At 32.3% G+C, this 142,852-nt stretch overlaps 15 protein-coding genes and 1 long non-coding RNA gene across 32 annotated transcripts in view; 8 read left to right on the top strand and 8 right to left on the bottom strand.

Moving 5' to 3' along the window:
* Positions 1-5,258: 5,258 nt before the first annotated feature.
* On the bottom strand, positions 5,259-8,384 carry LOC123194396. Of its 2 annotated transcripts, XR_006497270.1 has the most exons (3): positions 7,641-8,346; positions 6,975-7,549; positions 5,259-6,832 (listed from the first exon to the last, which is right to left on the bottom strand). It is a non-coding gene; the product is annotated as an uncharacterized LOC123194396 (long non-coding RNA). The 2 variants fall into 2 exon arrangements; XR_006497269.1 differs by having other exon boundaries at positions 6,975-8,384.
* A 6,734-nt stretch (positions 8,385-15,118) lies between these two features.
* On the top strand, positions 15,119-17,009 carry LOC123194871 (cytochrome c oxidase assembly factor 6). The gene is made up of 2 exons (XM_044608353.1): positions 15,119-15,412; positions 16,401-17,009. The coding sequence occupies exons 1-2, from the start codon at positions 15,188-15,190 to the stop codon at positions 16,533-16,535; spliced, it is 360 nt and encodes a 119-aa protein (XP_044464288.1). The 5' UTR covers positions 15,119-15,187; the 3' UTR covers positions 16,536-17,009.
* A 7,725-nt stretch (positions 17,010-24,734) lies between these two features.
* LOC123194869 (bHLH transcription factor RHL1) lies at positions 24,735-27,978 on the bottom strand. Of its 3 annotated transcripts, none has more exons than XM_044608350.1 (7): positions 27,437-27,978; positions 27,269-27,352; positions 27,021-27,200; positions 26,865-26,930; positions 26,711-26,776; positions 26,414-26,482; positions 24,735-25,383 (listed from the first exon to the last, which is right to left on the bottom strand). In XM_044608350.1, exons 1-7 carry the CDS (start codon positions 27,890-27,892, stop codon positions 24,961-24,963), a joined length of 1,344 nt encoding a protein of 447 aa, XP_044464285.1. In that variant the 5' UTR covers positions 27,893-27,978; the 3' UTR covers positions 24,735-24,960. The 3 variants fall into 3 exon arrangements, with proteins under 3 accessions (XP_044464285.1, XP_044464286.1, XP_044464284.1); XM_044608351.1 differs by having other exon boundaries at positions 24,735-25,389; positions 27,275-27,352; XM_044608349.1 differs by having other exon boundaries at positions 24,735-25,389; positions 27,437-27,977.
* Positions 27,979-35,415: 7,437 nt separating this feature from the next.
* LOC123193905 (NADP-dependent glyceraldehyde-3-phosphate dehydrogenase) lies at positions 35,416-38,021 on the bottom strand. The gene is made up of 9 exons (XM_044606977.1): positions 37,747-38,021; positions 37,460-37,653; positions 37,248-37,376; positions 36,919-37,038; positions 36,710-36,846; positions 36,458-36,613; positions 35,998-36,376; positions 35,799-35,915; positions 35,416-35,719 (listed from the first exon to the last, which is right to left on the bottom strand). The coding sequence occupies exons 1-9, from the start codon at positions 37,889-37,891 to the stop codon at positions 35,606-35,608; spliced, it is 1,491 nt and encodes a 496-aa protein (XP_044462912.1). The 5' UTR covers positions 37,892-38,021; the 3' UTR covers positions 35,416-35,605.
* A 6,908-nt stretch (positions 38,022-44,929) lies between these two features.
* Positions 44,930-46,500, top strand: LOC123194698 (probable CCR4-associated factor 1 homolog 6). Its single transcript, XM_044608059.1, has 2 exons — positions 44,930-45,203; positions 45,614-46,500. The coding sequence occupies exon 2, from the start codon at positions 45,627-45,629 to the stop codon at positions 46,449-46,451; it is 825 nt and encodes a 274-aa protein (XP_044463994.1). The 5' UTR covers positions 44,930-45,203; positions 45,614-45,626; the 3' UTR covers positions 46,452-46,500.
* Positions 46,501-55,472: 8,972 nt separating this feature from the next.
* Positions 55,473-58,961, bottom strand: LOC123194699 (trafficking protein particle complex subunit 5-like). Its single transcript, XM_044608060.1, has 8 exons — positions 58,805-58,961; positions 58,382-58,470; positions 58,183-58,246; positions 57,173-57,250; positions 56,852-56,928; positions 56,671-56,737; positions 56,472-56,579; positions 55,473-55,745 (listed from the first exon to the last, which is right to left on the bottom strand). The coding sequence occupies exons 1-8, from the start codon at positions 58,874-58,876 to the stop codon at positions 55,716-55,718; spliced, it is 585 nt and encodes a 194-aa protein (XP_044463995.1). The 5' UTR covers positions 58,877-58,961; the 3' UTR covers positions 55,473-55,715.
* A 1,276-nt stretch (positions 58,962-60,237) lies between these two features.
* LOC123194128 (FIP1[V]-like protein) lies at positions 60,238-69,832 on the top strand. Its single transcript, XM_044607288.1, has 9 exons — positions 60,238-61,217; positions 63,038-63,285; positions 63,833-63,959; positions 64,028-64,096; positions 64,272-64,412; positions 64,685-64,786; positions 64,894-65,237; positions 65,616-67,296; positions 68,957-69,832. Exons 1-9 carry the CDS (start codon positions 60,339-60,341, stop codon positions 69,521-69,523), a joined length of 4,158 nt encoding a protein of 1,385 aa, XP_044463223.1. The 5' UTR covers positions 60,238-60,338; the 3' UTR covers positions 69,524-69,832.
* Positions 69,833-71,042: 1,210 nt separating this feature from the next.
* Positions 71,043-72,911, top strand: LOC123193993 (ABC transporter I family member 1). Its single transcript, XM_044607097.1, has 2 exons — positions 71,043-71,185; positions 71,831-72,911. Exon 2 carries the CDS (start codon positions 72,000-72,002, stop codon positions 72,687-72,689), a length of 690 nt encoding a protein of 229 aa, XP_044463032.1. The 5' UTR covers positions 71,043-71,185; positions 71,831-71,999; the 3' UTR covers positions 72,690-72,911.
* A 2,124-nt stretch (positions 72,912-75,035) lies between these two features.
* Positions 75,036-78,343, top strand: LOC123194091. Its single transcript, XM_044607236.1, has 10 exons — positions 75,036-75,400; positions 75,938-76,021; positions 76,267-76,301; positions 76,446-76,557; positions 76,690-76,778; positions 77,304-77,412; positions 77,602-77,699; positions 77,775-77,823; positions 77,908-77,968; positions 78,138-78,343. The coding sequence occupies exons 1-10, from the start codon at positions 75,209-75,211 to the stop codon at positions 78,164-78,166; spliced, it is 858 nt and encodes a 285-aa protein (XP_044463171.1). The 5' UTR covers positions 75,036-75,208; the 3' UTR covers positions 78,167-78,343.
* Positions 78,344-87,930: 9,587 nt separating this feature from the next.
* LOC123194900 (glycerophosphodiester phosphodiesterase GDPDL7-like) lies at positions 87,931-91,572 on the bottom strand. The gene is made up of 10 exons (XM_044608404.1): positions 91,537-91,572; positions 91,312-91,453; positions 90,922-91,221; positions 90,309-90,418; positions 89,724-90,228; positions 89,574-89,609; positions 89,200-89,481; positions 88,968-89,113; positions 88,412-88,895; positions 87,931-88,326 (listed from the first exon to the last, which is right to left on the bottom strand). The coding sequence occupies exons 1-10, from the start codon at positions 91,570-91,572 to the stop codon at positions 88,025-88,027; spliced, it is 2,343 nt and encodes a 780-aa protein (XP_044464339.1). The 3' UTR covers positions 87,931-88,024.
* A 3,630-nt stretch (positions 91,573-95,202) lies between these two features.
* On the top strand, positions 95,203-98,674 carry LOC123195350 (VAMP-like protein YKT61). The gene is made up of 6 exons (XM_044609053.1): positions 95,203-95,504; positions 96,314-96,411; positions 96,982-97,086; positions 97,185-97,250; positions 97,946-98,032; positions 98,374-98,674. The coding sequence occupies exons 1-6, from the start codon at positions 95,312-95,314 to the stop codon at positions 98,422-98,424; spliced, it is 600 nt and encodes a 199-aa protein (XP_044464988.1). The 5' UTR covers positions 95,203-95,311; the 3' UTR covers positions 98,425-98,674.
* Positions 98,675-103,868: 5,194 nt separating this feature from the next.
* Positions 103,869-105,623, bottom strand: LOC123195333 (temperature-induced lipocalin-1). The gene is made up of 2 exons (XM_044609027.1): positions 104,973-105,623; positions 103,869-104,436 (listed from the first exon to the last, which is right to left on the bottom strand). Exons 1-2 carry the CDS (start codon positions 105,342-105,344, stop codon positions 104,251-104,253), a joined length of 558 nt encoding a protein of 185 aa, XP_044464962.1. The 5' UTR covers positions 105,345-105,623; the 3' UTR covers positions 103,869-104,250.
* A 6,706-nt stretch (positions 105,624-112,329) lies between these two features.
* Positions 112,330-117,576, top strand: LOC123194268. Of its 4 annotated transcripts, none has more exons than XM_044607428.1 (4): positions 112,330-112,728; positions 115,639-115,662; positions 116,238-116,531; positions 116,836-117,090. In XM_044607428.1, the coding sequence occupies exons 1-4, from the start codon at positions 112,536-112,538 to the stop codon at positions 116,973-116,975; spliced, it is 651 nt and encodes a 216-aa protein (XP_044463363.1). In that variant the 5' UTR covers positions 112,330-112,535; the 3' UTR covers positions 116,976-117,090. The 4 variants fall into 4 exon arrangements, with proteins under 4 accessions (XP_044463363.1, XP_044463365.1, XP_044463364.1 ...); XM_044607430.1 differs by lacking the exon at positions 116,836-117,090 and adding an exon at positions 117,455-117,576 and having other exon boundaries at positions 112,336-112,728; XM_044607429.1 differs by lacking the exon at positions 116,836-117,090 and adding an exon at positions 116,687-116,794 and having other exon boundaries at positions 112,336-112,728.
* A 1,366-nt stretch (positions 117,577-118,942) lies between these two features.
* LOC123194266 (calmodulin-binding protein 60 E-like) lies at positions 118,943-123,508 on the top strand. The gene is made up of 7 exons (XM_044607427.1): positions 118,943-119,322; positions 119,742-119,817; positions 120,204-120,262; positions 120,498-120,991; positions 121,630-121,790; positions 121,950-122,153; positions 122,577-123,508. Exons 1-7 carry the CDS (start codon positions 119,228-119,230, stop codon positions 123,297-123,299), a joined length of 1,812 nt encoding a protein of 603 aa, XP_044463362.1. The 5' UTR covers positions 118,943-119,227; the 3' UTR covers positions 123,300-123,508.
* A 1,137-nt stretch (positions 123,509-124,645) lies between these two features.
* LOC123194265 (two-component response regulator ARR12-like) lies at positions 124,646-129,109 on the bottom strand. The gene is made up of 6 exons (XM_044607426.1): positions 128,559-129,109; positions 127,997-128,149; positions 127,383-127,784; positions 127,206-127,282; positions 125,803-126,987; positions 124,646-125,085 (listed from the first exon to the last, which is right to left on the bottom strand). The coding sequence occupies exons 1-6, from the start codon at positions 128,704-128,706 to the stop codon at positions 125,014-125,016; spliced, it is 2,037 nt and encodes a 678-aa protein (XP_044463361.1). The 5' UTR covers positions 128,707-129,109; the 3' UTR covers positions 124,646-125,013.
* Positions 129,110-139,688: 10,579 nt separating this feature from the next.
* Positions 139,689-142,852, bottom strand: part of LOC123194631 (alpha/beta hydrolase domain-containing protein 17B) — a 12,018-nt gene continuing 8,854 nt past the window's right edge. For 10 of the 11 annotated variants that reach the window (XM_044607934.1, XM_044607937.1, XM_044607935.1 and 7 more), the window contains 5 exons: positions 142,569-142,790; positions 141,288-141,324; positions 140,939-141,175; positions 140,798-140,845; positions 139,689-140,438 (listed from right to left, as the gene is read on the bottom strand). In XM_044607934.1, coding sequence (XP_044463869.1) covers positions 140,178-140,438; positions 140,798-140,845; positions 140,939-141,175; positions 141,288-141,324; positions 142,569-142,790 — 805 coding nt within the window. In that variant the 3' untranslated portion in view covers positions 139,689-140,177. Of the gene's footprint in view, positions 140,439-140,797; positions 140,846-140,938; positions 141,176-141,287; positions 141,325-142,568 lie in introns of all 11 variants that reach the window. The other variant, XM_044607944.1, reaches the window with a different exon arrangement.

The raw sequence follows: 142,852 nt of genomic DNA, 5'->3' as shown, positions 1-142,852 counted from the left end.
TCATATTTAAAAATTTACATATTCTCCCAACATAAACTTTAAAAAGTGACAAAAACCACCTAGGGTTTTTCCTCTTTCTCTAACACCGATTTTTTCTTCACTAGTAGTTGGCCATCCTCCTTTTCCCCCTTATCTCTCTTCCAATTTTTTTTCTCGGAGACAAAGACGACAAGTCTTCATCAAAGAGACAAAGACACCGTGTCTTCATCTCAGACGAAAACTGTTCATCTCCATTTAAGAGACTACGATGATTTTTGTCTTCATCTTCGTCTTTGTCTTCGACTGTTAGAGAGAGATCAAAAGAGAGATAAGGGAGAAAGGGAGGACGACCGATGGTCAAGAAAGGATGAATCGGTATCGGAGGAAAAGGAATAAACCTTAGGGGTGTTTTTGTCACTTTTCAAACTTTTGGTTGGAAGGAAATACAAGTTTTTAAACATGGGAGAGGAAAATGTGATAAAACTTTAATTTTTTTTAATTAAATAACGGTTTTAACCCTAATTTTAACTAAAATTTTTAACAAAAATTTAGTTATGAGTGGGTGTTTGGGTTTTTAAAAGTTGGAGAATGAGAGTTTGAGATTTCACTATACCTTGGGTGGGAAATAGTCCTTTGGGCATATTAGGTATTGCAACAAAAAATTTCTATAACTTATAACAAATTTAGAAATATTTGATTCTCATAATTATAAAAAGAAAAGAAACGTGAAAAATTCATTCTTGATTGAAATATTTGGAAGAAAAAAAAAAAGAATTGAGGAACATTTTGGTTGTAAATATTTTTAATTTATTAAGTGTTGGTGAGAATTTTCAACACAATTTAATAAACAATAATTTAGATATTTGTATAAGATATGTTAAAATAGCAACAATAAACATTAGTTAATTGATCAAGTTATTCTCTACTATAAGAGATAAAATATAAAAATAGAGGCTCAAAAAATTTTACACATGATTCAACTTATTATTCAAGAGCATACATTTATGGTTATGTTATTAATGACTTTAAAAGAGTATATCTACAAAGTGTGAATCAAAGATTATAGAAGAAATGTTCTAAAAATAATTTGATTTCAAACAAAGTAACTAGATTTCTATTAGAGTCTTTTTGCATATCATAAGATTACACTCATCTAACCATCAATATCATATGTTAGTTATATGAGATATATATTGAATTTATACTAGTTCGCTTTTCTCTCTCTCTTATTTTTCTTGAATGATCTCTTATTTTAATAGTATGATGGAAAATAGTTACAAGTTATATTTCAAATTTAAATTTAAAATTTAATTTCTTCATATATTGCATATCATAAATAAGATAACAATCAAGTCTTAATAGAATAATAAATTATTGTTTTATCTTGTGGGTGTGTGACATGAAAGAGACGCAAACTAGTTGATTATTTCCTTTAATCGAAAGATGTCTATCTCTAAGCCGAAGTGTGAGTTGCTGTCTTGATAGCTAATCAATTTTTTGGAAATTACTGTTCCGACCAGTTATAGATTACTACACAACATTAAGTCAAAGAAATAAAAAAGTGTCAAAGAAAAAAAATGACAAGAGGAACATGTTTATCAGAATGAAGAAACTAGAAGATATCTTGATACGTTTAGATAATTTGAACCACCCCCACCTCCAACCAAAAGGGCCCCAGCCATTCAATAATCAACAAAACTTTCGCTTCATTGAATTGATTAGACGATTAGACATTGAGACCTTAATTATCATTTCATCATTTAATGGAAAATACTTCCATATAATATTGCACATGAATCAAAGGAAGTTGAACAAATAAAAGATTCATTTAGTTGAAATTCTCAATCATCAATATTCTCCTATTTGATCGATTGAAGGGAAAAAGAAATAGTGTATGCAATTTGGTATTTTTATAGGCAATTAAAATTGTTAATACATATTTTTAATACATAATTTAAATATATAAACAATATATTTATTTTAGCAAATAAATCTTCAATGATGCACAAATATAAAGCCAATTTTTTTACTTTATGTTTCCTGCTACACTATATAGTTTTAATATGCAGATTTGGTATCAGAGTTAAATGTATCAACAGTGGAAACGCTATGAAGGTCTGCAAGAGGAGAAAAGATAAAAAGCAGCAAAGATAAGGCAAGAAGAAAAGAGATAGATAAGGCAGAAGTGGTTTTCAAATCAGTAAATTAGGACCGAATAATTTAGGATTGAATAAAACATAGAATTTACCTATTTAAACAAGTTTCATAGGAAAAAACATCGATTAATTGATGAACATTGTTGACAGAATAGCTCTGTTACGGTACGTCGAACACTGCCTATTAGATTTAGGTATAACGTCTGTGTTATTTTATCATTTTAATTTTATTTGCATTTGCTTATTACACTACCACAAAGAATTAACTAAAAATAAAAATCGTTTATACAAAATCATAACATGCGCATAAGTGAAAGCGAGGTTAATCGAACAATTAAAAACCTTAAACTAATATGAATAGAATTGTATGTATAAATATTTTTTATTAATTTATCTATATAAATTGACGTATTAACATATGATTGATTTATACAATTATTTTTTTTTACATCAAAATCACTCATCACATATTGTCACGTTAGTTTATATGAATAAGTTAATAATAAATGTTTTGATTCCTGATATTACTCAACCAATATATTATTAAGAGAGCAGAATAACTGTAGAAATTTTTAGAACCTGAACTACAAAACTGGTCAGGAGATGCAGCATTCTATCAAATATGCAGATACTATTGCCGTTCTATCAATAGATTGAAAGAGTCAAATAGAATATTGCTGGGACAAGAGCAAATGCTTTAACAAATCAGTTTAATGGAGAATTATATAAGTAAGAACCCATATCTAGTACCACCTTATATGCCTAATCCCCCAAAAAAAGAAAAAAAGGATATTGAAACCTTGCATAAATCATACTGCACCTCCTCGATTTCAGTCAATTCTACACCAACTTCAAATAACATGAACATAAGCACACAGCTATAAAAGCAGCACACTCCTATTGCACCTTCAGAACAATACCAACTGGAGTACATCTAAAAGAACAAATTTGTACTGTAATACTTATAAAAATTGCCTGCATTCTTTTAATAGAATTGACCCCAAAGTTTCACAAACCGTTAGTAAAGACGACATATGCATTCCAAATTTTCTTTAACACAAGGTATAGAAGAGTTCCTGATATGAAACGAGAGTAAACATTTTTGTTACTAATCCACCAAAATTTACTTCATTGTCATGTGCTCATAGTCTACCTAAGTTACCACCTAAAATAATATGACTACATGTTAATGAAACTGAAATATTTTGATTTACTGATCTACCTAAATTTGGTTCATTGTTCATTTTACCATGCTGCAATATTCCTTTGGTTAGGGGTGGATTTGAATTAAGTTGGGATCAACGTCATAATGTTATTGAACTAGTGCATAATGTCATTGGAGGGTCAAATAGCAGAGTAAACAGTATTATTGCAGGGATAAATAATACTACTGAATAGATAAATAAGTCAATCTTAATATTGACTCATTCTGGTAAAACCAACTCAGATTAAATCCACTATTCGTTAGGCTCAACCTGAAAGCTTTGACTGATACAATGTTAAGTTACCACAAGATCTAAAGTTTAAGCTAGCAGGTAGAGACTCAATATTAATCTTTGATTCTCCAGTTTCAATATGACTATACTTGTCTATGTTGTCTTATGAAAACATTTAGGCTTCAAACCTTTCATATGGTGTGTAAAATGATGCGTAAATAATTAAGAGTAATACTATATATATCCATTTTGAATATACAAATATGTACACACTTATATGTATCATCACATAATCGGATGTCATTTTATTTTTATTTCAAAATCATTTAATCATATGATAATATATATAAGCATATACATATTTATGTATCTAAAAAGTGTACACATAATTTTATTGAATAATTAATACTAAAATCTTCAAAGATCAAACTGAGCTCAATTTAAAACTTCCCTAGCCCCCATAACAAACAAGAGAACTTTGACGTGATTGTCAACATACTGGCTCAGTGAGCTCACCCAGCATCTGCCCAATAGATGATTTATCTTAATACTTGAACCATGTATACGGTAAGGTATAAATACACTTGATTAAGAACAAATGATTCAAAATCATAAGAGAAGATTAGTTCTAATCAACTTTACAAATTAGAAAATTTTTTGTATTTCAACAAGAAATTATGCAAATGGTAAACACACCAAACTCAGACTGAAATCGAAGATAAATACCCTTTCCCCCGTGACTTATGGCTATATAGTTTGAGATATAAAGTTCACACCAAAGATGACTACCAATAGATGAAGGGCCTTCCTCTCAAGAAGAAATCACTAAAATTATTCGTAGAAAAGGTGCATAAGAAGAGTATGGTTGACATATAAGCCGCTCATATTGTATAAAATGACATAATGTGATTGACATTAAGCATTTTAATCCTAAGTATTGTTGTAGTTAAATCAAGGAAACTTCATCACTAGATGACTGTTTGTTTCATCATTTTCTCATCCTTTTACGCCAGTACATACAACTATCTCAACCATAAGATGAGCACTACAAATGAATTCTAGAGAGATATGGGCTTTGAATACATATGCACCATCCAAAACAAGTTTTAGTTAAGAAAGTACACGTGATTTGATATCCCCGTGATTTCAATCTATAAAGCTATGCAAAAACTTAATTATTTCTTTCACCAATTAAAAAAGATATCCTAAGTGTTAGGTATGCAAGTTGTATCATACATTGAAAAATATAAATTTTTGGTATGAGATTTATATAGTTTTAGATTTTTCAATCTCAACAGTTAGTTTTTATTGTGTGATTTCATCAAGTTTGTATCATTTGATATTAAAGTTACCATCATATCTCCTAGTTCAATCATACAATACAGGTGGTAACACTGATGTTATAATGTTTACCTATGACTAGCAAGGAGCTAGTGCATATCCAACCTGCATAGGCTGTAGAACATGGTGGTGTGTCATAATTTCAAGTGCAATGGATAAGATTCGAATCTCATATAAAAACTATTGGTTTATTGTGTAAGGTTTATATTATTTTAAGCTCTCTAATTTCAATAAATAGTTTTTAAGGTATGGTTGGATCAAGATTCCAAATATCTCAATGCTAATCTATGTATCTATCTTTTACATGAAATTCTAGTATCAAGGATGAAAATGTTGGGAGGAAGTGTGAGTTTTAAGGAATTTATATATTATTAGCAAAGAGACGAAAAGATTAAACATAAGAATACTAAAGCAATGACTAAATAAGAAAGTCGGTACAAGATTTTGGTCTATAGTAGAATCCTTCAATTTAAAGTTCCATTGTCCTCCACTTAAGCCGGCAATGAAATATGTTTCAACAACTATATATAAATCCAAAATCAGAATTTCAATAGACTCATATACATAGTTCGATTTCAATGAATAGAAGTGTCACTACCAACACACTTTTCTTATTATCCTAGATACCGACAATGTCAAAATTATTACTTAAGTTTTGTCTACTATTCCCACTCAGGGGGTTAAGGAAGGTCCGTTGACCCCTGACTTTGAAAATTTATAGTTCTGTATATATAAAAATATTGATATAACTCTTTAAATTTTATATTGACCCTTTTAGATTTAATTATCTCTTTATTGGCTCTCTTATGGTTTACTTTTATTCAACTTTAACCCGTTAAGTTTTATTTTTGAGTTCATCACTTTTCCACCACCACATGTTGCGCTGTTGCAGCCGACATAATCCTCCCACCACTGCTTGCCACAAAGTGGCAACACTATCCTAAAATCAACCACTACTAGCCACCACCATAATTGTCCAACAACTATCAATCCACTACAATCACCACTAACACCATGACCAAGCCGATATATACATAAACTCCAGAGAATTACAAGCTCTTTAACACCAAAGTTCCCAAGTAAATTTCAAATATCAAAAGATTACACAGATGAGAGGAGGACACTATTAACAAAGAATTGCAATGGGAGAGACAACACATACAAAACTTTGTTGAAGTTCTGATGATGATATGTATATATAATAAGCATTGTTGTGTCTCTTTGTGCAATAAAAGTCGGAACACTTTGCAATTAAGGAATAATAAATAAATTATCAAAATTGGTTCCACAATGAGGTTTCAACATCAATGAACCAGAAGAACACTATAAAACTATTTATTAAATAAACTACTTATGGCATAAGAACATGAGAAAAATCTCACCCACCTACCAAACAACTCAACAAAATATTAGTCAGAAAGTCACTCCTAAGTGGCCCAATACATGCATATTGCTTAAGATCGTTATCTTCACAAAGAAAATATCTAAATCAATCTCATGATACTAATTATCAGTGAAGATGTGAGTTAAAAAGCACTTCATTGATGTGGGAACAGAACTCAAAACCAGAAACAAGTGTCTAAAACCTAGCCTGAAGAAATACAGTTCTATTCAATTTCTTAAATCCTTCATCAATGGCTGATCTTCTAAAAAGAAACTTATTTTAACTACTGAATCCAACTATTGAAAGAACCCCAAAATATTTAAACAACCCATCAAGTGGAAACAGATTAGTTGAGTCTAAATTTAGAACAAAATCCACCAAATAAACCACATAAAATCAGAAGAAAAAGAGACTAAATACATGAGAAAATAAAGCTGACATGAAAAGATTTTGGCGAGTGAAGTTACCTGAGTGATTAAGCTGCAACAAATAGACGGTGTTTGTTGTTGCCTCCCAGAACCAAACAATAAGTGCTGCTGAAAAATATAAAAACACTTATATAATTAGAAACAAAAACAGACCTAGTTCGCAAAGAAAGAAAAGATCTTCTACTTCCGGAGAAAGGAAACAAAATAAGAATCGAGAAAAATCAGCAGGCTCAGAGAGGAGATTACCAACCTCTACAAGGAGATTGCCTTCTTGGGAAACCTTATTCGTGGCTACAAACTCGAGCATATTTTCCCAGAAGAGGAAACAAACCAGGTTTCCCATATTTAGAACAAAAATTATCGACTCAGTGGCACTAAAAGTCTTCATTTATCAAATCCAAATCAAAAGAGAAAGCAAAAACATATGATAACAAAGGTGCAACACTTAAATAGGAAACAAAATCAGATAAATATCAGCATGATTCACCAAAAAGAAAAACGAGAAATTACAAACTTTAGAGAGACAGAAAAACCCACCTGGGATTTGCTATAAAGAAGACAAAAAACCCAAAATTGGAAGTGAAAATACAGAAAAAAGATGAAAGAAAGGAGAAAGGAAAGGGTTTTGACAAGCAAAGAAGGTAAAAACGAGAAAGAAGTCAAGAACATATAAATTCCAAAAGAAATATACAGTTTTCCGTTAAATTATGAACAGTAACGAGCGTACCTTCCTGTGGTTCACGAAGTTGGTCCTCCTCAAAGAGGAAAGGCGAACCATGAAAAGTCACGCTTTCAAGTTTCATGCTCCATCGCATATTATTCTTGCTATTATAATAATAAAATTAACATAAATGCATTCATCAAAAACAAAAATAAAAAAATTTATCCAAACTGAGCAAATTAAATGCAATCTTACCTTATCCATATGGAATAAACCAAACACAACAAATTAAGAGAATAAAGTAAAGACTTCTCTTCATGAAGAGCTCGATGTGTCAGTTTTTTTCATTTTCTTCTTATTTTCAGAAGTTATATAGATATAAAGAAAGAAGTGTACGTGGAGACATACAAGAAGAAGAAGAAAAGTCTGTGTGTTTGAGTAGTGAAGAATAAAGAAGTGAAGAGAGTGAGCTGACAGAAAGAGAAGTGAGCACGCACCCTCAAAGGTATTTTCTCATACAATTGCCTGCGTGTGCTCACTCTCTTCTGTCAGTCTCTCTTCCTCTTTATTATTTTTATCTCTCTACGCCCATATTTACACATAAAGCTATAGCTGTATATATATATATATTACAAAAAATAGAAAGATTTAGATTTCAGAGATGGGTTCAAGTCAAACTTGTGATTAGAACATAAAAACTCTGACTCAATCAGATCTAAACCCCATTTCTGGAAAGAAACTTTTTATAAACCCAACTGAAAATTAGGGTTTCTTTTTACACTCCACAAAAACCCTCCTCTCAGTTCACTCATTTTCTTCTAAAGTCTCACTCTTTTTCTTCTTTCTTCACTTTCTTCCCTGCAAGACTTAAAAAACTCTCTCCTTCAGCCCTTTTGCTGCCATTTTAAGGGGAACACTCCCCTTATTGAACCTTTTGAGGAGGCGTCACCTAATATATAGCTGGAGGAGAGTAAAATGAAAAGGACTTTTTGGTGCAAATGCTTGTGTGGTTAACCTTTACCACACGGCTTTGATTACTTTATTATATTTTGTTACGGAGTTGGAAGAATTGAGGCGCAAAACGAAGAAGACTTGAACATCGAACGGACAACCGGGAAAGAGAAGGATTGAGGAGTTTTGTTAGAGGGTCAGGTGTCGACTGGTGATTGGTTGAGAGAGTGTGAGGCTTTTGGTTGTTTGACAAGTAAGGAGGGTTATTGACCGTCAGATGGCTATCATGGAGGGTCCCATTGTCGGTGATGCGTGGGCTGCTTAGAAGTTGTGGTGGATGGATCGGTCCGAGTCAGAAGGAGACAGAAAATGACCCATATGAAGTATCTATCTCATTAACTAAGGCTTAATCTTGATCAAAGTTGAGTTGATTAAGTCAGTCGAAATGACAGACTTACCCCTACACATTCAGATTATTCTTTCCTTGTTAATATAACAGTTTAAATTTGCAAAAAGAGTAAACACACTATCCATTGAAGCTTGTTCATCATTAATGCAGATTCATATGAGTATAACTTTATAATTGTTTGGTTTGAGCTTAGATAAATTCTATTTAGACAAAGTTTGAGTTCAAACTCACCAAGTTAAGAAGTTTTTAGGTTAAACTCATGATAAGAATGATTGATTTGTGATAAAATCGAGTTAGACTTGATAAATTCATTTAAATCTTATAACTTACATATTTATCAATTAGACTAATTTAAAGATAAGAAATAAAATTGATTTTAAAATTTTAGAAGTTATTTGATATTATACTTTACTCAAGTTATGTGCTTGCGTAATCACTAAGCAAAACAACAAGAAGTTGAGTTTGACTTTATAGTCGAACTTGAACTATTTAAGCTCGATTCGAGAGTTGAATTTGAGTCACTTAAGCTCAGCTCAATAATAATAGATCTTAGCTTGACTTAACTTGTTTGCAATTTAATGTACTACTATATGAACTAATATTAGGTACAAATGTTAACATATTATCATATAATCAAACTATTTTAAATTAAATATCTAATTATATGATAATATATTAACGTTTGTACAAGTAGATGTTTAGCCTCATTGATAGTACATGTAGTTTTCTTTTTTTTAATATGATCCTAAAATTTTCCTATCACTAAAAAAATCCTAACATATGGGTTAATAACCATTTGTGCACCCTTATTTTACAAACCGGTTTTAGTGATGGATTTTGCCAATTGTTACAAGAATAACATTACATTCACTAACTCGTCCATACAATTTTATTTGTATTATTGTGATCGGATAATCTAATTATTTAATTCTTTTTTAATTTAAAATTACACAATCACATTAATACACATGTTGACATCCATGGGACACCACTTAAAAGTATCAACCCTACCAGCTTATTAAACCTAACTTGTTATGATTTATATATAATCAATGTAGGTTAAAAAATTAGGATTGCTTGTCTTTCCATTTTAAGTGATGTTGATAAGGTTCATTATAAATTAGAAGGATTATTTGAATTAAAAAAAAAAAAGAGACAATAGTATTTAAAGGTATCAAAGTATCTTTTTTTTTTTAAATTGAAAAGATCGAATTTGTCATGAACAATTTTATGATTAATGTCGACAATTAATATTACAAAAATCTCTAATTAATCTTTTCCTCAATATTCAATTCCAAAAAACTAACAAAATTATAAAAAATAAATAAAATCTATTCATAATAAACAAAACCCAAACAAGAATTAAAATTTAATTAACACTTAAATCACTAAGATTCGCATAACCTAACTTTAAATAAAAAAGTCAATAAAAATTCTACATTAATTCAATACTTTTTATAAAAGTTTACTCATTTTAAAAGAAAAATCTAATAGTTAAATATTTTAATATAAAAATAAAAATCTATTTTTCACTCTCAAAAGATAGTTTAATTAGTAGTAAGAAAAAAAAATTCTAAACATAAAAGAGTTTACTCAATATAGTTATTGAATAGTTGATCATTAGATTTAAAATTTTATTTATTTGGTGAGAATGAGATTTCATTTTAAATATGATTTCTTTGTTAATAAAAAAAGTCAATTTTTTTAATTAAAAAAAGTTGATAATTAGATGGCTCCAAATATTGTTATAAAGGAAAACATCTGCATTCATAGAATGTAGAAATTTTTCTCATCATTTTTATGGACTTGAAGTACACAAGCCGAAGGATCTTATAAATTATCTAAAAGTTTATGAATATTAAAGGCACCTCCACAAAAGATGTTAAAACAATGCCCATACTTAAAGGTACATGCCACTATTCATGCGTTCACCAAAATTAATTAAATAAAAATCTTGTGTTATATCAATAATGCAGGAATAAAAGGTTGCTTAATCAAATCATCCCACCACATGTATTTTGTCTTTTTCTTCAGGTCAGGTTGAGATGACATCTCGACTTGAATATAATCACTAGGTCGAATAAAAACACAAAGGCAATCAATCACCATTTTGAATAAATTCTTAAGCTAAAACACTATTTTCCATCGAATGTATAATGAAATCTCAAACTTTTATCTTTTAATTTTTAAAAACTTAAATATCTAATTATAATCAACTTTTTTTTTTTAATTTTAATTAAGGTTAAAAGTAAAACTGTTATTTATTAAAAAATTAAAATTTTATCATATTTTTCTCTCCATATTTAAAAACTTACATATTCTTCCAACCTAAAATTTGAAAAGTGACAAAAACCCTCTAAGGTTTTTCCTTTTCCTCTAACACCGATTTTTCCTTCTCCAGTAGTCGGCCATCCTCCCTTCCTCCCTTATCTCTCCTCCAATTTTTCTTCTCGGAGACAAAGATGATAAGTCTTCGTCTTCGTCTTCGTCTTTGATCGTTAGAGAGAGACCGAAAGAGAAATAAGGGGGAAAGAGAGGACGACCGATGGCCAAGAAAGGACAAATCGGTATCGGAGGAAAAGGAATAAACCCTAAGAGTATTTTTATCACTTTTTAAACTTTAGGTTGGGAGAAAATATAAGTTTTTAAATATGAGAGAAGAAATATTATTCTTGTAACAAATTTATAAATATATGAATCTTGTAATTATAAAAAGAAGAGAAACATGAAAAATTCATTCTTGATTGAAATACTTGAAATTAAAAAAAAAAAAAATAGAGGAACATTTTGGTTGTAAATATTTTTAGTTTATTAAGTGCTGGTGAGAATTTTCAACATAATTTAATATACATAATTTAGATATTTGTATAAGATATGTTAAAATAGCAACTATAAACATTAGTTAATTGATCAAGTTATTCTCTACGATAAGAGATAAAATATAATAAAGAGGCTCAAAAATTTTTACACATGATTCAATCCATTATTCGAGAGCATAAATTTATGGTTATGTTATTAATGACTTTAAAAGAGTATTCCTACAAAGTGTGAATCAAAGATTATAGAAAAAATATTCTAAAAATAATTTGATTTTAAACTAAGATCCTAAACAAAGTAATTAGATTTCTATTAGAATCTTTTTGCATTTCATAGGATTACACTCATCTAATCATCAATATCATATGTTAATTATATGAAGATGTATATCAAATTTATATTAGTTCGCTTTTTTCTCTCTCTTATTTTTCTTGAATGATCTCTTATTTTAATAGTACGATAGAAAATAGTTATAAATTATATGTCAAATTTAAATTCAAATTTTAACTTTTTAATATATTACATATCATAGATAAGATAACAATCAAGTCTTAATAGAATAATAAATTATTGTTTTATCTTGTGGGTGTGTGATATGAAAGAGACGCAAACTAGTTGATCATTTCCTTTATTCGAAAGATGTCTATCTATCTCTAAGATGAAGTGTGAGTTGTTGTCTTGAGAGCTAATCAATTTTTTGGAAATTACTGTTCCGGCCAGTTATAGATTACCACACAACATTAAGTCAAAGAAATAAAAAAGTGTCAAAGAAAGAAAATGACAAGAGGAACATGTTTATCGAAATGAAGAAACTAGAAGATATCTGGATATGTTTAGATAATTTGAACCACCCCCACCCCCACCCCCACCTCCAACCAAAATGGCCCCAACCATTCATTAATCAACAAAACTTTCACTTCATTGAATTGACTAGATGATTAGACATTGAGACCTTAATTATCATTTCATCATTTAATGGAAAATACTTCCATATAATATTGCACATGAATCAAAGGAAGTTGAACAAATAAAAGATTCATTTAGTTGAAATTCTCAATCATCAATATTCTCCTATTTGATCGATCGAAGGGAAAAAGAAATAGTATATGCAATTTGGTTTTTTTGTAGATAATTAAAATTGTTAATACATATTTTTAATATATAATTTAAATATATAAATAATATATTATTATACGATTGAATGATTTTATATAAAAAATGAAATAATATTTAATCATATAATAATATATAATTTATATACTGAAATTATATATAAAATATATATACACGTAACATTATTTTTGGACACATAAATTCAAATTTCATAGCAACTAATTTAGATTTATATAGATTTGATAACTACTCGAAAATTTAGTAATTTCTCTAAAATTACTATATGTAAATGATATTCTTAATAATATGATTGGATAAAACATTACATTTGTTTTAAGTAATCCTGATAGAGGAATTAGACTTAGCTCAAATAAGTCAAACTTAAATTTGAATTTAAGTTAAGTTAATTTGATTCAAATGAGTTATTGAAAAACCACTTATAAATTCATCTTTTGTAATGATTTTTTATCTTTTTTATTATTTTTCTTTATCTTATTATTTGACTATCCCTTTTATTTTCTTAGATTTTCTAGTAGTTTTTACAACGAATTTTTTGCCAACTCAAATGAGTTCAAACTCAAATTAAATTTTATGAATTCCAATCAAACTCTAATTAACCCTTTTTTAGATACAATTCAACTCAAAGCCACCTTGAATTCTCATCCCCACCTCACTTATATAATTTGATAATTTGGTATGAGACAAGGAAGGCAAGGCATCATTTAACCCAGTCCTCTGGTTATGTCATCCCTATGAATAATTTATCATTTACTTTGTCACAAAAAAAGATATTATATGTTTGATTGTGTTTTTTGTGGGGTCATAATCGAATGCACCAATCCTCTTATGATTTTAATTCCCCAGTCTTTCTCTTTTGTGTGTGTGTGTAAGCATTTATTTATATTTAAATTATGTATTATCAGATATCTAACTAGGTTTTCAAAAAGCATACAAAATTTTATAGTTTTTTTTATGTGTGCAACAAATGCACATTCAACCTAACAATGAGAATGTATGTAACATTTTAGGATTGACAACCTATAATGCGTGATATGCACGGATCTTGCTACCTAGTCAATGAACAGGGCTTCATTCCCTGATGAGCAAGATGACAACACCCCTAAGCTCGTAAACAATTTGGGTTTAACTTATAAAGTGTCACTTTAAGATTTTTTTAAACATAAAAATTCTATTAGAGTTTCTCTTTAGAATAATAACTCTAATAAGGTTTGTATTATCAATTAAAATTTTAGTATGTAAATACTAACTTTGTTAGATGTAATTTTGTTTTAAATAAATCAAGATAAGTTCGTTCTATTCAAAGTATAAATTGATTTAGAAATTGTCAAAGATTTGTAAGATAGAAATAAGTTTGATAAGTTATGAAGTCAATGTTAACTTTCAAGTTCAATTTATGCTTATTTTAGGAGATATTAAAGGAATAAAGTGAAAGAAATATGGAAAATTCAATTAATCCCTAACTCTAATTTCCTATTAATTATTTTCTGATCATTCCAATTTGTCCTATGAATTATGCAATCCCTAACTCTAATTTCCTATTAACTATTTTCTGATCATTCCAATTTGTCCAATGAATTATTTGCATCTAATAACTTTAAATTCGAAGAAGAAGTTTTAATGAACTATTTGCATCTAAAAAACCATTTTTAAAAAGTTTGAATTTAAAAGCATCGATTCTAGATCGATTTGATATTAACAAACTGATATTTTAACTTAGTATAAAATAATTCAATTTGAGTCAAATCTTAAATGTTTAAATCAGTTTAAATTGAATTTATTAGTAAAAACAAATTCAGTCTTTGAATCAAACTCAACTCATTTGATTTTACGTCAATTTTGAATTTAAGTAAATCTAGTCTTATTTGAAGTTATAGGGAAAGATCGTAAAGGTAATAATCATCTTTTTGAGGTTTTCGAGATAATAAAAATTTTAATTACCTTATCATACTGTATTTTAACACTTGCCTTCATAATGAGAATTTTTGTAGTTTTTTAAAATTCATGAAAATTAAGGCCATTAGCTCTTGGTCATATTTAATCTATTCTTAGACATGAATTCAAATTGAGTCGAGCTTATATAAGGATTAGCTCAAATTCGACTAGTTTAATTAGTCATAAGACTATTGGAGAAGTCACTATAGAAGAAGAAAAGGAAGCAAAGTTGTAGGAGAAAATGAATTTGTTAACAATTTTTTCATAACTCAATTGATTCAAGCTGACTCGATTTGATCTTAAACTTGGGCTACCACTACACAAACTCAGATCGTTTTATCCGAGTTTCGATCCAAGCCCAAGCTGGCCCACATCACGTCCGACGTTATATTTTCTTGTGGACTTTTTTAACTATAGAAGTTCAATATGAGGCCCAGCCCAAACCTTACCCAACTTTGCCTGGCACGGACCATCTAGGCTCAGCCCATTTCTTATTCTTCTTGAAGGAGGACATAACTGAAAACTCTGAAAGCTGGTTCTTTGAAGGAGCTATCCATCCATGGCGGCACTAAAAACTTATGCATCAAGCAACCCGGATGAAGTTCACACCGACGTCCTCTTCAAAGCGAGAGAATCTTGTTACAAGACTCGCGACGCTTTCTATTCGTGTTTGGAGAAAGAAGCCGATAAGAAACCGACTGAAATCGCCTCCGTGGGCCTCTTGTACCCAGTCGAATGCAAGAAATCAAGGGATGAGTTTGTCGAGAATTGCCGAGCTTCTTGGGTAATCCAATTGTTGTTTTTGCAGCTGAAAGTTTTTAGCTTTTGTTGAAAGTTTGGGTTTCAGGATTCGGTACTGGTCCTGTAAAGTTAGTGGGTATGCCAATTAGAAATTATATGTTTCATTAGTATTGTCATTTATGTATATCCGAATGACGAAAATTTAAAGCTGGAGATGAGAATGTTTTCGTGTGTGAAGGTTCTAAGCCTTAGGTAAATTTTGAGCTTCAGGTTTTACAACTTCGTTACATGATTCTGGTTTTGTATTGTTACTGTGTCTTCCTGTGTACTGATTATATTTCCGTTGTTTTGTTTGTTGTGTTGTATTATAATATCATGAAATGGATTTCCCAGTGTTGGAAGTTTTAAGCTTGACAAAAATTTTGAGCTTCATGTTATGGTATTGGTCTTTTAACATTACAGAGACTACAGATTAATGATTATATGTTTTCAAATTTAATCAAAATCTATATGTTTGTGCTTCTTGGTTTATCAAATTGATGTTTATATGCTCGAAAGTGTTGAGCTTTAAAAAAATTTTGAGTCTCATGATATGATTTTCGTTACTGGGCTTACTGGTTTCTAATTATATGTTGTTCATATGTTTTACCAATGAATATTTATGCATTTTCAAATTTGGAGTAGAATGTTAGTAAGCGATATATATAAATGTTCCAAATTATTGAATCTTGTTGTTTTTAGTAATGTTACTACCACATACGGTTCAGCCTGTATGGAAACTGTTTAACTGTTTAACTGTTTACAAGGTAGTGAGTTTTGGTAGTGTAGAAATTTGTTTTGATAATGTTTTACATCTAGTGCTGACTCTAAAAGAGCGTTAATTCTGTATTATTGTATATAGAATACACAGATTGGTAAAAGTCTCCGTAAGGCTGATGAAACTACCCTTTATTGTTATCAGGCCAGTAAAATAGTTAAGTAATTTTGTTTTAGTTTTGATTGGTTTAACGATTGTGTAAATGGTTGATCAGGTGAAGCATTTCGATAGATTGTACTGTAAGAACAAGAGGGTACAGAGGCTATTGGACGATGGTGGTCAGACAAGGAGAGGTCAGATGTTGCTTCCACAGCCTTACACATTCAAGCCTCCTTCTGAATCTAGTTAGATATTTTTCTTCAATTTCAGTTTTAGCCTTCTTGTCATCCAGGTAGTTTGATAAATTCTTCTAGAATTTTTTCTAATTTTTTGAATTACAGTCTAAAAGATTGTATAGTTACAGTAATGGGTATTTGATACTACATACATTACTAGCATCTATGCTACACTTTTGAAAAATAAGTAGTGGAAAAAACTTTTCAGGTCAATGGGAAAACTCCTAACTTTTCAATGATGAGTTATTACTGTTAGGAGGAAACACTTGTGTTGGGACTATTTGAAAGTGGGTAGTGCCGTCATGTTAAGTTAATCCATTTTGGGAGGAGTGTAAAGCGGGATTGGGGACACAAGGAGGACTAAAATGGGTTTAAGACTTACTGCAACTGTTTCTTATTGTTGTTTGTGGTTTTTGTCTGTAAATGAAGTGTATTTGAACGTAATGTGATTCATTTTTTGTGCTAATAAAGAATGTAAGTTCAAGCGAGCCTAAGTATTGCAATATTAGAATAAACTTGTAACAATTCTAGGCAGATCCCACATTGACAATGCACGAGAGAGATGTTTGGTATGTATGTATATCTTATATCGTTAGAGAATGATAATAGAAAATTATTTGAATAGCTTGTGAGTTTTTAAGGTGTCAAGATACGTATTAGATTGCAAAGTCCACCATAATGGATTGTATATCTAAAATGGATAATATCTTGATAGTATTGATGTTAAGAATACAAAGATAGATAGGAAAATCCTTTAAAAGACAGATTTCTTTTAGACTTGTTTATTTCAGTATTGAGGTTACAAGATCTCTAGCATCTGTCATCATCCCAGGTCTATATGCTGCTATGATCATTATATATTTTTGCGGATAATGAATATCTACGACTCTGGAACCCTTCATACTAAGATTGGATTTGAGTCGAGTTCGAGTTTAAGCTTTAACTAACTTGTTATTAAAACGATGTTGTTTTGTATCAAAATGTTTAACTTGCAAGCTTGACAAGCAGTTCGAGCTCATTTGGGATTGGCTCGTTTCGGATTTGTTTGAATCGAATTTGAGCTCAATTCAAATCTAGCCCTACTTCATACCCTGCACAGCCTCCAAAATGAGGGCTTGAATCTTAGCAATGCAAGACCCTATGGGCACTACAGGAATTACTTGCGCTGCCTGCTTCAATCTTAGTTTTTGACATGGTGATGCACATTATCTTGTCTATCATTATATTTTTTAGTATTCGAAGAATCAACAAGGTTTTAGTCTTATTTAGTATTCTTAGTATTTACTCAGAACCTAAAATTAGGGTTAGATTTAAACTGAGTCAAATCTAAACATGGTTGATTCGAACTTAGTTAAAATCCAATATGGTTAGTTCACATTCGAGTTGAAGCTTGTTCGAACTAGTTGGATATGTTGTCGGCGGTCATCGATGGGATGAATAGTATCACTAATAAAAAAATAGTATTTTCGATAAGATAAATAATATCATTAAGGAGATTTAAGTCAAATTCAACAAATTATTGAATTGAAACTCTAACCTAAAATCAATTTAGACCAAGCTAAACACCAATTTAAGTTGCACTAGCTCTGTTTGAATCCTTCACTACCCAACATATCCTTTTGTTAGTCCGAGTGTACTTGTAATCAACAGAATTTTCACCTCATGAGAGGTGAATGATGTGAAAAACACATTAAAAAAAACCGTTGGGTGTTTTCTCACCCTTGGGGGTTGCATGTTATAGCCCAAAATATGGCCAAAACTAGAGATTTTTGGAAAAACGTGGATTTTGGACGGTTTTAGGAACATGTTTTGGGCATTCTTGACAGGCCAAATTAAATCTCGGGTTAACTATTTTTTATTCAAATCAAATTTAAGTTAATATTTGTTCATATTTAGTTTGGTTTAAATTCACTCTTGAATACAATCCAACAAGTATTGAACATTAAACTAAGGGGTCATTTGGTTTCAGAATTTAAAAATTATCTTAGTAATTTATTTTTTATTATCTTATTTGATTTATCAGTAATAAAATATTACAGTAATTTCTATTAGCAATGTTGACGTAGTAGGTAATATAGATGATAATCTGATTACCCCCTTCACCTTAGATATTAAAAGATTACCAGGATAATCTTGATTTTATTATAATTATATTATTATTTATTAATTTTTTTGGGATAAAATAATTTATTTTTAATTAATATAACAAATAATATAAAAATATTTAAAAATAATTATGTTCAAACATATTTAAGTAAAATAATTTATTATTATTCTTTTGTTATCTTTAATCAAACACAATAATTATGTGTATTTACTAAATTATATCAAACATAGTAATCATTTATACATAGTGATCTTCTAAGTAATCTATCTTTAAGATAATCTTTCTATTTTGATAATAAACTATTACTCAAACCAAACGCTCCTTAAGGGCTCATTTGGTTTGTCAAAATAAAATATTATCTTGATAATTTATCTTTTTTTATTATTATTATCTTTAAACGCTCCTTCAAGGGTCATTTGGTTTGTCAAAATAAAATATTATCTTAATAATTTATCTTTTTTATTATTATTATCTTATTTAGTTTATCAGTACTAAAATATTTCGGTATTCATGTATTACTAATGATAATATAAAAGATAATGTAATTATCATCACTATCTTAAATATTAAAAAATTATCGGGATAATATATTTTTAATATAATTTTTTATTTTTAACCGTACCTCAAGGCGTATGCATTAGTTATTTCCAGAGAGTTTCTGAAGTCTGGACTAATTCCCAGATCTGGATTATTGTTTTGACTGTATTGTTATCCAAATATTGTCTAAGTATGGGCAAAAACTATACCTTACGTTGGTAATAGAATTTGTCTGCCTTGACAATAAGCAGTGTCCTACATGTCTTTTATTATATTAGACATTATTTGCAAGATCTAGGAAGATTAAGTATCCTCATACTTTACCAGACCTAGTGCTCCTATTGGGCTGTTTGTGCACAGCCAGATGTAGAGTGTATTTAACGTCCATTTGCTCAAGCTTCTATCATTGCCCGGATCGATGTAAATTAGAGCTCACATGGTTGATAATAGAGTTGTATTTAATCTGAATTGAATTCAAATTTGACTCGATGTAAGTAAAATTATACTCAAACTCAAGTTTATCTCAAGGTTATTTAAGTTGGACTTGTTTGAAAGAAATTGAACTTGTGCTGAATTTTGAATTTGACTAAATACTATAATTAAAATGACATCGTTTCGATACGTAGTAATTAAAACGATGTTGTTTTAGTTAATTCATATCAAATATTTTTACGTTTTTAAACAATTTTTTTTCTTGAACAATTTGAGCGAAACAAATTTGATCCCAAATTAACATTTTTAATTCAAATCAAATTTGAATTAGCTCTTGTTTGGGATTAAGTTAGCTCAAATCTAATCATAGTTAGATACATAAGTTTGTTTTAATACACATATTGGTGCGGCCGATTAGAATACATGTATGGATTATCGTTAAATATGTGTGTGTATATGTCTATGGCTTGTTCTTAGATATCACATGTGCAAGACATACATGCTAATGTGGCCTGAATTGATTGAACAAACATATATGTGTATCTAACGTTATTATTTTACGCATGCAAGACATGTATGTTAATGTATATATGTCTATCGATTATCCAATCATATTGTACATGCATGTGAACATCAACACGACATGATTTGATAGGCAAACGAATATACGTCCAATCAAATTATACATACCATACATGTACTATTGCAACTTTTAACTGGTTAAACGAACATATATATGTGTGTGTGTGTGTGTGTGTGCGCGCGCGCGCGCGCACATCATCCATCCAATTAGATTAACTTGTGAGACATGCATGCTGATGTGGCATGAATTAACCAAATGGGCATGTACATTCATCTATGCACAAATTCGTGGATAATAAATGAACAATAATGTTACCCTTCCTAACTTACCTATATAAATTAACAAATTAACGTATTTTAATATGAATATTAATTTCTAGTTAAAGATAAAATAAACAATTAGATTATCGAATCACATTAATATATATTGATTTGTATAGATAAATTAATAGATATACTATTTTTCATAAAAAATAGAGTTGGATCTACAGTAATCTGATTTATGATTCAGTTTTAAAACAAGTCAAATTTGAGTTAGGATAACTCTATCTCAAGGTCGAATCAAATCGACTTGAATCCAACGAGTTGTCGAAGAGTCGATGATGAATTCACTTTCTCCATAACTTTTCTTCTTGTTTAATGATTTTTTATTATTTATAATGACATTTCTCCTCTAAACTTTATATATTTGAGTTTTGAGTTAAACTTTATATATTTGAGTCAAATTCGAATTGACTCTTATTTAAACTTAACTTAATTCGAATTCGTCTCTACCTAAAACAATAGAATTATATCATTTAATATATGAAATCATCACAAGATGATGATGATGATTAAACTCATCTAGTTGTCCCAACTCCTTGTTGGCTACCACTTAGATATCCATTTTATTAGGTCAACAAAATCTCTTATAATCAAGTGGCATTATAGTGATAATGTTAATTGACCTAACCATGAAATTACCTAACTTGATTAACGCCATTAATTATTATCATTATCACTAAACTATAACAATTTCCAATAAATCATTATTAACTCAAAAATACATTACACTTCTTTCCCCTTGCATCCAACACTTGGAATACTTACAAAATGTCACCCACAAGCCCTATTTATTTATAAGATATGCTTTTGAATCATATCCTTAATAAGATAAAGTTTTAACTTAATGGGTATATATTATATGGTTTTGAAATTATTTTAGGGGTATGATGGACGTGTGGTCAAATTAGTGTTCAAGTTGAGGAGGATTGATTTGACTCCCAACAAGGAAATTGTGTATTTTATATGTACGATTTGGTTTGAGCCTACCTAAACCAAGTTTAAATAAAGATTAAACTCATAATGTCATGGATGTGAAGTGACAACAAACTCTTAAACTTGAATTGAATCATCAAATTGGAGCTTTAACTTGGAGTTTAGTTTATTTGGATTGCAGGTAGAATTCACCGCTATTCACTTATCCAAATACTTATTCTTATTGATGTAATTTAATACCCACATCATATTAGTAGAAATATTAAAAAATTATTAATTTTTTAGACTTGATAATATATTTTAAAAAATTACTTCAATATATAACATGAAAATTAGCAATGTTTTTTAAATTGGATCGAACCGGTCGGTTCAACCAGTAAACTGAAACAGGCTTTAAGTTTGATTCGGTTAACATAAAAAAAGGGCTTATTTATTGACTGGGTCAAACTCAAGTTTAAATCAGATGAATCTAAACACGTCAATTGGGTCAGGCCTTCGAAGCACAAAAAAAAATCCGAGCACGATAAAACCCGATCCGACATTATAGAATGTCGAGCTAGGCCTATCGAGCTTGACTTAGGACTTTGATATTAAGCCCATAGGCTAGCCCGACCCAACACTGTTTATAAATATTTTTTTTTTTTCTGCTGCTACCGCAAGGTAGCAGAAGCAGAAAATTTGCTTTTGCTGCCTTGTGACAGAAGCAGAAAAGCAGATTTCTGCTTCTGTCAAATGGCAGATTGGTCTCTGCTTAATTTTTTTAATTAATTTATTTTTTTAAATAAATCTATTATATTTTTCATCATTTTCATTTTTATTTACAAATCTTTTAATCTCTCAATCTCAATTATTTCATTATATTTTCAATCTCATTAACTCTCTTTCGAAAAATATTTAAATTCGTAAATAATAATTATTTATATTTATAATTTCATTTTTATTTTAATTTTATCATTACAAAATATTATAAAATATCTAAATTCACAAATAATAATTTTTTATCTTTGAAAAATTCAAAGATGTAGACATAAAAAATGAGTAGATAAATGTTATACAGTAGATATATTTTATTTATGTTTTGTAATTTATACAGTATGTAACTTAATTTATTTGTATTATGTTATCAATTTATAATATTTTTTATTATGTAACCACGGTATTCCTCCGCCACAAGTGAGGGATTATAAATAAAATATTCGGGGTACTGTCCTCGGTTTTAATAATTGACAAATAATTTGTGTTTAAAAATTTTTATTAAATTTTTTTTAAAATATTGATTAAATGGGTCGTGCCTTGGGCCTTTTATATTTCAATGGGCCGGCCCAATCGGAAGACCCATTACTGTTTGGGTCTCATGCCCGACCCGACCCATTGACCCAATGGACTGAGTCAGAGCCAACCCGGCCCGACCCGGCCCATTGACATTTCTAGATGAACAGGTTAAAACTAGTATAATTGTGTTTGACCAAAATTTAGGATTTTTTTGAAATTTTAATTATTTTTGAATAATTTGATTATTTTTTATTAGATTAAATGAATTTATAAATGTCTGTAAGAAAAAATAAGTTCAAAATAAAATAAAAAAGAAGAAAAAAAGTATCATATATCTATTAAAATGTCTTTTATAGATAATAACTTGTAAAATTATATTTTTTTTCTATGTTATGACATTAAAATTCTTTTTTAATTATTTTATTGAAATCAAATTAATAATTATTACTTTTAAAAAAAGATATATTTTAATCTCTATAAATATAGATATTTTAGTTGATTTTATTTTTTATAAATTTTTAAATAAAATTTATTCATTGTAAATGGATAATAAATAAAACCTATCGATTTTTTATTGAACTAATTAAACTAATTAAATCATAAATTAATAAAGCAGTCGATTCAATTATTTATTCGATTTTAAAAATATTGAAAATTAATGACCACCCTCGAAGGGGACGACGAGAAGATTGATTCACAAAGCACTAATTTTGACTAAAAAATAATTTGTTCAAAGCTTGGCTCCATTGTTATCCAGAACAAATTTAATTATTTTAATCTTTATTTAATATATAAATTATTTAAAAATAATAAAAGACGTGTCGTTGACTTGAATTCTAATCCACATGATTCTATATTATTTAGAAAAAAAAAATGGAAAACCCCGAGTTAATAACATCGTTTTAAAATCCGAAGTCAGCTCATTTTAGAGTTTGAATTGCACTGACCTGCAGTTGATTAGATTAGATCAGAATCATGATTAAATCATTTGATCAATCCATTAAAATTGTGGTATTAATATCACTCATTTATTTAAAAATAGGCCACATGACTGTTTCTCACCGGATTTAGTGTAAATCTGATTTTTTTACTCATTAGTTATCCAAAATTTAAATATTTACTTATTTATTAAAATTTTTTATTGTTATTAAAGTTAAAATTATCTCTTAAATTTATCATATTTTTATCTCTTAAATTTAAAAACTAACAAATTCTTTTATTTAAAATTTGAAAAATTTATATTTCTTTCTTAAGATTTTTCCAATATTTTGCTGATGGTCAGAGATGACAACAATGACGATATTCTCCTTCCTTCCTTACTAAGCTCTTAGTGTCACTCTATGTCTGACCATTATCAATTGAGAAAACTCATCAACAAATACTATTCTTCGTCTAAAGACGAATAATTTGTCTTTGTCAACCAGTTTCTTTGGCTAATGTTATCCAAAAATAGAGCATGACTAAAAAAAAAGTCAGGATGGAGGAGAATGTCACCGTTGGCAATGTACTAGAAAAATCTTAAGGGAAAATATAAGTTTTTCAAACTTTCAGTGAAAAAATTTGTTAGTCTTTAAACTTGAAAATAAAAATATAATAAATTTTTAATTTTTAAAAATATTTTTATTATATAACAATTTTACTTGATAATAATAATAAAGTTTAATAAATAAATTGATGTTTAAATTTTAAATAATTAACAAATAAAAAATTAAATATATATATTAATTATTTAATTATATATTATTATTTACATATAAAATTATGCACCTAACATTGCCAGTCCATCAATACGTAAATACACCATTGTTCTTCAAAATTACAGGGGTGTAAGGGACATCTACATCAATGGACCATATAGACTGACCGTTTTATGGAGTCAAAATTCAGCCGCAGTATGAAAACATTATAACTCAACACTACCCACTAATGTTCATAATTATATTGTAATTATTAAAAGATTAATCAGCTCCAACAATAATTAATTATCATAATAATTTAATAGTACATCAAGTCAAGAGAATATAAATAAATAAAAAAAGTCCCAATATTAGAAATTAAAAATTAATTATTACAATAAAAAAAGAAAGGGAAAATAACACTTTGTCTTTGGGATTTGTTAGCTTACAGCCACAAAGTCTACAGAAATACGACGTCGTGTTGACATTAATTAAATAAAGACTATCTTATTTTAGTAGACTTTGGGACAGCCTCAACGCTCAAACCGATGCCAGTCAACGCAACATTCACCGTTATCACGGCTTGGAAACGGAGGCGGCGTCTTTGACAGAAGTGTCAACTGCGCTGTTACCCACAGTGGCAGATTGAACGGTTAAAACAGACATGCTAGGTGAGGAGGGTCCTTCACCGTTGGATTGTAGTAAGGGATTGTTGTTTAGGCCGAGATTGTTCATAATGGGGCCCCTGTTGTGACATGTGGCAGTTGATATGGCTGTGGCGAGTGAGATGGGCATGAGGCAGAGGCCTTTGCCTTGTAAATACTGCATGGCAGAGCCCATGTCCTCCTCCATCAGCCTGGCCACCTGTTGTTCCGTCATGGTTAAATTGTCGTTAGATGACGGTGTTTGGTTGCCGTTAGGATTACGTGTATTATGGGAGCCACCTGTACCGTTGGAATTCGCTTGGATACAGTCACCACCTCCTGCTCCTCCTCCTCCCTGAAACTAAAAGAGCACAAATGTAAAATGTCACTTGAATCCTCCTACATGAATCATATAAAATCACAAACACCCTATTTTATGGGTTAGTTTTTCAAAATCAAATCATGCCAATTTAAAGGAGTTTGTTTCATGTGGGTCAAATTGAAAATTCAGGATATCATTGGGTTGTCTAGATTATTATCGGAAAATCCTCTTGAAACGAGAGTTACTAGAAATTGAATATAATAGGGATAAAGTTGGAAGAAATAGATACTAGCTAGAATAAAATTGGTCGGTATAGGAATTGTGGGTGTAAATTTATTAAAAAACAATAAAACAGAAAGTGAGTAACAGGAGAAAAAAGGGTGAGAGAGAAAGAGAGGAATCTTTTCTGAAAAAGTAAACACGCGTGCTACTTTTTAGGGGTTGTCGTTTTGTGGTGATTGTGTTTGAGTTTCGAAATGATTAGGGTTTGGTGGGTGAACCATTGGGATTAGGTAAGTTACTAAGCTTGTTTAAGGATGACGTTATAATGATGTTATAATTTATATTTTTGTCACTATAAAATCATTTAATTGTGCGTAATTCCTTCGGTTAATATGAATAAATTAGTTAAATTTATATATACATATAATATTAATGAGATTGAGTTGTGTTTTGATTTAATCCCTTTGAAAAGCCAAAAAAAAAAAAAAAGTGAAATGTGCATCAACTCCCCATATTACCAATATTGTATAAATGTTAAATTTAATTAAATATAATGATATATTAATGTTTACTCTAATGTTTGTACCCATTGATCCTGTAAAATATGTTATTGGTATTTTCTAACCCTACTTTGTAAGTATAATTTTGAAACTATAACACTCACAATTTTTGGTAAATGAGTTTTCTTTTTCTTTTTTTAAAGAGAACCCTATCCGTGTTGGACTATTTTTCTTCGGGTGAAAACAACTATATCGAAGACATCAGACCTACGAATTTAGTGACTGGTTTCATAAACACTGAACACTCAATAGTATTATGGGAAGTGAATTTGATTACTTACCTCGGAGGAAATATCAGCAACAAGTGGAGCAACAGCGGCGGCACCGCCTAACCGGCTCATGCTCAGAACCTGTTGCAGCACCAAAAAGCAAAGGAATTTAACTTGCAGAAAGATGAAAGCCCCACAACCAAATGGATTAAAAATAAATTAATAAAAAAATAATATCTCGATAACAATGTCAACCAAAATGGAATCCATTTCAATAAGTCTGCTACAGAATATAAAGATATGCAGAAAGAAGAGATCAGAAAATAAAATAAAATAATAAACATTAAGAATGAAAGAAAGAAGAAGAACCTTCACTTGTAGCTGGAGGAACTTCACATAGTCAATGATCTCATCTAGCATTGAAGCCTTATCTGTCTGTCAATCACATTTATTAACCAATTAAACAAAATATTAATTAATAATTAATCATGGATTAAGATTAATTAATTAATTAATTAATTACCTTGTTGGCATTCGGTACAAGTTCTTGTAGAGCCTTCATTCTTTCTGCAATTCTTTCTCTGCGTAACTGCAACATTGAATAATATAAATAAATAAACCCACAAGAGTTAAAAAATGGCTAAAGGGACTAGACTGCATAGAATTAAAAGTTTTGTACCCTTTCAGCAATGCTATGAGGATCAGTGGCTTGACCTCTCCGAGCTCTGACCCTTTGTTTGGGCTGAGCCGGTGTGTTCCCTCCTGTTGACCCACTTGCCTGAGTGTTAGTCTGAGTCTGAGCCTGAGCCTGAGCCTGGCTCATCACCGGCGCTAGTGCTGGTGCTCCAAAACTCTGAGCCTGCATCGTCATCTCAAGTTTCTGAAAATGAAAACATCAAATAGAAAAACTAAAAAAGTGAAACGTGCCTGAGCATGTTGAAAATGTTGAGCCTGCGGGTTTGAACCCTGACCCGCTCCATGTAAAGATCCGGCGAACCCGTTAAACAGTGCCTACACTGACCGAACGAACAGCTTAAATTCTAAACCCTAAAACTGAACCAACAGTTGACAATTAACGTAAGCTAAACTGCGAACCTGATTACTGGCAGGAGACTTAAACGACGACGCATCGACGATGTCGGTCCTTGCACCCATCATCATCTGTTGCTGCAGCATCAACTTCGCAGCCGCGGCAGCAGCCGGTGAAACGTTAACAGAAGCACCACCGCCGCCGCTGCTGATCTGGTGCTGCCTCAACTTGGAAGCTAAGAGCATAGAATCGTCGAACTGAAACCCAACATTCTCATGAGCAGACGGCGCCGTTTCGTCGGAGAAAGAGTTGGAGTTGATGTTAGGTTTGGGGTTGAGGTCAACCCAGGGAGACTTGAGCGCCTCAGAGCTCCAGGAAGACGAAGGATTGTTAATAGACGATAACATTTGCTCGAGAAAATCATCTTGACAAGAAGGATCAAACGCAGCGTTTTGATCGAACTGTGAACTCATTCCTTGCATTTCTCCACTACAAGGCGGCTGCTGCTGCTGCATCTTCATAAGTGGGAGGTTTTACTTTCACATACAAAGCAAAAGAGAAAAGCGTTTTCTGTGTTTCCGTTTTTCCGTTTTTCCGTTTTCTGTGTTTTCAGCTTTGAGTTTGTGGATCTTAAATAGGAAATGTTTTTGCCTAAAGCAATGTTTGGAGGATACAATTTTGATAATTTTTTTTAATTTAAAATTAATTAATCTTAGAATAACACATCATTTAACATTAAGGGAGGGGTTTAGGATTTGTTTTTTGTTTTTGTTTTTATTTTGGTACTATTGTTTTGTATCAGAATATAAATTTTAATTTAATTTTAGAAAAATGAGAAAGTTGTATTGGGTTTTTTTTTTTAATAAATGAGCTTATCTTTTCGTAAAATTATAAAGTGAGAATAAAAATATTATGACCAACGTAAATAACTTGAATAGATATTCATCTGGTTAAACCGTTGATCTATAGGTAGGTTAATCAAACTGATTGATTGGATTGATGATATCATCATGATATAATTAAAATTTTAAATATATTTTAATTATATGATATTTTCATGACTAATGTCAATATAATATCCGTTTTGGTTTTGGACACAATTTATCTTGAGCTTGTTTTTGGGTTTGCAACTACTTAACATTTTTAGATTTGTTTAGCGACACTACCTTCATTCTCTCTTAAAAGGACTTAAAGTCCTTGTCGAGGTTTACCCCATATTTGCTTATAATAATATGCACCATTGTCTCGTAGTATTTATAACATCTTGGTCTAAGAGTTCAGTTCAATGTAAAGATATTGTCCAAAATCATTATTTATGAGGATATACACCATTATATTGTCCAAAATCATTTGTAATATCATAATCCACACAACATAGTCTACTATAAAAATATTATATGATTTAGATATACAGTTTATCATGATTTTATTTTTAAGTTTTACAACTTAAATATCGTCTTGATAATTTGGGCTTAATAGTTATTTAATCAATTTTTTGTTATCATTTTGAAATAATATGAGATATTCATATATACTCATAATTTATCTCGTGTTTTATTAATGTAAAATTTATATAAATATAAGATACTGACGATTGGACTAGTCTAACTAGACGATTGAATTATGACTTGATAAAGTTCAAATTATACTTAGTGGTTCAATTTTTCTTCTTTTTAGTAGGATCATTGATTTAAAATTCAGATCGAATCAATCAATTCAATTAATAAAAGATGTTGAACACAATCCGTATCATAACTAAAACTTGTTTTAAAACAAATTGAAGATTTGCATGACATATACATGAATCAATTTATCATAAAATATAAGACACAATCCTCCATTCTCTATGTATTTTTATTCTATTAGAAATTCTATTGCATGATTGCTAGCTCAGACCCAAGACTAAGATAATACAAATTAATTATAATTAATTACAATAATCTTTATGTTTCCAATTGTTGAATATAAATATATAATTGTTAATGTAATTGAGATCTTAGAACTAAAACTTTGGCTACTAAAATATATATTTAATTTTGTATCATAATTCTCAACAAATCTTCTAGCCCATGTTCATTGTATCACACATAAGCTAGAGAGAATATTATACATTAACTAAATAAATATCCACAGTTATATACATATATATATATATTCCAAATTCAAGCAAACCGATATGATAATATGTAATTGTGTGATATAATTATTTATTTTTATTTACTATTTTCAAAACTGGATCGGATCAACTAGTTCAATCGAAAATCGGGTCATGGCTTGGTCTGATTTTTATGAAAAACTATGTTAATTAAAAACTCAATCAAACTCAGTGAACTAGATGAATCAAAACCGACATAACCGGGTTTGACCACAATTAATGCCCTAATTCAATAATTTTTTAGTCTATTGTTCAATTTTTTCAGTGAAAGCAATGCTGACCATAGTATTTTACCTTGACAGGATTGATTTTGAATTGAATCTGCCAATGTTATCAAAAGTCTCTGTCAAAGAGTCATTGGAAAATAACATTTGTAATTTAAGGAAGTTCTCAATTCTTCAGGGTCTAAAAGGTTAGGAATGTATATATTTAGGCTAATAATTCTTACTTTTCTTAGTTTATATCTTTTTTTTTAATACAAAATAGGACTATCACTTGGGGTATGAGAATTGCTATTTTTGTTGGTAGATATCTTTATGTATAATTTATGCAATCAATAATTAGTAAAGTTATTCAAAACAGTTAAACCGGTTAGTCGAATCATGAATCAGCAAGACAACTGGTTCAATCACTGATCAGATTTTAAAAACATTGTTTTTAACATGTGACTTGAACGAGTTGTTTTGACTTTAACCATCTAATTTGTTAAAATAAAATTACATACATAAACAAATTTTTTAAATTTATTCAAACAAACTGATATGATAATATGTAATTGAATAATATAATTATTATTTTTTCACTTTTAAATAGTCGAATCATATGTTGCCACATGAGTTTATTATTTAATTTAATTTGGATTTATTCAATAATGGTAAATTTTTTAGTAGCCTTCAAAATTCAAAACAACTTTAATATGCCAACCAAGACATGATTTGGGTCCATTCATGCAGATGTATTGACTATGGGCTACAAGAATAATAATAAATAATAATATTCCTTATTGAAATTAAAATGCTTTTATGAAAATAAAAATTTAAATATATAAACAATAAAGAAGATTTGACAAGCCTATAAAGTGGAGACAGAACCAATTCAAGCAAATTTGGAAGAGTTTCAATTCCATTGGAAATTTAGAGTTTTAGTCAAATAAGAATTGCTAAATTACATCATCAATCATACTAATATTATCCATACAAATGGTGGATATTATCTGAATATAATAAAATTATATATATCTATTTTAAATATATAAATAAATACATATTATATATATATATCATAATATAATTGGTTAATTTTGAATTAATGATAAAATAATATCAAATCATATAATAACATATATACATATGTATATATTTATGTACTTAAAATATGTATATATAGTATTTCTCGTTGGGATAATTAAATTAACATGTATAATTAAATATTACATGTTGATGTTGATTTCTATCAATATAAAAGTCAATAATATTACTAATAGTACTGTATATTTATTTGTATATAAATGTAGATTCAAATCGAATTAGGTTAAATTTGAATCTATGTTTGACTCATTTACCCCTTTAATAAGATTATTCATCCTTTTGATTATTGTTCATCTATTTAATAATACTATTTACTCATCAATAATATTGTTCACCTTGTCAACATCCCTCTAATAAAGAATATTCGTTAAATGTTTTGTTCACTAAATAAAATTTTCAAAATATTGCCCTAAAAAAGAATTATTCGTGTTAATATGACAATTCTTACGGATCTCGTATATATAAAAAATAATTCATATGATATATTATTATACAATTGATTAATTTAATTATTTACTTTTAATGAAATATTATCGTTATTATATATACATTAAAGATGACCTTATAACATTAAACCCTACAAAGATTTAATTTTAACTATATATTTTATAATGAAACTCAATTTTTTTTTTATTTCATATATTCAAATTTGAAAACAAATTAATAAATTTTCCAGCATTATTTGATTAATAAATAATACATATGTTTAAAATATGCAAATTCCAAAGTAAAGTGAACAAAACTATTGAATTGTTTCTTTATTCAAAATTCTAATTCTGATTTTGTTCAAATCAAATTATATGCCAACTTTTTACAATTCAAAATTCATTTGGCTTATGACTTTTCAATTCTAACCACATATTCTTTTTTTTTTTAGACACATGAAATAAGCCCGCTAGTTGGCATTCGTTTTATGTCTTATCAAATATTGATCGTTATTATATCTTATAAAAGTTTTTATTTTAAATATAAATGATACGATTATAATGTCCCTTCTCATTTTGTAAAGATAACTAAAAAAAAAAAAGGAGCATATATAAGTATTAAAAAATATACACTCAATAGTTAAAATTAGATAGATAAGTTTCATCTACTTTAGGTGAGGAGGCTCTCACAAAATTCAATGATTCTTTCTATGCGTCTTTTCTTTAATCGAGTTTTTTTCAAAACACTTTCTTACAAAAAATATATTGAAGCATTTTGTAGAGTCACAAATGTTACAATTGTATACGTAGCATTTTAAATAGTAAGTGAAACTATATTAAAAAACTATTCCATATAGAGTTATTTATTTGCATTTACTCTAGATTGTAGTGAATATAAGAAATTAGTAATGGATCATCAATATTGCCATTGTAATATATCTTGCACAAAACTCTAAAGTACGCAACACCTCTTATATTCAATAGTAAAGCCCTAACAAAATACAAATAGTAAAATTACACGCACCCAACTTTGAATCCCTGATTGGGTATTCAGATAACGTATCATTATATGATTTCATGATTTTTAGTTAAAGATAAAATAATACTCAATCACATAATAACATTATTTAATACTCAGCTAAGTATTCAAAACTTAATAAATAATTACACACATGATGTTTTATCATATGATTGAGTATTACTTTATTCTTAATTCAAAATCACTCAATCACTTGATGACACATCAAATATATATTTATTTGTATATCTAAAATGGATACATATAATTTTATTAATATACATAACATTGTTCAAATACAAACGGCAAATGTTAATTAACAATATTTTGAGTGAGCTCTAGGAATTATTATCCTTGAAACTTTAAATTTGGATCTTTAGACATGTCACAATAATAAAATATTCCCAATTAATTAATTTTAATAATTAAGCTTACTTTGTAGCCTAATCACATAATTAAATCAACTAATTATTCATACTAAAAGAGAACTTTAACTATTTTATTGCTTACAAGAAAAGAATACTTGGAACTCATTATTACAAATAAAAGACAAGGTGAGATTCATCATCTACTCCAAAGAATTAATCAATTAAAAAGTATAAGAATTTAAAAAAAAAAAAGAAGATAAAGGTCCATTTGAAAGAAAGAATATGATTCAATTTTTGAATTATATCTTACTAATTTTTTTAATATACAAAAGTATATATGTTCAATATAATATTTAAAAATTACTTTTTAGATGAATTGTTTTCTATTTTATCTTACTTTTATGATTGTTTACTTTTATAATTAAATGATATAATCGCATACTTTATTATTATTTATAACACCCGTTATAACTTTTTTCTAGGGTAAGTAATTCTATATTTGTTACAACTTGTTAGTACCAATTTGTTATTATATGAAATATTACATTTTTGTATATGGGTGGTATAAATAAGGGATTACGTTTAAAGTGTATCAAACTATTTCATTTTTCTATCGAAGAGGCTAAACTTTTTTTTTTATTAAGGGGACTAAACTTTCACATTATTATATTAAAGGAACCGAACTTTTAAAATTTTTTATTGAAATAATTATATTTGTATTATTTTCTATTGAAGGTATCAAACTAATCGCATTTCTTCTATATAAAACAAAATAAACAATCATATTAATTGTGTATGGTACCTTCAATAAAAATATTAAAGATTTGATCTCTTTTATAAAATAAAAAATAAAAGTTCGATTATTTTAATATAAAACTCGGAGACTTCAATTACTTAAATAAAAAAAAGTTGATAGTTTGATATCTCCGGGTATTTGTGTCCCTATTGAAAATGTTATGAACAAATAAATTATACAAAAGGTTGGCAAACTTTTAATTAATAAAATTATATATATTAATAAATTGTATACTAATAATAATGTACTATTAAGGAGATTTTAAATTAATGATAAAATCATATCAAATCATATAATAATATAAAAATTAATATTTATGATTAGTGCATGAAACCTTACTTTCATCCATTTAAAGATTAATCCAATATTAAATTAGAGGGCCAACCATTGTTGAGTTAAGTGGCTTAACAAGTCAATCAAACTTTATTAAGGTAAGACAAGAGAACTCATCCACGGCTCCTTTGCATAATTTTATTGGTAAAATTAACTAATTATTGAAAAAAAAAAAAAGTTAAGGATAGATTAGATGCTGGCTTTAATTTCAAAAAGAAAAGCAAATAAGAAATAAGATTAAAAAGAATTAAATGGGTTTTTTTTTTTTTATTAAGATGAAATTATAAAGATATACAAGAGGTGATATGCCAAGTACACCTGTCTTCTTTTGAAAGTGTGATGAACATATTATATTTGTAAAATTTTGCTCCATTCATTCATGCATTGTTCTGATAATTAGTAAAATTATGATACCCATAAGATAATTTATTAGATAAATATAAAGGTGATGTAAAGAATGTCTTCGAAGTTAAGTTTGTTTCGAGTTACTAACTCCTGTCAAATAGGTTAAGGATTGAGTTTATTTTTATAAACAAATAAAGATTGAGTCAATTTCGAATTGAGTTTTATTTAAATTAGACTCAAATCTACTGCTTTGAAAATTGAATCAGACTATTCAATCAAACCAATTTGATTACGATCTAGTAGTCAATCCAATCCAACTAAATGGTCTAATAATAACTTCAATCATTTGACCATTTTGAGCTGCAATAAAACTAGTGGTTGAACTGCAACTTAATGGAGTCTCATCCATGGTAGTCAAATAACATATCGTATTATGTATTAAAAATTTAATTTTTTGTATTATGTATCATATTGTATAATAGAATATGTTTTAAAAAATAAAATATTAATAAAATAATAAAAATTCTAATTGACACATCATCCTTGTGGAAATTATCACAAAGACTCTTAAAAATTTAACATTACTCATTTACATTTTTACTACATTATTATTTTCTCTAAAAATATGTATTGATTAGTATCAGTAATATATATTGTATCACGTGATATAACTACTATATTATACTAATTTTATATATTTTAAAATATATATTATTTTTTACATATATTATATTATATCATAAAATCTAGGTAGTGTATCATATACTCTAGATAACTATGGTCCCGTCATTTGGAAAGAATGCTGTGATCCAATTGTGTCACACAAAAAAAAAAACCCAAACCGAGCCCTTGACTCAAGACCCGGTCCAGTTATTCAAACACTTTCTTAATAGAAAATCCAGTCCTAGACGAGATTGCCCATTTGAAATATTTGAAGGTTAAAAGGGTCAAGCCTTTTAACCCAAGCCGAAAGTAGAGAGAAATAGATTACCCCAAATCTAAACTCCTAATTAACTTCTATACAGGCAGGCCCAACATAAAAGCCCAAGTCCAGTAGACTTTATCTTAGATCATTTTCTTAACGATAAAATTTATTATCATTATAATTCGGGGTAGAATCAAACCAAACTCGAATAATGACCCGTCTAAACTCACTCAAATCAGGGATGGATTCAAGCTAAGCTTGAATAATAATCAGTTCAAGCTCACTCAAATCTAGATTGGCCAGTTCAGTCAAAATGTTAAAAGTAATCAGAAAACATTATTTTCTAATCTTGTTTGCATGCCATTTGGTGCATTTAACAAACATAAAACACATACTTTCATTCATTCTGGATTATTTACTTGCACACAGTGTGGCTTTGTTGTTTCACTTATCATCCCATCCCCATTATTTATCATTCTCTAATACATCAAATACTTAATAAAGTCTTCAGCAAAATCTCACTAATTATTTTCCCTACACTTGAACAATAATAATATTTAATCTAGCCCATGGTATAAGTGGGGCTCGGCAAATTGATCACTGTGGACTTCACCTTAACCATCATGTTAATGCTGTTGGTGACACCCTGTGATCCAATTCCACTGTCCTTGAAACCCTGTCAATTTAATCATTTTGTTAGAGATTTTTTGTGTTTGATGTTCATGTTTGTGTCGTTTATGGTAGTTTTGATTCACCTGGAAAGGGAAATGGTCTGGTCCACGTGCTGGCGCAGAGTTTATCTGAACTGTCCCTGTCTCCATTGCATCACTTATCAGCATTGCCTTGTTGATGTCCTTTGTGAACACACAGCCCTGCATTTTCATCACCGATTATGTTAAACAAATAAGCAACTTAACATATGTGGGTGAAGTTGGAATTTATGGATGGGTATACCTGGAGTCCAAAATTGCTAGCATTGCAATGGTTGATTCCTTCTTCGACAGAACCGATTCTGATAACCGGAAGGACTGGACCGAATGGTTCCTCCCAAGCAATTCTCATATCAGGCCTGACATTGTCCAGCAGCAAGGGCCAGATGAGGTTGCCTTCCCTCTTGTACTCCTGGCAAAATGTTGCTCCCTTTTGTTTGGCATCCAGAATAAGGCCTTCAATGTAATTCGCAGATGATTCTGTCACGACCGGAGTGATATCACAGTTGTTTTCTGGAGGTCCAACTGTCAATTTAGCCACTTTAGCCTTCACCTTCTCAACCAGAACATCAGCTACTGATTCCATCACCAAGACTACCTTAACTGCAGTGCATCTTTGGCCACTGCTCAGGGTGTATACAGCAAAGAATTAAGACCTCCAGCATCTAAAGTACAAACATATATGATGAAAATTTCTACTTCACCTGTAGGAAAATCCTCCTTTTATTATGTTCGATGCAACCAAATCAAGATCAGCATCCTCAAGCACAATGCAAGCATCTTTTCCCCCTAACTCCATCTGAAGAGGGATCATTCCTGCCTTCTTTGAGATTGAAATTCCAGTGTCTCCACCTGTGAAGCTGAGCAGCAATTGAATACAAATCAGGTCTATAAGTATCGATCGAGATGATCTTATGCAGTCATCAAATGATGATGAACTGGGGATTCCGGTTTACCTTATGCAGTTGACTGCAGGATGCAAAGTAAGGAAGTCACCAATCTCGGAACCTTTCCCAGTGACACAGCTAATAAGGCCTCTGGGAAAGCCAGCCAAGTGAAAGCAATGCACCATGTGAAGGGCAGCAACAGCACCCTGAAACAAGTTTATGGTTGAGATCAGAGCTATTCAGTTCACATTAATTATAAACATAAACATAAAATTTACCTGAGTAGGAGGCTTGAGCACAAGGGAATTTCCGGCTATCAGTGCAGGAGCGATTTTTGAGACGGCGAGGTTGACAGGATAGTTGAATGGCGGGATGGCTAAAATCACCCCAAGTGGAATCTGCAGTTTAATACAAATTACTCATCAGAAATCATGTTGAAAGATAACAACATGATGAATGAAAGTGGCCTAAAAGTTATGGCAAACAGTTGAGCTTTTAGCAGCCATCTCTTATCTTCAACACATCAAATTACCAGATAAATTATGCAATCAGCAAAGCATTGTAACAACTCAAAGCTGGCAAAATCTTGAGGAGTTTCAGAATTTACCTTGGAAGTGAGGCAGTACTTAGTCCTGTCATTCCCTGGAAAACTATCCGAAACCAAGAACTTCCCTTCTCCCAAAATCCTGACTCCCTCTTCAGCACAGTAAGAAACCAAATCTCCAGACCTCACAACCTTCACTTTCTCAACAAATCCACATCAAAATTTTAACCACATGTAACACAGAAAATATCACAAACAGTTACATCAATATGTACCTCAGTGACAGCATCCTTGGCTGGTTTTGCAATTTCTTTCACCAGGCACTCAGCAATTGGAGCTTTGTGCTCCTTGAGAATAGCAGCAGCCTTGTGAAGAAGCTCACCTCTCTTCCAAAGGGGAGTTTTCGCCCAAGCTTTCTGTGCTGTTTTTGCACAATCCATAACTTTATTCACCTCCTCCTGTGTACATGCTGTTGCAAAGCCATTACAGAACATATAACATCATCAATAAGAAACTCCATTCAAACTACTGAAAGAAAAGCAAAATTAGGAATTTAGCAGACCTTGAACTTTGTACTGAGTTTTTCTGGTGGTTGGATTGATAATGGCAACAGTTTTCCCAGAAGAAGACTTCTTCCATTCTCCATCAGCATAGTATTTGAACACTTCTCCATCAATAATGTCACCAAAAACTCCACTTCCAGCCATTAATCCTTACACAAAAACCACACCAACACCCCAAACAAATCAAAACTCAAAACACCCTTTTGATCTTCTTGCTGTTACTCTTGTTGACAAGTGAAGTGAAGGACGTGTATGGTCTGAGTTTGGTCTTGAAGTGGGGATTAATATAGAAAGAATTTGGGCCACATACTTTACTATGGTCCAGTTTCTTGAGACGGGTAGTTGTTAGGTAGTTCAAAGCATGCCAAGGCGGCGGCCTTTCTTTTTTTATTTTTTTCCAATTTGGTTTTTACATTTTTTTAATATCTTGATTTTATTACAAATTCACATTAACTTAAATTTATAAAATTTAGAATTTTTATATGGGTTAATGTTAATTAAAATTTAGTTCAAAATTCTAAAAAAGTTCTTAAAAAATAAATAGTTTAATACAAAATTACGATTAAGTTTAATGTGTTTTTAATATATTTTACAAATTAAAGTTTGAATAAACAATATCAGACGTCTTTTAAAGTTTATTAAACATTTGATAATGAGTTTAATAATCATATTCAACAAATTTCGGAAGCTCTATTTATTTAAGGATGAAACTCAATTAAATATTTCTTAAAACCTTAATTTTAATTTGGTTAAAAAATGGTTTTTTGTTTGGTAGAAGTTAAAAATCAACTTTTTTGTTGGATTTGAAAAATGTTTAGCAGCTTTTCATTATGGCTTTGGTGCTTTTCAATTACAAATAAAAGGAAAATGAATAACATGATATGAAGACAAAACACTTATAATTAAAGTTTGATAATTTTTTATATAACTCGTTAACCAAACATTACATGTATAAATGGGTTGCGATTGAGTTTTTTTTTATTTATTAATTATAATTTAAATTATGTTTGGATCAAACTCGTTTGTCAATCAGATTGTGTTAAAGTTATCTTTTCTTAACTTTAATACGACCTATATACATGTGACATGTTGTGTCAAGTTTGAGTTGTATGTTGTTACACATTAGTCTTAGGTAGTTTGGGCTATGCATAAGGGAAAATTATGTAAGGTATTTCATTTCAAATCAAAACGAGTCAAATAGGTTGAAAGGATAATTCAAATTGTGTTATGTAAATTTCGAGGCGCCAAGCTAATTTGGGCAAACACGAACACCAAAAGACATGAACTATGCAGATCTACTTGTAGTTTAGAGTTGCATATGGATAAACTATGTGTCTCCATGTTGTGTAAAACACAAGCAAAATCAATGAAGAAGATAAACGAATTGCAGGAGGCTCCTGAAATTCCTGCTTTCTCTTTGAACTCTATCCTTTATCCTTTCCTTATTTATGGGCATCCCATTTAGAGCTATGCTCCAAAATTTCTTATCCTTCACATAAAATATTGTGCCATAATTCCCCTACAGCAAATGATATTGCCAATTCTAATTCAAGAAATTTAAGCTCTTCACTTGATCACTTAAATTCTTTTCCAAGTTTGTACCAAAAATTCTCAATATAAAAACATAAAGGGTTAGCAAAATTAGTTTAATATTAAAATTTTCAAAAAAAAAACTTGAGTTCAAATTTCTATTATGCTTCTGAAACCTTGATTTGAATTATTTACTAAAAAAAAAAATTCTCAATATGCAAATACTTGAATTTAGTCTTTTAATGTTTTACTAGTAAGAGTAACTCATTTATCAATATCAATAAATGTGGTATAGATTTGGGTGATCATCATGCATATTTTTACTTAGGCCGTTAGCTTCATACAACACAATATAAATGAAAAATTATACATATTTTATAGTGCATTAAATATTGATATAATATTTAATACAATATACATATAATACGATATGATACGCATCGAAAAATTTATTAATACGAATTGATATATATTTTTTAAAAAGTGATGATACGACAAAGATGTATTTGCAAATTTCAAGATTTTGAGGGTGTTTGTGGTCATTTTAAGAATGATGATATGACAATATGAGCATTTTTATTATTTTTTTGAAAAAATTCTATCTTACACTATAATTTGTTGAAATTTTGATACACGATATAATATACATATATGATATTAAAAATTAAAATTTTGATATAAAATACTATCTATAATTTAATTACAATGATTTTTTTTAGTTTTATAGTAGGTAGGAGTTAGGAACATTTTTCGAAGACAAAAAAATAAATAGATAAGCAAAATTTCCCACCTACACAAATAAAAAATTTGTATAAAACTTGAAGTCAAAGTATAGGAGTAGTAGCTTGGGCCTGACGAACAAAATAGTTTGTTGGAACAGGAAACATGAGGCTCAAAAAAGTTTGGAGGGTTTGAGGGAATTTTTGTTGGCTTTTGTGGTTTAAGCTGAACCAAGAGTTTCAATATGGTCATGGACAACCACAAATCTTCTTGGTGGCTGTTAAAACATTATGCATCTCTTTCCTCCTATAGGCACCACATATTATTTATAGGGAATAAGAGTGAATTCGAACTACTCTAGATCGAGTTTGAATTCAAGTTTATTAGGTGTTTAACCTGTTAAACTCGTGAGTATAAAAGCAATTGATTTGAATCAATCAAAATAATGTCTTTTTGATCAATACATATAACAGTGATTTATCGATAGATGATTTGATGGACCACTTTGTAATACATGCCAATAACATGGACCACCTTGTAATAATTTTTTGTGCAAAAGTGGATCTAATTTTGCTCCAAAAAGTTTTAATGGGCCCAGAGAGATCATCAATCTCATAAAATATTTCCATAAAATAACACAAAAAAGGTGTCAACAATGGAAATTAAAGTGTATTTTGTTGTACTTTAACTTAGTAAAAAAATAAATTTTATAAATAACTAAAAAGAATTCCAAATTATTGTAACCATTTATCTCATTTTTTGAAATTGTAATGTTGGAATGAAACGTACGTAAAAAAAATATTGAAAAGGTGTATATTATTAGGAGTAAATTTGAGTTAAATCAAACTCGTCTGAACTCGAATTCATATTCAATTTAAATAAGTCAAATTCAAATTGAAGTTCCGTATTAATTTAAATTCAAGGGTTTGATATCATCGTTGCACCAAAAATCTTACTCTTTAACAATTCTTTTTTTTTTCGATGATAATTTTTCTTCTTACTAATATTATTATTCACCATTTAATTAGTTTGAGTTTAAAATTGAATTAAAATTAATTTTTGTTTAAGTTTGACTTGAGTTAAATATATCTCTATTTATTGTACTATTTTATCGAGGAAATAACAATTTTTAAAAATAAGATACCCAAAATGCCCTTCATAAATTTTCTTTTAAAAACCATTTTTCTGTAATAATTTATTATTTATTTATATTTTTTTAGAAAACTAATAAATTTAAATCGCCTGGCTTTCAAGTGCTTTTCAAAATGCACCTAAAAGGTACTTTGGCAAAACTTTTATGAACAATAATTTCAACTCTTTAATATTTTCATGTTTGTTTTGAGGTCTCGTACATGTTTAATATTCCATTATTAAACTTGTGGAATGACACCTAAGAGTGATTTGTCAATACCAAAATATTTGATCAATGATTAGATATGTTATTTATTCATTCGCTAAAAGACATTTTTACCCAAAGTTTAATTTATTGTCAAATTTTCACTCACTAAATTTTGAAAATTTAAATACCTATCCGTTAATTATTAAAATTTAAATTTTAAAAACTAACAATTTTTACCTAATTTAGTTTCAGAAACTTATATTTTCCCTCTTAGGATTTCATTTTTTTCCTTCCTTTTTCGGTGACTAGACTCTAGTCAAGACCGTCTTCAACCTATCTTCTTTCTTTGCCACAAATGATGAAGGCCGAAGATAGAAGAACAAGTCTTTTCTAGGCAACAACAAAACTTGGGTTTGGGGCTTCATCAAACGTGTCTCTCACTCAGTTGACACTTTCGTCTTCGTTTTTAGACACTTAAATCAACTGACAACTTGATCTCTACTCTTTGTATTTGTTTTTGTGCTCCTAAATTGGTTATCTTCAGCCTTCATCAATGAATCATTTTTTACCTTCATCTGTGTCTTTGACAAATTGACGAAGCTTGAGCAGAGATTTAGATGAATCGATGTACTTAACGTTTTTTATGTTTGTTTGTCTTTAGCCTTCATCGTTTGTAATAAAGAAAGAAGATGGGCTAAAGATGGTCTTGGTTGTAGTTCGACCGTTGGAGAAAGAAGGAAAAAAAATGAAACCTTAAAGGGGGAAAAGTAATTTTTCAAAATAAAGCTAAAAGATATTGTTAGTTTTTAAAACATAAGTGAGAAAATGAGATAGAATTTTATTTTTTTAATATTACTTTTGCCTAAAGTTTTCTAACTTTGAAAAGTCATATTTTCCCCCTTAAATTTTTTTCACCCCTTTGATCACCATCTCTAGCGTTGACGATGTTCCTTCTTTATCCTAAATCAATCATTGATACAAGGAAAGTGATTTGGAGCAGATCTTTTTATCTCGTCGTCAAAGAGAAGATTTGAATCTCTTCTCTTCGACAATAGATCTCTTCGTCAACAAAAAAATCAGGAGATATTTTTACTATCGGATCTCCTCATCTTCGACGAAGAGATCTGCCCTAGATCATTTCCCCTATATCGACCACTAGTTTAGGATAGAGAAAGGAGATCATCAACACCAATGATAGTGGTCAGAGGGGAGAAGAAAAAAACACTAAGGTTTGCAGATAAAATATGATTTTTCAAAGTTAAAAACTTTAGGAAAGAGTGAAATTATTAGTTTTTAAAACTTGGAGAGGAAAATATAATAAATTTTATTTTATTTTAATATTATTACTCTTATTTCAAATAAAAAATTTTAATCTCAAATTAACTAATAGATAAGATTTTAAGTTTTTTAAATTCGCCAACTATAATTTTGAAAACATATCAAAAATTGGTTGGAAGATAGTCCTTTGGCCTAAGACAAAACTAAAAACCATCCTACAGGGATAAGCGTAGAATAAAATAAAACATGGCCAAAAGGACAATTTCCCACCTAAGGTTTAATGAAAGGACAAATTTTCACCCATTAACTCTCAAAAACTCAAATACCCACCTATTTACTTATATGAATAAGGATACAATTGTTATTTAACTAAAAATATTAAAAAAATAAATTATTATCATGTTTTTTCCCCACTCAAGGTTTGAAAAATTGCCATTCCCCCCTTGGGTTTCATTCCATTTCAGACGACATACTTTGGCCAACCTTCTGTCTATCGGCGCTTCCTCTAGCCTCCATGATGAAGACGCGGTCATGAAAAGGCCACGAAGATGATAATTGGAAGTGACATTGTCAAAAATCTATCGTACAATGGGTCATCTGGAAGCAACATTTGACACCAACGATCTTTGACCAAGATTTAGAGTTTTAGACCAAGACGAAGAGAGAAGTTAGAAGGGAAAGAGAACGTGACCGGAAATGGCAAACTCTGTCGTCTCTGGTGATAGTTTTAAAACCCTAGAGGGAAAAAGTGACTTTTCAAACTTTCATGAGAGAAAACAAGATTTATAAACTTAGGGGGAAATAAATTATTTTTTATTTTTTATGAAATGATAATTTTACCCCTATTTATAATAGTAAATGGACGGATATTTGGGTTTTTGAAAATTAACAGGTGGGAATTGTCCTTTCATTAAACCTTGGGTGGGAAACTTACTTTTGGCCATAAAACATTCTACACAATTCTAGGCCTTCTTGTGGGGTGGGCTCATCAAAATGTTTCTTTCAAACTTTTTAATTATTATTATGATTTTTCTATTAATATTTTTTTGGGATTTTCTAGGTTTTTTGGTGTTGGTGGGGTCATAGTCTCTTTAGAGTATCATTCAATTATTATATAATTATTCTCAAATATATTATTATTACATTTAAGAATAACTCATGTATTACCCTCTCAATAAAATTATTAGTATCAAATTTTAATTATTTATTTTAATTTTTATATAATGTAATGGTATGTAATTATTTAAGTTTAAATTTAAAATAAAATAATACTTAATTATATAATAATATATTATTTTAATGTCTAATTGATATTTAAAATTAAATATACATATAATTACTCTTAATAGTTGAAATGCCTTCGGGTGTCGAAGCTCTTTATGGGCTATGTTGTAAAAACTATACAAGGTGAGATACCAACTGAGAGAATAAAATAAATACTAACTGTTGATATGATTTGATTGAATGATTTTGAATTAATATAAAATAAACAATTAAATCCCTTAATTGACATATAAGTATACTTATTAATATCCATTTTATTATAATAAATACCAATATTTGATTAACTTAATTTTAATTCATTAAAATTATTTAAGTACTAAATTAGATATTAATAATAATGTATCATTTTGTAATTAAATGATATTTTTATATTTATTTCACTCTAACTTAATGACATATTGTTATTAATATCTAAATTAATACTCATACACAACATTAATGTTAGAATAATGTTATATGTACAAACTTTTATATATAATTTTTTTTATATATATATATAATTAAATATATAAATAATATGTTATCGTATAATTAGATGTTGTACTCATATAATTTTATTGTTAATGGTATAATTAAAAACTTAAAAGATTAAAAGAATAAAATGTTAATAAATTTAGACTCTTTTTATTTATACAAAAATTAATGCAAATAAATTTATAAAAATAAATTGAGGTATGCATGAAATAGTATTTCACAACCTAACCCTAATGTTTACGAGTAATATTATATGCATAACTTTATAAATAAATCATTATGTATCATCATATGATTAGATAATTAAAATTTAAAGATAAAATAACATCTAATTACATAATAATATATTATTATTTGTACATAAAGTTGTGTATAAAAATTATGTATATAATTTAATTAAATATATAAATACAAATTAATTTTCTTAGAATAAACATTTCTTCTATATTGCATTTAATATTTTATTTATTTTTTAATGCAATTACAAAACAAATTTCATTGATAAAATAATTTTTAAAAAATTACACACACACATATATATAAACATCAATAACCAATTTCTGGCCCTTATCATCTTCTCATTCTCTGGTGTTGCAATTTAAGCACAGGGAGGCTCAAGCCTTAACAGCTTTTGCTTTTTGGCCAATCTTTTCTATTTTTAGAAAAATTTAATAAAAATTTCATCTTTTTAATTCCATTGCCGCTTAAACCTCATTTGTTTCTCTTCAAAATCCCAAAATTTTAAACCTTTTTTTCTTAAATTTTGTGAGTAACTATCCTGTATCAGAAAACAAAAACCACTCTCTTCTTCAACTGTTTCTACAGACTGAGGTTAGATTGCATTGCCTTGCTTTGTTTTCCTTCATCTTGTTTCTTGTTTGTTAGTTTTTAGGTTATTTTTATATATATTTATAATGGGGTTTCTAAGATTTGACTTTTTGTCAAACTGATTTATTGTTGGTGTTCATTTCTGTTGTTTATTAGATTCTAGGGTTTTTATGGGGTTTTCAAGATATGGGCGTTTTTTATTTTTAGGGTTTTGTTGGTATAATGCTATTCTTTATTATATTTGTCTAATCCTTTAGGGGTTTTGCAACTTTCTTCTGTAGGCTTGTGTTTTTTATTTGATAGTGAATTGTAGAGTTATTAAACACATGGGTTTGTGGTAGCATTTGGCTTATTGTACAATTTATTAATTGGTTTTTTGTTTTGTGTTTTGTTGGTGCTTGTGTTTTTCAAAGAGAAGAGAAGAATATGTCGATTTTGTCTAACAGCGAATCGATTCACATTCGTGAAGTATGGAATGATAATCTTGAGTATGAGTTCACTTTAATCCGGGAAATCATTGATGATTACCCTTACATAGCAATGGATACAGAGTTTCCGGGAATTGTTCTACGTGTAATAGGGAATTTCAGGAGCAGTTCTGATTACAATTACCATAACTTGAAAGCCAATGTTGATCTCTTGAAGTTAATCCAATTAGGTCTCACATTCGCTGACGAGAAAGGAAATTTACCGAAGTGTGGGACTGATAAATACTGTGTGTGGCAATTCAATTTTCGCGAGTTCAACCCTGATAAAGATGTGTATGCTAATGATTCAATTCAATTGTTGTCCCAAAGTGGCATTGATCTTAAGAAGAACAATGAAAAGGGTGTTGATGCTTATAGATTTAGTGAGCTCTTGATGTCATCCGGGATCGTGTTGAATGATTGTGTGCATTGGGTTACATTTCATAGTGGATATGATTTTGGCTACTTGCTTAAGCTATTGACTTGCAAGAATTTGCCAGATACACAGACGGGGTTTTTTGACTTGATCAAGATGTATTTTCCTACACTTTATGATATCAAGCATTTGATGAAGTTTTGCAATAGCCTTCATGGTGGATTGAACAAGCTCGCCGAGTTGTTGGAAGTGGAGAGAATTGGCATTTGTCACCAAGCTGGTTCAGATAGTTTGCTTACTTGTTGTACATTTATGAAATTGAAAGACAATTTCTTTAAAGGCTCACTAGAGAAATATGCTGGTGTTTTGTATGGTCTTGGAGTTGAGAATGGACAGATCAGTCATTGAAAGAAAAAGAAAATTATGAAATAAAAATTATAGAAGTGTTTCTAGACTACATACCTCTTTCAATTTTCCCTATCTCTATTCTTTAATATCATTTTTCTCTTCCACATATATTTCATTGTATTGGAATATGATTGGTCATTGTGTGATTGCAGGTGGAGGCTACTGATGTTTACATTCTTTACATCGTCAATTTTATCTTGTTAGGCTTTTCTTATAATAGTTATATTTAATGACCTCTTTTTAATGACCTGTTTGCCACATTCGATTCTGCAGAAGGACCCAGACAGTTTGCTATTTAGTAAAAGAACTAAGCTGCTACAGAGAGCCGGCTTCAGTAGTTTCTGACCTTCAAGGTGTGAAATATATTTATCCGACTATTGTATGAAGATGTCTTTAGTTTCGTTTTAATTTTCTTCTTGATTGTTATTCCGCTTTCTCTGCTTCTTGTGCTTGAAGACATTCTCTTTGGTATGCGGAAAGATGGAAAGTTGTAGGCATGTTCTGGACATTTACTTCATTAGTAGTTCCCTTTTTGCTATATTGTTTCTGTTAGGGGTGAACGGTTTAGATACCATGTGAAAATTTACGGAACTGGAACCGGAACTGACCGGTTTCTAAAAATAGGAACCGGAACTTGAAACCTACAAGGTTGGTTCCTACCTGGAATAGGTTTTGGGTAGGTTCTGATTCCTACCTGGAACCTGTATGATATTTCAAATTTTATTATTTAAAATATTAAAAAAAATTTACCTCTTTCAAATTCAACTAATGTGACCAGAACAATAAATCCAGAACAGTGTTTTCTTCTGTATATAAATTTTCTGTGGACAACAATTAAACACTGTTTTCTTTTTTAGCACAAAGGAACAAAATAAAATAATAATAATAACAATAATGTGTACAGTACAAACGTGGGAAAAAATTGCAGAAAGGATTGTGTTTACTGTTTACAGAAGCCAGCAGGACTATGCAAGATACTTCTCCCTTATCTATTGTGTTTCTTATAATTAAAAAGATAGAAAATATAAGATTGGCTGATGAGAGAGTTAAGTTAGGAATGAGATGGTAGCTATTTATAGTGTGAAGAGAAATGAAATTGGATGGATGAACTGGCTGAGCCAGCCATGAATTTTAAGCAGATTAAAAAAAGGAGAGTAGATATGCTTCTTTTGTCTTTATTTTCATTACAATCTGCTTTGGTATTTGTATTTTTTTCTAAATCCAAATACATGAATTAGATTTTTCATTTAATCTGTTCTGTTTTAGGATTTGCAATTTATAGAGATTCTACTTTGTGACCGGTTCTCATTCTTGTTTTTTATAATGTGGAACCAGAACCAAAAGTTAGATACCAGCTGTTTTGGTTCCAGTTTGGTTTTTTTGCATACCCCTAGTTTCTGTCAAGCAGTATTAGGCAACCGAATCAGGCCTTCAGTGGAAATGTCTAAGATTTTTTACTTGATTAATTGTATAAGTGTATAGCAGATTGTTATTGTAACATTCAGTCCAATAGTCTGATCTATTGTCAAAATATAAGTTATTTAACCAATCCACTCTATAGAGGCGATTGGAAGAGATGTATAAGAGTTAGTGTTGAATAATTGTATAAGTACACTGTTGGGAACCTAATTACGAAAGTTTATCACCGCAGGCCCAAAGGAGACAATACAAAAAGCAGCCCAAGGGGTATGGATAATAGCCCAGGTGAGAGCAAAAGTGAAGACCAAAGGGATGAGGGCAGTTTGGACAATGTACCCAGGCAGTTGAAATTAATTGAAGCCTCTTTTCCAGAATTCAGAGAGGAGCTTTCAGTGGTGGGGTCCATTGACGGTTAGGAGGCAACACATATAATAGAAAAAACATGGATGAGGGGAGATTATGTTGGATGATGTTTTTAGTAGCAGAATAGAATTGGAGAGGGCTGGCTCTCGGAACCCAGCATTCCTTTACTTTATTTTTACTGTTTGTTATTGTTTTTGCTGTTACCTTGTGGGATACTTGTTGGTTTTGTTATTGAACTTATTTCTGTGGATTAGAGCAAGATTGCTGAAATATTATTTCATCATGGACATGGAAATGGAATAGAAACTTTGCTTGATTTTTTTTCAATAGAAATCTGTTAGTTACATTTATATGATACATGCAAATGAAAATGAAGAAATAATTCTGATTGTTCCTTCCTTGCTTGGCTGTGAATGAATGTTGGAAGACTATTGAGTTGAGTTGATGCTGGAAAGACCCTAGACACTGAGACTGTAGGAGGAGGCTGTATCTGGAAACTTGTTGGAGGAGCTGCTGTGAATTTCTAGAACCTTCAGTCAGCTGGAAAATTTGGCCATCCTTCCAGGTCTGTAACAAACTTGGTATCAGAGTCGACGAAACTGGGTAATGGTAACAACGAGAATGGAAGGGAGAGTTGAGGAGTTAGAAAAGCATTGCAAGGACTTGGCTGAAAAAGTAGCGTTTATGGACGAGAAATTGGGGCAAACCGAAGCCCTTCACAACCTCATGATTTGATAACATAGATGGGAATTTGTATGAAATACGACAATTATTGTCGAAAAATGTCAGAGGGAAAGAAGCTGAAACTGTGCCAACTCCCACGGTTGGTCATGCACAAGCACCATTTCTATCGGATACGCATACCGTCACAGAACAGAATTTCGATCAGACCATTCCTCCACCGCCACCTCTAATTCCTGGAGTCAGAGTAGTTTAAGGAGAGACTTCCAGAAACAACTACAGGCCACACTATGGCCATGCTGATTACTGTAATCGTCGAGACCACCACCACCACCACCACCACCGCAGGATGGAACTTCCCATGTTTAATGGAGAAAATCTGTGGGGCTGGATAGCCAAAGCTGAGCGGTATTTTCAGATGAATGGTATGGATGAAAGAGAACGTCTACCGGCGGTAATACTCTGTTTTGAAGGCGAGGCCCTGAGCTGGCTACAATTTCGGGAACTATGGGAGCCGTTCAGAGAATGGAGAGAATTGAAGGAGGAGTTATTCCTCCGTTTCGGGTTGACGCAGAATCGTACTCCCTATGAGCAAATCATTCTCCACCGCTAGACAGGATCGGTGGCCGAGTATCGCGCACGATTTGAACAACTGGTAGCCATGCTACCGGCAGCGTCCATTGAATGGCTGAAGGGCGCTTTCATGGCTGGTTTGAGCCCTCGTATCCAGGCGGAATTACGTTTATTAGCACCAACAAACCTCCGGTCCTTAATGCAGATGGCGACAGATGTGGAATAGCACGACTGGGCAATTTATGGCGCGGGTTGGAATCCGGGTGTAGCTGAAGCAGTCCGTTTCCAGCCGGGTCAAGGTAATTATCCTTTGAGCATACCACCGGGTTACTTAATGCACCCACACATTGTAGGCCCATCGCCTCACGCCCCCTACCTTAACCAGAACCCACCACTTAATTGGGCTGAACCAAACCAACCACACCCAAACCTAACTTACAACAGCCCAGCCAGTAACCCAGAAGCCAAACCTGCTATCCATACTCAATAAATAACCAAATACTGACCCAACCCAGTCCCTCCCCCAACCTGGCCCTGACCCGATCTGCTTACCCTGCTGAATCCATAGCCCAAAACCCGAATCCTTATTTAAACCTTACCCAAACCCAATCCAATTCCTATCACCCGCCCAAGGTTAGCGCATCTCTTCCACCCATTATCGCTCCAGTGACTTCTTCAACCACAAATCCCAGTCCGCCGACGCACTTAGCCACTCACTCAACACCAGCCGTGACTACCAACTACCCAGCACCACCGCATTCCAATTCCTACCTAACGAACATGTCAACGCCTCCGTTGACCACTAATTCATACACCATTCCAAACCGAAGGCCACCCTTTTCTCCTTCAGCCCCACGACGACTGTCCCAGCCAGAGATTCAAGCCCGAATCGTGCAAGGATTTTGTTTCAAATGTGGCGATAAATACAGTTCCACTCACCAGTGCCGGTTCAGACAGCTTCGGCTCATGCTATGTAAAGAGGAAGATGTAGTTTCGGACCTTCCATCTGAAGAAGCAACAGACGAACAACAACCGAAAATACAGGAGCTCAAGCTCTCTAGACACTTTGTGGTAGGTATTAATTCCCCTATATCAATGAAGTTACTGGGCAAAATCTCTGGAAATGATGTAGTGGTATTGGTCGATTCCGATGCCACTCACAGTTTTCTCTCCTAACAATTAGTCACTGACTTAGCTCTCCTGATCCAACGAAAGGCGTTCTCAGTCACTGTAGGCAACGGACAGAGCATCAAGGGAAGCGGCGTATGCAGGGCAGTTAAATTACACTTGGGCTCCATTCATTTCCTTTAGGATTTCTATGTGTTTCAACTTGGTAATGTGGATGTAATTCTTGGAATGGATTGGTTGTCTACATTAGGAATCGTCCATAGTGATTGGCAATCATTAACTATGTGGTTTGATTGGAATGGCCAGCAAGTGTCTCTCCAGGGGGACCCTTCCTTAATTACCAGAGAAACTTCTCTCCGTGGGTTCTGTAAAACCTTAAAAAACTGCCACTGCCACCTTGTCTATTGGATTGCACTCACTCAAACTGTGGTTGAGGACGACAGGCTAGAACAGCCAAAAATTGCTACAGTGTTGCAACGCTTCCAGTACTTATTTGAAGAGCCTTCCGGTTTCCTTCCTTGACGGACTCATGATCATGCTATACGGCTAGTGGAGGCCGCCATTCCACCCAACATTTGCCCTTACCGCTATCCGCATCATTTGAAAAATGAAGTGGAAAGGCAGATCCAGGACATGTTAAAGGCAGACATCATCTGCCCAAGTATCAACCCCTTCTTCAGCCCAGTTCTACTGGTTCAGAAGAAGGACGACGGCTGGCGTTTTTGTGTTGATTACAGGGTCCTCAACAAGCTCATGATTCCAGATAAGTTTCCTATTCCAGCTATTGATGAATTGTTAGATGAGTTATATGGAGCCACTATTTTTAGTAAATTAGATTTGAAGTCGGGCTACCATCAAATTTGCATTGTTGATAATGATATTGAGAAAACTGCTTTTCGGACCCATAATGGATATTACGAATTCTTGGTAATGCCATTTGGTTTGTCCAATGCACCAGCCACTTTACAAGCCTTGATGAATACGGTTTTTCGTGACTACTTGCGTCGTTTTATATTAGTATTCTTTGATGATATATTGATTTACAGTCGAGACCTTGCAAATCACATTAAGCACTTGGCTACGACATTGACCTTGCTATCCGAACACAAATTAGTCTTGAATAGAAAAAAAATGTTCTTTTGCTGTTACACAGCTTGAGTATGAAGAAGCTACACATGCTTTTGAGACTCTTAAGAAGATTATGACTTCGGTTCCGGTGTTAGCAATGCCAGATTTTACTCAATCATTTATTGTGGAGACAGATGCATCGGCTACAGGTATCGGGGCAGTTCTTATGCATGGTGGCAGGCTAATTTCCTTCATGAGTCAAACTTTATCTCTAAGGAGTTAGGCAAAATCAATCTATGAGCGGGAGTTAATGGCTATAGTCTTGGCTTTACAAAAATGACGACATTATTTATTGGGTAAGCACTTTATAGTCCATACCGACCAGAAGAGCCTCAAATATTTAATGGAGCAGACAATTGTGAGTGGTGATGAAATTGTTGGGATTTGATTTTGAGATACAGTATCGATCGGGAGTGGAAAACAAAGCTGCAGATGCCCTTTCCAGATTACCTACTTGCACTAACCTAGCCGTTCTCTCTACTAGTTCATGGGTTGAGGGTGACATTGTGGCAGAGGAGGTTCGTTTTGACCAACATTATCGAGGCATCATTCAGGATTTACTTCAGGACCCAACCAACCATGCCAATTTTGTGTTGAAAAATGGGATCCTTTTTTATAAAGGTAGATTGGTGCTTATCTCCCACTCCACTGTTCTTCCTGTTGTTTTGTCTGAGTTTCATGCTTCCTCATTTGGTGGTCATTCGGGGTTTTTTCGCACTTATAAACGGATTACAACGGTGTTCTTCTAGGAGGATTTCGTGGCCAGTTGTGAAGTTTGTCAAAAGAGTAAATATCAGACTATGAGCCCAGCTGGACTGTTGCAACCCTTGCCAAACCCCGATAAAGTTTGGGACGACATTACTATGGATTTTATTGGAGGCCTACCCCGAATGAGTCAAAGAGATACTATACTCGTCATAGTTGACAGATTGACAAAATATTCTCATTTTTTGTTGCTGTTGCATCCATATACTGCAAAAGATGTGACTGAATTATTTGGGAGGGAAATTGTTCGTCTTCATGGTTACCCTCGCTCCATTATCTCCGATCGAGACCGTCTCTTCATGAGTCATTTCTGGATCGAGTTATTTCGTGCTATGGGGACAGTTTTGAAGTTTAGTACTGCTTATCATCCCTAGACCGATGGTCAAACGGAGGTCCTTAATCATAGCCTTGAGAGTTATCTACGTTGTTTTTGTGTTCAACGACCACGAAGTTGGACCAAATGGCTTCCTTGGGCGGAATATTAGTACAATACTTCCTTCCACAGTTCCATTGGTATGATCCCTTTTAAAGCTTTGTATGGGCGTGACCTTCCTATATTACTAAGGTGGGGTTCCATGACATCCAAAATTGATGACGTGGGTGTTTTGCTACAACAAAGGGATGCTATCTTGAATGAGCTTAAAGACCACCTACATCGTGCCCAAGAACGCATGAAAAGACAAGCCGACTTGAAAAGGAGAGAAGTCCAATTTGAGGTGGGTGATAAGGTATTCCTCAAGCTACAACCTTATCGTTTTAAAAATTTGGCTAAACGACCCAATGAGAAGCTAAGCCCTCGGTTTTATGGGCCTTATGACATTCTTGAGAAGATTGGAGCGGTTGCATATCGTTTGCTCTTACCACCGGGTACCAAAATTCACCTGTTTTCCATGTCTCTCAGCTTAAGAAGTTGGTTGGGACTGAAATTCAATCCCAACCTTTACCCACCTGCCTCACGGACGATTTAGAGCTCCAATTGCAACCGAAGGCCTTGTTGGGAACTCGTTATGCTAAGAATGGCAGCCTAGAGGTTCTTTTGAAATGGCAGCATCTACCCCCATGTGAAAACTCGTGGGAGGACTATATGGAAGTTAATGAGCAGTTCCCTTCTTTTCACCTTGAGGACAAGGTGCGACTCTTAGGGGGGGTATTGTTGGGAATCTAATTACAAAAGTTTATCACTGTAGGCCCAAATGAGACAATACAGAAAGCAGCCCAAGGGGTATGGATAATAGCCCAGCTAAGAGCAAAAGTGAAGACCAAAGGGATGAGGGTAGTTTGGACAATGCACCCAGACAGCTGAAATTAATTGAAGTCTCTTTTCCAGAATTCAGAGAGGAGCTTTCAGTGGTGGGGTCCATTGACGGTTAGGAGGCATCACATATAATGGAAAAAACATGGATGAGGGGAGATTATGTTGGATGATGTTTTTAGTAGCAGAATAGAATTGGAGAGGGCTGACTCTCGGAACCCAGCATTCCTTTAGTTTATTTTTATTGTTTGTTATTGTTTTTGCTGTTACTTTGTGGGATACTTGTTGGTTTTGTTATTGAACTTATTTCTGTGGATTGGAGCAAGATTGCTGAAATATTATTTCATCATGGACATGGAAATGGAATAGAAACTTTGTTTGATTTTTATTCAATAGAAATCTGTTAGTTACATTTATATGATACATGCAAATGAAAATGAAGAAATAATTCTGATTGTTCCTTCCTTGCTTGGCTGTGAATGAATGTTGAAAGACTATTAAGTTGAGTTGATGCTGGAAAGACCCTAGACACTGAGACTGCAGGAGGAGGCTGTATCTGGAAACTTGCTGGAGGAGCTGCTGTGAATTTCTAGAACCTTCAGTCAGCTGAAAAATTTGGCCATCCTTCCAGGTCTGTAACATACACACAAGATTGTTATTGTAATTTGTAACATCTGGTTTAATAGCTTGCCTCACTTTTAAAGTACTGATAATTTACCCAATCTTTTCGTATCATTCACAAGTGATGTGGAACCCATTGTATGTTTGGTGGAGATGTTTAAAATTTTAGTCTCGATTAATTGTATAATACATAAGAGATTGTTATAGTAAAATCTAGTCAAGATATTGTTTTCGAGTGATGTGGGGGCCCAAGTGTCAAGATACCTTCTCTTAATATTTCTAAGTGATGTGAGGTCTATACGTGTGGCCTATATGTGAGACTTACTATCAAAATATTGTTTGTTTTAGGCACAGAGTCCATTGTAATCTTGTTTTAAACTTTGTAACCCAAAATGCATGCTTAGAAGCACTCACGAACCATTTTTAGCCAATCCTCTTTTGTTATTTTCAAGTGATGTGAAATACTCAAACAAACTTAACATCTTTCTTGTACTTTGTTGATGTGAGATTTGTAAAGAGGAGTTATAGATCTTGTGAGAAATTCTTGCTAATTTATCCTATTCATTTTGCTGATTTATCTTTGTTCGATTGATGGAAGCATTGAGAAGGGGTATTACTATCATTCTTTGTTTTATATTGAATATGTTCACTTGATCATTCCCATTTTGTTGAAACTGGAAAAACAGAGAAGAAAATACATGAAAATTGAATTTTTTATTTTTATTTTTATATCCTACAATGTTGTATATTTATCACAAAAAGATTATAATTGCCTTGTTAATGCTAATTTCATTTTCAAATATTGTTTTTAATGAATGATAACAAATTATGCATGAAAATTACAGCTTAGTTTGTGGACAATCTTTTAGGCTGATTGATGTCTCAAATGACTAGAATGTAAAGGTTTCAACCATTCGAATTGACGATTTATCCATTATAAATCCTCTATTATTAATAAAATAGTTAATGTTTCTTTTATTTGTTGTGTTTGTTTGCTGTTTTAGTTTTTGTGTGAATATTGGCGGGGTATCCATTTCCCACTGTTGCGAATTCCTAGATCACAATGGCTTCTAGATTGAACAATCCAGGAGTTAATATGAACACCAAAATGAATTCTATTCAACCATAACATTTTACTTTACATCAATTCAAGTATAATCACCAAGCTAATTCAAGTATAGCACAAATTCAGTTAGTGTCAAGGACAGGTTCTTCACATTGCCAGATACAACTCCCGATTGGTATGAGAACACAGCAAAACATTATTGAGCGTCCCCTGGCATGTTGCTGTAAAACATCGAAAAGAATAGCATGGGATAATCTTCATATCAGTGTCAAGATAACCTTGCTTCTCTTTGAAGTACCTGATTTGAGGAAGAAAAATACAGGGTAATGCAAAAAAATATACAAGTTTTGTCATACAGAGGGAAAATGTACTATGGCAACATAATTTATATGATGATGCTCAGCAGAACTTCTCATAAAAGATGAAGGTTTTATCCGGATCGAGTTGTCCAACAATATGAGATTGTTATTATAACATCTGGTTCAACAGTCTGACCTTTTGTTAAGATATTGTTTGTTTTGGACAATAAATCATCAGCTGGAATTAAAGGGTAACAAGATATACTTTGTACAATGGCAGCATAATTTACAAGCTGAGGCTCAACAGAACTTCTCATAAAAGAAGGCGGCTTTATGTGGATTGAGGAGTCTATGGGCTGTTATGAACATGAAGTTGCCAAGAATACTTCTTAAGAAGAAAATGAAGTATAGATTTCAAGTTTCTCATTAAAACCAGTTAAATAAATCCACAATTGTGATTTTTCGTACTAATAATTGTTTTCCTTATGAAGCTACAATGAAAATTTTGTTTGATGGGTTAAGTCTCTTCAAGGATTCATGGGATAATAAGTTACTAAATCAAAGCTTAACTAGGCTCCAATTTCCGGACCATGCATCAAAATCTTGATAATGACCTCAATCGTTTGGCTCATGAATCCTAGGGCATGAGTATTTGCTTTGGCAAATGGTGAACCTAAGTTCAAGGTGTAATTTGCACTAATGAAAGAGTTAAGTGTCAGAAGTACCTCTTCAGCAAACTTTATTAAAATGGTTGTTCGAGGCCGTTGCTGTCCCTCCACTGGTACAAAGTGTGCTGTCACCACGGCAGGGAAGCCAGCACTGTCTAAAACACCCTTCATGAATTATAAAAACAAAAAAATTGCCGTTCAGAGCTTTCATCTACCAGGCAGCCGGTCGACATATACAAGATTATGTGCTACTTACCCGTACTATTCCAGCAACAAATGCCCCACAATTAAATGTACCCATGTCTTTTGGGATTGAAATAAATCTACAACAACGAAACAGTGTAGAACAATAGATCATCAGCAGGAATTGACGGGAAACAAGATATTGCAAGTTGTAACATTAGCATGATCAATGAAAGCTATAAGCATATCAAAACCTGTTTACAAGAAGCTCCTTCTCACTGATCATGTATTCATCTTCATGTTCAGTACCTTTCTCAAGTGAGTCAGCCACCTGTTAAGGTAAAAGATAGTAACAAAAATACTAAGATGAGAAACTGATTTTATTTTTATATTATAGGAAATAAGCTATTCCATGTACAAGAAAAAGGAACTATTCAACTTTCAGATGCTAAAATTAATGATCAGAAGCAGGAAACAGAGAGAATTTCCTGAACTGACACAAAGGGGTTTGAGGAAATTATTGAATTTTCAGGTATTACATCCTAAAAGCACAAATGGCTCATAAAACTGCTCACCTTTCCAAATAAGACCTTCCATACGGTACTGTGTACAAATGACAATATACCCAACAACCGGGTCTCCCTTCTATTTCCCTGTGGCATATAAAATGAAGAAAATGAATAAACTATAACTGTAGCAATTTTGCTTCTGCCATGAATTAGAATATACACCCACAAACACACACATATACATCAGCAAGCACAAACAAAAAAATCTTACATGAGATAACACCACTAGGCTTATAATTAGAGCAAACATATCATTGCAAGTCTTCAAATGTTCAATGCATTATCAGAACAACTGTGCACAGCAAAATCTCTCAAAACATAGAAAGCTGACAACAAATGCAAGTCGCAAGTTATAGCATAACACTGCAACAGACTGTTAGTTCCATGGAATATATCATCAGTATATTAAAGTTCCTTGCCAATTTCCATAAAGAAACTCCAAATACTCCAGACATTTCAGTTGAAATTTAATGATGAAACAATATATTCAGGCACCCAAGATTGGAACCCAAACATGTACAACCAGAATACAAGACAACAAATCAAGGTAGCTTTAACCTCAGAAAGATTCATAATTCACAATATGGCACTATATCACAAATAAAATACCCATTAAATACCTCAGCAACAAAAACCTCCAAGTGTCCAAAACATAGATTTCATTAAAAATGTAACAATTATTAACAAAAATATGAATGTCTTTTCATATAATACTGTTAGATCAAAGCTTCACTTATACATAAACATTTGCATCATAGTGTGTGATGAAGATCAATCCTACATGCTCATGACACTATCAATCAATTCCATTACAACCTTTCAGTCAATGAAGAAATAAAGATGCCCAATGTAGGCTAACTTTCTCATTGCCACTTATGTAGCTCATACAGGCAGATCAACATCATAACCCTTGTAACATGCAATGAAGCATGAAAAAAAATTCAACAACCATTTTATGATCCTAGGAATTACGTGGATATTCCAAACAGAAATGTAATTCTACACCATATTCACACCTTATCCCTATGGCAAAGAAGTTCTAGAACTCGAGCTCCAACAGCATAACCTGCATCCTCCAGCCTGCAACAGTGTGCAACTCTGATAACTAAAACAGTAAATCTGCAAATTACTACTAATGACTCAACTTGCCATTGATCATATTGACTCCAAGTCCAACCAAGGAATCTATATTTTGGCAGTACGATTAAAACTTACCTTCGCTCTAATTCTGCAATATTGTCAACTTGGGTTTGATTGTACTGAACAAGCTCCGAGAACAAAAATGCAAATGCACTAAAACTTACCTGACAATTACCACAAAATTAAACAAAATTTCCAAATATATTCACTTCAGCCCCAAAATTCAATCTATTTTTGCAAATATTACCCTTTACTTACCTAATCATCAATTCAAATATAGCAAAGTCAAAGATCAAAGTGGAAGAAGATCAGAGTGAAATTTCCGTAAAAAAACAATGTGAAAAATCTTAAGATCTAAATATCGATTTTCGCTCGTAAAAGCAACCTCGGAATCGAAATCCTAAGCCAAAAAAACCAAACCAACTTGATAACACGTTTTCTCGGCAGCCAAACAGAGTTTGAAGTGGAAAAGAAATTCAACAAGTGAAGAGAGAGTACCTCTTGCTTGCCTTTGCTGAGAGGTTTGTCGAGAACGTTAGAGTACTGCTTGATCTTACTTACTCCGATCATGTTTTCCTCTTTGATTTTCTTTCGTTTTCTTCCAGTTTTCTTGTGCACGTTCTCAGAGAAAGCGAATCCAAGGATGAAGGAAATTTTGTGGAACTGGGTCGGGTCGGGTTAGCCTCAGTTTGCATTCTCTTCACGGACCGGGTTCACCCGTATAACCCCCAAGATTGTGGCAATGTAAATAACCCCCATGTTTTCGCAAAGAAGGAATCGTAACCCCATCAATTAGGATTAATGTTCAAAAGGATATTATTGTCTTTTTTGTAATTTATGAATATAAAAAAATTAAAATCAAAATTTTGAAACCCTAATCAAATGTAAAACTAAAAAAAATTAAAACCCTAATATGTTAATACAAGGCCTTTAAAGTCTCATACCATAACTAATCACATGTGGTTAATTGTAAGAGTGATGTCGTGATTAATGTGATTAAATATAAATCTTAATTGATGATTTTACATGCATAAATATCAATGTATTAAATATTATGAATGTGTTTCTTTTTGTACGACTATTATAGATTATGTATTATATTTCTAATAAATGAGAAAATTAGATTTAATTATAAATAAATTTTATATTGTATTTTGTTTTTGTTAGAAAGAGCAAAAGTAGATTTTTCTTTTTTCACTTTTAAGCTTGTGGTCTAAATACTGCAAACCCTTCCTTCACAATGGTTCGAAGGTATTTCATGACAACTTGGTATAAGTACATAAAAATATACTATTATAATATTAAATCGTGTTTTTTAAATATAAAGAGGTTGGTACGAGTAAACCAAACTTGGGGGTTTATGATTGCCCCATTAATGATATAGATTTTTAATTACAAAATAACAAAATACTTTTTTTTTTTACGGTGAATTTGAATTGAATTAACTTTTAGTAAGGGTTGATTTAAATTTAAATAAAATTTAAAATAACTCATTCAAATTTAAGCTTAAATAAATTAAAATAGTAAATATTGATATTGAAAAAGAGAAATATTAATAGAAATAATTTATTTAAGCTTAAATAAATTAAAATCAAAAAGAGTTTTGTTGTAATGAAATCAGAATACCCTTGAACTCAAACCAATGGCACACAAATATTTCAAGTCGTGGGGACTTGACCCTAAATCCACCCCGACCCTAAGATAGTTCTAAATCCTAAAAAAAAAAGAGTAATGCTATGTGTTTCTATTTTTGATACATAATTTATATACACAGTGATGTATCATCATGTATATAGGTGATTTTAAAATATATATATAAAGAAATATCTAATTATATAATAACATCTTATCTATATATATAAATTGTGTATCAAAAATAGATACACATAGTTTTATTGGAAAAAAAAAAAAACAAAGGAAAACGCTTTTTCTGTTTTCGGAAACACTAAAAACCAAAAACAAAAATATAAATACCAAACCTCAAACCCCTTCTTCCCTTTCTCCTTCGGCTCATCTCTCTCTCTCATCTTCAATGGAAGACGACGACGACTTCGGGGATCTTTACACCGACGTTCTCCAGAAGTTCTCAGTTCCGCAGCCTCATGGTAACTCTCCCACGCCCGCGCCAGCTCCTGGTCCGGCTCCCTCTCCCTCTCCCGCTCCCGCTCCCACTCCCGCTCCCGCTCCCGCTCCCGCCTCTGTTCCCCGTCAAATGGATCTCAACTGGAAATCTGATCCTAAATCAGTCGCTTCTTACCTTAATTCCACTCCAAATGATTCATCCACATCGCGGCCGCTGTTCCAGGAGAGGTACGCGCCTTCACGCGCGGGGGATGTGGACGGTGTTGGTAAAGGCGGTGAATTGGCTGAGAACGATGTGAAATTTGATATTGAGGATGGAAATAATGGGGTTTTGAACGATGACGTGGCGGTGATCCCCGGGATTGGGAGCGAGTTTGTTGTGAAGGCGGAGAAGAACGAGAGGAGGGGCGGGACGGGGAGCGGAAACGACGTAGCGGCGGGAGAGGAAGAAGAAGATTGGGATAGTGACAGTGATGACGATTTGCAGATTGTGTTGAATGATGAGAATCACCGGCCTGTGGTGATCAATGAAGGTGGTGGTGGTGGTGGTGGTGATGACGACGACGACGAGGATGGGGACCCACTGGTGATAGTTGCTGACGTGGACGCGAATAATCAGGGTTTGTTGATGGAGGAGCAAGATTGGGCAGGACCAGAATCAGGTGGAGATGAAGCGGCTGCGGCTGGTAGTGTTGCTGAGGGAGGAGTGGAGAAGGAGGGTCTAGATAGAGTGAATGGTGGTGCGGCGGGGGGTGTGGCTGCAGCCGCTGCAAAGATTGGGTACAGCAATCATTATGGGTATCATAATCCGTATCATTCTCAGTTTAAGGTTAGTTTGTTAGTTAGTTAGTGTTATTTTGTGTGTATATGTATATGTGGATGCGTTTGTATTTATTGTTAAAATGGGGTTATGTTATATAACCCTTTGTTTGATGGTGATAACGAGGGTGAATTGGATTGTAGATTCTAAGATTGTAAATCCTCTTTATATGCTAATGAAGTGAATATGTTTTTCTTTTGTTTATTTTTGTTGATGACAGTTGAACTGTTTTTGTTTCATATTCATGACTGATGTGGAATGAGATAGGGTATGTTTAATCTGTGGCAGATGGTAAAAGGAAAATGTTGGTATATTTTCTTCTATTTGGAGGTTCTCTAATCAAACTAGACTTGACTGTCTGACACATGTTAACATGAAAGTTTAAATTAAATGTTTGCTGATGATGTACTTACTATCATCAGCATTTAATTTGTAAACTTGTACTTAAATAGCACTATTGTGAAACCATTCGTATCATTGGTGCTTAAAAACTTACAATAGTTGAGTGCAAGTTCGATGGTAGTTATGTCATGTCAAATCGGTGCCTAAGCTTTTTGTATCATCTTCGATGTGCTTCATTTTTATGGTGTGTTGGCCTGTTTCCATACCATGTGCTACAATCAATATCTTGCCTTCTAGGCACATTAGTGCATTTTCATAGACAATCTATGAGTACTGCAGCTGGTCATAGGGATAATAATGAGAAAACAAAGTTGATGAAGTGTAGAACAGCTATTTAAAGCATCATTTGTATGCCTTTGATATTGCATGACTAGCTCTTAGGGTTGTTCATGCTATTGTAACATTCATAAGATTTAATCATTGAGCATGGTCTACTGAGTAATCTTTGCAGTGGTGTTTTTTTGGTATAGTGTTTGAGAAGGGATAGCTGAAGTCAGAGATGTTATTTGTGGTTATTTGCTTCATGTTCTTTTTGACCTAGGACAAATTCAGATATTACTTTTTATATTAAAGCTTTCTCAGCCTATTGTACTCCAACACACATGAAACTGTGTAGATGAACCTTTAGTGGCAAGTGATTATTTATGGTCAAAAGAACTTTATTTAGTGCACCGTTTAAAATTAAAGTTTATGGTATGCTTTAGACAAGCATAAATCACAGGCTGTTACTGATGGTATCTTTTGGTTTACCTGTTAATAGTAAAGTTCCAGTCAACTCTACCTTATCTTCAATGTTTGATAAATAATAAAACCATTCACATATGTTTGAAGTGAGCCACATCTTTGAAATCAAATTCTGTTGTAGATGTGTAATAACTTTGGTAGTCACTCCGGGCATAATATTCGCTGACATCTTTTTTTTTTTTTCTGAATTCGTTAATTATTCCTTAACTCTGCCTGCTTAACCATGTGTCATAATATGACTAGATTAGTATGACCATGTACTCTACTGTATGCCTTTTTGTGGCTATCACCTTAAGTTATTGAACTTTGGATCTTTTCAACTTTAAGCTCCTCATTACAGAATCTTAATCACAAGTAGATAATTCTGAGCTTGTTGTTAGTTTGCAGCGGCTTCTAGCAGTTTGTCATCCGTTTCATAGTTTTAATATATATTGGCATGCTTACTCTGGTGTTTGTAATACTGTTATGTGATATCATGTAATACTGGGAATTTTTATTTTTCTCGAAATCAAATTCTTCCTTCCCTTCAATCTTTGGGTTTATGAGTGTATTTATGTAAGTTTTTACTGTTGGAAAGCTGAATATAATCAAATCACTATTTTTTTAATTGTTTTGTTTGGCTGTGCAACTTGTTCTCATGTATTTCTTGCTTAATTGTATGGTTGATTTTCTGCTGCATGCAGTATGTTAGACCAGGTGCAGCCCCAATACCTGGACCAACTACTGTTGGTTCTGGTGTAGCCCCAGGTCAAGTTCGTCCTCTTATCAACATGGGTCCCATTGCTGGCCGTGGTAGAGGGGACTGGCGACCAACTGGATTGAAAAATGCTCCTCCAATGCAGAGAGGTTTTCCTGGAATGCCTGGCCCTGGTAACAATACGGCTGGACGCGGTTTCGGAGTTGGACTGGAATTCACACTTCCTTCTCACAAGTAATTTTAAAGTAGCTGCAAATTGTGGTTGATTCCTTGATTTTAATATTACATTATATATAGGTTTTTTCTTGTTTCATCGGGCTTATCGTTCAAGTCTAGTGGATTGCTTGTCCATTTTGTTGATACAACTCTCATAGTTTCTTGTTTCGTGAAGAATTTGATTTTTGCTCTGCTTCAATTTCGCAGGGAACATCTTCTTTCTTTTTTGGCTTGTACTTAGTTGCTATCCTGGGCCATATTTTCTCTTTTCCATGTCTGATCATAGTTATATGTTCTCCTCTAAGTATCCATGAAATGTATTGTTGATAGTGGTGTCACTTTATTGAATTTTATGTGAATTCAATCTGATTTTAGTGCTGCAGTCTTGAAACGGGAGCAATTTGCTTCTTGCAGTATGTCTATTGTCCTATTTTGGGTGCTTATGCTAAACATAGTCTCTGTTCAGTACACCATTAAATTATCAGGACTGCAGCACTTATGATAATAGACAATTCAATTTTTATGTTATCTCATTAAAGGTATTTTGTCTTTTTGTTATTTTCAGGACTATATTTGATGTTGACATTGATGGTTTTGAAGATAAACCGTGGAAATACCCTGGTGTTGATGTATCAGACTTCTTCAATTTTGGTTTGACTGAGGAGAGCTGGAAGGATTATTGCAAACAGCTGGTAACTATTGACCTTTAATGATTTCTTCTACTTCGTAAAACAAGACTAAGAAGGTCGATATTTTGCAGGAACAACACCGCTTAGAGACTACCATGCAAAGCAAAATTCGTGTTTATGAAAGTGGACGAACAGATCAGGTAATGAGGTGCATAGCATATGTGTCTCTAGCAAATTTGTGGTCGTTATCTGTGTGTGTCTCTCTCCCCTGCGTGTTTATGATAAATATACTAATAGTCAGATAGATGATGTGGCTTCTGAGTTTGCACTATGAGAAAAGGAATATTATTAATTCTATTGTGGTTTTCAATTTAGGAGTACGATCCAGATTTGCCTCCAGAATTAGCAGCAGCAACTGGTATTATAGATGTTGCAGCTGATAATGCAAATGTTAGAAAATCAGATGTTGGACAAAGTGATTTAGCGAAAGGACCTGCTCGTGTGCGACCTCCAATGGTATGCCTCAGCTTCTAGTTCTATTCTTTTACATGTTTAGTAAAACAAACTTTAAGTTTTATGTGATATATCTGCTTATTGAATTTATATTTTGTTTATGAATAAAATTCGTGATTTCCTTTTTGCTGAAAAGTTTAAAATAAATCTGTTAATGGAGTTTCTTACTTGTTTATTATTGTTGGAGAGTTACAAACATGTTTTATGCCCTAGATGGTAATGTTTCTTTTCTATATCAGTAACCAGCCTTAATGGTTTTGTTTATTTTCTTCCAGCCAACTGGGAGAGCAATACAGGTGGAAGGTGGTTATGGTGAACGTCTCCCCTCTATTGACACTCGTCCACCTCGTATCCGTGATTCAGATGCAATCATTGAGGTTAGTGATCTATTTTCCGTGAAATTGCACTGATCTTGATCACTTTGAGTGAATGTTTTTATGCTGCATATGCAAGGCAAATTAACTGTAAGTGCCTGGATAAACAGATTGTCTGCCAGGACTCTGTAGATGATGAGTCATCTGTAGGTGATGGTGACCAAGAAAATGATCTTGCAAGAGAGGATCTTAGAGGAGGAAGCCATGCAGCTGAAGATGAGATGGGGCCCGTGGACAACAAATACTTTGATGATTTCCCAGGGGCTCTTGATAGTTGCAAGAGGGAGTTGGTTGAATGTAGGGCACCATTTGTAAATTCTCATCAAAATAATATGCCTGAAGGAGAGGAGATATTGCCGTTCCCTCCTGAAACATCGAAGCAGTATCATCCTGGTTCCAGGGGGCAGACTTCTAAGTATCCTGGAGAAAATGCTGGAACATCTCACAATGAGAGGTATATAACAATCTTTGATGGATGTAATATTGCAGTTATATCTATTAATTTGATTATTTGCTACATTTATTCAAGCAAAAAGTAGTAGCAGTCTGCAGTATTAAGTGTGGCGATGTCTTCTAAATCCACCTTTCTATTTCAGTGGCATCATTTTGTGTCTTTGTTTGCCAGACAGTTTGTATATGAATATTTTTTTTGGAGTCTGTTAAGAGGCAAACTCAGTTGAAGATTTGTGATAAACATAATAAAATAATTGCTCTTAATTTCTTGCTTTATTAATTTATTTACTTAATTAATTATTTATTTATGTTGTGGACTGTAACTTGTAAGCTTGCTCTGAACTTCATTAACACATTTAACTTCTTTTGTTGAGTACAGGCAGATACAGGGAAGAACACATGATAGATCTCCTCATTTGACTCCTAGTCGAAGCCCACAGGGTAAGAGTTTCCATGATAATCAAGATGAAGAATCAGTTGAAAGCATTCAGGGTAAGCATAGTCCATCATCTTCTCTTGCTGTGGCGAGGGATGCCAGGGAATTGAGTGTTGAGAATAATGATATGCATGATGAGCTTGTGCCAGGGGATGGAAGCTCTGCAATGGACAAAGAGGAAACAAATACAATAAGTGCAAGTGATACCCATAAAGATGGGAATTCACTTTGTTCTATGAAGAAACAAAAATTAGGCTCACAAATTGGACAACCAGATCTAGAATTTGATGATGAGGAGGATTCTAGGGCTGCAAGGAGTAGTGAAAACAGTAAAGCAAGATCTGGCAGTAGCCGAGATAATAAGAAGTGGCGTGATGGTGCTGAGGACGAAGTTATGCAAGATAGTCGTTCTACACGCATAGGGAATGTAAAAAAGCACCTTGAGGAAAATGAACAGATTTTCCAAAGAAAAGATAAGGAAGGGAGACAAGATATTGAAAGAAATCGCATGGCTGTGAAGGAGAGGGAGGGTTCCTATTCTAACAAAGATTTGGATCCCAGCATGGTTCATCATGTGCATATGAAAGCTGAGGGTTTTGATCGGCGAAAGGAGCGGGAAAATCCTGATGCAGTTTGGCAAAGGAGAGATGATGATCCTTTTAGCAGAAAAAATAGAACTGAAGACTCTAGGAAGAGGGAGCGTGAGCATGGTGATGACATGGGACCAAGGCATAGGAGTAAGGCTCGGGATAGCGAGAGAAGTGACAAAGATGAATATCATTTTTCAAGAAAACAATTGGATAATGGCAGCTATAGGGTTCATTATGACAAGGATCCTAGCTCGCGACACAGTGAGAGAGATGATAATTTGAAGGGTAGGTATGAAATGGTGGAAGATTACATAAGCAAGAGAAGAAAAGATGATGAATATTTAAGGAGGGACTATGCTGACAAAGATGAAAACTTGCATGGCCCCCGAGATATCACTAGTCACCGAAAGCGAGAAAGGGATGATATTTTGGAGCTGCGGAAGAGAGATGACCAACAACGAATTAGAGAGAATTTTGATGACCACCATGCTGTTAGACACAAAGATGAGGTCTGGCTGCAGAGAGAAAGGAGGGAGAGGCAGAGGGAGAGGGAAAGGGAAGAATGGCATAGGCTAAAACCCCATGAGGAACTTCTTCCAAAGAGCAAAAGAGAAGATGGACGGCGTGGTGTAAGGATTGGGCGTAATTCAGAAGACAAGGCATGGGCTGGTCATGCTAGGATGAAGGATGACTACAAGGGTTCTGATAAAGAGTACCAACTCAAAGACTCTGCTCGTCAGAGTGAACTGAAGAGAAGGGAGCGAATTGAGGATGAAAATTTCTCAAACCATCGAGGACGTGAGGATGTTTATGCACGGGGAAATCAATTTATCAATGAGGAGAAAAAATTGAGGCAGGAAAGATCGGCTTCTCATAATGATCGTGCTGTTAATTCTTCTGATAACTCTAGGGTGACTGAGAAAAAACATAAAGAAAGCACAAGGAAAAATAAGGAATCTGAAGGTGGGGGTCACAACAGTTCGGCTGCTTCCAGGAGAAATCAAGAAGACCAAAGTGGTCATAGTAGTGAGATGGTATGTTCTATAGACACCAGAGTATAAAGTTTCATAGGGATGGGAAATCTACTCACAGAAGTTGAATTAGAAAATGAGATAATATAAATAAATGAATAAAAAAGAAAGATTTTTCAAACTGAAATTTTCGATACTATTGAAACCTTGTGGCAAACAAGTAATGTTGCTTATATTCCTTGTCCATCAACGTTTTGTTGGGATGCACTCATTTTCAGTGAATTCAGAGATCAAAAGAGCAGGATAAATATGAAAAACTAACATTTGGCTTTGTGTCTCCACAATATTATGTTAGATATTGAGTACTTCTTGAAGTCATTTTTTGTGGTTCTTTAAGTCTAAGTTGAAAGGTCTGGTTTTAGTAGGTTCACGCCTTTACATTTTTTATTTGGTAACTGCATAGGCAATATTGAATATGAATCTTTCATTACTCAACTACTGAGCGGTACTATGATATCCTTGCCGAGCTCATAAGGCTGGCTATATGGCTTTTCAAATAGGTTAGATTGAGCCAAGCTTCTGTTTAGCGCTTGAGCGCATGGCTTAACACTTGTTGATTAAGAGAGAATAAAATTAAAAAAAGGAAGATGAGTAGCTGTATTGATGTAATGTGCTAGATAAATGGAAAGAAATGAATACTATAATTGGTATTTTAAAATAGTTAAAAAGAGAAAAGACAAGAAAATGTGATATGCAGAGAAAGTGCTTTAAGGAGTTCCTGGCAAGGAGTGTACTGATTTCTTCGGTAATATATATGTGGTTATTGTTTTTTTTTTTTTTTTTAAATTATTATTATTGTGGCAGAATACCATGGTTATTAAGATTTATATCATACCTTATACTGATATTAGCTCTAATATCCAGTGTATACATCATAGGTAGCTAATCACATTGATAGGTGAAGATATAGGGGCTATTTATGATTCTTGCTTTATTTTGTTTATTTTAAATCCTTATGTGGGTTCTATAAGCGTTTCTTTGTGGTATTAGGCAGTTTCTTTTTGGTATGGCTATATATATATATATGTTAGTAGTCTTTGTTGTGGATGTTGAAGCTCTATCGTACAGATCAAAGTGGTTGGTTTCACAAATGCCAAACTTAAAGCCAACAACTAGTTAGTTTTTGGTCCACACATTACAAGACTCACTTCTGATCTCCATCTATCATATGCTCATTTTGTTTGGTGTGAAATAATCCTTTATCTCTGGAAAAGCAGATTTGTTGGTGTAAAGTGGTTGATCATCTCATGTAATCTATTTATGATACTTAAAATAATGGTAACAGAGAATCTCTTTGATGCCTGCCTTCTAGCTTGGGAGGCAATTTTAGGTTATATTTGGATATATGCATTGTCCAATCTCAATTTATCAAATACTATGATTCAATATAAGAACTGTTATTTTTTCTGGTGGAATTTGCCGCCCAAATGGCTTTTTTCCCTTGGCTTTTGATTGTACATGTAGCCAAAGACTAGGGTTTCCTGCAGGAAAAATATTTTTCTATAATCCTCTTTTAACAGTTTCGACAAACCATTTGTAAGTTGCTTCTTTGTGAATTGCTGTTTAATGTAGGCGGTTTTCTTATTGAATTATTATCAATTACTGCTGGAAATTTCACTTCTAGACTTATTGTCTGTTCATGATTGGTTGCAATTCTGTTTAGGGTTTGAAGGTTGCCTTCAATCAAGGAAACGGTGAGAAAGAGAAACCAGTTCACCACAACTCTTCCAGAAAACAGAAGGAAGAAGCTTCCTCAGATGATGAACGGCTAGATTCAAGGAGAGGGCGCTCGAAACTGGAACGTTGGACTAGCCATAAGGAGAGGGATTTCAGTATCAACAGCAAGTCATCAGCTTCTTTGAAGTTTAATGATATTGATAGGAATAAAAATGGTGTATCTTTAGAAACAAGCAAATGTACCGAGGAATCTGCTACAGCACTTGAACCCGTAAGTAAGCAACATTCCTTGGCTGATAAAAAAGATATTGCTGATCCAGAGACCAAGGGTGTCGACACAAAACTGTTGGATGATCGTCACCTTGATACTTTTGAGAAGCTGAAGAAGCGAAGTGAGCGATTCAAACTCCCAATGCCAAGTGAGAAGGATGCTGTGGCACTAAAGAAGGAGAGTGAGACACTACCCTCTGCAAAACCTGAGAATCAGACTCCTGCTGATTCAGAAATTAAACCAGAGCGCCCAGCTCGGAAACGAAGGTGGATCAGCAACTAATTGTGTAAGCAAGAAATGCAGTTCATCGGGTTTTGTTGATTTCCCCATTATGAAAGAATCCCTCCCTGATTTCTTGTTATGTAACCCTGAAGGTCCAATTGCGCCTTGATGTCATAAAATGGCGTCGCTAGGGTTCTTGGGATCACCATGTACCTCAGCTATAGAATTATGTTCATGTAACGCCGCCAGCAACTGTATACTTTTTTATATTATGTGTATATACACTAGTGAATGTATTACTGAACTGGTCACTAATGGTGGCACAGAATTGCATTTAGAGTCAATTTGAATTGTATTGCTCAGATTCAATCTGGGTTTCTGGAGGCTGAGTCATGAACTGAACCTGCAAAAATCTGCTAGCAGAACAAGTTGAGGTACTTGAATGAGTTTGACACCAATGCCTGGCAACGTCTAGTTGTGAGATTTGAAGCAGAAGAGGAAACTGTTTCAGGCAATGCATAGAGGTAAACATCATCAAAATAGGTTTAGATGAATGAATGGTTCTACCTCTATCTGTATTTTGTAGCTTGACTCAAAATTACCATATTACCCTTTTCAATTTTTGAAGGAAGAAGTCAGAAACTCAAGAATGGTAATGTTAGTAGTTGAGTTTGTATCATGACATCAAGTTAATTTTAGTTATGGCAAAATCATTAACTAAATAGAAATCACAAGTTTCTACCACTTGCATTTGTAAAGTACAAATTTTCACTTAAAATTTGACTCCATTCGAAAAAAAAAAAAAGGGTCTTGACATAATGGCACACAGGTCAATAATCATATCATCTTTAATTATTATATTTTTGAAATTGCCATGATGTCATTCTGATAAAGTTGTATTTGCTCTTGTAGACAATGGGTCTTTAATTTTTCTTAAATTACACAACTGACTTTTCTATCTTCAATACAGAGTTTGAGATACCAAATATGCTGATAATTAGTGTGTTTACTGATTATTGCCGAAAGAGTTGTGCTTTCTGAAATTCTGTTTGGGTTTTATTTTGATTTTGAGGATGTTTGTAAGGGATTAGTTAAATTGATGATTTTATATCCATTACCACTTTTTTTTATAACTGGCCTCTTTTATATTTGTTAAATAGATAAATTTAAAACATAATAATTAAATTACAATCAATTATTAGATGAATAAACTCGAGACACAACAACCAGATCATAAAGACTGAATCAAGTAAGTTAATATTTCATAAATATAATAAAAGTTTAAACCTAAATCATTATCTTAAAAATTTTAATATTTTATCAGTTTTATTAATTTTTATAGTTATATTTATTATGATATAACTATATTAGTAATTAAAAAATGTGTATTATGAAAAATTTTTAATTTAATTTATGTTAATTTATGGGATATTTTTATTATCGCATTAGAAAAGGGTAAATAAGTAATTTTGAAACAAAATGTATTGACAAAATTAGACGATGTGAGAATTGTCAGTGGTTTAAATTAAGTCAGGTTTTGAATAAAATTTTGTACTTTAAGAATTCCAGTGATGGGAATTCCCTCAAACTTTGGGTGGAATATAGTAATTTTACTCTTTAGGTTTAGGTTAATTTATTCTTTATGGAAAATACACCGTCTGACAGAAATTTGGAGAAAGGAGATTCAACAAAAGAGTTTCAAGACAACTGGAAACGCCAATCGTAAGACTGCCTTCACCATTTGGCTTACTGAATTTACCATTTTTTTTTTTCTCTTTTTCAATATTATTACTTTGTTTTGTAAGTTAATAACATGGCTTTGGCTTATTTCAGCCTTTACATGACTGAACTCTAGGTGTTCGATGAAATATGTCTGAAAGAAGGATATTGATATGCTTTTTCTTTTTCTTTTCTTTTTTTTGTTGAAATTTTCTTTTCTGGGTATCACTTGGATTGTTAGAGTTCACTGTTTTTTCATCTGTATGTGATAATAGCTTGCTCTTGTAAAGTTTGTCCATTAGATCAGTATACTGATTTTGAGCTTATACATTGTAGTTCTCTTGTTTCTCTTTGGTGGGGTTTTTAATTTCAGCTGCAGAATCTAAATTCCAGGAGTTACTTTTATATGGTTTCTGTTCTACGTAATTGGGTCTTAATTTAAATTCAAGTTGTCTTTTATGTTTTGTTCTCATCAACCTTAACAATTAATACGTTTGCAGGATTTTGAAATGAATATGTACATGTCATTGATTCTTGGATTTGTTGTGTCACTGATGTTGTATCTTGTTGTACTAAAGACTCTTGCTGCATTCACACAAATAAGTTTTCTAATTTGTTGAATTTTGTTACGTTTTGTTTCTATGCCAGGAATTATTTGGGTGACTTTTTCTCATATTCTTCTTCAAATTGTTATCAAGTGAGATTTGGGTGTGTGCATTGGTCAGGATTATGACATTTGCCTTTAGATTTTGAACTATCAAAGTTGTCTGAGAAATTGTGAAAAACTTTACATTAAGTATCAGTTTCAAAGACCTCAATGTCTCTAAGGAAACCCCCACTTCCAAGGCTGCTCCTCAACAATGTTTCTTGTATGCGAAATGCTCAACAAATCTTGCGGCATGTGAATGTCTCTCTTCATGATGGTGGGGCGCTTGTGTTGACAGGCACCAATGGCTCAGGAAAGAGTACATTCCTTCGGATGTTGGCTGGATTCAATAGACCTTCAGCCGGCAAGATTCTTTGGAATGGTCATGATATCACAAAATCAGGAGTCTTCCACCAGTATAAGCTTCAACTCAACTGGATGTCACTCAAAGATGCTGTGAAGGAGAAGGAGACACTCCTTATGAATGTTGAGTGGTTCGAACTTCTCGAAGGCAAACAAGGGAACTCTCTGCCTGCTTTGGAGCTAATGGGGCTTGGAAGATTGGCAAAGGATAAAGCAAGAATGCTTTCAATGGGGCAAAGAAAAAGGTTGCAGCTAGCAAGGTTGCTTGCAATTGATCGCCCAATTTGGTTGCTTGATGAGCCTTCTGTTGCATTGGATGACGAAGGGGTGAGGCTGCTCGAGTATATCATTGCGGAGCACAGAAAGAAGGGTGGCATTGTGATTGTCGCAACACATTTACCAATTCAGATTGAGGATGCCATGAATCTGAGGCTTCCACCCAGGTTCCCTAGGCGAATGACCTTTGTCGATATGCTTGATCGCTCAGACGTACAATAAACCTGCAGAAGAATCAGTGTGTCCATTGCAGAGAGGAAAAGTATCCCTCATTATCGTGATGTGCTCATACGAAGTTCTGTGGTTCGCTAAATCCCGCATCATATTTGAACTGGTTTGTCCCATATCTGATTCACAACTTAGAATAATTGAAGAGACTCTTCAAGTTGTACAATTGAAATGGACTATTTCCTGAAATAAATTATTCAGTTATTCTCAATTGAATTAATTGGTTTTAAATTCTTTGTTTGAGTGGGAAGATTGAAACTTAAACAGAAATGATGGTGAATAACATACACCCTGTTTGCTTCTCTTACAAAGACTTTGGCATCATCAAAACATTCTGAGTGTTTGATAATACATTGTGGATCAATTGAGCTCTATGTGAACCAATGTTTTTAGACGTGGATCAACTGCTGACCTGGTCAAAGGACTAGTCTAGGTCTTGAACGATCTGATTAGTCTGTCAAATTGGTTTAATCCGATAGAAAACTAATTTGGTTTGATGATAAATTTGCAATTGTACAAACAGACTTAGGTTCAATAATACCTAAGTTGAAATAGTCATGCTGACTTCAATGTGAGAGTTGATCCTATCTTAGTTTTAGAACATTTTGGATTCCATAATCTGAATTGACAATTTGTGATGGTTACATTCACTATGAAAATAAAACAAATGGGGACTTCAACAAATAATCCTTATCTCTTTGGCATTTTGTAATAAAATTTCGCCTTTGCCTAAATTATTCATCTTCATTATCAAGCTTGTCTTATCCAAGTTTATCATCCAACTGATAATAATGAAGAAGCTGCTGCCTCAACACAACAACTTCGGCTGGCCTCCCCCAATAAAAGACAAAAATCCATTGGTATGAGAATGACATATTGAATGAGACTCTCCTATATAACAATTTAATATGTTGTTTTTTTCTTTTAATATTAAACATTGCACTAAACCAATTAATATAATTAATAATATTATTGTTATTATTATCTTAATTTGAGGATTTCTAATTATAATCATCAATCTTTTTTCTATATAAAAAAGAAATAATAATTTTTATCTATTATTAATTAGTGATACTAAATATATAAACAAAGTATATTAACTAATACAAATAAATTGAATTATTATGATCTAATTATTATCTTTATTTCAAAATTATTTAATTAAATGATGATATAATATTTTATTTGTATCCATTAATATCAATTGTTTGTACATTCGTATATAAAGTATTATCGATAATTAATACTTTTAATCTTTATATGAATTTATTTTAGCAAGTATAATATGTCAGTAATGAGTTGATTTTGAATTAAAAATAAAATATTATTAATTCATATATAAATAAATTACTACTAATTATAAATACTTATAAAATTACTTATAAAAATATTAATAAAACTACGTGTATATATTTTGAGTACACAAATAGACGTATAGATCATATGTTATTATGTGATTAAATGATTTTGAATTAAAGATAAAATAATATTTAATTATATAATATCATATTATTTTTATATTTATTTTGTGTATTCAAAATATATACACTAATAGTATTGCTTTAAAACTATAGTATATTTATAATTAATGATGCCAAAAGACATATTCCCACCCAAGGTTTGATGCAAACCCAATCTCACTTGTTAACTATCGAAAATTTAAACTCTCACCCATGGGTTATTAAAAGTAACAGAAATAGTTAACTCAAAGGCAAAATTGTTGTTTAACTAGTAATATATTAAAAATAATAAAATATTATTTATTTCTTCTTAAGTTTAGAAAACTAACAATTTTCCTTCAGATTAAACTTTAAAATCTTATATTTTTCCCTTTAGAGTTTCTCTCCCCTTTTCCAATGTTGGAATTGATAATTTCACTCTCCCTTCCATACTCTAACGCATCTTTGGTGTATTTTCCCCTCCCCCACCCCCTTCCTATAGTGACCCGTTTTATTCCGATGATGAAGACGAGTCACTATAGGAGAAATATGTAGGAGATGTGACAAAAAAAGGATAGGGAGAGTGAAGTTGTTAGAAAAATGGAGAGAGAAATCCTAAGGAAAAAATATAAGATTTTAAAGTTTAATTCTGTAAAGAAATTGTTAGTTTTTTACACTTAGAGAAAAATAGATAATATTTTATTATTTTTAATATATTATCAATAAAATAATAATTTTATTCTTCGAATTAACTATTTTTATTAATTTTGATAATTTATAAGTGAACGCTTGGATAGTCAGTAATTAACGGCTAAAAGTTGAATTTGCATCTAACTTTGGGTGGGAAATAGTTCTTTGACCTTTTATAAATATTAAATCGAATACAAATGGTGATATGACGGGTAGAATTTGAGGTTTTGTCTGTTTTTTTGGTTGGTCCGTCTACGGTATCATCACCTGTCATTATTATCACGGACTCGGTAGTTTCAGATCTAACAGTTACATGGTGAAACTGCAACTTCAGCAACCAACCATCAACTAAAACTCTCGGAAGAACAAGAAAGCCATATAGAGATGGAGAGAAAACCAATTTGGATTTGCACTTTGGCCACACAAGTCTGTCTCTTCTTTGCACTCTACATTGCTCTCAACTTGGGCCACCCTCAAACCTCCATTTACAGAGCCAAAAACAGCAATGAATTTTATTTTATCAGTGTTTCTGGAGGCTTTAGACCACTTCTACAGCAGACCCTTTTGCTCAAAACGGTTAGTTTTCTCAGCTTCTCCATTGCTTATGCTTTTAGCTTTTGTTTTTGCTTTGGTTTTTGTTTGTGGGTATGTGTTATTTGGTCTGGTTTTGGTAAAAGCTTTGATCTTTTTCAAGTTTCAATCGAGTATAGGCTTTGCAAAGCGTTTAATTTAAAAGGGTATCTCTTTGATTGTAATTGGAGGTTAAGGCTTCTTTGATAGCTATGTTTGAATGCTCTAAGAAATTCTCTCTGATTATTTTTTACTTGATTTGCATGCGATTACTATAGTTGTATTATGATTGCGCTTTGCTGTTGTATTGGATGGATAATTTTGGTGTTTGGTTCATTTTCAATTAGCAATGTGTAAAAGGTTTCTTCTAGAATAGGGTCTTCGAAACAACTATTTCATACATTATTACACAAATAATCTGCATTTACTCCTGTGTTTGTGTTCTTTATATAAATATCATGACTTCAAATTCCCATAAGTTTGTATATTGATGTTGGAACCAGTTTTCACTCGGTTTGATTGGGGTTCTTTTTGTTGATGAAGATGGAAAATGTGGCGAAATCTCACAAAGCGAAATTCGTAATCAACACTAGTGAGCTTGGGGAAGATGATCCACTCAAACAAAACGTAATATTCTCTTTTTAACTCTTTCAGGACCCCTAGTTATGTAGAAAAAAGAAAATAGTACGTACTGCTGCTTGACTGCTTCATGTGCTACTTTTTGTGAACATGAAGTATATGAGTTTGTTTTGTGAACAGGAAGTTATGTGTCACCTAACCAAGGGTGAAATCATGGCGCTGGTTTTTTCCCTGCTTAATTTTGTTTTATTTGTTTCAACAGCTAGCAACAACCCTACATGTATCTTTTGCAGGCTACTCGGTTTTTCCCATCTTTGAGAGTTCCATGGTATACTATTCTCTCTGTAGTCTGTTCTCTGACTTGGGTACATTCACATTGGATATGAATGTTATAATCTGCCCTTACAATGTATGAGACTGCAACGCTTTTCCATGGCTAAGATTATTTTCCCTCTAATTGTTAATTCTGTAGGTATTCTACAAGAGTTTCAGAAGAGAAGGAAATTAATTGCTTCCAGGAGAAGATCAAACTACCTCATGGTGAAACATTGGAAATTGTTGGTTTGGATACTGGTTCATTACAGGTAGTTATTGGTTTATTTGATTTACACATTATAAATTTGTCGAAGCTTGTAGTCAATGGATCCTTCTTTATTTTGCTTTTCTGGATTTTCATTCTTATTGCTTCTAATTGTGGCCTATTATGAAACTTTCAGGAGACAATGCTGACAAGATTATCAAATGGCACTTGTGACAACTGTTTAAGTTCTCTGACAAAGACACTGGAAGCAACCGATGGTCAATGGTAACTGCAGTCTGTATCTCATAGGCGGTTCATGTATTATCGTTATTGTACTAATATAGGCCTCCTGATCTTGGTAACATTAAGAAGATATTGAAATGCTTAATGCAGAGCCATTCTAAGATCTCTGTCTGATTATTCATTGATTCCTAATGCAGTTGTCTATCACTGCTTTGTGTTATCAAAGCAGCAGATTACTGATCCTAATGATTGACTGATTTTTAGGACTTAGCCTTTGGGACACATGTCCCAATTCTAGAGAGTAGGGCTCATTGTATACAAGGTAGTTAGGGTTGTAAAAGGGAAGGAAGAAAATGAGCGGTTTTGGGCAACTTTTGTTTATGGGTAGCCTTAGGGCCGATTTGGGAGGTTTTCGGTGCCTTGAATGACTGGAAGCCAGTTTATCCTTATAAATACCCTTTATCAATAAAATCAGACTTAATTTACTCATTTTCTCCATTTCTTGCTGTGTTTGAGTGAGAGTGGCTGGGTTCCTAACACTGCCTTCCATCATCTTTGTGAATCCAGGTGCATGGTAGTTGGATTCCATCCAATGGTTGTTTGTGAAGCTAATGAGGAAATGAAAGCAAAGGAAATTTATGAGCCTCTGCACCATATCTTCATGAAACATGGAGTGGTAAGGAGTGAAAAGCTTCTTTCTATTGATTTTTAAAACAATCTTGTTGATTCCATACTAAAACCTTTGTGAACTGGTGCTTCAACTTCTTCGAATGGGAGTTGTCCTTCTTTCATTTCTTTGCATACAAAATTTTAGTCATGCAGGTGACCGATGACTATTACTCCTAACTGTTGTTTTTGTCATCAGAATGTGTATCTGAGCAAGCATGGTTGCACTAAATTTGCTCATCAGGATAGCATAGCTTATATTGAGAATCCAGATCTTGTTGAATATTTAGATGGAAGGTCGGTTTTCTGTAAACTGAGTACTTCTTACTGTGATACTTATTGCAACTCATGATTTGTTTCTTGGTTCCTCAGAGAAATGGTTGATGGGTTTCTTCTCCATGGAGTCAGCCCCATTGAGATTGTACGAATTCAGTTTCAATTTTTTGTACTCTCGATTTGGTTTTGATGTCTAGTAAATGTGGACTGATGCATGTTTCTGTGGCAGGTGACTTATTTTGTTACCTCGGCAGGGGAAGTTGTGCACAGAACATTAATCCGTCAGAGGGGTAAGGCAGCCATTTAATTACTATAGGAAAGAATCAAACAATCACAGATCTTCAAAACCTTGTTGCAGTTGCATTCAACATTTTTTACCACTTATTGATTCATTCTATTCAGCTTTTCCCTCTTCATGATAGACTCTGTTCTACATTCTTATGCCTTCTATGTCGATAGTCACAGTTTGTTGTCATCAATCTGCTTAATGCTATAGACATTGCACACTATTGTGGGGGAAGAAACTTCCTTTATCCCATTGTGGTATGCCAATGTTTAAGGGTGGATTCGAGCTCTAGCCATGGGTGTTTGACACTATCAAGCTCAAGCCATTAAGGTAATTGGCCAGTAGGCTGACATATGCAAATAAAACGTTATTTTGGTCATTTCAAAACAATATTATTGTGCGTCAATGTTACATTATATAAATAGTACAAAATGACATCGTTTTATTATATGACTTTGAGCAAAAAATCAAAACGATATCCTTTTTGTTTTAAGTTTATTGAACTCAAGCTCACATAGATTCAAGCTTGTATCTATAGTACCAAACTTATGCGAGCTGAGATCAAACATCAACTACCATATCGAGCTTGAATTCAAGTTCATGTCTTTGAAAACTTGTCAAGTTCAAGTTTGACTCTCGTTGTATTGAGTTAAACTCGAGTAGGCCCAAGTTAAAGCTCAATTTGATTTAAATCCACTCCTACATGCCACATTACAATTGGCTGGTTGAATATGCAATCAATGTACAATATTCTTCTATGTGAAATGCTGTAGACATTGTTTTGCAACTTCAAGCATACAATGTTAGTAAGATATAGAGATGAAACTGGCTTCCCAGAGCCACATTTAAGCATGATTTAGACAAGGATAAATTGACAATGATCTTGATGTTCATACGTGTCTCCATAAACTGATAAGGCTGCCTGCATAGAAAGACCACCAGCAGGAGCCAACTTAAAGAGGAAGCCGAAATAGGCCTTTGTATAGAGTGCGTGTAAAGTAACCGCCCCAAAAAATGATGGCATTAGAACATTATAGACGTCATTGTGATATATGACTGTCATACTCATAAACGGGACTGGATAGATGATGAAGATGCCACTACGATGGATAAATGCGTAGGGATTGGCGACATTCTTTCCTACTGTTTATTGTTGTTTGCTGCTGTTAGTCCATTGTAGCACCAATCACTTTTCCCGGTTGTATTGTGATTAGGGTTAGATATAGATCAAATCAAATTCGGATATTCTCTTATTCAAGTTTAGTTTGAATAAAAAATAATATAATATGAGTTCGATGAATCAAAATTAAGAATAACTCAAGTATATTTAGAATAAAAAGTAGTTTAGTTCAGTTTGATTCAAGTTTATAACTTGAATCTATTATTCGAATTTATGGATCGAATTCACCACTCATTAATAAAACGTTATTGTTTTACAATAATAGACAAAATGACATCATTTTGACAACTGTTTAACATAATTTGAATTGAGTCATAAGTCAAGTTTGAATTGAATCAAATTATTTTCAGTTTACAAGTTGGATCAAACCTAACTACCTCTATCTCAAGTTTAATCCTGTTTTAAAAACAAGTTGACCTTTTTAGTTTAAATTTTGCTTGAATTCAAACTAAGTAAATTCAAACCAAATTGAATCGAATTGAGTAAACTTTTAAGATTGAGTTGGTTTGATTCGGATCTAATCATAATTGCAATTTTTTAGTTGTTACTAGTTCATACTAATAACAATCACTCTTCACCACTTGCTTGAAGGGACTGATCCATCTTAATAACAATTATTCCTCATCCCTGTCACATGAAAGCACTTCTCACCACGGCTCGTTCCCACAACAGAGATGACGGGAAATCCCCATAAATATTGATTCCTTGCCTTGTTTTGTCTCGATCGAATGTTTGAATTAAAACAAATATATATCACAGAAGAGGAAGGCGACAAGCCAACAAGAGATCTAGGTAGAGGAAGGTTACGAGGTAGGAACCAGAGAAATATATAGGGCAAAGAACTTGTTTTCACCCAAGGTTATGTGTAAGCTCAGTCGTACCCACCAATTTTTAAAAATTCAAAGGTTTGCTTATAAACAAAATTTTGTTAAAATTTTCAATTAAAATTAAGAACAAAACCGTTATTTAACAAACAAATTTTAAAAACTAAAAATTTATTATATTTTTTTTCATTTAGTTTGAAAATCTAATAATTTTCTTATATCTAAAGTTTAAAAAATAGTAATTTTACCCCTAGAGTTTTGAAACCATCGTTAGAGATTCGTCAGAGACGACAAAGTTTCCCATCTTCAGTCACGTTCGTCCTCCCACCCACCCAAGTTACCTCTTCATGTTGAGTTATTCTCAGCCACTGATTAAAACGATTATCTCAAACAAAAAAGATATCATTCTTATCAGAGAAAATCACTGTCGTCAATGGGTGAAAACAAATTGGCAGAAAAAGATAAGCCAAAAGGGAGATCTAATATGGTTAGAGACGACAGTGATAGTTTTAAAACTCTAGATATAAAATTATCATTTTTTAAAATTTAGATAATGAGAAATTATTAGATTTTCAAATAAAAAGAAAAAATACAATAAAATTTTAATTTTTTTAATTTTTTATTAGATTATAATTTTTATCTTTAATATTAACCGAGTTTTCAAACATAATTTTACTCGAGTTTAAACTTTTAAAAATTAATTAGTATCAGTTTAGGGTTACACTTATCCGTCGGTGAGAGCAAGTCTTTTGGCGTTAATAGTGCACATCAAGGGTAAGTGGGTAATAACAAAATATAGAACAAACCACCCAAGGGTAAATCGGGAAAAACAAACCAGAACCAAGCTCCAGTATAATTAAATACGTCAAACCACTTGTTCAGGAGGTTTATGGGTTTCTAAACTCGTGAGTTTAAGAATGAGGCTTTGCTCCCAAAGGGTCTTTGCCCTTTCCCTTTGATTGTCAGTGAAGCCAGTGATTTTCATCAGTAAGGTTACCCAAGATTAATATTCTCAGCTTCCAAACTGAATCATAACATGCCCTGAACTCTGGTCTTTTTTTTTTTTTTTTCCCTGTCTCTCTCTCTTTCTGTATCTCTGTGACGAGGCTGTGATGATGATGGTTTTATACAAGTCAAATGATCAGACGGTGGGGAATCTTTGCTCATCATGGCGAGGCGGCTTCTGGGTATTTTTCTGAAGTGCTCGTTGCTGCAGCCAGGGTGCTAAAGTTTCAATCTTTGTCTGATGAAAGGCGAATCTGAGCCTCTTTCTTCGCTGGGTTTTCTGTCTTTCTCTGTCTCTTTATATGTATGTATGTGTTCATGCGTGTATATGTACCAAAATTGCCTTGCTTCTTCTGTTTCATCATAATTATCCCAAGTCTCTCTCGCTTTCTTCAATGAGGCTGTGATGAAGTTTTCTGGCTTTCAGTTGGACTGAGGGTTTGTGATGAAGTTCCTCTGAAAGCTGAATCTGAGTCTCAATCTGCTCCCACTATCTCTCATTTGCTTTCGTTTTTCTTGTAAAATTTTGGTTGAATTGTTTAGGAGCTCACAGCTAATTAACCAGTTTCTGTCATCATACTTAAGTAACATACCTAACATCTCCTGTTGTTGTCAATAGATAGATTTGCCTAATTGCCATACCTTCAGCATACAAATCCCACATCGGTCTGGAGATGATAAGACAATACTTACCAAATTGATTTGAAAGCAGGCTCATCTTGGAAAGGGATTAAATTTCTCTAGTTCTCCAAATCAAAATCCAATCTTTCCAACTTTTGGATGTAATTTTTACAGGAGTTGAAGCTGAGTCAAGAGGCTTGTCTTTTGGATTCTTTTTTGAGCAAAAATGGCATTGTGGTTTGGAGATTTACAACAATTATACAGGTGCTTGCACAGTGAAATTGGTTTGTCACAAACGCAAAAGCTTGTCACATTAGACCCAAAAACTATGTCAAATGCGATGAGTAGCTTGGACAAAATTGAAATGGAGATGACAAATTTGCGACGTTCTTGGAGCTTAATCTTTACGGAAGATTACACTTCAAAATGTTTTTGATAAATGTTACATAGTGATGACTCGGAAGTGCAGATTCAAAAGGTTAACCTTTAAGAAGTTCTTTGTTGGTGTTTCCATTTGAATTTGGAAGGAAAATGGTTCTGATAAGTTATGCAAGTGGGCTAATTCTTGAAATGGCTCTGGAGTATGCTTATTCTGCAAGAGGAAAGGTATGGTTTAGGAGGTTTTTCTTGAGAAACTCAAGAAAGTTAGTCAACAGGTTGTGACACAAATTTTCAGAACATCACGAGCCACTCAAATCAGCCTTAAAATGCCAGTGATTCTGCAACAATACTTCAATCAGCTAGTAGAACAACAATGAGTCTATGGTTATTAATCATGTTTTTAATATCAGATCCCTGTCTCCATTAGATATGAAAGCATTTCCCACCTCCGCCTTATTCCTGCAATAGGGATGCAGCAAAATCCCCATATATATTGATTCCCTTCCCATACAAGGGTAAATTGGTAATAACAAAATAGTAACTTTTCAATTGCAGATAAATTATATATATTACTCATAAATATAAATAGAGGATTCAGATATTTAACTATTGAAACAAGGGTAAATTGGTAATAACATGATGGAACCAACCCAAGGGTAAATCGGGAATAACAAAACAGAACAAGTTCCAATATAAATAGATAGACCAAAAGACTTTTTCCACCCAAGACTTAATAAAAAGTTATGTTTTCACATGTTAATTTTAAAAAATCTAAATATTTATCTATTTATAAAAATTTATTATTAAAAAAATTATAATTTTTCAAACTTAAAATAAGAAAAAAAAGTGTTAAATTTTTAAACCCAAAGGGAATGTGATAATTTTTTAATTTTTAATATTTTTAGTTAAATGATAATTTCATTTTTAATTCTAATAATGATTTTAATATATAGACATGTATTTGAATATTTTCAAATTAAAAGGTGACAATGTCTTTTTCACAAAACCTTGGGTGGGAACCCATTGGCGTCAATAAATATATTAAACCATTCGTTCAGAACGGTTCTGTGTTTCTTCCAAACTTTTTAATTTGAGAATGAGGCTTTGCTCTCAAAGGGTCATTGCCCTTTCCCTTTGATTGTCAGTGAAGCCAGTGATTTTAACCAGTAAGGTTACCCAACGTTACAATTGCCGGAAACATTACCATTCTCAGCTTCCAAACAGAACCATAACATGCCCTGATCTCTACGTTTCCCTCTTTCTGTATCTCTGTGACGAGGCAGTGATGATGATGGTTTTGTTCAAGTCACATGATCAGACTGTGCTGGATCTTTGCTCATCATGGCGAGGCGGCTTCTGGGTACTTTTCAGAAGTGCTCGTTGCTGCAGCCGTGGTGGTAAAGTTTCAATCTTTGTCTGATAAAAGGCGAATCTGAGCCTCTTTCTTCGCTGGGTTTTCTGTCTTTCTCTGTCTCTTTCTATGTTTATATATATATGTACCAAAATTGCTGTTTCTTCTGTTTCATCATAATTATCCCAAGTCTCTCTCTCTTTCTTCAATGAGGCTGTGATGAAGTTTTATGGCTTTCAGTTGGACTGAGGGTTTGTGATTAAGTTCCTCTGAAAGCTGAATCTGAGTCTCAATTCTTCTCTCACTACCTCTCGTCTGCTTTTGTTTTTTGTTTTTGTTTTACTCTGTGAAATTTTGTTTGAATTTTGTTGATCAATTTCTGATATCATACTCAAGCAAGCAATGCCTACCATCTCTTCTGTTTTTGTCAATTTATGATTTGCCTAATTGCATACTTTAGCTCACGAATCTTACATCGAATTGGAGATGATAAGACAAGACTCTTGAAGACACTATGTTCAAAGCTTATAGTATTTTGACATTATTGGACCAGACATGTTACATTCTATTTGTGGGCTCCTTGCCAAATTGATTTCAAAGCAGGGGAGAAACTGTTTGTGTATTCTTCGTAGCCAAATTGATTTCAAAGCTGGCTCAGCTTGGAAAGGGATTAAATTTCTCAAATTCTCCCAAATCAAAATCCAACTTTCCGACATTTGGATGGAATTTTTACAGGATTTGAAGCTGAGTAAAGAGAATTTCTCTTTTCAACTCAATATTTTTTGAATTTACGGTTTACTAACAAAATATTGTTATTTTATAATAATAGATAAAATTGCCATTTAAATTTAAATTTTAATTAAATCTAATTCATTTTTAAGTTTATGCCAGTTTTATTCAAATCTAACCCTGTTGTGATTGGTTTGTTGTTATTAATATAGATTAATAACAGTCCCTTTCATCACGTGCTTGAAGTTACTGGTCTGTCTTAATATCAGTCACTCTTACTGACGGTAACACAATGGGGACGATAGAGAATCTGTATAAATATTGATTTCCTTCCCTGTCTTGTCCCCATCCAACCTCGATCGAATGATTGGATGTGAAAACAAAGATATGACCAGAGGAGGAAGGCCACCAGCTAACGAGAGATTTAAACACAGTAAGGCTATGAGCTGAAGAACGAGGAGAATAAGATTATTAGTGTCTAAGGTAAAAATAAATCAAGATTGACTTTAGGTAAAAATAAATCTGTGACGATCTATACATTAGTGGATGTCATACGGGTCTGTACGATGTCGTTGAATCGATCTATGCGATTTTTGTACATATCTATATACAAAAAATTGATCATTTTAATTAGATTTTCAGTGTCTTTCGTACTAGAAAACCACAAAAGAGGGGGAGAGATATTGTTGGAGAGGAACGTTGAGAAAAATGATAATCGAAAAGATGAAATAAAGTTTTTGAAGTATAAGTATAATGTTTCAAAGTTTGCGGGTGATGACATTTATTATGAAATATAAAATCCTAAAAGGTGCATATGGTGGGTGGAAAGATTAATTTTTAAAATTATGTTAGGAGAAAATGGTTAGTTTTTAAAATTAAAGAGGCAAAAAGAAATAATTTTTTCTTTGTTTAAATAAAATTCTAAATGACTATTTTACCCTCTAACTATAACAACCAAAACTAATAGATAGGATAAGTGAATATTTGAATTTTTAAAAGTTAGTTGGGGTCATTTTAGGTTTTTACTAAACCTTTGGTGGGAATAAGTTATTTGGCCTATTAGAATAGGGATGACAATTTGGGTGCGACTTTAGGGACTTCGACCCTAACGGGAAGGGGATGAAAAAAATCCCCGCAATCAAGGACGAGTTGGGAATGGAGATACATGTGTCCCCTCCCCACCCGACCCCTTCCCGTCCCTGCCCCTATCCTCATCCCTTTATACTTTATATTAACATATTTATTTAAAATACTAATAAATTTTTTATAATTTTAAATTATTTATATTTTTCAAATTTATTTAGGTTTTTGTTGTATATATTAAAGTAGTTAATATAATATATTTGTGATATTTGAAATAGTAGGTTAATTTTAATTTTATTTAATTATATTATTTAATATATTTATATTGTGTTTAGAAGGTAAAAAAAAAAAAATTCTTTTTTGCAAGTATGGAGAGGGGATTTTTTCCCGCAGGGATGGAGAGAAGATTTTTCTTTGCGAAGAGAGGACGAGGAATCATTTTCATCCCAATAGTGAGGATAGGGATTGATATCCCCTACCGGGACAGGGACAGGGACGGGGACGGGGACGGAGACGGGGATTGAGATCCCCTCCCTGCCCCTCCCTGTTGTCCTCCCTATGTTAGAATACTTGATTTAGATATTTAACCGGGCAAATCAGTAATAAATCAACCCAAGGGTAAATCGGGAATAATGAACCAGAGCGAAGTTCCCGTGTAAATAAATATATCAAACCATTAATACAGAAGGTTTCTGGGTTTCTTCCAAACTAATTAGTTTAAGAATGAGGCTTTGCTCTCAAAGGGTTATTGCCCTTTCCCTCTGATTGTCAGTGAAGCCAGTGATTTTCAATTGTAAGGTTACCCAACTGTACAATTGCCAGGAACGTTACCATTTTCAGCTTCCAATCACAACACAACACAAGAACAGAACATAACATGCCCTGATCTCTGTGTCTCTCTCTCTTTCTGTATTTTTGTGACGAGGCTGTGATGTGGTTTTATCTAAGTCAAATGATCAGACGGTGGGGGATCTTTGCTCATCATGGCGAGGCGGCTTCTGGGTATTTTTCAGAAGTGCTCGTTGCTGCAGCCATGGTGGTAAAGTTTCAATCTTTGTCTGATGAAAGGCGAATCTGAGCCTTTTTTTTTCCGTTGGGTTTTCTGTCTTTCTGTGTCTCTTTCTATGTATGTATATTTAGCTGAATGACCTTGCTTCTTCTGATTCATCAATAATACCCCAAGTCTCTCTCTCTTTCTTCAAAGGTGAATCCTATGAGGCTGTGATGAAGTTTTCTGGCTTTCAGTTGGAATGAGGATTTGTGATGAAGTTCCACTGAAAGTGGAATCTGAGTCTCAATTCTGCCCCCACTACCTCTCATTTGTTTTTGATTTTTGATTTTTGTTTTTCTCTGCGAAATTTGGGAGATGATAAGACAAAACTCTTAAGACTTTATGTTCAAGAGTATAATATCTTGACACTATTGGACGAATATATTATAGTATATTTGTGTGTACTTTGCCAAATCGATTTCAAAGTAGGGGAGACACTGTTTGTGTGTTCTTTTGCCAAATTGATTTCAAAGCAGGCTCAGCTTGGAATGGGACTAAATTTCTCAAGTTCCCCAAATCAAAATCTAAACTCACCAACATATGGATAGAATTTTTGCAGGAGTTGAAGCTGAGTAAATAGGTTTGTCTTTTGGATTCTTTTTTGAGCCAAAATGGCATTGTGGATTGGAGATTTATGACACTTATACAGGTGCTTGCACTGTGAAATTGGTTGGTCACAAACGCAGCTGCTTGTCTCATTAGACCCAAAAATTAAGTCAAATGTGATGAGTAGCTTGGACAAAAATTGAAATGGAGATGAGAAATTTGCAGACGTTCTGGGAGCTTGATCTCTACAGAAGATTACACTTTAAAATGTTTTTAATAAATGTTATATGGTGATGACTTGGAAGTGCAGATTCAAAAGGTGAATTTTCAAGGAGATCTGTAATTCTGAATTTGGATGGAAAATGGTTCTGGTAATTTATGCAAGTGGGCTAATTCTTGGAGTGGCTCTTGAATACGCTTATTCTTCAAGAGTAAAGGTATGGTTTATGAAGATTTTTTTAGAGTAACACAAGAAAACAGTTAGGAAAACTGTTATATAGCTGTGACTTGAAGTCGCAAATGGATTACTTGCGACTTCTGGCTGATATAATTGGCAGTTAAGACTTCTCACTACGGAGTAGGTGTGGCCGACCTCGATCAAACTAGAGTTGGTGGGACTATGAAAAGTTAGTTAAGTAAGAGGCGTAGGACACGTGTCAAGTATCTATGACTAGGGTTTGCACATAAAGATTGTATTAAAGTGTATGAGAACTATGTCAGGAGAGTGTGTTGTCATAGACCGAGCTAAGAAATTAGAGCACAGATTGAGAGAACAAATAGTTTCACCCTCGTCTTGTAATTTTCTTCCAGTCTTAGTGAAAATATTTCCAGCTGTTGTTGTGGTTTTTTACCGCTTTGGGTTTTCCACATGAAATGGTATGCTCCTGCGTTGCTTTATGTTTCGATCACTCATTCTCTGGGTTTCATAACAAAAACCATGTTTACAGAAACATAATGCAAGTTGTTTTGTTCATTTTTCTTCACAGAGTTAATTAATGTAAATGCAGCTTTAAGCATCATGTAATTGGCTCATCTGATTATATATTAATTTTGAATTCATGCAGATATAAATTTGACTTAGCTGAATGATAAAATTCTAAACCAAATCTTCATGTTGATAAATCCTTTTTGATCAATCTGACATTATCCTTGGACAGGCTGTGCCACAAATATTTACATCAACGCGCCACTCAAATCAGCCTCAAAATGCCAGTTTTTCTGCAACAATACTTATACAATCAGCTAATAGAACAACAATGAGTATATGTTTAGTAACCATGTTTTTTATATCAGATGGAGAGCAAACACAGCAACATTGCTGCCACTAGGGAAAGTCCAGCGTTGGCAACATTGGTTTTGTCTCTTGAACTTGGTGCAGCATTAGGAGCACCAACAGGACTCGACCCGAATGGAGTGGAGCCATTGGACACGGAAGGTAGTGGCGGATCAACAATATCTGCAATTTTCAGGCTTGGGCCGGGGGCACTTGACGGTGGTTGTACTTGTTCAGGTATTATATTAAGCAGATCCCCAGGGCTAATGGGTAAAATTGTATAAGGCAGATCAGCATTGAGGTCAGAACAAGGGCTTCCTGCAATGCAAAAGTATAGCTCAGTAAAATATTAGCTCCTTGGGTTGCAAGTAATCATGATGTTATTCAGATGGTTAAAACTTACTCAAATATTTGGAGGCAGTAGCAGGAAACTCTGTTACAATCCCGTCTACACCCATTCCTCTTACATAAGTTGCAAGTTCTATAGTAGGATCTGCAAAGTAATCGAACGGAAGTGAAACGAACTCGTTTCTCAAAACTGAGACATATACTGAGATTTTCGTACTATGCATTTCCTTTAAAACATTTGTAAAAGCTACAGTAAAACCATCTTTGACTGAAATGAGGCTAGGTCTTGGGACAATAACTGCATCAGCATACTTCTTAATTTCCTCCACGGAATCCTTTGGTGCAACACTTACTACGTTCTTGAGGTTCAAGACTCTCTTATAAGCCTGGACACTGGCAAACTTGGACAACACGGAACTGTCATGTGATGAGATCAACACTTGCTGAGTGGATTGCTTGTCAAATGTAGCATTACTTAAGGCTTTGGAAACAACATCTACAATGCTAAGACCCTTCTTTGATGCTAGATAAGCAGCATTCTGAGGAAGGAGTTTATCAATCAGAAAAGTGCCAATTTATAAGTGAGAATTTGTTAGACAATCAATGGTTACCTCTATGTTGATCTGAATTCCAGTAACTCCCCTGGTCTTTGCCAGCTTTAGGAATTCATCAATGGTCACAAATTTTCCTTGGTTCTTAGCTTGAGGGTTTCTTTTGAAGTTCCCAGAATCAGTTGCAAAAGGGCTTACCATTTCAGCTGAAGCAGTACAAGTTTGACAAGTGAGGATACTAGCTAAAGATTAGTAAGTAAAACAAAATTGGGAAAGTATCCAAGGAATTTACGCTTCAAGGATTGAATCTCGCTCCACGTTAGATCGAATGAAAAGATTCCCTTGTTTTGTTGAATTGCAGGAATACTGGTAACTCTAGACATGAAAGAGGTCATGGCAGTTGTTTCTCCCATGAGGTCTGGTGAACTCAAGCAGAAGGCAACTCCATCTTTTGACATTTGAACTGTGCAGTCAATTATGTCGGTTCCATCATCGATCGCTTTCTCATAAGCAAGATCAGTATTTCCAGGATAAATCCCACTTGCCCCATTGTGAGATATGATCAAAGGATTCCCTGGAAAAGTATATAATTTTACATAAACATTACAGTGCAACATATTCATCTTCTGCTTCTAAAATTTGTGTATAAGATCACTAATTTACCACTGACAGGTTTGGTAACATTGTTCAGTGCAAAGCATGCTGCACCCGAGAAAATAGTTGGTGTTAGATTGGTGAAAATTCTCAAAGGAAAACATGTCAGAAAAATGTCAAAAGACAAAATATCAACCAAATTCTTTAGAGAAAATTGCAAACCTATTGATTCTGATGCTGTAGGAGGAAAATCCGTGATAAATCCATCAACAGCAAACTGCGAGTTATCAATAAATCTCAAGTACTCATCTGATGGATCATAGCTGTAATTATAGCTTAGTTGAGCATCATTTACAAAACCAGAAGCATATACTTCTAGTCCTTCCTCATGAGCTTCAGTCACAAGAGTAGTTGGAGGATCCAAATATCCTGTTTCAGAATTAACAGGAAATATGTAATTTTTTGGGACTACAATGCCGGAAGCAAAAGATTTGATTGCAGCGAGATTCTTCATGATTTCACTGTATTTTTTATTGGTTGTTGGTTCAACTTCATCTGGGTTGAGGAACATGAAAATGAGCTTTGTCCTTGCCTTGTTCACCATCCCACTAATGTCCTTCAGAAAACCAATCTCAGGAGATGAAATGTAATTGATGACCCCAACTCTGACAGACTTCTGAAGAGAGTCTACCACACTGAGGTTGTGTTGAGAATAGAATGTGTCATACTGCAAAAGGAAGCAATTAGCAGAAGAGGAAAAAGATTATCTGAAACAAGAGGTTAAAGAAAAAGGACAGAGAAAAATACCTGAACATTTAGCCAAAACTGAGGGGGTTTAGTCCCCATTACATCTGCAACAGTAGATATTGGAAATTCTCCATCAAACAGATATGATCTGGAGAACACATTCTGAGTCACTGCAACATAAACATGCAGTAAAACGAAGAAAACCAGTCAGAACTAAATCAATGAATAAAACCCTATTAATTATCCATACAAAACCGAAATGACAACATGTGATTGAAAAATGTGATTGTTTATTTTTTCTTTCATTTCATTTAGTCATTGTCATTTTAATTTATATAGATAAATTAGTAAGATTAGTACGTATATATACCATTACTCCCAATTTAATACATCCACATGGCATCTGTGTTTAGAAATTCCTAAGACACGCCCACATGCATTGCACCATAGATATCAGATTAGCTTTTGGTCTAATGTTAATTTTTTTTCACTATAAGAATGTGTTTTTGCACACGTCTCTAGGACAGAACTTGTTTATTGTATCAATTAATTCTAAAAGACAAAACTTCAGTAGCTTTCTTGCATTGAGAACCAGAGCTAAAAAAACTAACATCTGCAACTGAAAATTGGTGTGAAACTACATATATATATATAGAGAGAGAGAGAGACTCACATGATACATTGTTGAAAAGCTGATCAGCTTTATAATCCAAAGAAAACCACCCTTTGAGATCCTGTCCATTAATCGCATAGGTTGATTGTCCATTGGGGTATATCATTCCAATATTTGTTGAATTATCTAGCCTGATATCTGTTGTGCAAATTCCGACACCATCCTTTGTCAATTGCAGATTGCACAGCACAGTCACATTTGACAGACTCATTGGAGGCTTCAAAAAGGTATTTGCAGCATCACTCGACTCTGGAAAAAGCCCCGAGAACCCTCCTCGAGCTACAACCAGAGGCTCAGCTCCTGCAAACAGATTCAAGAACCGGCATTTTGTTCATTCAATTTGCTTTTTCAGAACAAAATTGTTCTGATTTTAGTTCCAAAACTTTGTACCATTTAATGTCAGCCACTCTTTTTTTGCAGGCTCAGGAGCTTTCCCTTCCGCAAGACTTCTCTCCCTGGATTTTCCTTCCACAACTTTTGTGTTTATCAACAGGAGAACCAAAAAAAAACACCTTATCATCGTCTTCAAATCCTGCTAATAAGGTCATGAAAATACAAACATAGTTATATGAATGAAAGATATGATAAAAATGAGATGAACCCAGATGGACTTACATGGTCCTTGACAACATTGAAGAAGAAAAGCGACATGGAATTGAAGTTTCAGCAAAGAATTTTCTCGGGAAAGTGAAAGAAAATGACAGGGGATGAAGAGAGAGTTTGTTGAGAAATGAAGATCAATTCTCAATAAAAGCTCTCTCTGATAACCCATCAAATGTTTCACCAATTTAATAGCATTGACTGAGAGACGGGGGCGTTTTTGGGTTCTAGATCTTGTTCCCTTGTTTGCTATTTTGGCTCCATTACTGTAGAAGCGGGAAAGTGACAGCTCTTAACTTAACGGCTTTTAACTGACTTTTGTTTATAGAAACTGAAATTCCATTTATATTATAATTTACTGTCCGACAGTTTGATACAGAAATTATATAAAATTCAATGTACATAAAGGTAATTTTAATAGTATCCAAAATTTAACTCTTTAAATTATTTATGAATAAAAAATAGTGTATAACTAATGTTAACCGTTTATGTAAATAAGTCATATTCATGTCATATCTATTAAAGTTATGAGTAAAAAACACTCAATTTAAATACAATCTGAATAAGAGTTTTGTCAAAAACACTAAATCCAAACACGATCTATTTTGTGCAGTATTGTTTAACTCGTTTTAGAAACATCTTGTGTTGTGTCGAAATTACTCAATTCAAATCTCTTCTTTTCTTGCATTATATTAAATTAATGAGCAGGGTTAGACACAATTTCAATTGTTTGAGCTCAAATTCGAGTTTAGATTAAATAAATTGAATTTAACTAATAATTAAATTTATTTTCATAAACAAACTATAATTTATCCATTTTTATCTGCTTTTAAACTAAATCCTGTTTAACCTTGATTTAGATGGAATTTAGCCTTTAACTAGGGACTTGCAGCTCTTCTGAGCAAAACTTTCTAGCTACCGACTTCTGCTATGGTGTGCACTGCATAATGTGTTTTACATCTGATTAATTTTATGTTTTATTTATGTGGAATTATCTCAATTTACACCTTCAAACTATTTTCTGTGGTTAAATAATCTCGGGTTTATTTCATATATACCCTGAGATGGGGAGATTTTCAATAATTTTAAGGGGGACTTTGACATTTTCGAAAAAGTTGAGATGTGTTTAGATTAAACAATCCTACAAGGATCTATGGAAAATTAACCTTTTTAAAAATTAACCATTCAATCCCACACCGGATACTGACAAGCATCTTAGCTGGTATATAAAAGTCTGCGCGCTGTCCTTCAATCGCCGAGCTTGGTAGCGCGAGCTTGTCACCCAAGTGGGGGCTATGAGATGGTGGAACATTGGCTCAATCAGTTGAGTCGAGTCCAGACTGGCTCTTCACTGGCTAGCCCATTCCAAGCCAAGAGTTTGGTCTTGGGCCTCTAGCGAAGGCTGGAGGTTCATGGCTACTAGAGTGGAGGATACCGCGTGAGGCTGGCTTCACAGAGCAGCGTCTACCTCCCCCTCCTGGCAGTGGGAGGACAACTGGCCGGTGCTACCTGGGCTCGCCGTGGTTCAGTGGGTTGAGACTGGTTGGACCATCATCTTTTTGAATTTTACATATTCATTTGGGATTTGGTTTTCTACAATAATTTTATTCCTTTATATATATTTTTTTAATTTCAAATAAGTGACAAATCTAATACGGACCGTAGCTTATTTCTTCCTTCCGAGTTCCATTTGTTTTTTCTTATAGAATAAGATACGTTTGACCATGGAATAGCGTTTGTAAACCTAGATCGAACCAGTAGTTGACCAAAAATTAATGGCAAATTTTAGACCATTGAACATGATTGATAAGTGAATTGTGTTGTTTTCCACTAGGGAAAAGGACTATTTTCAACCCAAATTTTAGATCATTATCAAACTTACACCCACAGAAGATAAAAAACTCTAATTCTCATTCATAACCAAACTTCCGTTAATTTTTTCTGTTAAAGGGAGGGATAAAATAGTTATTTTATTATTTATATTAAAAAGTTAAAAAGTTTATTACTCCCTGTCCCCCAGGTTTTAAAAACTAATATTTCACTTTTACCTAAAGTTTTCAAACTTTGAAATATAATATTTTCACCCTCAAACCTAAGGTTTTTATATTTTTTTAAAACTCAGTCGCCCCCCATAACTTTCAAAAATAACATTTTCACCCCTATTCTTCAACTTCTTATTCCAACGTCATCTTCGACCTCCTCCTTCTCATAGTGTGATGATGATGGTGCGATGAAGAGATCTTCATCTCCTCGTCGCAATGATGTGATGAACAGACAAAGATCTCTTCGTCGCACCACCCAAACAATGAAGGACAACGCTCGCTCGTAGCATCATCTAGGCGTGACGATGAAGCGTCGTTTTTCATTTGTTCTTCCAGATCTGGATGATGAAGGGTCTTCCTTTGTAGTTGAAAATGGGAAATCGGTGGAATGCGTCGACCGTCGGTGGTGGCTAGAGAAAGAAGCAAACCCTCGGGGTGAAATTAAACTTTTCAAACTTTGAGGATAGGTTAAGGTGTTAGTTTTTAAAACCTGGAGGTAGAAATAATAAAATTCTAAAGTTTTAAAATTTATAGGTAAAATGATGATTTTACCTCTGTCTCTAACTAAAATTTTGGATGGCAGTTTGGCCATGGGTGAGAGTTGAGGTTTTTCATCTTCCGTAGGTGTAGGTTTGAGAATGACCTAAATTTTGGGTGGCAAATAGTTATTTTCCCTTTCTACCATCATAGTGACACCAATACTATTTAAACCTATTTTAAATTTTTAATTATGTTAAAGTAATATTATCAAGACACCCAATTTATTAGACAGTTTGACTTACTCTTTTGAAAACTCGATCAGATTGATTAGTTCAATCGATAATTATCTTTAAGTTTGATCTGATTAAAATTAAAAAGTGGTTTACTTGTTAACTTGATCAAACCTAATTAAAATTGGAAGAATCAAGTTTGACCAAAATTTAAGATATTTTTATAAAATTTAATTATTTTTGAATAATTTGATTATTGTATATTAGAATTAATGAATTTATAAAGGTTCATAAAAAAATATAAATTCAAAAATAAAATAAAAAAATTGTATCTCATATCCATTGAAATATCTTTTATAAGTAATAACTTATAAAATTATTTTTTTGTATCATGAGATAGAGATAATTTGTTTATTTAATTATTTCATTGAAATCAGATAAATAATTAATTCTAATCACCATAAATCTGAGTATTTTGATTGATTTTATTTTTTTATAAATTTTTAGATAAAATTTATTAATTAATCTAATATTATTTAAAAAATTTATTATAATTTGTTTTCGATCAAATCAATCAAATTATAAACCATAAGATAATTAATTTAATCACTAATTTAATTATAAAAACATCGGTTCAACTTACAAACCAACCTTTTAATTAATCTAGTCCCGGTTGGGGTCTAAAAATATTGCTGAAAACTTAGAACGCCATCATTAAGATTTATTAAGTATATTTTTAATTTTTTAGTTTTGGTTTAATTATACTTAAATCTAAATTAATAAAAATCAAATCAAATCAATTTTAAATTTTAAATATAAGAATAAAAAATAAACCAACCATGGCCCACTGCATGCCAGCTAAGCCAATTGCAAAAGCTTACTGTACACTCAACGGCAGGGAACTCTTCTCTCCACATAAAATCGAATCTGCTTTCCCTTCGTCACTTGTGTCGAATCCCATTAATCAAAACAGCAAAAAGAATTTCAAAGCGAAGGCACCACAGGGAACTGTTAAATTCGCCACCGAGACGGATAAAAATGAAGATCACGGCGTTGTTGGTGCTTAAATGTGTCCCCGAGGGAGCCGATCCGGTCATCTTAGCGAATGCATCTGACGTCAGCCGTTTCGGCTACTTTCAACGTTCCAGCATCAAGGAGTTCATCGTCTTCGTCGGTCGCACCGTTGCCAAACGCACTCCGCCGTCGCAGCGTCAGTCGGTTCAACACGAAGGTCCGATTCATCTTTTTTCTGTTTTAATTGATAATTTCATCGCTTTTTGTCGGTTGACGTTTCAGACTTGAATTGCGTCGTTTTGAGGCTTTTTTGTTTTTTTGTTATTATCTTATGATGCATCTATTATCTGCATGATTAGAGAAAAAAAAATTATAGTTTCTGTTTCTTGAATTACGCTTTATTAAGACGCCATTTTAGAATGAGTAAATATGTAATTGTTGTGAGTTTAAAGTTACATGGAATCCTTTTGTGATCTATTGTATTGAATAGGCACTTGTATTGAAACAGGTATAATTTTGATCCTTCAGAATTATGCTCTGCAATTGAACGTCATTTTAGAATAAGTAATTGTGTAATTGGTTTGAGTTTCAAGGTAGCTGGAATTATCTTGTGATCTACTGTTTTGAAAGTTACACTTTAAGGTATATTGAAACAAGTGTAATTTTGGTCCTGGAGAATTATGCTGTGCTGAATTGCATTTGCTCATAAAATTTGGTTATTATATGAAGTTGCAAATGAATTAACGTTTTTCTTTGTTTTTGAATGTGTAAATTTGTAATTATTGTGAACTGAAGTGTTCAAGGTTTATGATTTCTTAACCATCTCTATTTCATTTGTGATTTATAGAAGCAAGTAAATTTTTTTTCATTTTGAGCTTGATTCATTTAGGATTTATGATTTGTCAATTATACTGAATTTATGTATTTTGTGTAAAGCTGATAGTGTGAGAAGAAGTAATTGAATAAGTTGACTGTGTGTGTTTGGTTTTTTGGGTTAATTTTGTTGGATGTTGATTGAATGTGTAGAATACAAGGTGCATGCTTATAATAGAAATGGGCTATGCGCGGTAGGATTTATGGATGATCACTATCCAGTTCGGAGTGCGTTCTCACTTCTGAATCAGGTAGGTATAGTATGTTGAGCCTGTATCAAAATTTATATCATTTGGGTTATGGTGAATAATTCTTTGCTTTTTGCAAAATTTCCTGATAGATTAGATGCTCTCCATATGTTCTACTGTTTTTTAAAACATTTTAAACTTTATCTATCAAACACTAAAGTTTATTATTTGTGATAGATTTTGTGGTATTATAATTTATCATTTGTTGTAAAGCATAAATGAAGTGGAATTATCAAAGTTTGTTGATAAGTAACAAAGGAAGAACATTTAGTTGGAATATATTTGTTATGAGAGTTATTTGTTTATCTGTTGTATTTTTTTATTTGGAGAGTTCCAACTGTTGTGTTTCATGGTTAGATCTTAAATATCTTGTATGTTCAGTGAGCTAATAGCTGGTGAAATAATGGCACTCAAAGTTTGTGAGAATGAGAAAGTTGCTTGGTGAATATTATGTTTTATGGGTTGAGATATGTTCAGGGATTTTGTGATTGATCTTTTGTGGTGATGAAACCATGTGTGGATACTTGTTATCTTGGCTTTCTGGATAGTTGATAACATAAGGGTGTCTGGCAGGTGTTAGATGAGTATCAGAAAAATTTTGGCGATTCATGGAAAACTGTCCAGGCAGACAGCTCTCAACCATGGCCCTATCTGAATGAAGCTTTGACCAAATTCCAGGTATCTCTCATTCTTTGTCACTCTTGACCAAAATTCACTATCTATTATTAGATCTCATCATCTTGTACTTATGTTGACTCTGATTTACAACATTTCAGGACCCTGCAGAGGCTGATAAGTTGTTGAAAATTCAAAGGGAATTAGATGAAACCAAGATTATCCTTGTGAGTGTTGTACTATTTCTGCACTGGTTTATGTATTGGACCTAATAAATTTAGTTTTCTGCTTTTTCTAGAATTAATTCATAAGTGTGTATTAGAGATCGAAGTCTTTCTTTTGCATATGCTTTCATTCCTCTATTGACTTAATTATTGCTACACAACCTTCAATTTGCATTTTTCATTTGATAGGCAATTCATATTCAAGGAGTTTTCATATGAGCTTCATCAGAATTGGCTCTTTAATTAACCTGTATCTTGGCTCTGTTGAATAGTAGGCTGGGTTTGTAATCATTTTGGTTGACATTTATGAATTAAGTACACATAGTTATTGAAGTGCTCTGGCTGAACCAAAGTCTTGCTCTCCTGATATAGCCTCAACCTCAAAGCTATGTGATAGAAAATGATTAAGACAGTTTTGTTTTTACTTTGTACAGGAGGTAAGTGATGGGATTTTTTATTTAAAAAATTGACAATTGGGATACTAGATATGTTATTTGTGATATTATTTCTGTTTTTTTTCTTTTTTGGTTTGCAGTATGTTCTCATGACATATGTTATGTGTGAATCCTTTATTATAATTTTTGTAACTTGGTCCTTTGAAGGTTTATGAGTTTATGCTTTGTATCTGTTATCTCGTCTGTTTCTCGGATTGGCTGCTCTTTCTTTCAAGTTTTGAAATGGTTTATTCTCTGTTTCAGCATAAAACTATTGATAGCGTGCTTGCACGGGGTGAGAAGTTGGACAGTTTAGTTGATAAGAGTTCAGATCTTAGCGCAGCTTCGCAGGTAATCCAATCATATTTTGATATTGCCCTTGCACATTTTTCAGCCAACAACTAAACTTATATGTCAGCTCCTATGTGCACAGTCTTTAATGTTGTGGCCCCTGTTTGCATGTACATATTCCAGTCTTCCTTGATCCTGTACCATAGAACATGTTAATTGTCATTGATTTTTGTTGTATGATAGCTTCGTTGCCTGTAGACCAATATAATTTGATGGCCTTGTGGATTTGTTTAGTGTTTATTAGATCACATCCATGTCGATATCTCACTAAGAGATTGTAGAAATTGGATTTCATTTATTTACCTTGTGGCTAATGAGAGAACTTCCGGTTGTTGAAACAGATGTTCTACAAGCAGGCAAAGAAAACAAATCAATGTTGTACCATACTGTAAGTGCATTGAGGCAAGGCATGTTTATCCTGAAATGGCCATATTCACATGGCAAAAGGGTGATCATAATATGTTTATATCATTTATCAATTGTTTGGTTGGAAGATTTGTGGTTTTCATCTTCTGGGTGTTAAACTCCACAAATCTTTCGTGTTTTAGTACTTATACGCTTCCTGCCCTCAAACGTAGCTTGTGACCTTGTGTATGTGATTCTCTTGTTCTGATTATACAGTATATGCCTATGTTTTCTGTACTATGTATTCTTATCGAATTTAGGGTGTCTCAGTCTTTTTTGATGGGAGGGAGATTTGTTGTTAACAGTCTTTCATGAGAGATCAGTCTTAGCGTAGCTTAGACAGATTATTCCAATTTCCAAATTAGTTAGTTGTTGGATTTTGTGTTGTGAATAGTGAATAGGAGGGTGTTGGTTATGATTAAAATCTGGTAAAATTGCTTCTAATAGGAAAGACTACAATTGCACTGAATAAAAACTGTATATACCAAATTTGTGTACAAATTAATATATCAACATTTTATACTTTTAAGAAAGAAACCTTATATTAATTATGGCTAACCATCTTTATCATTTTTAAATAAAAAATTTGTATTGAGACAATTTCATTCAATTTGTTGATATAATCATATATATTATGTTATACAAATGTGTTATAGTTTTAAATTAACATATGTTATGTCATTATCCGGCTAAATCACCATCGATGTTTTTAACCACGGATTGGGTCTTAAGCTCTCAGGGTGAACGTGCCGACTAGAGGGTGCTATGACCGTTTGTGAAAATCTTTGAGCATCTAAATAAAATCTAATAAAGTAGGTGAAAAAGACTAAATTAGACATTGCACGTTACATACATAATTTATTTTTTTTAAATTTCGGGTAAAAATGTTATTTTGTACTTCTCACAAATATGATAAAAGTGAAAACATGTGACATGATACATATTTTGATGAAAAAATGTGCAATTCTCGTCAACATAGTAAAGGTGGTTGACAATGGATGACGATCATTGGTGTTAGTATAATATAATTAAAAATTTTAAATAATTTTATTAAATATATTTATTGGATTGTGATATGACAATAATATAATATAAGTATAATATAAGCATAATATAATATCTGATGACGGTAGTATGATGTTAGTGTAATATAATTAAAATTTTAAAATAATTTTATTAAATATATTTATTTTAAATTTTTTAAATGGCTTTATTGAATATATTTATTGGATGGTGTTACTGTATTTTTACCCTAGTAATATTCATGTTCAAGTCGCTTCATCATCCATTTTAAATAAATAAGACCAAAATTCTCATCCAAGGTTTTGTATATTTCCAAAGTGACCTCATTAATTTTTAAAAACTCAAATATTCATCCATCATTCAATTAAAATTTGATGTCAGTTATAAGGTATTTAGCCAAAAATATTTTAAAAAATTAAAATTTATCACATATTTCCTCTTAATTTAAAAAACCAATTATTTCTTCACTCAAAGTTTGAAAAGTTACATTTTCCCTTTTAGGGTTTTTTTCTCCTTTCACGGCAACCATCTTCATTTCACTCAACAGCTAGCCTTCCCATCATATTCTTCTCCAGTCAATCTTCAGGAATCAACAATTATTCCCATAAAACGAAGACGAATTAGTTTCGTCAAATGAAGAGATGAAGACGAATCCTTCATCATTCACTTGAAAAGTAACTTCTCCTGAATTGTAGATCTGTCTTTGTAACTCACATAAAAATGCCATTTGGCAACTCTCACTAACATAATAAAAGTAAAATCATGTAACATGACAACATATTATGATAAATAAAAATATAATTCCGTGAACATAATAAGAGTGGAAACATAAAAAATTAATTTTAGACTCCTAGATGATGACAATATATAAGCAAATTAATTAAAATAGGCAAATGCTCCATCATTTATACGTTTTTAGGTCAGCTTATTCGGCTTATACTTTTATTAGCAAATGAGATACTTTGTACCCATTTTACCCTCAATTTAAAAACAAAAGCAAAACCCTAAACCAAAACAAAACAAATGCAAAGTAGCCAAAAATAGAAATCTTAAAACAACCGGCAACTATCCATGCACTTTGAACGTCCGACAAGCAGCAGCCTTTCAGAATTGGATTCTGAGGTAAGTTGACTGTTTCTTTTGGGTTTTTATGTTTGGTCATCATTTACACTATTTGGCAAAAACCGATTTCAGTTTTGTTTTGTTGACTTAGTGGTGATTTTCCGATGGTTAATGTTTTTACTTTCAAATGCTGCAAACCCCACAAACTGCACAAAAGTTACTGTTATGCAAAAGATGTTGTTTTAGGGTTTTTTACATGCAATTGTCATTTTTTATTAATAACAAACATTTATGAATAGGTCGGGGAGAGGCAATACCATGACATTCATGATTTCAGGGTTTCGATAAATGTTCGTAGCCACAAAGGCATTAGAGGTGGTTGAGTTTTGTATATAAACTTTTACATTATTGCAACTTCTGTCAATATTTAATCGAGAACACACTGTTTCTACGAATGCATCATATTTTTTTTTTGCATTAATCGATATATTACCTCAACCATTTTCCTATACAAAGAAAATTTAATCAAATGTCAGTATATTTCAATTAACCTACAAACATTTTGTAAAATAACATTGCAACCCAAAACGCTAACACAAACTCAAACTATGTAATACACAAACTGTACAAACTCAAACAACCCAAACTCAAAAGCACAAATGGATTGCATTTTCCAAGAAAATCACATTTCCAATTTTCCTTCTGATCTGAACACCAAAACTTGTTCTATTTTGATAAATACAACAAATATTGATTGTCTACAAGTAATATAATTATTTAACTAAAAAAACATTATTCTCTTATAGAAATGACCATTAAAAGCTTGAACTTTTAGCCACGAAAGTTTTGGTTGAAAGTTTTATATATATATATATATATATATATATATATATATATATAAAAGAATGATGTAGTACGAGAAAGAAAACTGTTGGAGTATGTTGCTGCCGTTGGATGTGTTCAAAAGAGAGAATAGTGAAAAGAACCATGACAATGGTGAAAGTGAAGTAAAGTGAAAAGGGTAATATTGGCATAAAAGTAATACTTTGCTTAGAAAAGTAAATAACCAAAAAGTTGGCCTAAAAAGATATAAAAGGCAAGGAATTTGCCTATTTTATTTAATTTTCCCAATATATATATGATATAATTAAAAGACTAAAATGACTATTTTCTATCCAAGGTTCATTGAAATGATAAAATCTCACCTGCTAAGTTTAAAAATTCAAATACTCACTTGCAAAGTGTTTTTGTTAATAAAATCTGTTTAATATAGAGATACAATAGTCATAAACCAAAAAATGAGTGCATCATTCTAAAATGTAAAAGTTAAATGTATTTAATGCAATACATTATTCAAGATTATATCACTTAGTAAAAAAATTTTTGATCACAAATCAACGGTCTAAATTTATTTAAATAGTATAAGTAAATATAACACTGACACGTAAAAGGTGGGATTGTCATTTAACACAATAATCAACATTTTGAAATTCTCTTTTGGATTGTATTATATATTTTATTTTTTAATATTACATATTTAAAAAGTAATATTTTTCAAATTTCTTAATAAATTGTTAGATTATTGGAGGATTTTTAGATTAATTTAATGAATTATAGAAATAATAAATTAATTAAATTTACTATGATTATATTGATTAAATTTCATTTTTATATAAAGGGTAATTTTGTACATTTAATTAAATAAAGTACATTATGTAATTTAAAAATATATTAATTTATGAGGGTGCTTTTGTCATTACATTAGAAAAGGGATTTGTCATTACATTTTTAACTAATAGAAGACATTAACAAAAATGAATGTAAATTTGACTTTTTCAAATTTAAAGGGAAAAGAATTTGTCCTTAATGGAAAATAGTCTTTTGGCTTAATTTAAAAATTAAACAGTTTTATTTTATATATATATATATATATATATATATATATATATATATATATATATATATATATATATATTATATATATATATATATTTTATCCCCCAAGTTTTATTTCAATGTCAAAAACACATTTACAACAAATAAAAAATTTAAATACTTACTTAATCCTAAACTTTTGTTAAAATTGTTATTAAATATAAAGACAAAATCATTATTTAATAATAATATTAAAAAATATATAATTTTATTTCATTTTTTCTCTTTGCTTTAAGTTTTGAAAATAACATTTTACTGTAGGGCTCAACTTTAAAAAGTGATTTTTTCTTTTCGAAATTCTTAGGTTTATTTATAATAAATGAGTTGAGTTCTCATAATTAATCTCACCAATATGAAATCCAAAACTTGAGTTTGATTAAATCTTTTACCTTGTTTGGTCTTTATTTATAGTGAGTGAAGGGCGTGAGTGATTATATTCTTTTAAATGTGAGACTTTTACACTTATACTTTTACACTTGTGAAGAGTTCCACATTTAAAAGAATAAAATCATTCACTTTTTTTATCCACTATAAATAAAAGTTAAGTAATATGTTCCAATCAAATTAAAATTTTGATTGTTTTATATATGTGAAATTGATAATTGATTAAAAGAACTCAATTCATTTTTTAAATCTAAAATTTTTATTTCTTATAAATATTTATAATTTTTTATATTATAATTTTTTAAAAATCATGAATAGTATCAATCGGGCCAACCCAAACAATCATGGGTCCAACTCAATTGCTATAGTAGCAGGCTAGGCCCTTTAGTGTCAAGTTTTTTTTTGGCCCCATTAGACACCTCTACTCATCGTCCTTTGTTGGACAACGATGATGTTTTTGTCCGCCGTTTGTTTTCCTCTAGATAGGGTTGTCATTCGCTAAAGAAAGTGGTCAAATTTTAGATTTGATATCTTAAAGAGAAAAATGAATTTTTCAAAACTTAATCCTAAGAAAAAATTATTAGTATTTCAAACCATTGAGAGAAAATGAAATAAAATTTTAATTATTTTAATATTATTGGTAAAATGATAAGTTTATCCTTTAACCCTAACAAAAAATTTTCCCGCAGTTATGTATTTGTCCTTTCACCAAAACTTAGATAGGAAATAATCATGTGGGCTTTTATATAAATAATACTCAATCTAATGGTTTGATTAGATTAAATTACATATGAGTTTTAACTTTAACTCAAACTAGAGTGACCAATGATTCTCGATCCGCTCAAACCAAAATAAGAAATCGAGATGTTATATAATAACTTATACCAAATGAATCCACACATTATTTAGAACCAAACAAAAAAAAAAAAGAGACTTTGTTTGGGAAGAGTAAGTATTACTTCTGTTTTATGGGGAATTTTGACAGATTCAAAATCACATCAGGGATCCAAGATGAACAGCACACACGAGAACAAAACCATTTTACTTTCCCTCAAAGAAACAGATAACATCAAAATACACATAACATCAAAATACACATCTCCTACAAAGTTCCAAAGGCACCTTTTACTCCATATTGCCATCCAAGATTCCAACCCTATCATAATCACAGCTGGTGAAGCTTATGCATCACCATTTCACATATAAGGACACCAACCAAGCACCATAGACAAGACACTCACATGACTCAAACACACACTACTCCTTTGTAGTCACAAAAGCCAAAATATAAAAGCAACATACATCTTTTTTAAGTGTACAGATACATACACTCTTATCTACTACTGCAGACAGGGTTTTTTCAAGTAGTTATTTATGACTTTGAGACCCAAATTTCTGTTTTCCTCATTTTATTTTCCGAACATGGATTTGATCCACCATATGCCTTTGGTGTCCTTGGGGCTTTCATCTCCCTCGGGTGGTGGATTACTCTGTGGTGTCTTGTGCAGTTTGCTCACATCATAGCCTTCACTCTTGGCCCTCTCTACCAGCTGGTTGTAGATCTCCTCATCTAGATGAGTCCTCCTGCATAGTACCTGCATTCATATCACCATGAATCAATCAAAAATGGGATTTTGAAGTTGATCAATGGAAGTTAGAGAAAACACAATCTCACTACTAATACTGAGGGTTTAACAATATTATAACATCCTTTTGATATTGTTCATTGACACACACAATGAGTCACGGTTTCACTTTTGGGTTCTGTAGATTTGTTTTGGGTGTTAGAAAATACATATAAAATCAAATGACAGATGCATTTGTATATTCAACAATGGCAGATGGATATGTATTATTCATGTTCAACATATGAGCTAGAAAACCTCTACACATACACAAACATCTTAGAAGGCAAAACTGAGCAAAATTAAAACCCAATTGAAGAATAGTGAAATGCATATATTCATACGAGAGAAGAAAGATAAGATCTATTTTCAATATTAAATATACAGAAACTCAAGCATAATTGAGCAAAATGGCAAAACCCCATTTCAAGAACTAAGGAAATACATAGATTTATACAAGAAAAGAGAAAGCAATAATATTGAGAAAGGTCAAGAGGGATACATACCCAGAGATATCTCCTGCTAGGCTGACCAATCAGAGCATACTGATATTCATCATCAATGAACAGAACCCAGTAGTCTCCAACAACAGGGATGATTGGCAAGAAAGGAGGCACATAAAACTTAACCTTGAGCTTGGCCTCATCACTGTTAGGATCAGCCTTGTAGGCACTGCCTTCTATGAAGCTTCTTTTACCATCTGCCCATGTCTCATTCAAAACATGCACAGTCCCATCTTCATTCAAAGTGTAGGTAGCCCTAGTGTCCACTCCATTCTTGGGCTGAAACCTAGAAGGGAATGAAGCAATCTCATACCATCTCCCCATGTACCGCTTTAAATCAAGACCCTTCACCACTTCCATCTCCTTCTTAGCCATGTTTTTTGGGGTGCCAGATTCAAACTTTTGCTCAGAGATCGGAACTTTCCTGAAAAATAGAGTTGGATTTACGATAGATTTTGATAATGTTTGTTATTGATAAGGTGGGGTTTGAGATTTTGTTATGTGCTTGGTTAACAAGTTATTCCTCAGGCAGACGTGAATGCCTTAGAGCGTTACAAGTGTGCAGTGTTAAAGAGTGGAATGCTAGATGGGTTTGGGAGCTTCTAGGTTGTATTCCGTTGAAGCCAAGCAAATCAGGGGCTTGTTTTCCTTGTGAATACACAAAGTGATTTTGAAAGAAAATGTGGTAAAACTTAGCGAAGAAGGAAGTTGTTCACATCAATTTGTCAATCTTGATTTGTGGTATGAATAAGACGGGGAAGAAAAATTCAAATTTGTTAGCTTGAGCTAAATCTCTAGAACATAAAGATTTGGATGTATACCAAGCAATATGTGAAGTTTATACGTATTTAATGTAAGATTTATTTGAAAGTGCTCTAAGTTTTGACTAGGATTGGATTCGAAATGAGTTTGTTCAAACTTAATTCGAACGAGTCTGAACATAAGTCCGAGACAACGAACACAAACCTAAGTATGAGTTGGAAAGTAAAACCAAAAACGAATCCAAGCTCAAACTTGAACCATAATCGTGCTTGGCTCATGAGTCAAACACGGTTTGCTTGAACCCTTAACAAACAATGTCGTTTCCACTTTTATCTAAAAATAAGGTTGGATTCAAAGTAAACTTGTTTGGATTCGAAACAAAGTTAGCTTAGACGAGCTTGAACACAAGCCCAAAACAACGAACATGAACTTGATCACGAACATATGACTGAGTGAGCTTGGAAAGCCTAAACCCAAGTCGAGCCCAAATAGAGCCCAACTCATTTTCGGCCCGTTTTGGACTAGTTTTGATTATAGTGTAAATTCCAAGGAGGGTAAGACTTCTTCCATATTTTTTTCCTTAATACTATTGAGCTTGAGTTATCAGAATATCTTCTGATATGACATTTTACATAGCATGGCTTGATTGACATGCATCAACTCTAGCAATATTATACATATCTATTTTTTTACACATAAATATATATATATATATATATATATATATATATATATATATATATATATAATGTGTTATTATATAATTAAATATTATTTTATTTTTAATTTAAAATTATTTAATTATTTAGTGACACATATTAAGTATATACCTATTTGTGTATATAAAATAAGTAAACATAATTTTATTGGTATCAACTCATTGTTGTGGAAGGTATAGCTCTTGTCCAATTGAAATATTTATTGTCAAATTAATTCCTTGATATGCATCATGTTACCTTATTAATATATTGTTTTTAATCTTTAAATTTTATTATAGTTATGCTTAATTGAATTGTATTTTATTGATGTGATATATTATTATATAATTAAATATTATTTTATTTTTAATTTAAAATTATCTAATTAAATGATAATATATTATTTATATACTTAAATTATATATTTATCGTGTATACAGATAACAATTACAGTTTGTTTACAGTTTATATGCATCAATATTCAACGGTTTAAATGGTATCTTATCAAATACATAATACTAATTAAAATTGTAATCAAGTAAGGTAATTGACTTAATGCAAGGCCTCCCATTGAATTCACAAAAGAATATTTATTTATTTATTTATTCTTGTGTGAGGTTGTAAAGAATATTTACTCTTTTAAATATTTAGTTGGTTGTAATTTTGTTTTTAATTTTTATAATTTAAAACGTGTATCAACCATTTAAAATTAATTAAAAATGTTAAAATCTTTCTCACAATTACACCTTCAATCTATTCTAGTTTCTTCATTCTCTTGCTAATGTCATGCCCCAATAATTTACCCAAGCTCCATATGCAAATAACACTACAACGAGTAATATTATGTATATTTATTTTAAATATATAAAAAAATAAAAATATATACATATTATTATATGATTATATTATTTTATTTTTAATTCAAAATTATGTAATTTCATGATGATATATATTAAATGTATACTAATTTATATATTCAAAATGAATATATATATAATATTATTGTTTGTGCTAAAATTACTTAATCATACGGTATCATATAGAATACTAACATCTTGTCGTGTAGAAGTTTAAAACTAAGATATGCCCCCAGAGTTTCATTTCATTGACCAAAAGACTGTAATTAGGGGGTTTGGTTTGAAGGATAAAAAAATTATTCTGATAATATATTTTTTATTATTTATATTACTTTATTAGATTGATAAGTAATAAAATATTTCAGTAATCTTTTATTACAAATCATATTACTAATTTCACATGAGGTGTTTAAAGATTAATAAGATAATTTTGATTTTGTTATATTTCTATATTTTATTATTAATTTTTAAAGACAAAAATATTTTTATTTTCAATTAATATAATAAATAACATGAACAATATTTTAGAATAATTATCTCTAAGAACATTTAAATAAAATAACATTTTAGTAATATTTTATTACATCTAATCAAACATAATAATTATTTATATTTATCAAATTTTATCAAACATAATAATACTTTATAGTTTACAATTATAAAAAAAAAAAAAAACTTTATAGTGTATACATGGCTAAAGGACTCACAATTCCCTCTTTTCCCATCCATTATTTTTCAAAAACTCAAATACTCACCCCTATTAAATTTTGTTATTACTGTTAGAGATAAAATCATCATTTAAGATTTTCTTTAAGGAAAGAATAATTTATCGACATTTCCCACATTAGTTTTGAAAACTAACAATTTTTTTTTAACTTAATTTTAAAAAATTACTTTTTCATCCCCACCATTTAGGTTTCCTAAGGTTAATATATTTTAGGGTTAACAACTGTTCCCCTCAAAATTCAAAACATTGCACTAACACCTCTAAAAATTTATTCCTTCTTTCCCATGATCGTTCTTCCTAGGGATTTACTTCAGCGTGTCATCAACCCCACAACTGATATCTTCTCTCCCTTCTCAATGCTGAAATGGCTAGATTTGTTGCAACTTCCTTATGGCATTGTTCGATCGATTTATGTGATTCACACAAATCGACCATGACAAATTCAATCATTTTGATCAGATTTTTGATGGTTTTCGCATCAAAAAACCATTGAAGAGGGCGAAGAGGTGCTAGTTGTGGGGTTGACGATACACCAGAGTGAATCATTAGAAAGAGAGAATAAATTTTTTGGGGTATAAGTGTAATATTTTGAACTTTGAGGGTAGTATTGTTAACCCTAGGAACCCTAAATAGTGGAGGTGAAAAAGTAACTTTTTCAAATTAAGTTAGAAGGAACTTGTTAGTTTTCAAAAGGCCAGAGGACTATTTCACCCCTAAGTTTTAGTGCATTCTTAAAGTCACACCCACAGGGTTTGAAAAACCCGAAGTCCCACCCATAGACTAACTTCTGTTAAAAAATATAAGGGCAAAATCGTCATTTATTAATTATATTAAAAAATATAAAATTGATTATGTTTTTCCCCCACAGTTTTAAAAACTAACAAATTTACCTCTGTCTAAAGTTTTCTAACTTTCAAAAGTAACATTCCCCCCCTCCCAAACCTAGGGTTTATTTTTCAGAGGCTCTCCGACCACTATCTCTAGCCACCGGAGAAAGAGCTTTAACCCACCATCTCACCGGCCACCTCCAAAGCTTCAAGATGACCCACTAGAAACTCATCTCTGTCGATTCTAGATAAATCAATAGAGACAAGGGTCTTCGTCGATTCCAGAAGAATTGACGAAGTTGCTCATCTTCGTTGATTTGTTTGGAATCGATGAAGATTTTGTCGATTCAAATGAATCGAGGTGTCTTCATCGATTCGTCTGGAATATACGTGTCTTCGTCACCTCTTCTTCCACCGTAGTAGGTTGAAGCGTTATTATCAGTTGTCGGAGATGGTGGCTGGAGAACGTCTGGAAAATAATCCTTAGGTTTTGGGGGGGGGGGAATGTTACTTTTGAAAGTTAGAAAACTTTAGGTTGGGGTGAAGTTGTTAGTTTTTAAAACTGTAGGAAAAAAATATAATGAATTTTATATTTTTTTAATATAATTAATGAAATAACAATTTTACCCTTATCTTTTTTAACGAAAGTTAGCTCATTTGTGGGACTTCAGGTTTTTCAAACCCCGTGAGTGTGACCTTAAAAAGCTGCTAAAACTTGGGGGTGAAATAATCCTTTGACCGTTTTCAAAACTAATGTGGGAAATAGGGATAAATTATTATTTCTTCAAATCATATCTTAAAATGATGATGTTACTTGTAACAGTGATAACAAAATTTAATAGACAAGTAGGTATTTGAGTTTTTGAAAGATAATGGATAAAAACTTGGGAAAAAGAGGAAACTTTTGGGTGGGAATAAGTCTTTTGACCTATGGACATAGTAATCTTTTAGGCAAGGGCCAAACGACTTGTTCCCACCCAAGGTTTGTTGAATTCTCAAACTGGTATCTATTAAATATTAAAAATCCAAACTCCTACCCAAAAACTGTTAAAATTAACAGAATTAATTAGTTATAAGGATAAAATCATCATTTAATCAACAATATATTTAAAATAATAAAAATCTCATTTCAATTTAGAAAACAACTGTTAGTAAATTGGAAATTTATTAAAATTTACTCATTACATGCCAACAGATAAACACTTTTCTCTAGGAAATGAGCCAGCCTTAATCGAGCTCGAGCTGCTCGTTAGATTTTCTAATTAAAATTTTTGATACAAAATGATGTCGTTTTGATTAATATGTATTAAAACGACGTCGTTTTGATAACGAAAAATGAGCCAAATCGAATTCAAGTTTGGCTTTCACGAGCTCGACTAGCTCGAACTCGAACCACGTATATATGAACTGAGCCGAGCTTAAGCTCGAGCTCGGTTTAACTCGAATCCAACTCTACTTTTCTCAGCATCCAAACAGGAACTACGACTTACTCTCCTCTAATAAAGCGTCAAAATTAGGGTTTCAATATCAAACAAAATAAAATAAAACAATTTCCAAAAAAGCTATCAATCTACAATGTAACCTTCACACTACAACACAATTAACAAAATGCTTGACATTACACGCAAAGAAATAAAAGAGCGAAGATCATATCAAAAACCTACAGGCAAAGACTTCAGCGGTGGTCCTAAATCGAAAACTAATCCACACAAACCCTAACATTATCAATCAAAGCAACCAAAAAAGAATCACCATGAAACTCAAAGCCAAAAATATTTAAAAAAAAAAAAAAACAGACTTATACTTTGTTTAATGTTGGCGTACTAAGCTTTGAGAAGTTGAGAATGCGAGAGTTGAATTAAATAATATCTAAAAAATGAAATCATTTTCTATTTTGTTTCTACTTTCAGTTTGAAATGGAAATGGGGCTAGAGAGTTGTGTTGAGGAGTGCATCTCTGTGAGAGTGTGTGATGTGTTGATTCATTGTTTGGATTTGTGTAATATCCATTTATCTGTGGAGTTATGTTTTTTTTTTTGTTTTGATTTTCGGTTTTAGATTTTGGCTGTTGATAGACATGAAGACACTAGAGAATGGGAAACTCTGATCTGGTCACTAGAGAGAGAGCATTGGAGGAATTTCATTGAAAAAAATAAAAACTTAATTAAAGAAAAATATAACTTTTTAAAATTTAATTTTAAATAAAATTATTAATTTTTTAAATTAAAAAATATTTTAAATATATTACTGATTAAATAATAATTTTATTTTTAAAACTAATTTATTATATTAATTTTAATATTTAATAAGTACCAATCTAGAAATTCAACAAACATTTGATAGGAATAAGTCTTTTGGCGTTTAGGTAATCAATCTCTACTCAAACCAAACGTATCATTAGACAATTTAGAAATAATTACTTATTGATAAGGAAGACGATTCAACTGGCAACTGAACACCCTGTATATCGTAGGTAAGGTGATTAAGCAATTTTAACAAAGTACGTATTGTCCCGTTTATTAAGGTTCAAGTAAATTTATTGTTTTTAAATCTTCATAATAAGAAGGCCAAATGACTATTTCCCCCCCAAGGTATGCTGCACCTTCAAGTTTTCACCATTTAACTATAGAAACATCAAACACCCACTCATGACCTGTTAAATTTAATAAAACTCTAACGATGGTAAATTTAATCTCATTTTCCCTCATAAAAATTTAAAAACTAATATTTTTTTCCTAAACTAAGTTTGAAAAGATCGCATTTTCCCCCTAGTGTTTATTTCCAAACCCTTTCACTTTCTCTGATGCCATCGCCGGCCGTCTTCCCCTCCCGATAGTTTCTCTTCCACCGATGGCCCCCCTCAACTCCACCCCAACCCATCCAATACAGAGAGACATCGTCTGGGAAGAGAAATCTCTTCTCAGATGAAGACGACCAGTCTTCCCAGAGGACGACAAGTCGTCTCGTCTTCATCTGAGAAGACGATCGTCTTCCTAGACGATGACGACTGGGAAGACGAAGTTCTTCGTCTTTCACGACTTCTCCGACGTCGATCGAACATCCAAATGAGAGGAAAGAGATCACCAGAAGGAGAGGATGCTTCGAGAGAGAGAGGTCGTTGGCAATAGAGCCGGAGATGTTGTCGAAGATTTCAAAACGAAACCCTAGGGTAAAACTGTGAATTTTAAAACTTAGGCTGAGGGAAAATTTTAGTTTTTAAAGTTTAGGGAGATAAAAGTAGATCCTATTTAGTTTATTTTTAATATTATAGAAAAAATGACGATTTTATCTTTACCACCGTTAGAGTTTTGTTAAATTTAGCCGATTATAAGTGGGTGTTTGATGTTTCCATAGTTAAATGATGAAAACTTGAGATTCCAACATACCATAGGTGGGACATAGTCGTTTGGCCTAATAAGAAATGATGAACCCAATTGAGAAATCATAAATCCACCGGCATAATAAGAGAGATTAATTAACTAAAATGGACCCACGCGGATTGATCGAAAAGATTTTATGACAGCAACTGACTTTTGTCAAACATTAACAAATTATACAAGCAGAAGAAGCTGTACATTTTCATTCGTTCATTTTCATGGTAACTATCAAATCACTCAGTTAGATCTCCACTTTATTATCTAAGAACTCACAGAGAGAGAGAGAGAGAGAGAGTGTGTGTGGAAGAAGAAGAAGAATATGTCAAGGAGATCAGGGGCGTGTTTGAGATGTTGTCTGGTGATATTTGCAGTGGTTTCAGCTTTAGCAGTGTGTGGGCCTGCCCTTTATTGGAGATTCAAGAAGGGTGTTTTGGTAGCTCGTTCTAAATCCTCTTGCCCTTCTTGTGTCTGTGACTGCCCCCCTCCTCTTTCGCTTCTCACGATTGCTCCTGGTATCTATCTCTTTTCTCTTTGCGTTTCTGTTTGTGAAAGTTTTATTTTTACGATTTTTTTCCTTTTTTGCATCCGGGTTGTTGTTAGATTTTTATTTTGTTGGGGCAATATCTGTTTTCGATTGAAAATGAGGAGTGCCCATTACAGCGATTTGAGGTTTTTGATTTGTGCTTTTGCGTTGTTCTCAAAGTTTGATTTTTGTTCTTTTAGGTGTTGATGAAGTGAATTAGTGTGTACTTGTCTGCGGAAGCTTTGATTTTGATTTTCTTTTTTCCGGTTGGCATCTTTGTCAAATTGAAAAGTAGAGCTACACATTTAATTAATTTGACTTCTGATCTCTCCTTTGGCTAATTTAATGTTTTGTGTTTCTGGTTAGTGGTCAATTCTTTGTTCGGTTTAGGTGTTGATGAAATTGAATTAGAGTGTGTATACCGCTTGTTTGTTCAAGTTTTGGTTTTGTTATTTGTTATGTGTATCAGATTGAAAATTGAGGGATGCTTATTTCAACATATTGAAATTTGATCTGTTGTTCTAGCTCTAGTTGTGTTTTGTGCTTCTTGGTTGTCAATTCTTTTCCGGTTATTGATTAAAGTGAACTGTTGTGTAAGTCATGGTCTTGGTGTTCTGTTGCACTGTTATATTGAGCATAGTTTTGTGGTTTGTGTAATTGAGGGATGCCCATTTCAGCAATTTGAGGTTTTGATATGTTGTTATAGATCATTTTATATTTGTGCCTCTGGGTTGTTGTCAAATTTGATTATTTGTTTTCTAAGGTGTTGATTACAGTGAAATTAGTTTGTATTTCTATCGGAAAGTTTTTGTTATGGCGATTTGTTTGTATCGGTGTTGCTTTTAGTTGTTCACTTTGTCTTGCAAAATGTGTTAAGAGTGATATTTAAGTGAAACCCTCAGAACCTTGTATCCCACATGTTTGTTGCTTCTAGGTTGTTGTCAAAAGTTGACCCTTTTCCTGTTTAGGTGTTGAATATTGTGGAATTAAGGAGGCTTGTTTGGTCAGCTTAAATTTTTGATTTACTTTTGTCTCTAATTTTGAATTTTGTCGGGATATTATTCATAGAATAGGGATTACCTATCTCAAGTTAAGTTTATTTTCATACACATCTTCGGACTAAGGTAAAAATACAGTTACAGTGCTCTTTTTATCAATCTGGGACTTTGATAAGTTTATATTGCTAATTATGGATTTGGGATCTCTTTGTACTTATGTATTTGATTGAGACTGTGGGGGTGCTCATTTCATGACTGTTGAGATTTTAGGGTATAGGGAAACGTTTAAAAATTTCAGAGAACTAGGAAAGTTCCAGTATGTGGTCTGCTAGATACTTCAAAATTTTGTTTGGAAAATATCTTCTATAAATCCAAAATAACAGTTTTAAAAAATTACTTATATCACTGGAGTATGATATCTATGTCTTAGATTTTAGAGACTTATTATTATTTAAATTCATGATAAACATTTTTTATGCCACCATATAGTGCTTGTGGTACTACAATGGTATATATACTTTTCTTATGATAATACGTCTTGTCGGAAGTTCCATTGAAACTGGATAAATAGCTTCTTCATGGTTGTAAATATCAGGTGGAGGTCTTTTAACGCTGATTCTTAAAACCATAAAATAATCAAAGTAGAGTAATTATTCTGTTTCTTATTCTAGATTAAGTGGTTACTTTATAAGGCAATGGGCCTATTTATGTGCCACTGATGATACAAGGTGCAAAGTGTGGACTGAAAAGTTAACATCCAAGTCCTAGTTTTAATCACTAGAAGTAGGGCTGGATTCGAACCGAGCCTGTTCGAGGTCGACTCGAACGAGCCAGCCCTAGCCGAGGTCGGTCGAGCTCGAGCTACTCGTCAGATTTTTCAATTAAAAATTCTGATACAAAACGACGTTGTTTTGACCAATATGTATTAAAACTACGTCGTTTTAATAACGAAAAACGAGTCTAACTAAATTCGAGCTGAGTTCGAGTTTAGCTTTCACGAACTCGAGCTCAACTATATGTAAACTAAGCCGAGCTCGAACTGAAGCTCGGCTCGGTTCAAATCTAGCGCTAACTAGAAGTTGGTGTACTCATTTGGATGGGTTGTTGATTCAATAGTTGATATAGTTGTTGGTTTTACTATCATTATTACATTTACATTAGTCATCATTTTAGAAAGAAAGAGAAATAAAAAAGGGGATTACTTTCTTCATGTAGTTTAATGTTATAATCTCAAGTGCAAGGTATGAGACTTAAATTTCACATCGAAAAGTATGAGCTTCAAGTGTGGGGTTTATATGACTTTGGGCTCCCTAATTTAAATAGTTAGCTTTTGCAGTATAATTCTCTCAAGATTCATATAATTTGATATCAAAGTTATCATCATGTCTTCTAGTTGCAATCATGCAACGCGGGTGGTGATGATAACATTATAATGTTTGCCTAGGGCTAGCCAGGAGATAACAACCAATCCACCTGGGTGCTAGGGCTACAGAGTGTGGTATTATGTTACTATCCCAATTGTAAATATGAGACTTGGGTCTCATATCGGAAAGTATAATTTTATGGTATGGGTTTATATAGTTGTGGACTTTCCAATCTCAATAGTTGACTTTTGTGGTGTGATTCTCCAAAGATTCATATCATTTAACAAGTTTATCTTTGCTCGGTGTCGTTTGCTCTAATTTGCTGCAGCCTCATGCTTTATTTGTGTGAATGGTTTGCATTATTTCTATACTACTACATATAATGTAAACTTTTGAAATTCCTTACTAGGAGCTTCCTTTGATCTTTGATATCTTCAAGTAGTCAAGCTTACTATTTCTAATATTGACCATGTCATCAATGTCCAAATTTATTTTAGATTCTGATTTCACCTTTTCTCTTTTGTTATTATTTTGCAGGGTTGGCCAATCTCTCAGTCACTGGTAAGAGTTGATTCTACCATCTTAACTTGGTTAAGAACTTCATGATTATCCCTTTATATTAGTGATATTCATCTTTTAGTTCCAGGCAATGATGAAGATTTTTCCTGGGGACCAATGTTCCTTCAGTTGTCACTCGTTTTCTGCTTTATTTTTTTCTTAATAATGTCTAATTTAATAGTTTAAACTTGCTTGCTATACATTATTGCCTTTACATCTACTTGATTGCCTTGGTGAAGTGAAATGTCAGTGCTAGTTAGGCCTCAGTTTGTAAGAGCTACCCAATGAGTCATGAAAGCTCATGTATCTATTGACATTTCATTAAGTGGCCCTCGCAGCTTTTGCTTTTACCCTAAAGCTTCTCCTTCATCAAATTCTCCTTACCGATCTCTTTGAAGTGCCACAGATGTCTCCCTTCAAGCCTATTCTAACCTGTCTTAGGCAACCAAGAGCTTACAAGGATATTCTTTTGCCAAGTCTCACTTCTTTCCCAAATTGCAGAGCCTCTTGAATATTTTTTTTTTAATCCCATTATTCGAATTCGGATGTGTGAAGCATTGATTGTGTTGATGGTGCAGATTGTGGAAGCAGTGACCCTGAGGTCAAGAAGGAGATGGAAAAGCAGTTTGTGGATCTTCTGACTGAGGAGTTGAAGCTGCAAGAGTCTGTTGCTGAAGAGCACATGCGGCACATGAACATCACCTTTGGTGAAGCTAAAAGGGTGGCTTCTCTGTACCAAAGAGAGGCAGAAAAATGCAATGCCGCAACAGAAACCTGTGAGGAAGCTAGGGAGTGGGCTGAAGCTCTGCTGATACAGGAGAAGAAAGTGACCAAATTGTGGGAACACCGAGCCCGACAAATGGGTTGGGAAGGTGAGTAGTTCTTTGTACAATTTAGTTTAAAAAGATATTTCTTTTTGAATTAGCGAATTCTTCCATCCTAGTTATTTTCTGTGAGCGACAAGCTAATTGCTTGAGTCCAATCGTGAAGCCAGAGTTTCAGTCTCACCCTTTGTATTTTCTTGCAGTTGTAGTGTTATTGTTCTGGGATAAGATGGTATCTGTCAATTTTCCTTTGTAATTGACAACACCACTTTTATTATAATATAATCTATAGATATACTTTCTTTGCTGCATTATTTCTAAAATGATTTTGATGTTGCATAAATATTACAAGCCTTTTCCATGTGCCAAATAATCTTGGGTGCTGAAGTTGAAGCTGTTTATCTAGCACTCGATGAGTCTTTTCTCTGTCTCAGTCCATTGCCTGTGGATCTTATAAAATCCACCTTGCAGTCTGTCCAGCATGGAATTTAAAGGCACTGTTGAGATACAAAGTCTTTCCATGTAAATCATAAAATGTTGTAACGTTACCATGTTCTGTAAATCATTTAGTGTTGAAATTAACAAGAGGGTTTTATATCCTGTAACATTCTGATGCTTTGTTAATGTAGAATTTGCAAAATCGTGATTAACTATATGTTTAAAACAGATAAAATCTTTAACAGTAAATAAAATTATTGGATCAAGATGTTATGTTGTTTTAAAGTGTATCGGATATTAACTGTAGCTTAACCACCATCTGTCCCTTCAAACTTCCAGATCTTACAAATCCATGAAAGCATGTGTTTGCATGTGAAAATCAGAGTGGCCTGCTAATCACTTGGCTGAAATATTATTTATTTATTGCAAAATTGGCTTTATTATTGACTATTATATTATAGCACTATCTATACAATATTAAAGAATCATTACCACGATTTACAAGACCTCTCTTGGTCTTTTGTTTATTTCAGGAATCAAGATGGATATGCATAAGAGATATCTGCATAAATGATAGACAAATCTCGAATATCTGTATACTTTTCACAACATCTGTACTATTTAAGTTTAAAATAGGCCAAAGGACTTTTTACCACTCTAAGTATGTTGTTTTCTTAAGATTTTCTCTATTAATTTTAAAATCTCATTTACCTATCTGTAGATGGTTAAAATAACGGTTTCAAAGATAAAATTATCATTTTGTCTGTATTATAAAAAATAAACTTAAATTTGATTTAATATCTCTTCCCTAAACCTTAAAAACTAACAATTTTCTTTAACCTAAGTTTTAAAATGTAGTATTTTCCCCTTTAAGGTTTTCAATTTTTTAGATTCACTTTTCCGGCCTTGTTTCTTTCTCTCCGGTGAGCTCCAGACGACGCCTCTTCCTCTTCGATGCAGTCTCCTTCCGACGACTCTCCTGAGAATGCCGTTGACGAAAACGAGTCGTCTCTGTCAATGTCCACTCCTAAGAGAGCCGTCGGAAGAAGATCGTGTCAAAGAGGAAGAGTTGTTGCCTGGAGGTCACCGAAGAGGAAGAAACGACACCAAAAAATTAAATCTAAAAATTGGAAACCTTAGGAGGGAAATGTTGTTTTTTAAAACTTGGGTTGATGTAAAATTATTAGTTTTTAGGGTTTAGAGGGGAGAAATAATATAACTAACGGATTCAGTTAATTTTAATAATCTATGAGTGAGTAAATGAGATTTTTAAAGTTAACAAGGGAAAACTTGAGAAATATGCATACTTTGGGTGGGAAATAGTCCTTTAGCCTTTAAAATATATACAATAACAGAGAATCAAACTTGCTGGATTCGATTTGAACAAGCCAAATCTAGGGCGACTAAGCATGGATTGAAAATATAATATCTAATTTATCTTTGAATTCATTCGAATTGGTATACAGTATTATTTGAAGATCATCAATAATATAAATAATATAATAAAAAAAGTAAATACTGTTATTAACAAAAATAAATAGTATTATTAGAAAAATAAAATAATTAATTTTGAATCAAACCATCGGATTAAAGTTTCAATTTGTAATTAACTCTTCCGAACGGAACAACCCTATCGATGAGACTTGTGTGATGACATTGAATTGAATTCATTTCAAATCTTGTTGTCGAGTTTACATAGAGCAGGCTACCGACAAATCAAACAATTTTCCTCCCGAGTTTTCCCCTAATCGAAACAGCACTAAAACGTCATGCAGGGGGATATACACATTTTGAAAGTGGTGTGTGGTCGTCTAAGCTGGTCCCAGGTGATTGCTTACTCAAAGAAAGTAAGAAAAAGAAAATAGTCAAATCTGACCAACCAGACCTGGTGGAGTGCTTACCAAATGAGACATAAAACCGGATTACGCGGTTTCAACATTCAAAGTTCATGCACTCACTCTCAAACACAGCTGTCTCAGCTCTTATTATTGATCTATGATCTATAAATTTCAAGAATCTTTCATTTATACTATATAATAATAAGAATCCCATTTGCTCATACAAAAACAAATAATATTTTTAGATCAACATCACTTTCATTAATGGTGGTTTTAAGTATCTTTACTTGCAGCCCTTAATGTCTTCGGAAACAGTTTTGTTCTCTTAGTTTTGACAAAACAGGAAAAGGGTCTTGAAGAGTTTGAAGATTGTTGTGAAAGACTTGATTTGATAGTGCTTTTGGGTTTCTAAATTTGGAAATTGTGCTGAAAGTATAGGGGTGGGAGTTAAAGTTTGGTTTTTTATGAATGGATAGTTCAAGGAACAAGAAGAGAGGGTATGAGGATGAGGGAAAAGAAGATGTGCCTGGTTCGAAGAAATCAAAGTTGCCTGCTTTGGCTGGGTTTGTTCTCTTGAATTTATTGGTTTTTAATTTGTGGGGTTGATCTTGTTTTGATTTCTAAAGTATTTGAAATTGTTGTCCATGGTTTATCTTTATTTGAAGTGTTAAAAAAAAAAAAAAGTGATAGATTTGGTTTAAGAATCGGGTCCAAAGAAGATTTTTGTAGTGAATGTGTCAAATTCTGGACTAGATTTAGCAGACTAAAGTTGATGATGATGAATCTTATGAGTAGAGCTTATTTTCTTAATGCTGATCCATTTTGGTAGATCTCATTCACATGAGGCCTCTTGCAGTTGTCCTGTGTTAATTGTCATGTAATTATGAAGAGTAAAAGTGACGCAAAAGTGGATTAGATATACCAAAATCGAGTCTTTCTTTCACATTTTGACTACTTTAAACTTCAATTTTTGCATCTGCAGTGTAATCGTGGAAGCTTTGAAGGTGGATAGTCTGCAAAGACTTTGCTCATCCTTGGAGCCTCTTCTACGGAGAATTGTGAGTCAGAAACTTATTTATAATCTGTTTTTTGGCATGACTATGGATGGCAATTTGCACATATTAATGATTTTACTCTCTTCTAGCGTAAGTTAATTGTTTGATTGAATATCCTGCACAAGGTTTTCTCATAAGAATGTGGCATTTCACTGTTTACTTGTGCCAATAGAGGTGCTGTTAATGTTGATTTGTACATCTACTTGATTTCACTTGTGCCGATAGAGGTGCTGTTGATGTTGATTTCACAGTATCTTTTGAGTGAGATTATCAGTCCGTTCTCTTGCTCATTTCTGGATTTGTGTTCAATCAGTGCTTTTTATTTGCTTGGTTCCTAACAGCAGTTAAATATCTTCCTTTCATTAATTTTGCAATTTCATGAATAACAGGTCAGCGAAGAAGTAGAGCGCGCTTTGACAAAGTTTAGTCATGCTGCTCTTCCAGCAAGGTGTGTTCACGGTTTCCACCTTAATTTCAGACATTGACACTGATAACAAATCTAAATGGAATAGCAAATTTATTTTTTGTACTGTTTCTCCCTTTCTGTGAAGTGAAGCCAGGCCTTGGATGTGGATACATTTCAATAAGAATGTTACATTTATTTAAAGCCAGGGATTAGAACTTGATGCTGAACATTTTTCAATTCATTGAACTTATTCATTATGTCTTTTTGCCTTTGACAGGTCTCCTCCACCAAGAATACTAGGCCCTGGGGGAAAAAATTTACGACTTCAATTCAAAACAAGGATGCCACCTCACCTTTTCACAGGCGGAAAGGTTGAGGGAGACCAAGGTGCAGCTATACATATTGTCTTGATAGATCAGAACACAGGCAGTGTAGTCCAAAGCGGATCAGAATCAGTTGCCAAGCTGAATGTTGTGGTGCTTGAAGGTGACTTTAATGAGGAAGATGATGATAATTGGACTAAAGAGCAGTTTGAAGGCTATGAAGTGAAGGAACGCGAGGGAAAAAGGCCACTTCTGACGGGGGATTTGCAGGTGACTCTCAAGGAAGGGATAGGAACTGTGGGAGATCTTACTTTCACAGACAACTCTAGCTGGATAAGGAGCAGAAAATTCAGGCTTGGTGTTAAAGTTGCCTCTGGTTATTTTGAGGACATTCGTATTCGCGAGGCAAAAACGGAGGCTTTTGCTGTCAAAGATCACAGGGGGGAATGTGAGTTTTCCTACACATCTTTCTTTTCATTGATAGATGATTTCCTATGAGCTAATTGTATTCAATGGCCTAATAAGGATACAGAACAACAGTTGTAACAACGGAAGGGCAGAGATTGCAACTTAGTGTGTATTTGTTACATCAATTAGGGATACATTTCTGCAGTTAATTTCAATGACATGTTGCTATTAAGGATTTGATGCAACATTGAAAACCACAATCGGTATATCACTTGATAGTGTGTCTATCCGTAGAAAGTCATGATTAATTATGCACTCAGGTTCTTGTCTTCGTAAAGATTGCATGATTTGGGAGACACAATAGTAACTCTGATACCAAATTATATGAATTTTGGTAGAACTATATCTTTTTAAAGCTAACTTTTGAAATTATATAAACCACAATAGAAGCTCATACATGATATAGGATCCAAGTCATATTCTTTACACTAGGGATTGTAACAAAGTCAGTTAAGTGGCTTCAAAAACTCGAAATTCCAGGCATAAGAAATTAGAATTCAGTTATTTTTCGGTCAATCAACATGTCACCATCTAGTTTGATGGGAAAATATTAGAATCCTGCTAAGCTTGTCTTAATCAAGTTGTGATAAAGTCAACAATTTTCTTTGTAATTTGCAGTATACAAGAAACATTACCCACCAGCCTTACATGATGAAGTTTGGAGATTGGATAGAATAGCAAAAGATGGAGCACTGCACAAGAAGTTGGTCAATGCTGACATTCTTACCGTTGAAGATTTTCTCCGAGTTCTTGTTAGAGATCCACAGAAACTGAGGAATGTAAGAGCTTTTCGTGCTTTGGAGCTTTAAATTTTTTTTTCTTTCTCTCTCTCTATCTTATTGTCTTAAATATGTTCATTGAATCCCTTTTTCTCCTATTGACGTTTTACAAGAATTTGTTGTTCTTCATTATCTGAAACTTCAATTTTCACAACACAGATCCTCGGGAGTGGAATGTCTAATAGAATGTGGGAGAACACAGTGGACCATGCTAAAACCTGTGTGTTGGGTGGGAAGCTTTATGTATACTACACAGATGAAACTCATAATACTGGTGTTGTTTTCAACCATATTTATGAGCTTAGAGGTCTCATCACTGGTGGGCAGTTTGTCTCCTTGGAATCTCTTACCTACACTCAGAAGGTTAGATACTCTCAGTATCATTATAGAGTTTTACATCATCAAATTAATTTGTCTAGTTTGTAATATCCTGCTCCAATAATCTGATTCATTGTTAAAATATTGTCCTTTTTAAACACAAAACCTGTCATGATTTTGCTTGCAGGTTTTATAACCCAAAACACATCTTGATAGTTCACATGCTATTTGTCCAATCTTGTCTTATCATCCCTAAGCTATATGAGATGCTCATACATACCTAGCATCTCTCTCATGCTTTGTTGATATAAGATTTAGTTAGAAATATTACATGTTTTCTATTTATGTTCATCAGCATGCTCACATGCATGTGCAAACAGTTTTTGTATGCTCAACCAAATTACTTTGAAGAAATGATAACTGGCGTCAAGTTGTAGTTTTCTAACTCATGCATGTATTTGCCTACAGCTTCCTGTTGATTCCTTGGTGAAAAGGGCATACGATAATTGGCATGAAGTCGTAGAATATGATGGCAAAGTCCTGAGTTCACTGACTAATATAAAGAAGGCTATAAAAACGCCAGCTGCACCAGAAGTGAACAACTATGAAACAGATCACAGTATTTCAACAATTCAGAACAGGCAGCAGTACATCTCATCTGAGCCAAGTCCACACTGCCAAACTGCAAATAACCACTCTGTAGCCCCCCAGTTGATTGAATTTCCATTCGTGAGATCCGATCAGACTGCAATGATGACAATAAATGACCCACAAGCTGATTTACCTAGCAGCATTGATTATATGTCCATTGGAAATCCTGCAGTTGGAGGTAATTTTTTTCCAGGAGATTGGTCGCGGCCAAGAAATGGACAGGGAATGGAAGACTTTTTTGCAGAGGAAATCCGACTTAGGAGTTCAGAGATGTTAGAGAACGATGACATGCAGAGACTGCTAAAAGCACTGAGTATGGGTGTTGGAATGACACCCGGTTATGATCATCCAGACGAGGCGTGTTATTCTTATGGCATTCAGTATGAGCCTCAAGTGGATCGGACTTACAGGCATGAACCCAGCAGGGGCTCGGGGAAGGCTGTTGTGGGATGGCTTAAGCTTAAAGCCGCATTAAGATGGGGAATATTTATAAGGAAGAAAGCTGCAGAAAGAAGAGCCCAGCTTGTTGAGCTAGAATGAGTTTAATGCTGAAAACTACAGCTTAGCCTTTTTCATTTATATAGCATTCTTTGGTTCCATGGCATGGAATACAATAATGCTTCATTTTATTGCTGACAAGAAATAGAAAATATGTGAAAATACAAAACACAGAACATTCTTTGTTCTGTATGAAGCCTTTTGTCTGGTTTTACCCTATTACTTTATTCCAAGTTCCTTTTCTTTCTTTCTTTCTTTTTTTTCTTTGTCACTTATTTTCAGGTAAAAAAAAAAAAAAAGCGCCACAAAATGAAGTTTGATTGTAATTTCTCTAGTAAAGCGTCAAGCAAAGTGTGATACATAATATCAAATGGTTTCTAAGAATGTCCTTGTGATATCCAAGAAAATAAGAACATTAGCTATGGAGTGTTATTTATTCTTTTGGCCAATTGGCAAAAGGATCATATTGAGATAATATTTGACAATATTAAACCATCATTTTTTTATTAAAAAAATTGAACTTTCCAATTTTCTTATTAAATGGACTAAACTTATATTTTATCACACAAAAATAAGCCTTATCTTCTTGTTGGAAGTTAAGTAATAGTTCAACACTTTCAATAAAAAATAATAAAAATTTAATCTCTTTAATATAGAAATTTAAAAGTTGAATCTCTTCTATAAATAATAATAATAATAATAAATATTACAACCCCTTTAATAAAAAAACAAAAAAGTATAGATGTTGGGCTAAGTTCATTGATTTTCCTTCCTTTTTGCAGCAATTAGGTGCCAGGGTTGAAAAAATGTTTGTCATCTGGCTCATCATATGAAAGGGGACATAAGAGTAATGAATGCCCTTTGTTGTTTCATGTGACTTAGACTTTTCATGCCATTATACTTGACAAGTTCAACCCACTCAATTTTTCATATGTTGAACTTGTCAGCCGCCATAAAAGCTACACAGTTCGGTACCACAATTTTCATGTGTTGATGTTAACCCTGAAATAAAGAATCTGACTATGTATGCTATGTTCACAAAATCTAATTGAATTGGTATTCAACAAGAAACGGTCTCGTTTCACTAATTGTTCACCATTCTAAACAAATTAAAGAAAATATAAAGTCTGAAGCTATCATAGTTGTTCCAAGTTTGAAATTACTGACCCTTTAAAAATTCAGTTCAAAAGTGATTAACCAAAAATTCAATCAATTATTCATTATTTTTAGTTCAGTTCAAAATTGATTAATCTCTCAAACAATTTAGTTTTGGTTTACATTTTTCTCCAAAACTAAAATCTGGTTCAGTTAAAAAAAAGTCAAGTTGTTCAATTAACTAGTTCTAAACACCCCTCGTCAATACATCAAAGATTGCATCAATGCTCAAATGAAAGAATCTTAAACCGTGCTCATGTTTATTTCAATAACAAAATGAATAGGCACTGTATAACAAACTGATTCACCATCGTTCATTCATCTGCAATTACTTGGAAATGAAAATCACAAGACAGCAAAGGAAAATTCATGAGCAGCTGAAACTTTTCTGAGGCCATTATTTCTACTACAGGAATAAGCAATAGGAAGAACTGAGCCGTCATCAATTGCAACCAGAATTGGAATGTGACAACAAATATTGAAAACTAAAACGAAGAAGAAAACACATTAAGCACAACCAATTAGATACTTACAAGCTACTCAAACAACCACTAAAACTTATCTTGCATCATCCTTCTCAAGAATCAGCTCTAACAAAGTTTCACAAGCACGAATCAAGAGAGTAAGCATCGAATCCGAGTTCTCCATCCATTATCAATGCATCATTTTGGTCCTGCATCGTCATATACACCATCCCATTAAGATTATTCCAAAGTCACAAACAATAATCAAGTGCGAAAAGCATTAGCGGACCCAGGGGGTCAGCCGACCCCCCTTCACAATGAACAATTTTTTAGTTTAAAGTATATAAAATATCAATATAATCCTTAAAATTTGTATTATTCTCAAAAATTTTATTTTTGGATCTACCACTGACCAAAAGAAGAAGAATAAACTATAAAAATAAAAATCTTTACATATGTTCTATATCACAACCAATAATTAGTTCATCACAAACTCTATATAATACTGAAAAATTATTCTTCACTGCCCCTTATAGCAGCCGGCACTGTATCGATTTATACATATTTTAGACTCAATAAGATGGTGATCCTTAATTTGTATCAAACTCAGGAAGACTGTACTCTAAGGTGCACAAGTATTCTATTAAGCCTTGAGAGTTCCTTATCATATGGTTAAAGCAAATACTCTGGAGAAATTCTTTTAACCTCAATTATCATGCATATCAATTTCATTCATTCCACAGAATCTTCTTAAGCATTTTATAACTCCTGTTTTAATGAAAACAGTAGCTAGACAAAGATGTTTCAGAGTCAAGTTAAACCTATCACTATTATTTCATAGATCAAAGAAGAGGTCAACCTTAGTATTTATATATACAGACTAAACTTATACTAAGTTTAGAGAGAAAAAGAAAGAAAATAGTTACCCGTTTCATTATAGTGCTCATCATATCATCCAGAGAGTCATAGTTATTTTGAATGAAACCATCCTGTGACTTGCTTTGCTCAAAGAGGTAGTCATCGTTTGACCTTGATTTTGTGTCCAAAGAAGATTTTTCAACTCCATTCTGCTGCATAATGTAAGGACTACTTTGATCCAAACTTTGGCTAAAAGGGCCCATACCACAATTAACAGAAGTTAAGGAATTTCGAGAGCTGAACGAATTATTTAAGTTGTGGTTGTAATTCATATTCTGAACGACGTTATCAATCAGGCCAGTTTGACACTGCACACCTGCTCCAGTATTGTCCATATGCACTGAAGCAGTAATTAAAGAAGACATATCGAGAGGGTTATTAGTGATTCGATTACTGACGTTTGACTGTAGATTGCCATCCAAATTATTAGAATGAATTTGATTATGGCCAAAGGGTTCACTCATGGGCAAAGAATTTGATGGAAATTTCGATAATTGAGCTTCACCCTGCCAGTTTTCAGCACATCTATTATGATCCAGAAAATTAGATGAACCACGGACACCAATGTCAAAAGATTCTTGATTCACTGAAGGCACACTGAAAGAAGGTTGGCTTCCAAAAGCTGCTCTAATCTGTGCTGGTTGTGAGCCTGCCTGTAACATAAAAGAGTTTCCTGAGGCAGTGGTTGCACAGCTGCTTGAGCTACTGAGAGTCACTCTAGCGTCTGCAAAGCTAGTTGCAGCTGGAAAAGATGTTGGATAATTAATGTGATTAGACTCTCCAATGAGGGTAGTGGACTTGCTTTGTGGCAGCTGTCTGAGCTCTATTGATGTCTGTACTCCTTGAAATAGATTTGCACTTTGGTTTGCAGGCAACACAGATTGTTGGATCTTCCCAAGAGAATTAAAAGAGTTGTTCAAGGTTTGGGAATGGCCCGGTTGCATAATGCTTGAAGAAGTTATTCCCCGGATGGTTAAACCAGCTGTGGAGTTCATTCTATTGAGCATACCACCTGGCTGATATGATGAAATTGCAGTGCTTGAAATCCTTCCTGAACCACCCAAGCGAAAATCAGGATATCCATCCAGTGCACCCATACGCAAATAAGTAGAGTCTTTATTCGCTAATGCGGCAACCATATTAGCCTGCTGGGTTGCTACATTACTAATTCTTTTCAGGTAGAGCCTATATTTCTGCATTACAAAATAACAAAATGTAAGCATCAATGAGGTAATTGCTACTGATTTCTATGAATTATTACATAAATTCCAGACATGGTGCAGATGAAATTACATCAAAACAAAATTTTGACATGCATGTCTTAGCCAGTGTAAAAAAAAACCATAACAATAGCTTATGCTATGGGATTACACTTAAGTGAAAATAAAGAACAATAAGGAAAGGTCAGTGCCTGTAGATGGCTTGCCACATTTTCTCGTGTTAGCCCTTCAACATTCATCAGATCAAGAATTTTCTTTGGAACAGCCTCTGCAAATTATCGGAAAAAAAGTTAGGGAAAAGTATATCAGGAATGAGAAATTTATCATCAAGAAAACATGGTACTACTTCTCTGTAATAAAATTCTTACTGTCAAGTCCCAATTGATTAACAGCTGCAACAAACTTCTTATGCAGCTCTACAGACCAAACAACCCGAGGCTTCTTTTGGGTCGAAGACTCCTCGTTCTCATTTCCCTCCTCATCAGCTTCTTCATCATCATCGTCATCTTGGTCCTTCCGTTTCCGGTTGGCTTTTCCATTCTGATCAGAATTACCAGTAGATGCCGCTTGTCCATTTTCTCCTGTTCCAGCACGAGCATTATCTAGATTACACGACTTGTTTTGGTTCTTGGGGTTAATTTTCTTTCTCCGTACCACATGTTGCCATATGTTCTTCAACTCCTCAATTCGAACAGGTTTCAACAAATAGTCAACAGCACCATGACTAATCCCCTTCATTACAAGCTTGGTATCACTATGTGCTGACAACACTGCAACCATAAAAGTAAAACAACATTAAAATCTAATCCACCCCCCACATTAAGCACACCAAATTGAATTATTTTTCCATAGTTAGCCACCATATTGAAACTTATTTACCAGTCTTTCATCTCATTCAATAAGAAAATTTAATAAATTAGAAAACAAAAAAAGGACAAAGATCATTAAATGACATAAAGTAACAAAGAGCTTTTAAACTTACTAATGACAGGTAGGTCCATCTCAAGCCCCACAAGCTCAAGAAGCTTAAAGCCATCCATGTCTGGCATATTAACATCACTGATAACCAAATCATACTTGTTTCTATTTTCTCTCAACATTTTCAGAGCAGTGACAGCCTGATTTGTGGTAGTAACTGCAAAAAAAAAAAGACAATAAATGACATGAAAAAATTAGCAAAAAATTTGAATAAGAGCAATTGAAGCTTAGATCAAATCAGATGTCCGTTTCACAACAATAAAAAGGTCAAAACCACAATTACATCCCAACATGAACAGTGTATAACGGCCTTCAACCGCCAATTAAACTGAAAAAACACAAATCAAAATACTATTTTTTTTTTCTCATATTTCAGATAAATTTACAAAGCAAAGAACTCAAAAAGAGTACCCATCAATGAAAACAGGAAATTTTGAAGGTGAAAAAAGCACACACATACAGAAAATTTTCAATATAACAAAGAGTGCATGTAAAAATTCAAAAACCCAATCTAGTTTAAAACACAGAAGAGAAAACGCTTTCCGTTAAAAAAATAAAGCACTAACCTTGATATTGGCATTTTTGCAAGAGAGTCTCAATGACTTTGAGGCAAATAGGGTCATCATCAACAGCAAGAACACGCATACCAATAGGAAACTTATCTTCACCTCCATCTTCACAATTTAGAGAACTCTTTTTATTCTCAACAGTCATTGTGAATTACAAAAGCTGATAAACCCAGGTAAGAAACAGAGGAAAAAAAACAGAGATCACTGAAGAAAAGTTGAGATTTCGGCGAGTAATAAACACCACTCAAGACTTGAACTTTGAGAGGCAAACAAGAATTCCAGATGGCCAAATGAAGAGAGAAAGTGAATTAGAGAGGAATAAAATAGAAAACCCAGTAAAATAAGAAGCTGTACAATTGGACAACGATGGTGATGGCTAGAAAAAAACAGAGTTTTGGAAAATCGAAAACAATTTTTTTCCGCTTTTTTATTTTTTATTTTTCAAGTACATGATAATGAGAACACTTCTGTCTCTCTCTCTCTCTCTCTCTCTCTATGCGTTTTTGTTTTTGTTTTTTTCTCTCTCTCTCTCTCTGCTGTGTACTCTGTCTCTGGCTTTTTCTTCCTTTTTCAAAACACAACCAAAACAAAGCCCTTTTGTTTATTGCTTTGGGCAGATTTTGGATACCTTTGAGGTTCAGTGAATTACTAGGAGATCCATACATTTTAAAATGAAACATTACACCCCTATCATTTTATGATAGAAAAACTTACATCTTTGGAATTGAACGGTGCTTGTTGTTGTAGGACTGAATTCAATACAAATTACTCAAATTTCAAATAAATTAAATTTAAGTTAGTTCAGATTAAATTTAAAATTAAATTATTTTAAAAACGAGTTTACAGTTTATCTCACTAATTTTAAATCAATTTTACATTGACTCTTTAAGATTCCAACCAATTATAAATTAGGTTTTATTCAAGTTTAATCAAGACCAAATTTAATCTTGAGTGTTTGTGAAAAATAATTATTATAAAAGTATATCATAAAAAAATAATAAGTTTTTTATTTCTCAAATATCTTATCAAATTGTCAAAGGATTTTTTTTTATAATTATAATATATATTTAATAATTTAATCATACCATGAATATCAAATATTAGTTTCTCCTTCACATAGGTAAAATAAAAACAATAAAAATACCTTCTTTTGTAGTTATTAAAATTATTTTAAAATATACAAAAAAAATTATATAATATATAATAACAAATCTTACACCTTACACAATTGAAAATCAAAATTATACAATATAATGAACTTACACATTACAAATTATATAATATATAATAAAATATAATTATTTATATAATAACAAAACTTACATATTTTATAATACAGAAAAGAGTAATACATGTACAAATAATAAATATTAACATATATAAATAAATAAATAAATAAATTATTATATAATTGTAAACAAACTTACTGTTTTATCACAATCCAAAAGAATTATGTGATGCAAGCAAAGAAAGGTCAGTTCAGATTATTTTTGTGTTAATTCAAATATGATTTGATTAAAAATTTTTGAATTGACCTAAATACAATCCCAACTTTATATCGAATTGTGTCGGATTAATGTCAATTTTGTTGTTTATTTTGCATTTAAATATTTATTTAATTAGTGTTGTTTGGGTTGGGAATTTTTAATTTTCTATAAAATAGATATTTTTGTCAATTTTAATTTTAATTTTAATTTTAATTAAGTCAAAGGGAATAAAATAGTAGTATAATGAAACAACAAGGACTAAACAGTATTTGCAACTATTGTCCTCAATTGAATTAATTAAAACTACAGGGGCTAAAAAGATAAAACTCTCGCTTGTTATGGGGTTTTGGTAATTTTTAATAATTTATTTTTAAAAATTATTTTGTATGTTTCTCAAAGAAGACTTTGAGTGTCTTAATCTCCACCATTCATTTAATCACATCCATGATTCATGTGTTGTTCAAGTCAATCATCCACCCTGAGTTTGAGGTGAAAATATTTTTAAAATTTAATAGTTGATTTTTTAAAAGGAAAATATTATCGAAATTGGAAATAATGACATAAATTAGGGCGAAACATTTTTTAAAATATTAGGATAATTATTTAGGCTTTAAATAGGTAATTATATTACAATTTTATTTCCTTTTTTGGAATGTTATTACTAAATCCAACCAAAATTTTCCCTTTTATTGATTTTTGATTAAGCCCTTAATTTGAATTTCATTTTAATTAATTAATCAGTGTTAAAAGACTAATATGCCCCTACATTCACAAGTGCGTTGGACTTGAATGTGGGGGCAAATATGTCTTTTTCTATAATAAATGATTTTTTTTTTGTAAACTTTGGAATAAATAAAGTGGTAAAAATAATTATTGCTTTGAATTTTGATTAGGGTTTATCCATGTGAAAAAGGAGCCATTAATTTCACAAACATTTAATATTTTCTATTAAAAAGGAAAATTTAATCGATTTATGGATGTCACGTTTTTTCAATATTTCTAAATCCACATCAAATCAATATTTATTTTGGGCAAATTATTAATACAAAAATAATTAAATGTTTGATCGAAAATTTCATGTCAACGAAAATGAAATTTATTTTTTGATTCACTAGTTGTATTGCAAATGGAGTCATTTTATTAGTAGTCTTATATACGAATTGAGTCAAGTCTAAATACTTCTAACTTAAGATTATTTCAAATAAAAATGAGATGGTTGAAGTCCATTTAATCAAATTAAAAGTAGTTCCAACTTTAGTTCAATCCTTAAATTTAACGTATGAAACTCGATTTGAGTTTATAGTTCAAATTCATAGTTAAAGTTCATAATTCATTGATAAAACAATATTATTCTATCTAATAATAAGTAAAATAACACTGTTTTGATAATTATTTGACACAACTTGAATAAAAGCATGAGTTAAGTTTTAATCAATTTAAATCATCTACCTTACTCACAAGCTAACTTGACTTTAGAAATAAATCGACTTTTTTAGTTTGAATTCAACCTAAACAAATTTGAGTTGAGTCAGTCTTTTAACTAAGGATGGCAACGGGGAGGAGGCGGGGAGGGGATCTCAATCCCCATCCCTTCCCCGTAGGGGATATCAATCCCCGTCCCCGCTACGGGAATGAAAATGATTTCTCGTCCCCTCTCCACAAAGAAAAATCTTTTCTCCATCTCTCATCATCCCCGCGGGGAAAAATCCCCTCCCTGTACCTGCAACAAAAAATTTCTTTTTTTTACCTTCTAAACACAATATAAATATATTAAATAATATAATTAAATAAAATTAAAATTAACTCACTATTTCAAATATCACAAATATAATATATTAATTACTTTAATATATACAACAAAAACCTAAATAAATTTAAAAAACATACAAATTTAAAACTATAAAAAATATATTAGTATTTTAAATAAATATATTAATATAAATGGATGAGGATGGGGGCAGGGAGGGGACACATGTATCCCCATCCCTGATTGCGGAGATCTTTTTCATCTCCGTTTCCGTTTTCGTCCCCGTCCTCGTCCCCTTTCCCGTTTCTATCGAGAAATCCCCTCCCCGTTAGAGTCAGAGAGGGTCGGGATCCCTAAAATTGGACTCAAATTATCATCCCTCCTTTTAACCCTAACTAATTCAGGTACAGTCTAATCCTAATTGTGAATAAAATTTTCCTTTTCAATAAATTATACTACAATAAATAAAGGAGGAATATTTGTTGATACAAATAAAGAGGGACAAACAAACAGAAGTGTAATACAATTATAGAATAAAGAAGCCCTAATTATAGCATTACTGCCTACTCTGTAACTTTTTTCTAGAGGAAGCTATTCTATTTATACCTTAAATAATTTTCTTTTTATGTTTATGTTGATTTAGACATAAAGTTTAATTTCACATTTATAAAACGTTTAAATTGTGATTATTTACAACATAATTCTTTTGTTTAACCCATATCGAAAACTCATTCGTTGAATTTGGAATTTTTTTTTTTTTTATGGATGAAATTCAGAATTAACCCTAATTTTTTATTGGATTAATCGATCAACTTGTGATAAAATATTTACATTCTTTTGAATTAGGGTTTTTGCACTAAAATGGCAAGTAATTTAACAATCAACATTTAAAATGCATTTTTTATTTATAATATGCTTTTTTTCAATCGTTGCATATTAAACATTTGATGAGTGAAAAACCCCTTTTTTATTTTCTTTTTGTTTTTTGATTATAAATTTATAATTTTTTTTATAATTGAAAATATTATTCGTATTTATTAAATAGATAAACCTGATGTCTGGTAACCAAATTCATAATCATTTTATCAGGTAAGTCAAGATTTTACAAGTAAAATAGAGGTTTGAACTTAAACTTTTACTTAAAAATTATAATACTATACTGATTTTGTTAATTTTTATTATCGTAATTTATAATTATTTTATTTATGTCATTTTGGAAATGGGTTCGGTTAACTTAAAAGGATATCTCTTGTTAAAATCACATCGTTAAACAACTTAGTTGCTTTCTATTTATGGTACCAATGAAGTCGGACGTTCCAAAATTTTTACGATAAACAAAGTGATTTTGAAAATGTTAGCAAATCCATATTTTAAAGTATAACCCTAGTTAATTAGACGGTGAGCGCGTGTTTTCCACTCTTTAATATAGAGAGTGGGTGAAAATGATTTTCCGAATTAGGTGGTCTTGTCAATAACAAAAAGTACCCAAAAAAAGTACCATCAGATTTCTGATTGAAGGAGGGAGGTGTAGGTTAGAGATATTCAGCCACGTTTCAAGATTTTGTTGGGTAGATCTGAAAAAGTGGACCCAGCTGAGATTCCGGACGCAGAAAGAAATGCAGCCTTTTGTGATAACGACACGTCGGTCGCAGGATATCAGAGACTTTGGGTGACACCTCGAGAACGGAAGAGTCTGTCGTGTGGATTTGGACCACTCTTTCCATGGTGACTGCTGTTCAAACTCTATGCTGATGCGTCCCACTGGATCATAAACAAACTCATGTAAGCTTCAATTTCGTATCATTGTGCATTTTGACCGTTAAGAGATGAATGTGCATGTATGCGAATGCAAATACATCTATACAATTATAATGAGTCACCAATACATTTGATATAAATTTTTCTATATAAATTGAAGTGATAATTTTTCATTAGTGATGAGATTTTTTTTTTGTTTTTTCTCTTATTTTTATGGCTAAAAGACTATTTTTTATCCAAATTTTAATATAAAGATAAATACATGCTTATATATTAACTTTTGTTAGAAAGTTTAGCGTTTTCTCAAAATAAATGGAAATAAAATCATTATTTTATTTAATAAAACCCTAATGGTGATAAGGGTAAAATTGTCATTTTCTCTAAATATTAAAAATAAACTAAAATAGAATATTTTTCCCCCCTAAACTTTAAAAACTTTCCCCCAGCCTAGTTTCAACGCAGTTTCAAAGCAGTAATCTCTCCTCCGATCTCTCCCTCCCGAAATCCTCACCTAGGGATCTCTTTCCTCCATTTGGACTTTCAACAATGACAATGATGGCCACCACAAACTCTACTTTTAGCCGGACCATCTCCCTCCTTAACAGAAGACATCATCGTTAACGAAGACAAGAGACGAGAATCGTCGTGAAGATGAGAGGGAAGACAATCGTTTTCGATCGGCAATTATGGTCCCTCTTCGTCATCTAGGAAGACGATTTCTCTTGGTTTTTGCATCGGACGGTTGAGGTCGAGTTGAGAGGGGTCGTCGGTGGAGAGAACTGTTGTCAGAAGGTGGTGATGGAGACAATCCGACGGAGAAGGGTTTGGAAAAACTTTAGGGGGAAAATGCAATCTTTTAAATTTAATCCTGAGAAAAATTATTACTTTTCCAAACCAAGAGAAAAAATGATATAAATTTTTAGGCGTTAGGGTTTAGTGATAAATCTAATGATCATTTGTTTTTGTTTCTAAAAGAATTTAACTCTAAGTTGGGTGGGAAATAGTCGTTTGAAACTCTAGAGATAAAAGAATTTAAAACTATGTATTTAGAACATTCATTATAGTATTCATTTAATACTTATGGTGTACTTAAATCATTTTTTAAGGACATCAAATTATAATTTTTAAATTTTGTATTTAATTTATTAATAATTTGAGTGAGTCAAATTCAAATTAGGACTAGTTTGAGCTTGACTTAAATTCAAAATAGTTAACTCAAGTTCAAATTGATGAAAAGTAATACTGAAAAATGTAAAAAATCGTTGAAAAAAAAAATTGCTGATAAAATAAGCTTCAGTGTCCAACATCAACTTAAATTCAACCAACTAAAATTGTTTTAACTCAAGTTTGACTTGTTCCAACTAAACAACATGTGAAGCATGATGTGATGTCAGAATACATGTATGTATGTATGTATGTATGTATGTATGTATGTATGCTTGCATGCATATGGTTCATGGATACAACTAAGTTGCTTAATAATTAATTTTAACATTTTAAATGTAAATGCCAGAACACATTATTTGACAAATGGTTGGTGGCCAGCTAAACACAGCAGCAATTGGTTGAAAATTTGAGCACCCATGTGGCCTATCGCAGTGGTAACTAGATTCACGTGCACTTTAATTATTTCATTAAATATTAATCACCGTCCTAATCTTGATTAACAACGAATCAAGAAATTGGGTTTGAGTGTAGGTCTCTTTTTAGGGTTAGGGTTCCTGAGATTAATCAAGAATTTTTTGATCTCTTTTTAGGTTTCATGGTTTTCATCAATGAGTTATTATGATTTCACATGTTGTTATTGATTCAACAGTGTTATTTGAATAATTGCTTAGAAATAGTTATAATTATTTTTTCACGGTTTATTCCTTGATGTTGGTTCGATAATATTATTTGATGAGACACAAATTATGATTAATTAGGGCAACATGAACTGTTGGATGTGAAATGAAAAATAATGTAAAATTATGACATTGAATATTGTATTTACAACTTGTAAGAAAAAACAAAGATTAAAAATATATTTTTCATATAAGATTGAATTCGAATTGAACCAAATATGAACATGGGTTGGCTCGAGTCTAGCTCAAAATCTTATTTTGTCTGTTTAAATTTGAGTTTAAACTTGTTTGAATTTATCAGATATGTTGTTAGAGGTTATCGATATGATAAATAGTATCATTGTTGAGATAAAATAGCATCATCATGGGATAAATAGTATCATCAGTCTAATGAACAATATCGTCAAAAGAGGATTTGAGTTGAACATAAGTAGAATTATCAAACTGAAACTCTTGCGAAAATTTAGTTTAAACTGAATTGATTTTATTCGAATTCACCCTTAATTTTATGATTAGATGCTCACCATCACCCTATAGGTAACGATATAATCTCATAAATTAGTCTTTTTTTTTTTTTTTTACAATTAACATTTCCCACTTTTCACATAACCCATATTTATTTGCTATTATTGTAATATCTCGAACAAATCTCATATTTATAAAATATGATAAAGATGTTGAATACGTATGAATGTTCGTATTGCTTGAAAATAATAACAGAAGATTGATTTAATAACAATGAGGTCTTACACTAAACTGTCAAAATGTATTTTATTCTGTAAAACTCAAAAATAAAACTATAATTAATTTATATTCAAAGCAAATAATGTTTTTATCGTGAATGTCTTTAATTTAGATATCAAGTCGTAACAACTTGTTTTCATATTGGAATCCACATAAGACACCATGATGGGTCAACATGCACACAACTCTTTTTTAAACAAAATTAAAAACAAAAGTGTAATCCAATCAATCAATTAATTGGTAATTAAATCATGATTAAAGTTATAATTAAATCCTGATTAAAGTTATGATTAAGAGAACTTCAATTCCCCCACTCTCAAAATCTTGATAAGAGTAAGTGGGCATTCAAGTATAATATGATTTGCTAAGTCATTATTTTTTAATTAATTAATTTGCTTTTTTTTTTTCTCTCTAAAAATCATTTTCCTCCACTAATCTTGTCTAGTGGAATCTTTTCTCCCATTAGTGAGGATATGGGTCCTTTTTGTTCAATTTAACTTTTCAATTATTTTTATAATTAGTATTGTCATTTGTTTTAAATTTTTGTTTGGTTTAAAAATTCAATAATATTTATACAATAATAATAATAGATATAAATATACGTGCAAATGTTGATTTGAGATAAAATAATATTAAATTATATTATGATATATCAATATTTATACTGATATTGATATCCATTATTAGTAAAACTTTTGTTAAAATTTTTTTGAAAATCATTTTTCGAAGATCTTTTATATCTTTTTAGAATTGAACATTAGTTCTAATCATTTGATATATACGAACAATAACCTCTTTAGAAATGTACAAGAGGTTTCAAATTATCGTGATAAATTATATATTCGTTTCAGTCAATATTTCAAATTTTGGTAGCTATAAACTCTAAAAACATATTAAAAGTATCTTATTTTATTTTTTAAAAAAATTATTTTCAGATCATAAACCGAACAAGAGTTAACTATTTCATAAAAATTCTAGCTCAAACCAGATCAAATTTCTTGATAAATATTTGCATAATTAGTGTTCATGCAAGCAAGTCTATATAGATCTCAATCATCTCTAAGTCAACACTACTTAGACTCCATATTTTAATCAATTCGGAATTTAAAATTCATTAAATTCTTATAACTTTTTTCTTCATATTTTATTTCTCATATAATTTAATAATATTTAATATTTAGTGCATTTTTTTAATTCACACTTTTTTATATTTTTTTCTTTTAATATGCATTTGAAGGTGATAATTTATTGATGAGGGATAGATCCAATCTGAATTGATTCAAACAAATTGATTTCAATTTAGAGATTCAATTGAATAGTTCGACTTGAGATAAATTCATTTGTTTATCTGGTAACATTATTCATTCAATTGATAATACTGTTTACTTATCATATAACATTATTTATCCTATCAATATCTATTTAATGACACTTTGCATCTACGTGATCAAGTCAAATTAGGCATTATAGATTCAATCTAATATGAGGATCGATTCAGATTGAATTCACCATTTCATAAGCTAATCAACATGTATATCAAATTAATGTACGTAGAAAGCGCAACACATACGTGTATTCTACCAACTTTATAATTAGAGAGGTATAATCTGAATTTTAAAGTATTGTGAGTGAGGATAATTATATATAAAATTGATAATTTCATATTTAATAAATAAGAGATTTTTTTATCAAAGAGAAAATTTTGATGATTTTACTTTAACATATAAAACAAAACTACAAATAAATTTTTATAGATGAAAAAAAAAGAAAAAGAAAAAGATATAGATAGGATAAGGTGAAAAATCTTCTATTTGATACATAATTATATATAACTATGAGTTTCTTAGAAAGAAGTAGGAGTGGATTTGAGTTAAGTTAAACCAACGCAAAGGTCATTTCAAACCCAAAATTTCTAGTTCAAATTTGAGCTCATTCGAGCTAGATATGAATTTGTTGAAAAAGTCGTTGAAAAGTACCGAAGAAAAAAAAAAGAATCATAAAAAAAGACAAAAGTTATAAAAAAAAATGAATCTGCTGGTGAATCGCTATAACTTATTCGATTTGAATTCAACCATACTAGTTCGTAACGTTACATTAACGAGTAACATAACTTTATTTTGAATTAATATATGGTATAAAGTTGGTACCTAATTGCTGCTTTTAAGGGGGTTATGGCATGTGAGTATCATGAAACAATAAAGGCATTACTGAAATTTGTCTTCCCAAAACAGGCAAAGTTCAGAACAGTATTACTCTAACATTACTTTACAACCATTCAAGTTTTATTATTTTTATTTATTTATTTATTTATTTTAATAAAGTTATGGGTTTTAGATTCAAATATTATTTAAAAATTGAATTATATTATAATTTTATAAAATAATTTTTTATTTTTAGGTTTCTTGTATGGGCTTAGAGAATCGGCCCAATAAAGAGTACCATATTGGGCTGTGGATTTTATGAACTGGGCCTTCTGAAACTATGGGCATGTAAACTTGAAATTATAATAATGGACATGCGGTAGATTCTCCCGTTGGAGTTGTATTTAAGTCAAATTGACCTCGAAACAAGACTCAAATTAAGATCAATGCAAAGATAAAAGAGTCAACTTAAGACCAATTCGAGGTCAATATATTGAGACTTAAATTTAGTTTAAAAATAATTTAATTTTAGAATTGATTCAAGTAAACTTAAACTCGAATGTTTTTTGACTTGTTTTATGAAAACAAACACAATCTTTAACTTAAACTCAATTTGTTTGATCTAAACTCAAATTCAAATTTAAACAGGTCAGATCAAATCCAATTTTAGTTGTTGTGAGCTCTATTGAAATGTAATTAAAGATCAATTTTTTTGTAATTGGACAAATATAACCCTAATTTTAATTTCCTAAAATGTAAAAATTTTATTCAAAAGACAATTTAGTTGTGAAATCAAGTGAAGTATCAATTATACCCTGAATGAAACAATAAAAGATACATTTTCTAACACAATGACTATACTAAATCGGATGGTTGTGAGCCAAACTCACGTGAAATATCAATTAATCTTTAAAAGTTTTAAATCTTACATTTATTCCCCTAAAATCTTATTTTCAACTTTGAACATATTGATAAATTTTTAAGTTATAAAGTTTAATTATAATTATTAAATATTAAGAGGTTTAAATGTAATTTTATTAGTCAAACTTAATTCAAACAATTATGTGTCAAACTCAAGCTCAGTATCTCACCAACTTGATGAGTTTTGCTTTAAAATAATCAAGTCAAGCTTGGGCCAAACACTATTCGGCTCGGCCTGACTCAGTTTCACCCCTACTTGGAGTTCAAGCTTTGTGAAATTAAAAACATACACTCATAAGCCTTGTAGATTGATCAATAATCACTCATAAGATCTGTACAATTATATACTAGTGTAAAGGTACCTGCATTTCATGAAGTTCCTTACAATCTGCAAGATCTTAACTCCAGATTTTGCAGCAATGACAGGTAAATTTGCAGCCATTCGTCGTTCATGAATGCTACAAAGTCTAAAACTGTGTCGCGGATTCGCAAAAGGAGCATAGAAAACATACTTAAAAGCTCAGAACAGCATGATAATTTACAAGACCATTGTTAAGTCGATGTCACAGCAAATAGAGATATAAGATAAGAAAGCAAATCAGAAAAAAAAGGTAAAGTAAGTAGTCAACAGCGAACATACTGGTGTAACTAATGTATTCTTTTTTTCTTTTCCGACAATGGTGTTTGCATAAGCCAACTTCACTAAATTGTACACAAAATCTAGATCAAGAAGCACACATTCTGATGGATTCTCTAATAGTCCAAGCAATACAACAATCATAGCTAGGCGAAGATATGGATCAAACACAGGTTTATACGATTCCCTAATCCGTTGCCATTTTTTAGAAACATACCAACTTTAAAAAGCTTTCGGCTAAAAATCATCAAGTTCATAAAGCAAGCAAGCAAGCCTATGCTTGGAGATGTGCTGACCTTGAAAAGAAGATAACTGCCTTAGTTCACCGCATATCTGACTATCTTTTCCCGAATCTCAAGCATTTGTTATGTCTACTTTCTGTGATACTTGGATTAGGAGTAAGCTGTTTACTTGCTGGTTTTGTAAGTGAAATTTTCTCCATGGCGTTCATGAACTTTCTTAAGTGTTTAATGTACTCCGGATAAGTTTCAAGGTTGCAGTGACCCCCGCCTTTGATCCATAGAGGGTCATATTTTTCCTTAGCTAGTTCCCATAAGCGCTTCCCATGGGACAAATCGACAATGTCATCATTCGTTCCCTGCAAATGTTTGACGACAAAAACACATCAGCAACGGCAACAAGAATACATAATCAGAAGATTTTTTTTTCTCTGGTATGCTAATATGAATTACAATGAATTCCAAGATGAAAAAGTAACAAACTAACACCTAGAGTTCAAAATTCACTTAATGATTCAAGATTTTTGGGACAGAATCGTAAAACTAATCAGAGCATTTTAGATTGAAAAACACTAGTCTCATGAGTAAAATATTGAATCAATCCATCAAATCTGGACAGTCATAGAAGCTTTAGTCATAAAAGAAAATATATATGCAGATGACTGAAGAAAGTGAACCTTATAAATAAACCGAAGTAATTTAGTGAAACCGGACTTACATGTATAACTAGAACTGTGCAGTTGACATGTCTGATTTTATCTATGTTCTGCAAATAATAACAGCGCATATCAATACAAAGCCGACTGATTTAAGCTTATAGCAGAGAAATTTAACACAGAAACACTCAAGTTACACTTACTTTAAATATGTCAAACCAAAATGTCATCTTGACGGGATACAAGACGCGAATGCCTGAAAGGATGGCACTATGAAGAACAACACCTCTTAACTTCTGTAAGCGAGAAGCCAAATGCAGCGTAGGTCCACTTCCGACAGATTGGCCATACAAAATCAGTTCCTCCTGCTTAACATTATACTCCCTTTTCAAACAATTGTACACAGCCTCTATGTCCTGATATGTGTTGATCTCGGATGGCTATCAAAGTACAAAATCAACCCCTCATCAGATAATGCTGAGTCAAAACTCTTATACGAAAAAAGTAAAATGATAATCCAGATGAAAATTAATGTGTTGGATTCTCTTTCACCTTGCCAGTGGATGCTCCATATCCAGAATAATCATAACTGTAAAACAGGGAAAATAGATGAAATAAAGCCCAAAATATGAACAAGTTTTGGAAGAAAAAATCAGATTTCAGTCAAAGTAAGAGCAATATCAGACACATCATAAAAAATGAAAATTAAATAAAAAAACTATTATAGAAAAGAAAAAAGGAAGCTGGCAGAACTTGACTAAAGAAATCAGATACTGGTCCAACCTTCTAACTTTCCTTCTGTAAAATTGACAAAGAGAAACATCCAAAATATGTGAAAACAAAAAACAAAGAATCCAAATAAGTTCAATAATTCAAGAGTCTAACAAATTACACAAGAAAAAGGGCAAAAAAAGAAACAACAGACGCAAAAATAATGAAAATGAAAATTTTTTTGGGAATTAATCATAAAAAAAAAGCAACAAGTATCAAATGCCAGCAAAAGACAAGCAAACCCATGTAAGAATGATCAAAGACCAAACCAAGAAAGCAAAAAGTGCGTAAAAAGGTGCCTTCTAATAGATTCCAAAATCTCAATGAAGACATTGAAGAGCTTAGAAATATTATAATCATACAAGTGTTTCATCAATTACACAAACAACAGAAAAAAAAAAAAGGAGTTTGGGAATTAATCATCATAAAACAAGCGACTAGAGAGTCAAAAATTGAAAAAATTAAAAAAAAGAACAGACACATTTCAGAAAGATAAAAAACAAAGCCAAAAAGGATAAAACTTTTATAAATTACCTCATAATATTGACTTTAAAGGGAGCCCTAAGCTCAATGAGGAGCTCAGAAATATCAAGAACAAAACATGTCCAATAATTCAAGTGCTTTAACAATTACAAATACAACAGAAAACAAAGAAAGAAAAAGTAATGAAATTTAAAGCAAATTTTGGTAATTAAGCATCAAAATAACAAACCACAAAATGGAAAAAAAAAAAAAAACAAAATCTATACAAGCCCATTTCAGAATAATAAAAACCAAACGAAAAAAAAAAAAACAAAACTTTATAAAAAGTACCTGATACTATTAATTCTAAGCTCATCTTTGAGCTCAGAACATCACCAAAAAAGGGATCTTAACAATTACACTAACTTCGCAAAACATATAAAGCAAAAACCAGAAACATCAACAGCAAAACACGTTAACAAACTTGAAAGTAAATTTTGGGAATGAATCCTCGAAAAACAAGCAACAAAAACAAGACAAACCCACATGAGAATGATAAAGAAACAAAAGCGAAAAAGCAAAACTTTGATATGAAAATACCTCATAATATTGACTCTCAAGTGAGCCCTAAGCTCAATGAAGAGCTCGTGCATCTGCCCCAAATCAGCAGCATTTCCATGAGAGTATAAAAGAGTAAATCTTGCATAAGGGTGTTTCCAAAACGTTGCCACAATTTTGTTGCCACCTTTTGTTTCCAAAACATGAACGTTCATGTTCTTATCAGCGGTGACTCCGGAGAACACAAGCCTGCCATCTTCATCTCTAAACACATCATACGTTGGGGGGTCAGGAGGAAAAAAAGCAAACTTTGCAGCCACATTCGA

This window comes from Mangifera indica, chromosome 13, assembly GCF_011075055.1.
Source record: "Mangifera indica cultivar Alphonso chromosome 13, CATAS_Mindica_2.1, whole genome shotgun sequence".
Lineage (NCBI taxonomy): Eukaryota > Viridiplantae > Streptophyta > Magnoliopsida > Sapindales > Anacardiaceae > Mangifera > Mangifera indica.
This window is presented reverse-complemented; position numbering and strand designations above follow the sequence as displayed.

Bases quoted from the DNA above. Each gene is read 5' to 3' on its own strand.
- LOC123194871 (XM_044608353.1), top strand. From the start codon at position 15,188: ATGGCGGCACTAAAAACTTATGCATCAAGCAACCCGGATGAAGTTCAC. The intron at 15,413-16,400 runs GTAATCCAATTG...ATGGTTGATCAG, and splicing joins AGAATTGCCGAGCTTCTTGG to GTGAAGCATTTCGATAGATT.
- LOC123194869 (XM_044608349.1), bottom strand. From the start codon at position 27,892: ATGAAGATGCAGCAGCAGCAGCCGCCTTGTAGTGGAGAAATGCAAGGA. The intron at 26,931-27,020 runs GTACAAAACTTT...TCAATGTTGCAG, and splicing joins CTCATAGCATTGCTGAAAGG to TTACGCAGAGAAAGAATTGC. The intron at 26,777-26,864 runs GTAATTAATTAA...TGTGATTGACAG, and splicing joins TTGTACCGAATGCCAACAAG to ACAGATAAGGCTTCAATGCT.
- LOC123193905 (XM_044606977.1), bottom strand. From the start codon at position 37,891: ATGGCTGGAAGTGGAGTTTTTGGTGACATTATTGATGGAGAAGTGTTC. The intron at 37,039-37,247 runs GTAAATTCTGAA...ATTAAACTGCAG, and splicing joins AGTACTGCCTCACTTCCAAG to ATTCCACTTGGGGTGATTTT. The intron at 36,614-36,709 runs GTAAACCGGAAT...ATTGCTGCTCAG, and splicing joins CCTGCAGTCAACTGCATAAG to CTTCACAGGTGGAGACACTG.
- LOC123194698 (XM_044608059.1), top strand. From the start codon at position 45,627: ATGTCGATTTTGTCTAACAGCGAATCGATTCACATTCGTGAAGTATGG.
- LOC123194699 (XM_044608060.1), bottom strand. From the start codon at position 58,876: ATGATCGGAGTAAGTAAGATCAAGCAGTACTCTAACGTTCTCGACAAA. The intron at 58,471-58,804 runs GTACTCTCTCTT...GGTAATTGTCAG, and splicing joins TCAGCAAAGGCAAGCAAGAG to GTAAGTTTTAGTGCATTTGC. The intron at 55,746-56,471 runs GTACTTCTGACA...TCCTCAAATCAG, and splicing joins TAATAAAGTTTGCTGAAGAG to GTACTTCAAAGAGAAGCAAG.
- LOC123194128 (XM_044607288.1), top strand. From the start codon at position 60,339: ATGGAAGACGACGACGACTTCGGGGATCTTTACACCGACGTTCTCCAG. The intron at 63,960-64,027 runs GTAACTATTGAC...GATATTTTGCAG, and splicing joins AGGATTATTGCAAACAGCTG to GAACAACACCGCTTAGAGAC. The intron at 64,413-64,684 runs GTATGCCTCAGC...ATTTTCTTCCAG, and splicing joins CTCGTGTGCGACCTCCAATG to CCAACTGGGAGAGCAATACA.
- LOC123193993 (XM_044607097.1), top strand. From the start codon at position 72,000: ATGTCTCTAAGGAAACCCCCACTTCCAAGGCTGCTCCTCAACAATGTT.
- LOC123194091 (XM_044607236.1), top strand. From the start codon at position 75,209: ATGGAGAGAAAACCAATTTGGATTTGCACTTTGGCCACACAAGTCTGT. The intron at 76,779-77,303 runs GTAACTGCAGTC...TTGTGAATCCAG, and splicing joins GAAGCAACCGATGGTCAATG to GTGCATGGTAGTTGGATTCC. The intron at 77,969-78,137 runs GTAAGGCAGCCA...CTATGTCGATAG, and splicing joins AACATTAATCCGTCAGAGGG to TCACAGTTTGTTGTCATCAA.
- LOC123194900 (XM_044608404.1), bottom strand. From the start codon at position 91,572: ATGTCGCTTTTCTTCTTCAATGTTGTCAAGGACCAT. The intron at 90,419-90,921 runs GTGAGTCTCTCT...TTTATGTTGCAG, and splicing joins GCTTTTCAACAATGTATCAT to TGACTCAGAATGTGTTCTCC. The intron at 89,610-89,723 runs GTTTGCAATTTT...TCTCGGGTGCAG, and splicing joins TACAGCATCAGAATCAATAG to CATGCTTTGCACTGAACAAT.
- LOC123195350 (XM_044609053.1), top strand. From the start codon at position 95,312: ATGAAGATCACGGCGTTGTTGGTGCTTAAATGTGTCCCCGAGGGAGCC. The intron at 96,412-96,981 runs GTAGGTATAGTA...GGTGTCTGGCAG, and splicing joins CGTTCTCACTTCTGAATCAG to GTGTTAGATGAGTATCAGAA. The intron at 98,033-98,373 runs GTAATCCAATCA...TTGTTGAAACAG, and splicing joins ATCTTAGCGCAGCTTCGCAG to ATGTTCTACAAGCAGGCAAA.
- LOC123195333 (XM_044609027.1), bottom strand. From the start codon at position 105,344: ATGGCTAAGAAGGAGATGGAAGTGGTGAAGGGTCTTGATTTAAAGCGG. The intron at 104,437-104,972 runs GTATGTATCCCT...ATATGAATGCAG, and splicing joins CTAGCAGGAGATATCTCTGG to GTACTATGCAGGAGGACTCA.
- LOC123194268 (XM_044607428.1), top strand. From the start codon at position 112,536: ATGTCAAGGAGATCAGGGGCGTGTTTGAGATGTTGTCTGGTGATATTT. The intron at 112,729-115,638 runs GTATCTATCTCT...ATTATTTTGCAG, and splicing joins GCTTCTCACGATTGCTCCTG to GGTTGGCCAATCTCTCAGTC. The intron at 115,663-116,237 runs GTAAGAGTTGAT...TTGATGGTGCAG, and splicing joins GGCCAATCTCTCAGTCACTG to ATTGTGGAAGCAGTGACCCT.
- LOC123194266 (XM_044607427.1), top strand. From the start codon at position 119,228: ATGGATAGTTCAAGGAACAAGAAGAGAGGGTATGAGGATGAGGGAAAA. The intron at 119,323-119,741 runs GTTTGTTCTCTT...TTGCATCTGCAG, and splicing joins AAGTTGCCTGCTTTGGCTGG to TGTAATCGTGGAAGCTTTGA. The intron at 119,818-120,203 runs GTGAGTCAGAAA...CATGAATAACAG, and splicing joins AGCCTCTTCTACGGAGAATT to GTCAGCGAAGAAGTAGAGCG.
- LOC123194265 (XM_044607426.1), bottom strand. From the start codon at position 128,706: ATGACTGTTGAGAATAAAAAGAGTTCTCTAAATTGTGAAGATGGAGGT. The intron at 127,283-127,382 runs GTAAGAATTTTA...GATAATTTGCAG, and splicing joins TAATCAATTGGGACTTGACA to AGGCTGTTCCAAAGAAAATT. The intron at 126,988-127,205 runs GCACTGACCTTT...TTTGTAATGCAG, and splicing joins ATGTGGCAAGCCATCTACAG to AAATATAGGCTCTACCTGAA.